The sequence below is a fragment of the Anguilla anguilla genome, chromosome 16, assembly GCF_013347855.1.
Source record: "Anguilla anguilla isolate fAngAng1 chromosome 16, fAngAng1.pri, whole genome shotgun sequence".
Taxonomy (NCBI): domain Eukaryota; kingdom Metazoa; phylum Chordata; class Actinopteri; order Anguilliformes; family Anguillidae; genus Anguilla; species Anguilla anguilla.
The window spans coordinates 19,498,473-19,639,731 of record NC_049216.1 but is presented as its reverse complement, the minus strand read 5'-3'; the positions used below and the strand labels follow the sequence as shown (position 1 = coordinate 19,639,731).

Genomic DNA, 141,259 nt, shown 5'->3' with positions numbered 1-141,259 from the left:
GAGAATATTTTAGTGAGTGTGTCTGAAGAGCAGTGTGTGAGAAGCAAACAGGCACCATCTTTATTTGGCAAAAGATAGCACCCAGACAACTGGGAGAAAACCTGTCTGCTTTTAAATGCTCAGCTTCTTTCTAGGACGTCCTTCTCATGCTGCTTGTAATGAGCATGTACCGTCCTGTGCAGAGGGGCCTCTTTGTGCGCATGTGTGTATACGTATGTGTGTGTGAGTGTGTGTGTGTACATGTCTGTGTCTGGCATCAGCATAATAGGCAGATATGACATAATCTGAAACTAGATGGTAATAACACAAACATAGGTAAAAGGGCATGCAAATAGAAGAATGAACAATAAACAACAATTAACTTCAACAGAATTTAGTCATTAAGGAGTTCAGAAGTAGAGAAATAATGCCAAAATAAAGCATGATTGGTACAAACATGTAGGAAGAGGGGGAGAGGACTAAGACAGCACATGTTGTTTCCCTGTTCGAACTTCCATTTCCTCATATTTGTGCCGGAATCACCATGCAAGGGCAAGACACCTTATTTCCTGTTAATTGTACACCTCTGTGCCAATCACAACCAGACACAGAGAGGAAATGTTCAGCCTTCAGCTTTTGTTTCGGTGGAGACATTTTGGTTATTCTGCAGCCCAGCTCTAGCTCTCATTGGCTGAAAGGAGGAGGCTCCAGGGGCCTCAAGGACATTGACTGTTCCACCTTCATTCCGATTTACATCTCGAATTGTAGTCCTCCCCTCAAGACTCTTTTTAATTGGCACTGTCAATAAATCTTATCATGAGTGGCATGTCAGAACCGGCTATTCAGAGGAAGCTTCTGTCTGAAGGTTAGCTGTAGAATCCTGCGATTGTGCTTTGGAAATGGTAGATGCGGCCGATCGTGTGGGTGCCGTCCCGTAGGCGTGCAGGTGGGTGTCAGGCTCAGGCTCTGTAATGAAATGATTGTGCGTAACGTCCTGCAGGGGCGTTAATGCCAGAACCCGCCACCTGACCGGGGTGGGTCTCACACTGGAGACGAGCGATCGTCCAGGTCAGCCAAACTGTCACAGGAAGCGCGCTGGGGAAATGTGTGGGCGAGCGGCGCGGAGAGGTCGCCAGGCGCGGCGTACGTCCACGCTCGTCACTCTGGCCTGCTGTCGCGCCGCGCGTCTGCTGTGTGTCCTGGCGCGACTGAGGGTCACCGACGGAAACGGGCCGTGTGATTGACAGGGGCCGTTGGGCTGGAGAGCGGGGGTGACTCACAGGCTCAGAGCCGTCTGTTGCCAAAAGGTTTTTTTTTTCCCTCAGTTATTGTCCTTTTTTCATTTTTTTTTAATATCAGATTTGCATCATCATATTTTCCCACCAATCAGCATTGTGCCACTGGCACCCTGCATAAACAGTACTGCAGCTGAGTGTGTGTCCTCCCATGCCCTCACCTGTGGGCTGCTTTTATCTTACGCCCTACAGGCCACGCAGCACTGAGGAATGAGTACTACTCGCAGAATAAAAGCGTCGCTTTGGATTAATGCATCTGCCAAATAAAATGTCATATAATGTAATGTAATGATAACACTCATCTATAGGCACTCAGTGATCGAGAGAATAATACTGGAATAATGCTGGAAACAAATGTATATGTATCAATACTACCAAAGCAACTATGTCTGTCATATCACCGAATAGAGGTCTGCAGTTTAACCGTCCAGTCAACCGTGGTCTAGAGTATCCTGAGTGTAATGAATGTGTGTGTGTGTGTGTGTGTGTGTGTGCGTGTGTGTGTGTGTGTGTGTGTGCATGTGTGTGCGTGTGTGGATGTGTGTGTGTGTGTGTTGCTGTGTGTGTGCGAGTGTGTACAGTGCATGTGTTCTACCTCATTTGCAGCTGTTCTCTGCACTTTGAAGTTGAGCCATGTCAGTTCAGTCTGGTTTATCGGGGCCCCCCTCCGAATCACGCCTCCTCCGTCTGGCCCCTGCAGAACAGTCGGTCATGTGGATTCTCAGCAGGGTAAATTCAGGTCACACACAACCAGCCTGCCCCATTCATTGGCCAAACGGCAAACTGAGTCTCATTGACACTTAACAGTGCTCAGATTTCACATGTTGTACAGTCTGCGGGGGACAGAAGCATGCAAATGACGCCCACTGTTGTATGGATTTTCTGAAATGCAGAGTGTTGTCAACAATTAGTGGCTTGCTAAAAGACAATGAAATACGCTGAAGTGCCTTCCTTATTTTCCCTGCTTTGTTTTCTCTTTTGCTCTGGTAAAAGATTGTCCACCCTCTTAAGCGAAACCTTTAGCTAAAGCAGTGAAAATATAACTAGACGCAGGTACCTGATACAACAAGTTGACGTAAAATACGGTTTTTGGTAAACTGCAGCATCATCTGGACAATTCATTTAATGTTTGTTACATCAGTACTTGATACAAGTTACTATATCATTTTTTCAGAACATCTGATTTTGTTGCAGCCTTTCAAGGTCAAATTTATGAACATGATAGAGGACTTGACCAGACTTAAACTTTGTTGAGATATGCTTTTGTTCATTCTTTTTTCCTGTTTCAAGGTTGGCCGACTCCATCTGGAGAAAGTCTAATATGCTTTTTTATTTTTTTCAGCAGAGATTTCTGTCTGTACTGGAATCAGTGTGCTTACCCGTTGAACTTCAGTGTGTATTAAGCAACTTCAGATGGTTAAATTGGTCCGTCACGATTATTTGTTGCTAAAAGTATCCCCCTCCTCAGCCCCCCCCCAGACTTGAGAATAATTCTGAGTGTATCTGCAGTGAACAGCACAGATAACCACAGTGCCTGCCCTCTGGTAATACTGGCCGCCACCCTCTGCTTGCTGTGGCAGGAGGAGCTACACAGTCTCAGCCACAAAGACACTCCTCCATTTCCAAGATGAAAATGACGTGACTGCAAAGGGCTCAGGTTCTCTCTCATTTTTTTTTGTTCTTTCAGTAATGATGCTGGTCAGTCACATGGGCTGCTCTCCAAAGAAAGGTACCCTTCCAATTTTATTTCTGTTTTAATTCCACCGCCCCTCAGTCTGCTCTCATGTGGGGTGGAGTGGGGGGGGGGTGAGTCGCATTTCAATCTTTAATGGCCACGTGTAAACGCTTGAGTGGCTGACACTGGCATATCTCTCCACAGCGCTGAATGCTACATGTGACTGGGGGTATATTTTAACAGAGTTATGTAACCTCAGACTGCTCCACGTACAGTCGAGCGAGGCTACACATGATGCCTGCTACCACGAATGCTCCTGCATGCATGACCTTCACCACGTATTGCATAATTCCTGCACTAAGCGAGCCCTCGAATTGGCGCAGTTTTCACAGTTTTTTGTTTCGTACCAGAACTGAATGCAAACTGTGACCACCTGACTTTTGGTTCTCTAAAAAAATCATTGTTTATTTCTTCTTTTTGTTCATCTTGGGTCTCAAGTCTGTTTAGTGCCATTCACTCGCTCACTGTTCTTTTTTCATGGGGATATTTTTTATATTTTTCCAGTTTAAAATGCAGATTTACAGGTGAGTTCACATCTGCAGGCACCTGGCAACCAGTGCAGGCTGTCTCCATAGTGACGCATGACTACAAAGCAATAAGTGCTCATGCCCATGGATTCTTGTGGAACATGAGAGATAAAGACCTGTGTCCACACTGAAAGTTCCACCTGCGAAAGTGCAAAAGCACAAGGGGCCCTCAGAGTAGAGACGGTGTATGTGTGTCGGTCCCTTTGGTTCACAGCCGCAGAACCTGTAGGATCCGTAATGGCACATTCGTTTGGGGAGGCTACATGAGCGTGGAAACCGGGCCGGGCGATAGGTCGGTGCAACAGCTGGTGTATGCGAATGGCACCTCTGCCTCTCAAGTCAGCTGAGGACAGACCTGCTGTGCTATCAAACTAATTGCAGCCATATGTGTCAGTTGTGAGCCTTTTCCCGTCCTCCCATTGTAAGCTGTGTCCCTGTTTTGTGTGAAAATGTCAGCTGGGCGAAGAAGCGCTAGGCTTGTTCAATTAGGCCTGTTCTGGTTTTTTCAGCTTTTTGCATGTCTGTCTCTTGACCCTTTTACCCCTGCAGTGAATAGATCATTCATTCACTGGCCTTCAGTGCCAGCTATTGGGGATTAGTATAGAATAGCCAGTGTTCCCTACACTGTCCCTCTAATGAAATCACTGCGATACGGCTCCTGCTCTGCAGTTGCATCTCAGTCATGCCACTATTTTCTGATGTGGCTCACAACAGAAGGCAATCAGACTGCACTCGCCAGTATGTGACTTGTGTTGTATTGGGGTTATTGTGATTGTTGTTGCTGACTGGGACTGAAAATGTAAAATCAGGTGCACTGCTTCACCGAAAATATGATTTTGGCAGACATTCGGCACACTAGTTCCTCCTTTCAGTTTCCCCTTTTGACTCCACTGACTCAGAAAAGAACAGAGGTTCACACAAGAGGCATGCATGTGTCTGTCTGCTAAATATTCAGTGGGTTTTCAGAGGGAATGCAAGTTTAGCTTGTTCGCTGTCTACATTTTCTTTTTCACATGTTTGTACCACGAGCAAAACAGAGAGTGGGATAGGACTAAGAGTGTCCTGACTGTACATAAAAAGCCATGGAAGAGAGCATAAGCAGTGAACCTAACCAGTGAACAGGTCCTGGTGGAGGCATGTGTGGAAGAAACTTCTAAACCATGAAATAGAGACTCAGTCCCCCGACTGTACCCTCAAGATGTGAATTCAGTCATGAAGCAAGAATCCATGTGTTGGATCGGTTCCAGAACTTTCTATCTTTTTGACGCAGGGTGGCCAAATGTCTGCATGGCTTTCAGTGAGTGCTGCACGCTTGATTGGTCATTGTGGGTAAGGTAGCTAACACATGTCCTCCGGCTCACCCCAGGGGTAACGAGCATGGGGCACGTTCCCCTCCCCACTGGGCATACAGACAGAAACGTGGGCTTTATGTAAGGTTTATTTATTGGGCTCCAGCAGCTATGGCCATATGCTTGCGTAACTTTGGGAGGCCTGTATTAGGGTTATAATTCTTCTGTTTGGAACTCATCCCGATCTTTAGAAGTTAAAAAGTGACTGGCCTCCTTCCAGCTATGTTTCTGTCAGACAGCTTTGGGAGTCAGGGGTGATGAGCCAGGCTTGAGTTTGCCTTCTCAGTTTGTATCCTTATAAAAGGGACAACGCAGATGCCTCTTAAAGAGAAGCCCCCCAAAATGTAGCCATCTGCCTGTACCCTTATTTTACCTTCAGATCAGGTTCAAATAAGACCAGCAATACTAAAGCCATGTAAGCCCAGTGCTTACCCCAACAGCTGTATACTTTATATGGATAAAACAAAATTGCCAGCATGGCACTTTACCACACCAGCGTGCCACAAAGTAATGCAGAAAAGGTTGCATTTACTTCTGGATGACCTCCACCCCTGCATTCAGTGAAAAGTGAAATATGGAGGGAGGTCTTGGGCCTGTATGCATGTAACACTTGATAACACTAGTTGAACAATAGCATGCCCAAAACCCAAAGAGCAGGGTGGTATGGTTAAAGTTTACCAAGGCTATTTAGTTTGGATTACTCTGTGATTTAACTGAATCAGTAAACAGGGAGACTGAATTTGGAAATGCGGGAGGAAAAAGTGAGAGATGGGAGGGAGGAGACGGTGACTGCATGGGGGTTGGGTGGGGTGGTGGGGGGGGGGCTTTTCAGAGTTGTGTAAGGACAAATCATGTGCGTGTAGGATGTAAGGGTTTGCTGTGTCTTTTCTCTCTCTCTCTCTCTCTCTCTCTCTCTCTCTCTCTCTCCCTCTTACAAAACATACACACCTGCACATACACACGGTCCCTTACCTCCCTGGTAACAGGAACAGTGTAGCCATAGACACTACGGTAACTTGTGCCACTGTCTCACTGAGCAGGACCTGAGGATAAGGTTTCATTTTTGTCAGAGACATTGAGGTGCCATAGAGACAACTACTTTAAATATTTCTGAATTTATTGCTTAATCTCAGGTTGTGCTCATTCCATTTAAACCATGCTGGGCAATCCATTGTTTGACAGTAGCAGTACGTAAAATTACAGTTTCTGAACAAGATTATAGCAGCATAATGTGGAAAAAGGTAGATAGTCCTTTGTGATGCTGAATGGAAAATTTTCTAAATTTAGCACAATGATAAATGGTGTGACCAGATCCAGAGGGAAAAAAAGCTCACGGTCTATGAGGAAACCGTCCTGTTGCACAGTGAGACAGCATCGTTTTGTGTTATATTTACGGATAAATACGTAAGAAATTCTGCCCAGTCACCTGCTGTAGACAACCAGCTCCGCCTCAGTGCTGGAACTAGACCAGTTATCTGTGGAAAATTCCCAGTCTTCTATAGAGAGGCGGTCTCACGTGTTTACCTCCTGATCTTTTTAGAAGCACTATCTAGGTCAAGTGCAGACAGATTGTCAGTGCTTTGATGTCCTCAGTGTGTGTGTGTGTGTGTGTGTGTGTTTGTGCGCGCGTGTGTGTGTGTGTTTGTGTGTGCATGTGTGTGTGTGTGGGTTTATGTGCCCGTATGTGTGTGTTTGTGTGTATGTATGTGTGTGTGCATATGTGCAATGCTGAATTCTACCAGCTGGCAGAGTCCAGTGACCATTTAGTGACCGAACTGGGAGTCTTTCAAAGGGAATTACAGCATCATAGCTGTTTGTAATGATGGGACATTGAACCTTTATTTGCTTTATTTCAGAAATATGCACTTCAAAATATAGCACAGACGTCTTTACATTCCTATGATATTTTATCCACAGTACTACCTGCATGCATTCATATAAACCCTTACATCTTTATGGTCCTTCCCAGCATACAGTATACATCACCAGATGGTATAGGCTGACTCGTCTTCACCTTCTTGGGTGAAGTGAATCACCAGCTTACAGAGAACCAATGAAACAGGAGCATCAATATTGTGAAGCATTGGTGAAGACATACAAGCATTGTGGTGGTCTGCAGTTGATCTTGGAGTGAGTAGATGGGATGGTATGTACAGGCACACTCAAACACGCAAGCAGAGCATTGTAATTCAGGGTTAATGCCAGACCCTGAACTAAAGAGGAAATAAGCTTGATTCTTGCTTGCTGTTTTCCTGTCAGCATGTTTTCTCTTCCAGATCATACACTACATATGGCATTAAAGAAAAAAAAACATCTCCAGAATATTGTGCCAAATAATATATAGCTCCAATGGCTTTGATTGTGTCTATAGCTGCCCTTAATTTATCATGCATATGGGAGCTAGACAGTTTGTTTTTTAATGTTCTGTACCCGTGTCTTATATCCAGACTGATCTTGAGAAAAACAATTTTATACAATGCATTTCATGCCCTGAACATGCTGTGTGAATGTGTGTAAATGTGTGTGTGAAACTTTTTCATGAATGGGAGGTGTTCATTCGCACTGTGCCTCTTTAAGTCTTACAGATGCTTAAATGCAAACACTGCAGAAATAGAACTCTGCCTGCTGTTTGAAATAAATCTGCCTTGGTTCTGATAGTACAACTTGTTTGCGCAAGGAAAGTCATAACAAAATGCAGTTTCACAGTGGAGCTTAGCCGTGGACAGGGTTGGTTAATGCTCTTGTCAAAAAGGATTTCAACAGTTTGCCTATGTCTAATTGTGGGGCGGTGGGATGTCTTGTGAGCAGGGGTCAAATGAGTCTACAGGCTTAAGCAGGTGAGGCCCAGTGAGCCATACAGAGTAGGTTTCGACCAGCAATGAATTTCCCCTTGGAGTGGGGAAGGGGCTTGTGGCAGTATCTGAAGGGGTCACTAAGTCCATGCTATGGCGCTGTTTGAGTTTATTCATAGTGCAGCACTTTCTTGAGGCTGGAAAACCCAACCCCCACAGTTGGCAACCAAGAATGCTCAGACAGTGGAGAACACCCTCCACCCCAACCACCATCCCCCATGGAATGTAGTTTAACAAAGCACCTTTATCCATCAAAACTGCATTAACTTCCCACAGACAGCATATAGACTGTCGTGTCTACAGAGAAGGGACTGCAGATGTACACCTGATCCCTCTTTTAAACTAAAATATTCCATTATTTTCTTGAGATTTACATTGAGATTTTTTTTTCTTTTATGCAGAAAACCTTCTCCATGACAACTACCATAGCTAATGAACATTTGTCTTTAACAAAAAATGTCTTTCTTTTAGACAGCTGCATTCTACAGAGACACTTGAGTTCCTTGCTCCAGTGTTTTAGTTCAAGCTCAACATCATACAGCCAAATGATGCAATAACAGCTTGGAATTGGATTTGTTGCATTTTATTTGAACATGAAAGTTTATAAACCCCATAAACCTTTTTGATTCGACCTTTAGACCTTGAAACAACCTACTTGCTGGATTTGCAAATAGATGATTATATAATGACAGAACTGTTTGCATATGGCGCGAGTAAAATAGCATACAATGATAAAATATTACAGCGCGTTATGATGCAAATGTGATACTTGTTAAACTGTAATCTTTTCCAGTCATTAGATACAGTGGACTGACACAGTTTTCAAGAAACTGGAGAAACAAGTTGGAATTCATCCATCAAATTTTTACAAATGAGCAAATACCAATAAAAAGGACAAGCAATCTGATTAACTGGTGTGATTTTTAAACTAATAAGCCTGAGTGCTCGATGGCAAGCAGACTACACACTGCACTCCCTGGAGACTACACACCCTCCCTTAAAAGGGTTCATAAATAATGACTCTGTAAACACAGGGGGGAAGAAGTCATGATTTCTGACCTTAGTGGAACACATATTGCAGGAAACTGAAGTCTGTCCATGCCCGTGACCTCGGAAAGCAAAAAGGTAACATGGACTTGAAGCAGGAAAGTTAAAATGAGCAACACATTTTTTTTGTTTCTTATAGTCAGATTTTTTATTTTGGCAGATGATTAAAAAATTCAGATGACATAAGTTATCACGTTTGGGAGTCTATGTTTACAAGATACTGTTATGATACATGTTGAAAGCACATGCTTTGGTTCATACATGCGGCTGTGTCGATACGGTTCTTACTTTTAAACATTCCCGAAAGGAGTGAATCAGTCATGGGACTCCATCATTGCAGAGGAATTCTAGCTCATGCATTCTGATGAACATGTGAGTCATGGGTCAAAGGTCAAATGAGGATTTGTCAGCAGAGTAAGGCAATGACACCTGTTTTACAGCCTTACACTCTTGCACATGGCTATTCTACAGAGGGGAGGCAGCAATTAAATTGAGCAAGTTTTCTTTTTATGTTACCAGAAACTTAAGAAAAATTTACTTGGGATTTTAACACTAAATTCATCCAATGAACAGAACATATATGAAATATGAATTCACAGAAAAATTAAAATGGCCAAACACTGCACAATAGCTGGATATGCGGTCCATCACCCTAATCTGTGTAACCAAGGCAACAGAGGTGGATGTAAAGAAATTCATCGTTTTGCTGAGGTTTAAAAGTTACATTCTCTTGTGTGGTGTGTTTGTCGCAGTAGTTAATATGACAACTTGGCATTGTGTTTCTCAGGTTACTCCGTTAGGCTTCCTCTGTGCGATTGTTTTGCCAGGACCACCATTGGTTCATTTACTAAACACCCCTTCCCCATCAATATCAAAGAGTCAACGAGGGCAAAGACAAGACTGGCCCAAAACTATATATAGCCTCTCCTTTCCTGACCTTTAGCATTGCTTTTGCGAAACGAGAAATGTAACAAGGAAGGACCAATAGTTGAGGTGTGCACAAACCGCTATTTGACCTGCGTGGGAGGATCCCATATGGACAATCCCTGACATCCAAGTCATCCAGCTAATGTTTCACCAAAGAGCTGAATTATAGGTAGAGTGTCAGATTGCCGAGGTCAGGGTGTCAGAGGGCAGCACGGCCGTGGTTTCCAGGCGGCAGAGACACCGGCACAGTTTCTTTGTACAATGCATGTCCCCAGCGGAACAGATGACCTGCTTACTGGAGAAGCGGCACAATATCAGGCTGGAGGAAGAACTAGATCACCGGCGACTGGGGAAACGGCAAGCTTCCTCATAATCAATCAATAGGGTGGACCGTCGGGGTGGATTGTGGGGCCTCTTTTCCTCAGCAAGGAAACTAGCACTTTTATAGGTCAGGGGGAGGGTTATGTATATAATGAGAGACCTTTCTCACACTTGATGAAAGACCTTGCCATCAGAGACAGATGAGGATGAGGCCAGAGCTGGATTATAAGACGACATAAGCAAACGTCCTATTTTTTTTTCTATCATTATTTGTTTTTATAAACTGTTGCTCTCCTTGATGCCACGGCATGTTGTTTATTCCAAAAGGACCCATTGGCATGGGAGAACATTAAGAATAACAAAAGTTGAGGAGAATTCCACAGAGGTGTGTGACTTGTGACACAAATAGTCAAATTGACTCATATAGTCATCTTGGATTGTTTCCCATTAATAGCACAGGAATGTAATTGTTGCATCATTTCCTCTCATTTCCCCTACAATGTTAACGCAATGACACAGCAAGGCACATAAAAATTCTATACGATTTTATATTACACTTCAGTGGTGTGCAAGAACACACATGAGTACTTTAAATATACACAGTGCATAGAATATTTTTAACGAATCCAGGAATATGTATCTTAGAGGTAATTGCAGACACACTCTCTGAACATCATACTGTCATCCTGCAGAGCATTTTTAGCATTGGTGACACCTACAAGAATTTGAGGAAGAGCCCAGCTTTAATGTGCATTGTGCAGACAGTTGAGAGACCTTCCCACATGCATGTCCCACCGCAGATTTGTTCATCTGCACACTCCGCCCACACAGTCTTCCACCTTCCATCTGCTCTAGTTTCTCTTGTTCCCATCACAGCGGCACACTTCGCTTTTGCAATGTGACCAAAGCACAAGGGCTTCGGAGGTAACTGGAACGCAACTCCCAACCACAATCAAGAGTAAAACAAGAGATGGGCAGCAAGAGTAGTATAAGCTAGTAACCTAGAGATTGCAGGTTTGATTCCCAGGTAGAACACTGCTGTTGTTCCATTGTCCAAGGTGTTTCACTTGAATTGCTTCAGTATATGTCTGGCTGTATAAATGAATACCATGTAAAAATGCAAAGGCTGATAATCTGCTCTGGGTAAGAGCATCTGCTCAGTGCCAGTAATGTAACGCGTCACTGAAAATCAGACCATATTCTCAAACGAAATAAGGTCACCGGTCAACACATAAATGGATGCTAGCATTCAGATTCACTTTTGCTTGCTGCGGCACGTTGCGCGACAAGCTTTTTGCCCTTGCCAGAAAAGACGACTCTCCCCCCCTTTCCTGCTCTTTTTTTTTGGTGCTCCAGTTACGTGCTTGAAGTCTCTCGCCGAGTCGGGCCAGGCCCTGGCACACCGCGGCCATGGGCTGGCCTTGATGGATGTTGTGACAGACGGATCCCGGAACGGCTCCACAAATAGACCCATCCTTCAGTCCACAGGGGAGAGAAAGCCCCACTCCCTCCCCCTCCCCACTCGCCTCGGGCCACAACAGCCTAGCTGGGAACCGCTGGGAAATTAAAAGTTTGGAGCGATTATATCACAATGCCACACAACCAGAAAGAAACAGACATTTGCAAACAGGCAGGCCCGTGGTGATGACCTCAGATAAGGGACAGCCATTTCTCCTCCTCGACCCTCCGTTTCTCACACTTGCGCTGTGAGCACCCACTATGACATCACGTTAGGATTTTAATACAATATGCAACTAGGGCTGCTACTACTGCTAGTCTCCCCTAGTACCATGAAGGGTTCTTGTACACATGTCGAAGGAGAATAGGGGAGACAGTAAGATTTCCGCAGCTGCTTTTCAAAACCCAGAGAGGTTTTGCGAGATACAGAGACAATATTATAGGATCCAGGCTGCATCAGATGCATGGATTAAAAGATTAAAAGATTCCTGATGTCTCCTCCGCTTCAGGAAGCAGGAGGATCGGGTTCCAGGACCACGGAGCCTCCCAGGCAGATGCAGACCGCTGCCCTGCCACCAAATTCACTGCGCCTCAGTCACAGGCTCGTCACCCGAAGCTCCTCAGAGATTCCCGGTCCCCGATCAATACGGCTACGGAACTCAACACCGCTCCCCCCACCTCCAAATCCCACCTCCCAGCGCGATTGAAATAGGATACCAGCGGGCTACGGCGCAGACAGGAACACACCAGGGGCTTCATGTGCTTTTCCCTTTGATGCAGGACCCTTTGGTGCAAGCGACAGCAAAGAGGAGCAGATGACGTGGGCGTCTCTGGCCTGCCTGTGCACGCTTCCTTTTTTTCCGGCGGGTGCCAGTCTCGCCGCGCCGCCGGGGAGGGAGCCGGGTGCCCGCGTCGGCCCGGCACATGCGCCTGCCCTGCCCCCCCCCACGTCCGTCCGTCCGTCCGTCTGGCCCGGCTCGACAGGCCGCGTCGGCTAGACTAAACAGCCGGCGCTGTCCTTGACGAGGAGCCCTGCCCTCCCGCCAGCAGCGCACTGCTGCGTCGTCCCCAGCGGCCTGCGTGCTGCGTGCTCCCCAGCGGTCTGCGCTGCTGTTCACTGCGCAGCAAAGCGCCAAACGCGCGGGTGACCCGCTGCAGCCCTGCGTTCCCCCTCCCGCAGGCCGGGGGCTGTGTCGGACGTTACCTCTCTTTGCTTTATAAACAACCTTTACTTTCATGAATTTTGAGGATCAAGCCACCCTACTGAACTGTGTCTGTTGACAACTATGTTTCTTGTGTTAATTAGTAAATAAACTATCTTGCACTTTATTGTCAGTTGAGGACAACTGTTTATTGAGTCCAGGGGATAGTTGATGGTGTTGAACTCCACAGCACTTGACCTAACATTCCCTAACACCCTCATATAGCCCAGGTATTTCTGTCTTGTTGCTGCCACATATTAGCAACTGTTTTTAATTTTTTTTTTTTACAAACAATGGAGTCAAAGATTACTGAATATTTTCAGTACACAGTTCAGGTTTACACATGCAATCTAGTTTAGTGGTTTGAACAGAGTATACATTTGTATTTCTGTTAATAGAATAATAACCACATTGGGAAGAGTACATACAATCAAATTTCTGCACTTTCATTCATGCACATGTATTTTACAATTCGCATATAAAGATGGATACACTTGGGGCCGACTGTTGTTTCCACATTGTGATAATGGAGTATGTGGGGGGTGCCATGGGAACGTTTGATGTGTCAGTTCTGTTCTGTTTGCAGTTTCTCGTGGTGGTGAACTAACCAGATGGACAATTTGGTCAAGAAGAAAGCTCAGACCAGCACGTCAGCCTGCAGCGTAAGGAAGAAAGAGACAGAATCATGCACCACAGGCCACAAGAAACCGTGTAGCAGCTCAGCTAATCATCAAAGGCCCTCTGTGCTCTAGCAGACTCAGAGAGATGCATACCTTAAGGCACAGGTGTACAGGGGCTGGGAGCTCACAGCCGTCATCACAACATGAGCCTACCAATTACGCGCAGGTGGAAACAGTAATTATAAGATCCCTAATGCGACAGGCTGGCTCTGTCTTAGTGCCATCATCGAAACAGGCGCATGCTTGCACCACACAAGCTGCAGTGTTAGGTTTCCACCCTCCAGGTTCCCATAAATACTGTTATTTTCAGTATGAGGACATACCCAGGGACCTATGCAACAAATACACACATTCTGAGCTCTGGGACCCTTCTTCATATTGCAGTCATCGGCTCTGTGTTTCTGTGTGTTCTGGGTAATACATATGCACATATGTTGAAAAATGCTAACCCATGTGGGCGGGTGATGTTTGGGTGAGCGGCTTGTGTGGCTTGAGGGAAGGGCAGATGTTGTGGGGGGGATATGGATGGTTGTGTGGAAAAAGAATTTGCTTAAAACCAACAAAGCAGTCTTAAATGGGAAACATGACCCTGGTACTAATCTGCTCTTCCTGGTAGTAATCAGACAGCACGAGTCCCATCCCTCTGCCGTTCCCCATATTTTACAGTTAATTAGATAGAAGGGCAGGAACCCTGCCCACCCCCGATCACTCACACATGTACACATGGACTGTTTGGACTTTTAAAAATAAGAGAGTGTAAATATTGTGTTTTTACTGCATTAGTCATGAATTTGCACATGCATTTGTACTAAAAGGATTTTTTCTTTTTTTCTTTTTGTTTATTAATTGTGTTTTCCTCATCATTCCTTATAATTGGGCAATTAATAACCATGCTCTTTTCAGCTTTGGGCAATAGGAAACCATGATACATCTTAATTGATGGCCAGGGGTGTGTGGTGAAGTTTATTAGCAAATTGTGTTCTTGGCCAATGAGATGACAAGCTGGGACCAAGCCTCCCTTTAAATTCAGCACAGCTGGTAGTTTTTTTTTTTTTTTTTGTGTATGTGTATGAAGCAATGGTCTCCAACCCTGGTCCTGGAGAGCTACAGGGTCTGCTGGTTTTTGTTTTCACCCTAAAATCAGCACCCAATTGAGACCCAAGACACCAGGTGAGTTGAGTTAACTGTGTAATCAACTTCTCTAATTGATTCATGAAGTGCAGAGTCACTATGAAAACCAGCAGACCCTGTAGCTCTCCAGGACCAGGGTTGGAGACCACTGGTATAAAGGGTGGATTGTTGTTGAGGGGAGCGGATCTTGCGTTACTTAAGGTCCTGCAGCTTATACCTATGTGGTATTGTTTAATCGTTTGTATTTAGTGCTTTTCGATAGTACCAGAGTGCCTACGACTCTTATCGACTTATAGCAAGTGCACGTGAACTTCTACAGATTTGTGGTGCCATGTGTGCTTGTACTGTGGTTTAGACCTTTGCATTTCACTAGTCTCAAGTTGCTTGTGATTATGTTAGAGGTAATGTTACATTAAACTATCTGGACAACTGTAGACCTACCAGTTAGCTAGGCTACTGAACGGCAACATGAGCCATGTGTATCTTTGCTGTAGTTTTGAAAAACAAATTTACAATTGATATGAAATGATGACATCATGGCTGTGTATTGGGTTAGAACTTCTGTAGTGCACTTCAGTGCAGTGCTATTTGGTTGTTGTGGGTAGATTACATCTGCAGACATCTTGTTTCATTGTTTCATTGTGCTCCAGGTCTGTTAGTTTGTCATTGTGAACCATTTTATTTTGCTTTCCTTAAACTGATCTGTCTGGGTCATTTGTCACTGTAGTCTCACTAACATCAATTGTATTAAAACATACAACCCAGGGAGCAACCATAATTGGAGGAAACTGGTTCTGTTTTCTGAAGCCTGACCTGGTGACCCTTTTGGTCATTCGGTAGGCGGACAGCAGAAACATCCACCTGACTTTGAGGTGGTGTGTGCATGTCCCATTTCAGGGTAGATGCACTCCACCTGCCGCCATGGAAGCTCCATACATTTTATTCTATCTTCTGTAAATTAACTTGATGTGCTGTGTGGAAACTGTAGGCATGCCCTTGATTACTGTTGCACTACCTTTTGTGTAAGATCTGCCCTCTTACCTCCACATAGAGCAAGTCAGTGGCAGATCTCTGAATTAAACCCTATATGCAAACATATTCAGTAATGCTCCATTACTGACGGTCCAATGGGAAATGCTAATTAATTTAAAGTGTATCGTAGCTTTAATACCTTTCTGACCTAATTTGTTTAATATTGGGTGCCCCCTGACTTTCTCCTCTTCCTCTTACCTCCACACAAACATGACCGTTACAAACTATTCCATTTAACAGGGTTTATCTGGTATATTAACCATTTGTAATAACATGCAAAAAATAATTAATTTCATGCTATGTCATTATTTTCAAGATTTAAGATCACAGTATTTTTAATGCTGGAATATTTGTCAGTTTCCAAAACTATGCTAACCACATGAATCAATCCCATAGTCCTCATCCTTTTGCGTTTTGTTCTTTTTAACTGGTTCAAAACATGTTAATAAAAGCAGAGAAAATCCTGTTATGTTGAATAAATATTTGCACTAATCTGATTAAAAAAACAATCAGCCTGTTTATCATTGTGCATGCCCAGAGGTTTATTTGATCAGAATTTTATTTTTTTTAAATGAAGAGACTGTCTGCAAGCAAGATTAATCTTTTAACAGGCTATTCTTTTACAGAGCTGGAAATCATAAAATATGTGGTAGCTGCTGGGAGTCCTCAGCCACAGCCAAAGGGATGCAATCGGTACAAAGCATGACTGCTGGGAAATAGCAGGCTGTGGGTGTTCTGTGAGTGTTCAGATGCAGAACCCCAGGGGAAAATAAAGACCCATTCAGTGAACAGTAAGGGACCCTAATATTTGTGTGGTTTCCTCTCATTGGGGATTTATGACACATGCGCAGATGTGTTTTTGTGCGTATCCCAGGTGTATGAGATGATGAATGCTCACTGTTTGTAAATTTTACGCATAATTCTGTTCATGTGATTAGCATAAGGAAACAGCCATGAGCAAATATAGATAAGAAATAAATGCTGAAATATTCTTGAAAACGTTCTTATACACAGTTTATGATCCAATGTAGTCGTACCCATGTATCGTGAATGAGGCCCATTGTGGTTCCGAGGCTGGTTGCTGTGTAATATAAAATAAAACTATACTTCTGCCCTAGTAATATTGAATGAGGGAACTCAAAACTTTATTGTTAGTACATTGTACCATGAAAAAGCAAACACCAAAACAAGCAAGAAAAAATAGATGACATTTTCATAATTATTATTTTTTTCCCCAGAATCCTGTGGGTTCCCATCTGGTTGAGTACATCATTAATTGACTCTGAGAGGAAGGCTGTTTACTTTGCTTTTACAGAGAATCTATGAACAGGGAAACGTATTGAAAGGGCTCTGTAATGTTTAGATGTATCTCTCACACTACAAATGCAACTGGGGATTGGGGGCAGCCAAGGTGACAGTGAAGGGTTTCTGCATAGGGCGGCTATTTTCATTTGATTGCCTCAGTTTTAAGGGCCATTAATATGAGCCATGCCTCATCGCCTCAAAGAAATAAAATCTCAAACCGCTCCAAGGAAATTTTCAACAGTTGCCTTCTCCATAACCAAGGACTAGGCAATGGAGAAAGTGGTGAAGTAAAGCTAGAAAAACACACTTTTGTGCTCTCCAAAATGAAACAAAGGCCCTCAAAGCATGGTGGTTGGCAATAGATTAGCATTTAAAGCACTTCTAGCTGGCCCTCCCAGTCTAAGCTTTGATATCTCAAATCTCTGTGCCGTTTCCAACCACTCTTAAGTGTTTCAGATTGTAGACCTGAAGAAGTGAGCTCATGAAACCGTGCTATAATTGCCTGTTTCTGTTTTCCTGATAGCCTCGTGTTCATTTTGTGGCCTGATGTGTGTGTATTCAGCACGTCTGTGGCCATCTACCTCTACCTCACAAGAATGTCCTTGGCAGTGATTTGGAGAGGACTGAAACAGCAGGCCATCTGTTTTGGGATTCTGTTTGATGGTCTGATTGACAAGGGGGAAAAAACAGTGTTACATAAGTCCTGACCGAAAAGGGCATTCATGAGGAAGTGAGAAAGCACATATTAAGTGTTGCTTAGCTAGCATCTGCCAGGACTGCAGCCTTGGCATAGATGTGTATTTTATTCCAGTGTGCACAGTAAGTTGTCGATAATCTTCATATATTCACACATTTTATGGTAAATGTCATGGCGAAAGCAACCTATTAAAGCAGCTCAGATTTTGCCACATTTATGCAGACACTGATCTGGACCTGATGAAAATCCAACATTCTGTGAAACATGGATTTATTAATGAATCAGTCTGATGAATTAATATGTTTGGTTAATAAGCGTGTGGGCCTTTGGTTCATTTTTTATATTGCACTGTGAACTTGAACACCTGTGGTTTATGGGAGTTTGATAAACCTCTTTATGTGGGCATTATTGAAATTCCCCCCAATGACATACTTCTGCACCCTCACTTCCTGTATTGGATTCAATGGAGAACTCGTTTGAGGAATCAACCCTGACAAAATAATTGCCAGCATTGCAAAGGCATAAACCATGAGTTTCGATTCTGGAGTTCTGTGGGCATATATTGATATATATCAATGGCATAACCTTTCAAAAAAGGTCCCAGCAGAAGTCTATGCCATGTTTCAAATGTGATAATCTGGAATATGATCTTGTTTAAATTAAATACATTGCAAGAAATATTTCATGTCACTGCTGTCCAAGAAACATATATAGCTATTTTTCTGAGTTGAGTTCGAAAAAAAAATCCATAGAGGCTGTCTTGCTCTTGACTGAAGTTGTTACATTTAACTCCTCCTCCCCCCCCCACCCCCCCTTTCCTGTCTCATACTCCCACACAGACGGCCTCTAATCAGAGCTCTTGTGTCCTGTCTCTGTTCCAGGCCTAGTCACACCCCCTCCTTGCTGACTGCACACAAATCTGTGTGTGGGGTCCTTAGTTTACATAAGGACATTGCCAGGGCTGCTACTCCCTGCCTGCCTCCTCGTCAAGAACCTTATAATTTCACATTTTGAAGTAAGACAAATTTCTGAGCCAAGCAGCGCAAACTCCTTGTACTCAGACAAGCTGAGCAGTACAGTGCTAAACTGATATGAACTAAGCTATATATACACATACACAGACAGTCCTCTAAAGGGTGGCGGTGTGGAGTTTGCTCCGTGGGGGTGGGGGTGTGGGTGAGGGGAGCAGTCCTTCCAGAAACAAGAACACTCCTGTTGTCACTTCCACTAGATCCATTTTCAGATGTCCGGTCATCTGAAAGGCAGGAGTCTGGAGCGCGAGATTCACAGTCCAGATGTGACAGGAAACGAGCTGCCAGTAAATCACCAGAGCAGTTCACGTTCTGAAAGGGGCAGGGGGGTGTGATGACTCAGGCGAACAGTGAGGAAAGGTGCGGTGGCACCTGTGGGGGGCTGAGGTGGAAAATGTCCTCGGTGCAGGACTGGCCTCAGCAGTTCTGTCGCTGGTGTGGCGGTCGGCCGCCGGTCAGGAGGCCCACGCGGCGGCGGGGCGGTCCAGCTGCAGGCCCGCGTGCTGCGCGCCACGTACGCCGCGGCTTCTCTCCTCCCCGCGAAGACAAACAGAAGGAGCACGTGGGGGGAGGATGCAGCCGTGCCGGGGGCCGCAGTCGCGTCGGGGGCCACAGTCGCACCAGGGGCCTCGTTTCTGTTGCTCACAAGCCTCTGCGTCCTCCCCCCTGCCCTCCGACAGCCCCCCACAGTATTTACATCTCGCACTCTCACACTAAGCAAACGACGGGGAAAACCCTGCTTTAATAACAGTTGGCCAGAATTACCAAGACTATCTTTTTTAAACTATAATGCATGTTGATTTATTCATTGAAAAAAATATATTAGACATTATAAAGAACATAAATGACATGTATAGGTTATTTGAAAGTCATATTAGAAGAGAAGTTTCATACTGAGTCCTCTTTAAGAAACAAATTAAACTGTAGCAGTCACCCATATCCTATGGTACTTGCTAGTTATTTTCCTTCAGTGCATGTTATTTTGTTTTTGCTTCAGATATTTTATCTTGATTTTACTCAGTTCAAGATTCCTTTAGCTAGTTGATTGTATGGCTGTGTGGATCAGCTGTTGACCAGAGTCTTGGAGATTGGCTGTTGATTAGGCATTGAGAGCAGCTGTTGTGCATTCTTCTCTTGTCCAATCAGAGTGTAAGAACACCCTTCCTGTGGGGATTAAAAGAGGCAGGAAATTGCATCATCTCCAATTCTCCCTACATTCCTTATGGCTGCATGTTTCTTTTAGCGAGAAGCTCTTCTAGAACTTTGATTTGATGTTTTCTTTGATTCAGTTGTCTGATCATTGGAGCAGTAGGAAGAATATTGGGTAGCCAAGCTATTTTCAGAGTGTTGTGTTTATATAGAAAAAAGTACACCTTTGCTGACTCACTGCTGCTTGGGTGGCTAGCAGAGCTAGCCTTTGCAAGTCCATATGGCTTTACTATTGCCTACCCTGCAGGCTTTATTTGCTTCAGAAGTCTTCTATCTATATGGTTCCTTTTGTTATTTTCTGTTTAATAGAGAAATAAATTGTAAATTATAATAAAGGGGAATGGGGGACAAAAAAGAAATGTTTTCTTCTAATCTGAAGAGGCATTTTTTCATTATTGCATGTTGAAGAGCCATTTATTCACTAATTTGTTTTGTTTGAAGCCTTTGTTAATACAAAACTCAAATTCTATTTTCCTGAATAAAAATGTATTCCTCATTTTAAAATGTATGTTATGTAGTTAGAAAGGGTGTTTTGGAAGGATCCTGATCTGCTAAGTTTTGGGGAATGGTATATCCACAAATGTGTGAGTTCAGTTTTAACAAATATAACCACAATCACTGCGTTCTTCAAAGGAATGATGTAAACAAGCTCAAAGTATTGTTTTCAATATATTCATACCAGTGATGATCATTTCTTTAAAGTAATTAATTGTGGAATGTATCTGAGAATGATAAACCCCAAAAACGTATGTGATCTAAGTTGAGTCCACAGTACATTAAATCCATTCTCCAGTGATGTGGAAGAGACTATTTCCATCCATGCTTTCTGCTGTGTAAAAACCAAATTATTCACACATGAAAATTTCATTACATATCTATGATTGTGCATGGATGTTTCCTTAATCTGGTTCAGTCTCTTTGCAGCATGCATGGTGCAGTTCATTGAAATTACAGTAATTATACTAGGGGAAACCATAAAGCATGTAATAATTTGGATTCAAAATGAATTCTAACCTCTCCTTCCCTGGAACTACCATAAACAAAACTAAATTGTTGTTTCCTGACAGTATAAGAAGTCTGTTTTTTTTGTTGTTATTTTGTGCATGGAAAATATGAGTGGCCCTCTGTGTAAAATAGACTCAGATACTCAGTTGGTGTTTGCAATACCTCAGGACTGTATTGTATTTAGAGGCTGCGCTGGTTTGCATTTAACAACTTGACCCTTATGGACAAACTGCTCTGTGAGGCTCGGAGTCAGTGATTAAATGTGCATGGGTAGCAACTATACCCCTCACCAAATCCCCTTTTAACCCCGAGCGTAACTGCTAATGCCTGAAACATGACTGAGATGGCCTCCCTGATAATGAGCAGGCAATCCAACCCACGCGGCAAACAAACGGTGCCGCCCAGGAGCGGAGGGAGGCGTTACCGCAGCAACGCAAATCCCCTCTCCCTCAAGTACGGACCACGTCGGCCACCCCCTCCTCTTTCCAGGGCCCACAGCCTGATCAGCAAGGCCAGGCAGTGTCTCGGAAACGCTGGGCAGGAATCTCTGGCTATTAAAGGATAATCTCTGCATTATCAGGGATGGTGGTATTAAGGAGTTGACTCCTGAGGGCAGAATTGCTCTCATGGCTGTACCAAGTACCGGCCCCTCAGTCATGCTCTTTGTATGAACATACTCAGAGTGGTTCTTTAAGTGGAATCGCAGTGTACACAGTAAATAGTGACAGCCGTACTAGAAGTTTTTCCTTTTATTGTGAGCTTTTATATGCTCCCTCCTTCCACAGTCAGTCTTGAACATACCTTAATCAAACCAGGGTATTTCTAACAAGGCTCAAGATGCCTGCCTAGTTTAACGAAGTCGCACAACTCAGGGAAGTGGTTGTGCATCTGATGCAATTGAAATACCTGAAGCCTGGGTCCATACGTACATTAGGAGATAAGGATCGCAGTCATAAGTCAATCTGCGTCAGAGACATTTACATAAAAATAGAATATAAATTCCATGGTATTTAACAAGTTTTTCTCAAACAGTGAATTAGGAAAGATCCCATTAGCCTACAAACTTTTTTTAGCCTCAATCTCATATCTGGTCATCAGAAATTAAAGCTAATTTAAAATAACATACTACAACTATGATGTTGTAACGGAAACATTTAACTCAATTTTTCTTTGGTCCATTTAGATTAGTGTGATCCTGCACTTCCACTGAAATCACATGCAGAGCAAAAACCACCTTCTTGGTGATTTCCTTGGGCAATGCTTTAATGCAGAAGTGTTTTTACAGTGCTCAGAGACTACAAGGACAGCAGTTGCACATAGCTTGTGTCTCAGCAGTCAACTTTATGAATACTTAAAGCAGTGCCCACTGTGACTGCCCTGTCAATCTGCTCAGTGCAACAGTTCACATAACAAAGACATAATAACCATTTCTGTTCTGTTGGCATGCTGCCAACTCAGCGCCATATTCTGCCAGATGGCTAAAGCATTTTGCATTTTATTTTTATTTTGCATAATTACAGTTTTGTGGTTCAGTCCACACACACACACACACACACACACACAAAAGGAAACGTTTTATAGCCTAGCTTCCTGACTCCCCTCTGGATGTGAGATACATTAGCTCCATTATAACCCATCTTTCAGGTACTTTACATTTCCAAAGGAGAAATTAATATCATTGCATGTACATATACCTATAAATAAAATATATATGGTTCGCATGCACATTTTATTTTATTAAACTTCAAAACTGCTTTTCGGTTACCAATATATTACAGAGGATAGTATAAATGTTACAGAATGGTGTTAGCTTTTCATATTTTTTAAGCTCCATCATGATGAAGGATTTGCCTGAAATACAGTACAGCACCTGAGTTAATAATTATTAGAAAATGGAAATAGAAAGGGACAGCAACAATAACTTTCGAGATGTAGCACTTCCAACACCAAAAAAAAGCTGCTAATTTCAAACTTTCTTATCTTTCTGGCTTTAACCGTTGGGAGAAAAACAAGAGAATCATACTAAAAATAAATTCCTTCAGTGATGAAAACTGGTGGCCTGTGTGCATACCCAACACTTGGGGGTAGTTAATGCAGTGGTAATCCAAGGAACACCGAATGATTTAAAGTCTTCTCCTTAAGTCAGCTCCCACAGTCCCCACCACAGTGGACTAATAACACTGCCACCCCATTTTGTGGTGAGTGCCTTCATCGATGGATCATTTCCAAAACCACATTATCATCCATTTAAGCTTATGACCCATGCTTTTTACCAGACATGTATTGTATTTTTATCAGGAATTCCTTTCCAGACAAACTTACAAGGTCACCATTAAGGACATGCTTAATATTAGGCCCTACAGAGATATCATCCTAGTCAAAACATATTGCACACAATGGTGCCGCAAGCTGTGATAGGCCCATGTTGCTTTGTTTAATGAGCAATCTTGCTTCAGAAACATAAGGAGAGGTTTAGAGTCAAGCGTGCTTCTGTGGAAAGTTGGGATATGCCTGAGACTGAAAGATTTGTTTAGCTGTTTCCACAAGCCCAATAGAAACGTGCAGACTTTTGCACCACCGGTCTACAGGACTACAACAAATATAGCATAGTCACGTGGAGCACACAGATCCTCTCCAACCTACTTCCACATTCCCCGCTCTCTCTCTTACATAAAGTGTTTCTATTCGCAACTCTGGCCGACAGCCAGCTCGCCCTCAGGGAACCCCAGCCTTCTCTGACATTAGGTCACTGCTTACCGTAAAGCTTTCTGAAGAGTAGCAGTTTGCTTCTACCACCTCGTCATTCTGCAAACAATAAGCCAGAGAGCTTCCCTTTTCTCTGGAAATGATCTGCATCTTTCCCCTAGTATGAGGCAGAATGGTAAAACAGCATTTTCATTGGAAAACTTTTTAACTTTACATAGAAATTGTCAAAATGGATAAATATTTTAGAAATCTGCTTTGTCATAAACAATGGTTCTACTGTAAGCAACCCCAAGACAAGCATTGCTATGTAACTGGTTCTGCTACTGTGTCTTACAAAAAGAACAGGACAACAAGTGAAGGAATCCATCTCAGGCCTGTCCTGAAATAAACTTACGTAACAACCACAATGAAAACAATGTTTAACAAGGACATACATTCAATACACGTGTGCTATTACACAAACATAGAAAACGCTTTGGAAAAGAATGAATAAATTACCTTCTATCCATGTTATTCCAAATTGCCTCAATTTATCTGTTTGCTGTCTGATGTTTATGTCTATCCAACATTCTAATTAGCTGTCAATAGGCAGTGCGTAAAATGACACATAAATGGACATTCATAAAAGGCATCCACAGCTACTCTGAAAACATAATCTCACATGATGTTGAATGCAATCTAAAATGCTTTTGTGTACGTGTGTGTGTGTGTGTGTGTGTCTCTGTAACTGATAGAGAGTGAGAGGGAGAGAAATGAGGGGAATATATAAAATAAATATAGCATACAGAACCAGCATTTTTTGTAGTTATCTGCACTAATGTGTAGCAAAACACAGAAAGTCATAAATGGAAGCACCACATCTGTCCAGAAGGCTAGTTACACACACACACACACACACACACACAAAGCAGTAAGACAAGCTTGAAAGCTGGTCATTAATGCATAGTTTCAGCATGTGCACCGTGCATTTAAACGCCCCAGGTTTGTGTTTACCCTGTCTTAACTATTTCTTTGAAAAATCCTTTTAGTGTCTGACTTTTGTCTGACCAACTGTAGTGCTGCTGTTTTAATTTTCGAGTCCTCATTTCAAAAGAATTGAGTGATCGGAGGTTATAAAAGCAAGATAATTCAAATGTGTTCACCACTGAAATACAAAAGAACCTAAATTCATTTTAAATCCTCATTTAAAAATCCACAAATGCATTGCCCCTTACGCCTTGATGCTGACCACGCTGGTTACAAGTGACAATGGTTTTCATGGGAACAGCATGAGGGAGATGACCATGTGACAGTGATCATCAGAATAGCACTGTGTGTGATTGCCATTTTGGTTCCTGGATGCCAGTCGGGGACAAAATGAGGGTTATGTCTGCACTGGAAAAAGTCCAGACTTTTATAATGAGCGGCCTGACACAGAAAAGTATATCTGTTGTCCAAAAATATCATACCACAAAAACTACAGCCAAGGACAACACATGAAAGCAAAACATAATAATATGTCAGCCAGAACACTTTGATGCTATATGCTGAAGACACCTCAAGAGTGTCAACTTCATGATAAAAGTTGTGACTCTTTTGAAGGAAGCATCATATGACATCACCTTATAAACCTGCGTTAGAGCTGCCCCTGACTGATCTGCTCTTCAGTGGAAACCGAATACTACATGGATGCTACTGGCGGAACCTGATGCTTGGGACAATTATACGTACAATGTGAGGTCCCACAGGCACTATGCACGGGGAGTTTAGAATGTTGAAATATGTAGAGGGATAAAGAGATGGAACATTTTATACATCTTGTGTGCCTGATTTCAAAAGTACAGTATGTTTACTCCATGCAATTTTTATTGTACTGATTTACTTACCCTGGTGGAAATGTATTTACAGTGTTGGTTAAACACACAAACACACACACAGTATAGTAATGATCCTGGTACATTGTATGTGTGTTTCTCAGCTGGAGCGGGTGGTGGAGTGTGTGCCGACGTCCCTCGGTGATGTTTATTACACCTCCATGGAGGTGCTGCGACCTGCTGGTGGAATATGACAGATCTGAGTGGACACACTGGGCTGTGTGAAGACCACGCACCCGATGGCAGCAGCTTTGGGCTGTCAGTCACCCTCGCTGAATCGGATTATATAAAACAGTTATGTAATCTTACCGCCTCACCACATGTGAGGCAAACTCGTTCCAGTGGCCCGTGAGCGCAATAGGTACTGTCCCAAAGACTCCTTACATGGGGGGTGGGGGTACAGCGCATGTATCTGGGATTTCAAAGCGAGGTTGGGAGGCGGGGCAGGGGCGGATTCAAGGGGTGGGGCTAAAAACAGGCGACAAAGGCCTTCGGGGTCGTGGCATTTTACAGACAGATGCTGTTTTGTGGATATCCAGTTGGGTTTTGCAGAGGGAGGCTGCTTTTTTTATTGAAAGGAAACATAAACGTGATTTATCACTCAGTCTTACATAATAAGGCTCTCTTGTCTCCTGACGCCTCCCTCCCTGTGTGACTGGAGTTACTGAGGATTCTTGCAGCACAGCCACTTGCCAATCATGCTGAAAGCAAACACTCGTGTACATGCGTGCTGTGCATGTGTGCCTGTGCGCTGTGCATGTTATGCACACGTGCACACACATGCATGCACGCGCACGCACACACACACACGCACACGTGTACACACACACGCATACACACACACACACACGCACAAATGTGTGTTCAAATATGCCAAGGATTTATGCCCAGATATTTTCTGTTTTTATTACCTATGTACATGTGGGTAACCTTAGTATTTCTCACTGTTTATTCAGGCACAGAATCTATACTCCCAGTGAGTAGAGATTTAGCCATTGTGGGTCTTACTAACAGCCGGTAGCACAGAACCAGTCCTGGATTATAGCAATGTGTGATCACAGTCCAGTGTACTACACACGGCTGTGGCAGATTGAGAATACATCATGTTATAAAAATCTGCAGAATCATTTCATAGTATGTTATATTTTCATTCACTCCTTCTGTTGCTTCAGCTCAGTTACTCTCATCATGTTATGATCATTTTAATTTACATGACAGTATTTATCTCAGGCTGTGAAATTAAAAATGATTAGCACCTAAATTTGTTTTTTAAATACAGAAACTGCGTCACACTGTCTTCTAAAGTTACTTTTAAAGTTTTATTGGTTTTCTCTCCGTAAATCTCACAATTGCGTCAGAAAGAGCAGCTGGTCTTATCCAGGAAGAGGCGGATAGACTTAAGACTCACATGGGGCTAACGCACAAGACAACATAGACTGGAGCGTGGACTCTACCTGTCTGTGTGACTCTATCTGCCTGTGTGACTCTACCTGTCTGTGTGACTCTACCTGCCTGTGTGACTCTACCTGTCTGTGTGACTCTACCTGCCTGTGTTTGCACTCACATCAAAGTCATGTACTATTCATTCATCACTTCTTTCCTCCACAGCCCTGATTTACTCATATCCCTGCCAATCTTCCTGTTCCTTCTCTCTCTCTCTCATTCTGTCACTGTGTGTGTGTGCGTGTATGTATGTGCGTGATAGAATGACTTGCTTTTGTTTACTCCTTACATTGGGGCCTTGGTTTCCTCATTTCTGCCAGACAGGGAACTCTCCAGAGACAGGAGATATTTAAATTCCTGGCATTGTGTGGCCACCCCCTTCCACTTATCCCACAGCAAAGGCTAATAAACTGCAGTCACAGGATTGCTTTAGGTCCCCACAATTACTGCCCTTCTTAAAGAAACTGTCAAGAGATCTCATTATACAACACTGTCCATGAGCAACTAATCTCTGGAGATATTTAAATTCATGACTTCTTACCCATATATTAATTAAAGATGAAATATTAGCTTTTTCTTAATTCTTCAAATTTTCATTTTTTTTTTCTGGCGTAGAAAATGTATAGTTTAAACAATCAAGTGAAATCCATAACTACAAACCATAAGTTTGGCCCAGTTCCAAACAATAAATTCTTCACAAGTTGATCCAGTTGCCTGTCACTGAAGTTCCATTCTGTACAGCCTTAGATAAAGTGTTCTTTTTAAATACAATAATGCAATTGTGGAAATACAGGTTAGTTTAGCAGGAGTGACTGGATTGTTTTAAGTGTAGGCTTGCCAGCTTTTTTCTTGCTTTTGCATTTTTAAAATTTAATACCAAAAGAATGAATGGTGTCTGGGGATGATTATAAACACTTGATATAGGAGCCGTTCGAGCAGCTGCTGAAAGATAACAAACTCCTCTGAGCATGAATGCCTGAAGCCAGATGTTTCATGGCTTTTTCCTCTGCAGGAGGGGGACTGTCAGTGTCCACTGATTTGAGTGACAGTCCCTCACTCCCATTGTGATGTATTGGGGGGGGGTGGGGGTGGTATTCATCAGGGACAGCCTGTCATCAACAGGTCCTCCAGTCTCCCATGGGCGTCTCTCCCAGAGCAGTGTGCATGCATAACAGACTGTGTGCTAGATAACTAACATTGTCTTCGGCTGCGTAGGCCTACAAACTGCAATTGCATCTTCATGGGTAAATTGCATGTGTTAAAGCAAAATATGTGATGGAGTCATCAGAACACACTTTTATTGCAATTCGCTTTAATCAGTTCTGCATACAGTTGTAGAATATTCTCGTTTTCCGAAGTCCACATAAATCCCATTTAATTAGGTCGATTGTGGTGCAGGCCTTAGGTTATTTGGAGACTAATCAGTGGTTTAACAAGTCTTTCCGTATTTGCAAGATTCAGAGCACGTTGAAAGATTTTATTGCAAGCTTAAACTCAAACTGTCCGGATTGTTGTGTAGGCTACTGATCAACACGTTGCTCTAGTGTCCTGTTGATTGCGATCGCAGTGTCCTGTAAACGCCACCCCTATCATTCTACACGTGCATCTGCTCCTCGCTGCTCACTAAGCGCTGTTGACGCAGGAAAATAAATGAAGTGCACAATGCCTTGGTCTTTATCCACTTCTTTTGTCACACATTTACAACAAGCATGTTTTTTAAAATATAAGATCCACAAAGAAATGTATTTTTTGATTCATTAGAAAAGAAATACAAATTATATTATGCACTTGCCCGCGTCGCTACAAAAAGTTATCATAGGTTAAACTGTGTTGTTGTACATCCGTTAAATACTTGCGTTAAACCCGTGGTAGTCCAACAACTGGCACTTCGCAATGGACCCAACGTGATTACTTCACCAGTACTGTTCTAAGCTGTACCAGGAGTAGACAGGTCCTGGCAAATGACTAGACACTGGCGACGCGTATGCTGCGTGTTTGAGGTGCTCACGTGACCAAAGCAGGCTTTAGAGTACACATTGAACCGTGGTGTTCTGCCAGGAGAGCGTGGGTACAGTTTGCACATCCGATAGGGTACACTGACAGAACACAATGGACTTCTCGTCATCAAGGCGCACTATTCACACCAAATAGACCAACGCCATACATTGCGCAAAAGTTAATGACCCAGTCACTTCAATCGTCCTAATCAGTCTACGGAGCCTGACACCCAGTTGTATGCACATGAGGAAACAGCATGCATTCCGACGTGCCGGGGACGGACCACTCCCTTTCTAGTGACCTAATCTAACCTACAACATTGTGGTATTGTGAAACTGGTATTTACGTCTGAATAACTAGGTCATACCCACACCATAGACAGCAATCTGTGGTGAAAATGTACTCCCCACACCTCAGCAGAAAGCGCATACAGTTCCCGTTTCCTTAGAGGCGCTGCCGAGTGCCTGGTCTCACGAGCCCTCCCATGTTGGTTCAGGCTAGCGTGTGTGGGCGCCACTTTTTGTTGAAACGGAGAAGAGAGATTTAAGATTATTTCAGTCATGCAATGGCTGAGGAAGCGCTTGCGATTTTCTGCTTTGGGCAGTTTTGCTTCATCAGATAGGAAAAATGAGTAACGTGCGTACAAGGTGCAAAGCTGAATTCTGTGTTCATTACTCATAGAACATAACGGAATATGACTTCGGCCCCATTGGTAATGCACTCACGACTGCTGTTCTTTTGAATAGACAGGGAAACTGTTCCACGTGACATAAAATCATTGGCATTATTCCCCAACCACGGACAGAGCACATTCACAAGTTTCTGTACTTTTGCGCTAATGTTCACGTTGCTCGACTGGGACGGTGGCATGTCTATGTTTGGAGTCTTCAGAGCCTTGTGTATTTTAACTTCATGAAACTGCTTGTGTAGTATTACTGTGGTCCTGTTGTGGCAGGATACAATGCCCTGAAATTAACTGAGGAACATGTACCTACAAAGATGCAATAAAGCAGGGCATAGAAAATAAATGTAAGAAAGTAAAGAGGAACAAGGTCAGCTGGTCCTACATCAACATTTCCTGTGAAAGACAGGACGTTCAGGGGTTAAGTGGATATCTCCATCAACTCAATCCTGTTTCCTTGGGAACCAGTTTAGCTGGAGCTCATTACCCACAATCACACAGTTGCAACAGTTGAACCTCAAAGAAAGTGGTATATGGATCCAGATTCCATGTAAACTCCTTAGAAAAACAGTGTCCCTCTCGCTCCGTCTTGAAATGCACGTTGGAAATGAAGACTTTTGAGAAAACTTACCAGACTCCTCGCATTTCAAAACTACACTTTCAGAAGTGTCCCAATCAATACCACGCACAAGGAGAGAGTAAAAGCAGCAAGACTTTGTCCTTTTTATTTCATGAAAAAAGACAAGAGCAACCTATATTTGGGTCACGTCCGAGAGCATCAACACACTGAGCCCCCTTCCTTTGATGGAGATCACCAGACCACTCTGATCAGCACTGAGCAGCGTATGGCTGAGGAGCACCGGTACGCGCCTGGGATCAGTGGAATTTTCAGGGAAGAAATGCAAAGTGGCGCAGGACAGACAGTAATAACCTACCAGCTCCATTCCATTTGCATCTCTCCAAGTAACTGAACTTGGAACTACCTAATTTAAAAGAAACGAAAGTGAAAGACTGCATTCTCGACAATAAACACAACCTTGTTCTCCCCTTTTACAAATAATTCTGGCAGCATTATTCTAAATAGTGCATGATAATCATATACTGAACATTTATGATTTCAAAAACATCACAATAAACTCCCACTAAAAAACACACAACGGATTATCAAGAACAAGCAAAAAATGGTACACTGATGCTCTTCCTACAAAAGGCAGTTTTCACATTTAATTGGTTCATTATTTAACAACAAAAAAAAAGTTGCGTTCGAGACCCCATGAAGGGACCTAAAGTCCTCTTGCAACCAACTCCACATGCATCGGTCTATCGTGACGTTAAGTTTGGTGCACCCACATCTTTTCAAAAGTGCACGCAAACCATAAGCAGCTCAAAGGTTAAATCAATCGTTTAGGGAGGACGTTCACACCATTTGCTGGTGAATGTTGGTGTCCTACATATGCACAACATCATTTTGAAGGCACCAGCAGAAGCCTGCTGTCTACTTGAAACTGCATTGATGGCTCAGTCAGTACTGCTTAGAGGCATTGGCCTGCTCGCCACTGAAGTCATGGTAGTAAAGATGACAATCAAACTGGCAGGCCGACATGTAATTACACAGCTACAGGAAACAGGTCACGTTGAACTACCTCTTCAGGCTAAAACGGGATCAGAGCAGAAAAGCTTCAAATTGCTAGTCTTCTTTCACCCCCCAGTGGTGAAATGCCATTACTGTGGATTCTGCTCACACACTCAGTGGGCGAGTCAGGCAGTGAATGCACATGTGAGGGGAACTACAGATTCCAGGGCTGTGCTCTGTAGCTGCGGTGAACACACAACGTGTCCTCAGTCTTCAGGACCTCACTTTCACTGAGAACAAAGTAAACAATTTCCTTTGGAATCTATGACAAGAGGAAATAAGCCTCAGGAGAGAGGAATGTAATATGAGGCAAGGCATAGGCAAACAATGAGTCACTAATAATGTTTCTTAAAAAGGAAAAAAGAAAAGAAGCAGCAATTAAGATTTTTGCCGAAGGTTCACGGATGAGATTTTTTTAAAAATTCACTTTGAAATGATAACAGTACAGATACAGAGCGGGAGAGAAATGGAGGGGAAAGTGCACGGTGAAAGGAGGTAAGCTGTGTGGGTGGGATGAGGGTGACGGAGCACTGTGTGATCGTCCTGTCGTATGGGGGGTGGGGTGGGGGGGGGGGTACTCTGGGCCGCGTGGACGTTAAAGTTTGGGCTCGGCGCCTGGCTTAGCCGGCCGCTCCACGTAGAAGAGGATGTAGGCCTTGGCCTTCACCACCGTGTCCTCGTCCGTCGGCGTCACTGTGCTGTCGTTGAAGTGGAACCAGCGGCCCTCGTGAGAGGCGTAGGCAGTGTAGTGTCCCGAACCCACACTTAAAAAAGTAAATCAAAATTAACACATCAAACAGAACACAGATGCAAAGTCTCATCTACTGTACAATCCTATCCTCATGATGTTCAGAATGAATAGCAAATGGAAGCAGAACAACAGGTTTCCTGAGCATGATGGTATTATTATGCAATACTACCACCTAGTGGCCAACAGAAGAAAAGGAGCCAGAGCCACAAATAAAGAGCAGGACAGTTAGAGCTGATAAGAGATGGGTGGGGCACAGGTACCTTGTCCCACATCTTTTTACAGGCCAGTTCTGCAGGGCATTCACTCATTTGCAGGAATAATGGCAGGTGTCTGTGTTTTTGGTGCTCGCCTCACAAAATTAGGACACTGATGAGCTCAAAGCAGCACACTGGGGACACAGTCTTTTGGATGACACATTTTACATTCAACGTGCTCTGTAACGGCTCTGTTGGCTCAACATATATACAATAGCTCTGGGTGAAGAGAGCTCCTGAAAACATTTATTATCGGTGCACAAATGTCAAGAAAGCTAAGTGTTTGGGTTGCCATGGTTGCAGTTAGGAGCAGCAGGGCTCGATAACATCTGCCACGTGAGAGTGGCCATGACGCACACAACTCACCCAGACCCGTGATGCACCACCACCGCAGCGAGGTCATATAGGCAGCTCTCTGGACCGCTGTTCTCAGGCTGACCACCAGAGGGAGACAAAGCAGAGAAACACAGTCAGTTTTTAACTGGTTTTGTTCACCTATGGCTGGACTGAACAAAGAAGCAAAAAGTGTTCACCTCCAGCAAGTAGCCCTTCATGTCCAAGCCTCGCACCGGGAACTCCACGTAGGTGTCTATCTTGTTCCTGAGATAGGCCGTCCAGTGAAATCGCTTCAGGTGCAAGCAAAGGACCTACCCCAGGAGTATGGATTGTAAAATGAGTAGTTTAAGTGAATATCGTTATGGAAATACTCCTCATTTTTAAAGTTAATGATTTGCAGAAATCATATATTAGTTTTCCATGTGTACTTCTAAAATGCCAGTACTGAAAAGTAGCAGCTCAAATTTCCTCAATTCTCCCTCACTGCTAAATAAATCAAGCAGACAAAAATGATTTTGAATCCCAGCATCCCTTGCATGTGCCTCAGGAAATGTGCACAGAAAAAATCCCGATAAATTCAGTCTGACACATGTATCACAGGAACTGTTCACACCTTTAAAAAAATATCAACACCTAACCTTCGGCAGCTTCTGGATCCAAAATTTCTTGGTGGATTTCTGTCTTTTTTTACACTTGTGGCACACATAGAGCTCCGTTTCGTCAAGTTCCTCCAGGTCTGTGAAACTGCGCAGGCAGTCTGAAACATGCAGACACACACAAACACACTCGTCTCCAGCAAACTCAGCCTCTCATTTCTGAGCCTCAGATTCAGAACAATCACAGGGCACAACACGCTTGGAAAAAATGTAGGCTACTCCTACATAACGACACACGAGGGCCACAGATACTCTACTTTCACAACAGATATTCAGCTTGGTAGACAATAAGCCTAAGACAATAATTATTTCCCATTGAATCTTAAAAACCGTTCTGATCTGGGCTTATAATCGGCAGTCTTGGAGGGGAGTGGTTAAGGGCAGAGCATCCAGTACAGCACTAGTACCTCAGGGTAACAAGACACTCCACACAAAATCATGGAGGACCCACTGATCTCACGGCTGACAGCCACGGTTTCAAACCTTTCTAAAGACAGGGCTTACCGCGCAAGGTGCAAATTGGTCCGCTCTCCTGATTCTTTGTTCGCTTGTTTCTGAACTGGCTGGGAATGTCTAAGGAAAGGTCTGAGAGAGACACACAAACGGCAGGATCAGCGAGAGGAGCAGGAGCAGGAGCAGCAGCGAGGCTGCATTCTGGCCCACGTAGCTGCTGAGGGGCGGCGGGCGGACGGCTCACCGAGGAATGGGTCAAACTTGCGGGATTCGGTCCCACATATCAAGCAGTTGACCTCGTTCTGCAGCACGCCGCCGAATATGGAGGTGACCACAGTGGAGGTCCCATTTCTGAGGGAACAGGACGCCTGCACTGAAATGCAAGGACTTAAAAACAGCAGCCTTCACGGGTGGGTGCTTATGGAATCTGTAGACTTACAACACATGGAGGACAGTGTTTTACAGAGCACCCAGACAGACAGGCACGCGCATCCAGTCAAACGTCCGACCAGCACGGCGAGGGTTACTTCCTGCTGTGTGAAGCACCTGGACTCACAGCTGGGTCCATTTTTAACACGCTCCTTTTGCACACCATGCTGCTCCAATCCCGTGCTCTGGCACATACACTGCATTTATGACTAAGAACATCTTTACGAAGGTTTCCCTCTCACACGTCTAAATATGTTAAAGTAAAAAGTATATGCACCCCCTATCATAACAGACATCTGTTCATCCCCAATGTCCCACACAGACACCCATTAGACCACATTGTAAGGGTGTGATTTTGGGAGAGGTGCAGAGGGTGCAGGGCTGGAGGGCTGGAGGGTCTCCTACATGCAGCATTTGCCCCCGGCGGGGAGCTTGACCCCGTCCTGGGGGAGGGTGGAGCGGGCCGCCCCGTTGCGGCCCCCCTGCAGCTCCAGGTGAAGGTGGTCCAGCAGGTAGCGCATGAACTCGTGGGCGTCCTGCTGCTGGTACCCCCTGCAGGCAGAGGAGAGAGGGATGAGCCTTTTCACGTCTCTCCTCCAGCAGGATGAAAGACAGCTGTGATACTCTACTGGGACCCCGTGGTCTTTCACAGGAGTCCCGTATGAATGAAGCTTCTGCTCTCCACCACTGGCCCAATTTAGCACAAAGTTTTGGATTTCTGAATCTGTAAAATGTAACTGTTTCGTAAGGTCTCCCCATCTGTCTAATGTACCTTTTTGAGGGGGAGAGGTTCTCTTTAGGATGAGCTGTGTTTGACTACTCATCAGTGTTTCTGTTCCTTTGGAAAACATTCACCCAGCCTAGCACAGGCATCACAGCTTCCACTGCCGATAGCCACGTCTTCACAGTGTGGATATGACAACAGCTGAATACGCCACCCACCAGCTATATACATTTATCAATTCATATTCAGCAAGGTGGTTTTTTAATGACAGAAAAAACAAGAGAATTACAAAATTTCCTGTACACAAATTCATAAACTGTTGAAAAAAAAAAAAAAAAGAAGTGCTCTCAGAGCCGTTCAGCAGTTACCTGAAATTTGGCATTATTTTCCACACGACGTAGAACAGGGACTCGGGGCTGAAGGCCGTCTGGCTGCCCTGCCAGAGGGAGCAGAGAGTCTTCCGGAACTCCTCCACGAGGGAGCTGTGCAGGGGGGGAAGACGGGGAACAGAGACGCATTGAGCGGTGCGTCGGCAGGCAGCTGGCCCGCCCGTTTGGCACCTGCGCCCCCGCACCGCCCGCCTGAATGCCCGCTCACACCAAACCCCGCACCCAGCCACCCCTCACATCCCTGTGCGCCAACTGACTTCTCATTAGAGTGCACGCTGTTATCAAAGGGGACGGAAAGAGGAGAGATGCGGCCCCTCACACCGCAAGCCTCCCTTCAGCCCACAGATCTGTGCACAGCACAGCGCAGCTTCCACTGCACAGGGTCCGCTACCAGGCCGTCACGCCGTCACTTTGTGCTACTCTTATGGCGCTGACTGTTAAAAGCAAACAGGCCTTGCTAAGCATGCCTTTGTTATGATGGAAAATTCCACCAGCCCACAGTACGTAAACATCTTGAACAGAGCAGGGCTTTGCTGAGAGCTCACGCGGCCGTCTGGGAAAGAGAAACGGGCACAGACCTACAGAACACTTAAAACTGCTCTGAGAGCTACTGGAAACCCTTGGTAACAAGCCGCTAAAACAAAGTCCTTTTCCTTTCATTTAAGAGCTCTGCTCACCCCCCCAGGCCTCGCTCGTACAACAGGCTCTTAAAGACCTGCGAAGAACCACCCTGCGCTTCGCAAGAAATCCAGCGTGCTCAGGCTCACTGAGGACTTAAGTCTTAAAGAATGCTCCTTTTCATGTGGAAGAAACCAAGTGGGCCTTACACACTGGAATCCCCCTGGCTCCTGGTGTGGTACATTCTCCTCCCTGCAGTCTTCCCACTGCGCAGCTCCACCGCCGGCAGCTCTTTGAAATAGCAGCAGAACTGCTGGATGTTGCTGGAAGAGAAACGCGGGGGGAAGGAAAGGAGCGTGTGAGCCGACAGGGCGTGGCACGGCGTGGTACCCGCAGTGCGGCGGCGCTCCAAAACCACCGCTTTCCCTTTCGGTCCCGTACCCCGCACCCTCTCCCACCGTCTCCCCCAGAACGAGGACGGAAAATGAAAATATAACGGAACCGAGGGCACGCTGACACAGCCGCTGTGGAGCGAGTGTGTGAGTGAGCGAGCGAGTGTGTGTGTGAGTGAGCGAGCGAGTGTGTGAGTGAGCGAGCGAGTGTGTGAGTGAGCGAGTGTGTGAGTGAGCGAGCGAGTGTGTGAGTGAGCATGCGAGTGTGTGAGCGAGCGAGTGTGTGAGTGAGCATGCGAGTGTGTGTGAGTGAGCAAGCGAGTGTGTGAGTGAGCATGCGAGTGTGTGAGTGAGCGAGTGTGTGAGTGAGTGAGCGAGCGAGTGTGTGAGTGAGCATGCGAGTGTGTGAGTGAGCGAGTGTGTGAGTGAGCGAGCGAGCGTGTGAGTGAGCATGCGAGTGTGTGAGTGAGTGAGCGAGTGAATGTGTGAGTGAGCATGTGAGCGAGTGTGTGAGTGAGCGAGCGTGTGAGTGACTGAGTGATTGACATTTCAGTGACATTTCAGTGTTTCTCCTCCCTCCTGTGCCCAGGAAGATGATTAATCCCCTGGCTACACCCCACACAGAATTACTGACGGATGATTGGCCACAGAGGGACTGCAGACTGCAGCCTGCGTTTGGAGGGGTAGGAGTGGGACACACCAGGCTGTCCCAGCGGGACTCTGTACCTGAGGGACTGCAGACTGCAGCCTGTATTTGGAGGGGTAGGAGTGGGACACACCAGGCTGTCCCAGCAGGACTCTGTACCTGAGGGGCTGCAGACTGCAGCCTGCGTTTGGAGGGGTAGGAGTGGGACACACCAGGCTGTCCCAGCGGGACTCTGTACCTGAGGGACTGCAGACTGCAGCCTGCGTTTGGAGGGGTAGGAGTGGGACACACCAGGCTGTCCCAGCAGGACTCTGTACCTGAGGGACTGCAGGATGGCGTTCATGAAGCAGGTGTTCCCCAGGTTCCGAAGGCCGGTGGCGCAGAGAGCAGAGGCTCCGCCCTTTAAAGACAAGAGCGAAACTCGTTAAAGGTCACGCACGCGCAGAGCTAGCCTCCGCTGAACTCTGCTAGCGCCGGGTCGCGCTGGGTTTCCTGTCTGAGCTGTGACGAGTCTGCCCAGAGGACGGGGCCTCAGGGCGACACGCCTGTCCGTCTGAACACAGCAGAACTGTGCGGCAGATAAGACTGCTGCTCCACAGGACCGACTGGGCCCAAAGACTGCGCCATGCTGCTGCTAACGCACAATGTGTCAACGCGAACGAGCAATGTATGTGTGCAGCACGCCTATGCAGTACATGTTCAGGTGTCTGTGAAAGTGCGCACACGCATATAGTGTGGGCGTGTGTGTAGCAGGGAAAACCTTCAGTAAACCAAAACACAGCTCTTACACCAGTGATGAGATTTCCCTCTGGGTTCTGTCATGAACCTGAGCTTAAATACGAAATGGCCACTATATGTGGTAATGCGGTTCAGCACACAAACTTTTCCTCTTTTTAACACACACAGTGGGTCTACATACATTTAAAAACACCACTGACTAAACAATTATGTTAAAATCAAAATGTTACAAAAAACAAATTATACAATATAAACATAACACACATCTTTTTGTAGGCCTGGAGAAGTCAGTTTGGTGGACATATTTGCACGGTGTGGGCTAGTTTTAAGCCTGTCAAACTTACACTGTCTTTTAGCAGCTTACTGTTGAGAGGCGAGCCATCCAGCAGCTTCCTCTTCCTATGGCGATGGGCCACAAACGCAGAGCTGTGTGGCACACAAACACACGCTGCACATCAGGCGCACAAACACACGCTGCACATCAGACGCACAAACACACGCTGCACATCAGACGCACAAACACACGCCAGGCCTGCGCTCCGGACATCACAAAAGCCACAGGCTGTACAGCAGAATCGGTGCTCCTGTGCTACTGCTGCTGCTGCTGCGCAATTTCCCCTACCTGGCACATTCTTATCAGAACCAGAGGAAACGCACCCCAAAGGTCCATTCTGTCAGTTTCAGATGTGGATCTTAAGTACCCGCTGAAGTGAACATCATGCCATATAATCAGCAGACTGCACAATCTTTCTTATGAAATGAATGTAACCAATTCATTCATTCAGATAGTGTACAACTATAATAATCTTAACAAAAATAACAGCAAAGGAAATTCTACATCCTTACAGACTACACAATGCAGTCCCAATATTCTAAATATTCTAATATTCTTTAGAAGAGGTCATTGGTTTATAAATCCTGTGAGTTTCTCAGGTACCCTTAGTAACAGTCTGCAAAAGCTAATGGTAAAAATACAGACTGCTATTCAAGATGCTAAAATCGAATGCTCACTTAGGCCTATATATTACCTGAAAAGGTCACTCAAAGAGAGGACATAATCACAAAATGAAAGTCAACTGTGGGACAGAAACAAAGTCACTCTGGGATGCTTCCATCAGTTCCATAGCTAGCATGTTACTGCTGCTTTCTTATGCTTTGCTCCAGACCCCCTGGAAAATGCACCAGGATCACGTGATTAAGAAAATAACAAAGTAAAAAAAACTGAACAGAGAAGAAAATGGCTATCTTTATCAACTTAGTCTCCAATGTGTTACTCCAAGGACAATTTATGCTCACAAGGCCAAAACATCAGTAAGACCATTTACAAGGCAAAAATAAAAATAACAGTCACATAGCAGGCTTGGACAGACTGTTCTTCGTGCCCAACAGTAAGATAAGAGAAAACAGACTCTTCGTTGCCAGGTTTGCATTTCAGCAGCAGTGAAGCCACCTCTCGCTTTCGCCTTTACTCACTTTTCCAAGCTCTGCAGGTGCTCCCTCACCTTCTGCACCAGGCCCAGCTTGCTGTCGTTTACGACGAAGTCATCGCACCTGTAGCTGAGCAAAGAAATACAACTCCCATCAGGCATTGCCCACCAAACATTCAGCCTGAACATATGAAGACAAAAAGTGACCCGTTCAAACCTCCCACCTCCTTGCTCGTATGTACAATCCACACTTAATGCAACTAGACCCCATTTCAGTAAAACGCACACTGAAGACAGATTAGCCCTTTCCCAGTAGAATTCATAGTGAAGGCACATTAGATCCCGTTTCAGCAGAACACACGCAGGAGCCAGATTTGTCTCTGTTTCAGTGGGCTGTGTGCTGAAGCCAGACGCGCTCTGTTTCCAGTCAGAGAGACCGGTGCAGACACGCACTCGCTGAGCAGACAGACGAGCTGAGCCGTAAACCTTTGGCGAGGCGGTGAGGGAGAGCGGGCCCACAGCAGGCATGGCTGAATCGGAATAGCAGCGCACTGTAACAGGACTCCCCCAGCGGGGGCGGCCTGTAATTCCCATCCAGGGTGAACGAGGGTTAGCGGGGGACGCCGCGCCTGTGAGCCAGCTCCTCCCAATCCACCGCCAGCTCTCTTTCTTCTCTCTTGGCCATCGAGAGAGGAGATAACTGATATTCAATGACCCTGTGTTCTATAGCCAGAACAATCTGCGCACCCTAATACTGGACTCACTGAGCAGGCCTTATCAGAAAAGAGTGATGAAGCATTCAGTAAGGGAGTCATCTTTCATAAAGTAAAGGCAGCAGGATTTTCACCCACCAAATTGCACAATGCAGAACGTCCAGGCACGCCTGTGAAATAGGCCGGAAAAAACATTTTAGAGGTTTATTGTATTCTTTAAAGGCATATCTTGCTTAATGAAAGTCACTGCGCAGGGCAAAATCCACAAAAGGAAAAAATGAGGAGGTTCAACCAAACCGCAGATCATTATCAGGAAGGGGTCACATTCCATTTCCCTCCCCCACATCCCTGTGAGAAAATACTTCCCTCCATTTCATAATCCTCCTATAGAAGGAACTACAGGCTGCACCCACAGTTCCTGGAGTCCTGCCTGCAAAGAATCATGCAAAGCAGGAGCCCGTCCACTGCTTTTTTAAAATCAAACTCCCCATAAAGCACAGAAGCACATTCATTTCTGTGGATACACAATTAGTGGCTGCTGGGTAATTCAGGGCCCCAGGTCTTTGCTGGGCTGGGGCGAAGGCAATGGGCCAGGCCAGAGGGGTAGAGTCGGGGCTAAGGGGTGGAGGCGGGGCTAAGGGGTGGAGGAGGGGCTGGCGCTCACCAGTACGTGCTGTAACTGCTGCAGTCCATGCAGACCGAGTGTTGCGTCCTCTCCTTCTCCTGCTTCTCACATCTCCTCTGGCTGCCCCCAGGGCTCTGTGTGTCCTCAAAGTGCTTCTTCGCATGACCATTCACATACCTTTCAAAGAAAAGGGGTTAGCTGTAAAAACTTAAAAACAGATTCATTGTGCTGTAATTTATCTAATTGTTAAATAGCCCAGCACCAGTCACCTGATTATAGGCAACTCTAAATCAAATAACCTTTTAAAAATTCTTAATCCTGGTGTCATGACAGCACAGATAAAGGCCAATGACCACAGCAGTTACTGTAACGGTACTCACGCAGTAATACATTAATTAACCTATTGGGCATTTACTAAAAAGAGAAATGCGTTAGCCTAAATGTGACTACTGCAAAGCGGTTCTTACCTTCCACAATGCACGTTCAAGCAGGTAAGACACACCCAGGGGCTTTTGTTTGACCGGCAAACTGGGAAACAGAACGTGTAGCAATTAGAACCCCTGTGGCCATGAGTCATAAGTGCATGGCTGTGTGCGGGGGCACGGCCGAATCCTGGAAGAACAATACTGTGCATCAAAACTACGCGTCTTAAAAGGCACTCATCGAGACATCCCATTACCAGCCGTTCCCATGTGTACAGCCTAATCTGGTTCCACGCTCCCTTTAGTGTCAGAACGGGGTTCATCAGTCCAGAAGTGAAAATATGAGGTTTTAACTGAAACAAAGGACAGCTGTCGCTTCACTCAAGCGCCCCTGTTAGTAAGTCCTCGTTTGTTAGATGACGGCGGATCTTGCGAGGCTGCAGCTCTAATAAGAGGCCATCAGACGGCTGGTCGTTGCTAAGGAGACCAGAGGTCCGAAGAGCAACGAAGACCCGAATTGCGAGGCAAAGCCTGCCACACCATGCAAGAATCTAAAGAAATACAAATAAAAAAGGGTTGTATGATATGGAAATTCTGGGGGCTGACATCAATAACTGAAATTTGTCTGGCCAGACGGGCCATTGCCAATGTATTTTATATATACACAACAAAATACTGCAACTTTCTTACTTTATTGTGGAACAGAGAGCTTGGATCTAGACAGTTAATGAATCTTTCAATAGCTCTACTTGTGAATATGGCTAGCAAAAACCATAAAGTAAAAAATTAAATAAGAGGTTGAGTGGACTAGAATTAGGATATTTTTGAGCGTGACATTTGCACATAATTTACAGCATCTGCATTAAATGCAAAGCCTCATGTCTGTTGCATCATAGTATCGACCATAATCTTTGCACCAGGCCAATACCAACAAGCTTGTGTTAAGCCATGATCAGTCGATACAGCCTCAATATTATTACGCATGCCTAAACACACACACACATCCACAAACAAACAAATGCTCACTATGATACCGCTGCTGCCAGTGCACATCCACATGTTTGTGCCAAATCCAGCTGTGGAGAGAAACGTGCTGGTGCAGCAAGCTGTCCACGCTTTTAACGTATTCCCCTCATTATGCAAGGGAAAAAAAGAGGTTTTTGCACCAATTACCATCATCACCTTTTCTCACTGCAAACACAACAAGCCTCTGAATTACCCGTTGCTAAGGAACGTACCATTCCCGGGAAAGCTAGCCACTCTGTCATGCTGTGCAAATGTGGAAAATTTCAGCATGGCAAACCCGTTCTTGCAGGACCTGCTTCTGTTACCAGGAGCCAATTTTCAGACGATAAAAACTGAGCAAGCAACCTACACTGGGAGGACTCCATTTCTTAGTACAATTATGCAGAGCAAAATTAGCATTACAACAATGAAACTGGTGAGGACTGATGCACTTATCAGACTTGCTATACAGCAGGGGCACACAACAGCAGTCCTGGAGGGCCAGGCTGCATGCTGGCTTTTGTACCAACAGGTTACCTTCGTTTTGCTTTTCAGACTGCTCAATAAACTACGCTGGTTAACTCCTGTACCTGAGCACAGTAAAACCTTCAGGATACACTTGCAGTCTGGGGCTGTAATTAGTGTTTATGCAAATGTCAGGTCAAAATAAGATTGAACCAATTAAATAATTAAAGGCAGAAGTTGGTACAAAATCCTGAAATGTATAGGCCCATTTGCACCCCTGCCATAAAGAACCCTTTGCAGGTCAAAATGTATCTCTATGCAGCTGAGGAGAAATCTTTCTCTTGCCTCACTGTGGATAAATGACCAGGAAGTGCTTAAATGTCACAATTAATTCAACAGTATAACAGAACTGCCATGCACCATAAATAAGTGGAGTGACGCAGAGCAGTATTCAGTAAATACTAGCTTTCACACATTAGTACAATATAACTGCAGAAATAGCCTAAAGGAAACACTTTATTAAATGAGGGTTACAAAGTACATTGAATGCAGGTGCTTCTACAAAGGGGTAGCCCCTAAACCAATTAAGGAATTAACATCCTAGCTTGATTGGATTGAGTATAAAAATGCTGGGCAGGCCCACTTGCCCATTATATTGGCGACTAGATGAAAAGATACCAGTGATGGAGCGGGGGTTGTAGATTCGGCAGACGCTTCAGCGACAAAGACTGCTGAACTTGCTGAGGTTTCACGAGTGACTAAGGTAATCCAAGTATAGGGGGAAAGTCCTCATCAGCTAGGGGAAACTGGTTGAAAGCACATACTCATCAACCATGATGTCCGAGCACTGAAGTCAGATATAAGGATAAACCGACAATCACCGAATCCGTTCACTACAAATATTTTATCCAGAAAAGTGTGTCGAAACTTTCTGTCGAAGCCGTGGTAATACGGCTGGGGTTTCCTTTATTTTCGCAGTTACTTGTACTAACGTTGCATCTAATTTTGCGTTAACTATAATGAGCACATCAGCACAGGATGGTAAAACCCAGATTAATATTTTAGCTCACGCACAAGTGTACAACATTCACTTCAGAAGTAAACTCCTTCAATGCAGTTCAGATTTAATTAGGACCGTTTATGGTAACAATTTTTGCTTCGTGTTTTCTAAACGCGCATATTTCGTTCGTTTCTTATTTTAAACGGATCACTGTCAACTTGGCATAACTACCTGCCCAGCTAATTGCCTAGCCAAAGTTTGGTGTGACGCTAGAAAGTTCAGTCAGTTTAACCTCACCAACAAAAGAATGCACCCGCTAGCATAAGAAGCTATCCAACTACACCCAGGCTCTTCTCAGGAAAATGTACGCAGGCTTTGCTATCCAGTCGGTTAACTGAGCAGCCAGTGCTTCACAAAAAGTTCGCTAGCTGGCGACCATTTCAATTATCTTATAAGTAAACTGGTTACCTGCGTGAAATATAGCTGATATTAGCAGCACCGAATCGACCTCACGCATAAGCACTTAGCTAGCCAATGTTAGCTAACGGTAAGCAACATATCACGGTAGTAAACTAACGTTAGAAGGTACTGAGCCAACGCGAAGCGGTGACCACGAAAACAACAGGAAACTGGCATCTTCCTTTAAACACAGGCCCATAACCACCCAGCTTGCTAACGTCGCCGACTTCAGTCGAACCCTTCTATACTTGGGGGACCAAGACTTACCGCTACAGCACCAGGAAGACGGAGAGCCGTTTGGGAACCGGGAAGAATCCACAGCAAGGCATACACTGGAGTTGAGATGCGGGCACTCCATTAGAACTAAATAGCAAGCTTGGTAGCTTCAAGTCAGGGGACGGTATGGCTTTATAAATTGAAGACACTGCTAGCTGCACCTTGGTTTCTCGGTGCTAGCAAGCGTCTGCGTCAGTTCGGCTTATGTGGCTTTCTTATAAACAGCGCAAGCTAGCAGACATTAGCTATGTAAATTCAGCTTAGGCACTGCACATTGCCTCCATTTTTACAGCGTGTCATTTGAAATCAAAGCAACCGTGCCAGTTCCAAAGAAAAGCCGAAGCCACGTATTTCGTCTCACACAAGACGATCCGATCCACGCTGAAGGGATCCAGTTCAGATAGACGGCAGTGGTTAACGTGAAAGGCGGATGAGGAAATGACGCAAACAATGATAAAACAAACTGTACAAAAACAGCACAATGTGTAACACATCATCAAATACATCAGTATTAAAGGAAAACCATCGTTTACACATTTAACGTAAATATTAGTAACCCCAACAAAACGAAAACTAGTACAGGGGATACAGATAATACAGAAAAGTTCAAGTCATTCGATTACTCTCACTCCAAGTCTCGCTCTAGTTTATTCACAATTGTATTTAGTATGCAAAAAGAATGTTTTACAAGCATTCATATTTAATTGTTTTCAAAGAAGTGTTTAAAGTTGCAAGGTAGAAATAAGTTTCCATTAGAGACCTTTTTCTTTATCTAACTCAATTTAGAAATATAGTTTTGAAATCTAGCACATTTAATTTAATTCAATTGTGTTTTTCCATATACATTTTAAACAAAATTGTCAATGAATTTACAAGTTTTTGAATTGAGAGAGATGGAATGAGAGAGATTGGGATAAACTAAGCGTGAAATCTCTTGGTAGCCAAGCGTTAAATTGTTTTGGCTTTTCGCATTTTGGGGTGAAAATAGTTGGCTATTCTCTCAGAAGAGGATTTACATATATCAATCCCAAGGTCTAACTGACTATATAACTTCAATACCGTTAACTGAGGATATATCAGAATGAAGTACAGACATTAGTTCACTCTTTTTAGTATTGATACTGAGACTGGATGCTTTAAAATAATCCACTGTTAATAGCGATCAAAAATGAAATTTGTCCTTTAAGAAAAGGCAAGTATCATCAGCCAGTTGACTGATAAACAAAGTATCTCAACCAATTTGAATACCTTCAATTTTACAACAATGTACAGTATATAAATTAAGAAGCTTGGTAGCTAACGAGCAGTCTTACCAAACTCCTCTGTTAATAAGAAATTTCAGAGATGTGATATTAGCTAAAGAAACACTGCTATTAATGTTTTCATGAAATATGTTATTCCCAAAAGCAAAGTGATTTAGTGCTTCATAGACGAAGGGGTGTTCCACGATGTCAAACACTTTATAAAGTCCAAAGGAGTATATCCTCATTTATGAACTCAGGATAATCCAAGATATCTAGGACTAAATATATGCTGTTGGAGATATGTTGATACACCACATGAAGCTACCGGGTGTCAGATACGAAAAAATGCTTAAGTCTGTTGGCATAGGGTAAGAGTTTGTAATCAGAGTTCAGAAGCACAATGGGATGCCAATTATGTAAAAAATTATGATCCTTGCCTGGTTTTGGGATCAAAGATATTAGCCACTGCTTCAAAGAAACAGACAAGTCTCTGTGAATGACACATTCCTTAAATCATTCAAAAACCAGTTATTTAATACAGTCAGAAAATACCTACAGTTGAAGTCAAAAGTTTACATACACCTTAGCCAAATCCATTTAAACTCAGTTTTTTCACAATTCCTGACATTTAATCCTAGTAAACATTCCCTGTCTTAGGCCAGTTAGGATCACAACTTTTTTTTTTAAATGTGAAATGTCAGAATAATAATAGAGAGAATTATTTATTTCAGCTTTTATTTCTTTCATCACATTCCCAGTGGGTCAGAAGTTTACATGCACTGTGTTAGTATTTGGTAGCATTGCTTTTAAATCGTTTAACTTGGTTCAAACGTTTCGGGTAGCCTTCCACAAGCTTCTCACAATAAGTTTCTGGAATTTTGGCCCATTCCTCCTGACAGAACTGGTGTAACTGAGTCAGGTTTGTAGGCCTCCATACTTGCACATGCTTTTTCAGTTCTGCCCACATGTTTTCAGTTTGATTGAGGTCAGGACTTTGTGATGGCCACTCCAATACCTTGACTTTGTTGTCCTTAATCCATTTTGCCACAACTTTGGAAGTATGCTTTGGGTCATTGTCCATTAGGTCCATTTGCGACCAAGCTTTAACTTCCTGGCTGATGTCTTGAGATGTTGCTTCAATATATCCACATAATATTCCTTCCTCATGATGCCATCTATTTTATGAAGTGCACCAGTCCCTCCTGCAGCAAAGCACCCCCACAACATGATGCTGCCACCCCCGTGCTTCACGTTTGGGATGGTGTTCTTCAGCTTGCAAGCCTCACCCTTTTTCCTCCAAACATAACGATGGTCATTATGGCCAAACAGTTCAATTTTTGTTTCATCAGACCAGAGGACATTTCTCCAAAAAGTAAGATCTTTGTCCCCATGTGCAGTTGCCAACTGTAGTCTGGCTTTTTAATGGCGGTTTTGGAGTAGTGGCTTCTTCCTTGCTGAGCAGCCTTTCAGGTTATGTTGATATAGGGCTTAGATACTTTTGTACCTGTTCCCTCCAGCATCTTCATAAGGTGCTGGAGGGAACAGTTTGATTTGCACTTTTCGCACCAAAGCACGTTCATCTCTAGGAGACAGAACCCGTCTCCTTCCTGAGCGGTATGACGGATACGTGGTCCCATGGTGTTTATACTTGCGTACTATTGTTTGTACAGACAAATGTGGTACCTTCAGGCGTTTGGAAATTGCTCCCAAGGATGAACCAGACTTGTGGAGGTCCACAATTTTCTTTCTGAGGTCTTGGCTGATTTCTTTTGATTTTCCCATGATGTCAAGCAAACAGATACTGAGTTTGAAGGTAGGCCTTAAATTACATCCACAGGCACACCTCCAATTGACTCAAATAATGTCAATTAGCCTATCAGAAGTTTCCATGACATAATTTTCTGGAATTTTCCAAGCTGTTTAAAGGCACAGTCAACTTGGTGTATGTAAATTTCTGACCCACTGGAATTGTGATATAGTGAATTAAAAGTGAAATAATCTGTCTGTAAACAATTGTTGGAAACATTACTTGTGTCATGCACAAAGTAGATGTCCTAACTGACTTGCCAACACTATAGTTTGCTAACATGAAATCTGTGGAGTGGTTAAAAATGTGTTTTAATGACTTCAACCTAAGTCTATGTAAACTTCCGACTTCAAAAAATCAGCAGCCTTGGGATCGAGAGTAGATGTATATAGTTTCTGGTAGAATTCTGACACGTATGATGAGAGAACTTTGGTATCCGAGGTACACGCATTGTTCACAATAAATGTAGAAGTGGTAGATATTTTCTTGTTTCCATGACTTTTTTTGAGATTTCAAAAATTAGTTTTTTATTCTTTGATTTTTTTTCCCAAATTCCAACCATTTACATCTGTATTTTACAACGCCCCCTATTGTCTCTTCATGACAAATGTCATTTAACTGTTTTTGTAGAGAGTAAAGAGGCTTCCTTTTTCTGACTTCCAAAAGGTCTGGGACATTCATAAGATTACTAATTTTATATTTATAATAAATAAATTATAAGGGTCCATATTTTTTCAGCGTGTTGTTAAGCATTTGGAAGATATTTAAGGGTAACTTGATGAGAAACTTGATTTTGCCAGACACATGTTCAGGAGAAACGCACGGCGCTGTTTTGAAATGGTGTCAACAGAGTGGAGAGGAAGGGGACTGTTAAGAATGTTATGCCAGTAGATAACATTGGGGACAGTGGAGAAAAGCAAAGAGAAGGCTTAAAAAAAAGAGGCTCAAGAAGGTTGCAATGTTGAGAGAGCATCTCCTGAAAGTTGCAGGTTTGAAAGCAGGTTGCAGGTTTGAGTATGTAGGTAATTTGAGTTGTCATAGCTGAGTAATTACTCCAAACTGTAGACTATGTGGGTAGCCATCTTCAAGGTATTTACGTGGCTTTTGTAGACATATTCTACAAGAAATGTAGCCACAGATAGAGTAGCAAAGATATTTTCACTGAAGAGCACAACAGTGAATTTTGCTAGATACACATGTGTGGGAGTATTATATTAATTTATGCATCTGCTCCAAACCATCTGGGGGTTGCATTACCAGGTATGCAATCATTTTTATTATCATATTTATGTAAACATTCTTTGTAATGTTTCAAGTATCTAAAGTCCAAATGACTTGTGTCATAGTGATTTTATCAAACAAACAGGAAAGTCTGTGTGGCGATCTGTTCAGTTGTAATGATTTGCCTGAACAAAATTATGCACATTTCTGAACTAATAAAATGGGTTTAAATGGAAAAACAAATTGTTTCATATTTTCAAGGGAATTAAATTTGAGTTCATTAACAAAATTTATTCATCACTTAAACACTTGTATTTTTACAGTTGTAAATGTGCAGAAGGATCTGAATTACTCCCTGAGAGCTACTTCAAACACAGAAATAACAATTTTGGTAAAACAAAAAATACATTTTTTAAAGTACAAAAAACTTGTAAGATTAGTTTACTGTCTACAGTGGCGATTTATATATTTTAATACATTACAGTATCACAGCACTATCATCCTATTATAATCACAATAAATGTTAATCGTGTGCACACAAGCATTAACCCAGCACATCTCTGTTTAAAATAACAAATATCACTGTACTTTAATTGTATTTTGGATGGGATGGGGACGTGGAGAAATATTGGCTTCTCCAGCCACGGCTGGATCGGTCTATGCCATTTCCATTCCTTCAGGTTGAAGTGGCGAATCGTCCCCTTTTGGCATCTTCTTTGTTTCTTTGGTTTTGGGTCTGCAGTTGAAGATAAAATAAATAACATTTTGAAGGGCACATTTCGCTTGTTGCAATATGTCAGGGCAGGCAATACTGAGGGTATAATATCTATAGGATGGTAGGGAGTGTATACTCCACCATAGAATGCCCACATTAGAATGTTTTATAGAATGTTTTTCATCCAATGGAAAATCTAGAGGGAAAGCTTATTAGTTAGTCAGCTTGTGAATTAAATGCACTACGATTTTGAGGGATGATCTAGGACTGAAAAAAATCCACTTATGACTCAAAGTTCAAGTATCAAGAGGAACATAGTTACCCATCCAATCACAACTTCATCCACAGAGAGCAGCTTAATGACAGTTTTGACATTACATACATGTAATGTAATGTAATGTTTTATACTCACTTCTTGTTCTTCACTACCATGACAACCGTAACGATCATGATAACTGCTCCAATGACACCTAGCACAATTCCAATAATCAGCCCTGGAGAAAAATGCAAACCGTCTTTAGTCCTCAAAAATATTCAGTGAACCGAAAGCACATGCAAGGAATACAATTCAATGCCTTGGATATAATGTGTAGCCCAGTTGAACTCAATTTTATATAAATCATCATGCTTCTGGACATTTCCACTTAGACTTTCTAAAGAGCATGCTGGGCTTAGCTTGCTGCTAGGATGTATATGAATCATAAGTTTATGAAATTTGACACAAAAGTAGCCATTAATAGTAATAACAATGGTGATTGTTGTTATTATTATTATTATTATTATTATTATTAACAACTTATAACAATAATAATAATAATAATTGCGTGCATTTACAGATAACTCTTGCTTACCAGAAGGCGTGTCCGACTCAGCCTCCTCCTCCTCCATGTTCCCTTCATCTAAAATTAATAATAATAATAATAATCACACTTAATTTGAGCATCATATAGGCCTATTTTTTTGAAGGAGGTAATAGACTGAGAACCCACCAATAATACCAGCACAGGTGGTGTTGCAGTGATGTTCACTGAGAAATCGGTTTCCATTGCCCCCACAACCAGTGAAACGGAATGTTTTGCATTTCCCGTGAAAGGAATCATAATACCAAAGTAAATATCGACTCATACAATGGCCGAAATCCCTTGGTAGGTGACAGGCTTCTTTTTCTGGACAGAAGACAGAAGAAAAGAAGCACATAAAATCAGATTCACATCTGAAATTCAGATAAAATGACTTTATATATCTAAATAATTAGCCATTCTATCTTTGCATCCACTTGAATGGAAAGCCTTTTTTCCATTGCGCTATGTGTATTCATATACACTATAACTAATTCTGTTTAAAAGGCTTATATTTCCTCAGCAACCCATGAGAAAATAATGCATCGCTAACAGAATCCAACCACTTTTTTATAAACAATATACGCTGCAAATATTCACAGCATTAATTGTAAACATTCTAACAGGGTTTAAATTAATTATTAGTAAACACTATTGGCAATGACTAACATAAACTGGCATGGCAGCAGCTTGAAGCTGAATTTGAAATGACATCTGAATTAAATATTCCAAACTCACCATCTGCAGGGTACAAGCGTACTGCGCTGCTGGAGCAGTTTTGCATACACCACCTATCCGTGAAAAATCTGTTCTCATTGCCTCCCTTCCCTCGATAGTGGAATGGGAGACACTTGTCTTGTGTCTTATTGTAGTGAAGAAGAACATTTAAATCATCTCCTAGTCCAGGATCCATTGGCATGTCACAGAAAGCTGCAAGATATAAGTTAACAAGAAGTGCTGTTCTTTCATATTTTCTCAATAAATGAATTTTAGGGGAAGGAAGTGTAGAGTAGTTGGGGGCTACTCGCATATGTCGATATGTACCATCTGAGAAGTGGTCAATGCATTACTGTAGGATGGTAAATATTGAGGAGTCATTTGGGCAGCAGGTACTTTAAAACAGCTGGCCAAGCTGAGCTCTGTTTCTCTATCCTGAGCTACATTATTGTTAGAAAAGACAGGCGACAATCAAGTATCTTTTCAATCACAAATACAGTCAGCCTCTCTTTTTGTTTTTTTGATATTAACCCCTTTACACATTACTAATGTGAAGAAAGTTTGTTGTGTGTTCCTGTGAGGTCAGGATGCAGGAGCAATTGCAAATGACTTTTGGATTATTTGTACACCAGAGGCCCAACCCTTCTTTTTATGGCTGCTGTAAAGTTGAGTCATTTATTACCATGAGTGACAGATGCAACCATTGTTTGAAACATGAATAATTACATAAAAAATATGAAAGATTTATGTAGAATCTTCCAGCTAAACTTCAATGCACACTTGAGCACAGTCTGCTACCACCATGCTTCATATTCTTCATATTCTTCGTTGACTAAAGCTAATAGTTCCCTCCTTGTGTGCAATAACTTTTGTGAGTCTACTTAATGTATCAGAGCACTTAAACGTGCACATAGTGGCTTTTGTCATGTAAATATGTGGACATTTTAGTCACATGCTGAATCAAGCTGCATTTGTCTTTGATATAATAAGGTTCTTGCACTTGTATCACCTACAATACATGTTTTGTATTAGTGTATAATGAGCTATGATGTTCCAGGGACAACACATGAAGCTGCCTGGCACAGTGATTTTGATGGTTTGACTTTAATTGCACTGCAGCTACATGTGTGTTGCAGTGAGTGTGGTCAAGCAGTGATATGTCAGAGGGCAGAAAATGATGTGTAATTTTCATTTAGTCATGCCTATAGTCTCATAGTTTTGGACAACCACTACCTTTCCATATAGAGTGTGTCATAATGACTTTGATCTTATAGAGAAGAAATAAGGGATGTTAGCTTTAAGTCCATTCTTGTTTGGTTATTATCTTCTCTTAAACTCTTGATTTCCTGCTGCTTATTGTGCTTATAAATGGCCTAAGCTGGGGCGACGTTTACCTTTACATATGTATATGCAGAAGCAAATTAAGAACCTTCCCCTAAGTAGCAAAGAATCTGTCCTGCCATAGTTTCAAACCTGCACCCATCTGGGAACAAGTGGAGCTACAACATGACTGTCACACTATCCTATTTTGTTGGGGATGTGGTATCAAAGCATGACACTGATGTCAAACCATGAGATAACCACGATAATAGTTTTCAATTTTAGATTCTTAATATGATTCATTAGAAAATTACCTAATGTGCTCAACTAAGTAGAAGACTAAATGATTCCAATTCTGGAGTGAAGGCAATAGGAACTAGCTACACTTATGCAAAGATCAGTAATCAAATGATGTAACAGCAGCAGGCCTTAGTATAAACCCTTATATTTGCAAACAAATATGGTAACCAAGTGTTTACAAACCATGATAAAAAAAAAAAAATCATAGGTTCCTATCTGTAAAGAATTTAGTGCTGATTTTCCAATATAACATACAAAGCCTTATTTGGGGCGGGGGGATTGTGATGTACATCAGACTAATACAGACTTGCATCGATTGTTGAACAGTGAAAGCCATCTGGCTTCCTGAAGCCGCCCTCATGATGACTAGTGCTGTTGCTGCCAAAGAAATGGTTACTCATTCACCACCTAGTATTCTCACTCCCTGCACCAGGGAGGGTCCAACACTGCTGTCTTTCATCAGATAATTAACACAAACTATGATGGCAGCCGGCACAAGCACACATGCTTCCACATATTGAATGCATCTTACATATTAAGAGAAATATTAAGAGAATATGTGCGCAGATGTGAATTTTTGATTGTCAACTTTTGACTCTAGTATGTTAAAGGTATAGTTTATTTTCTAGGGTATTATGTATGTTTTTGATTGCCGCAGACAGTTGTTGTGTGCGATTAAGGATATTTTTAGAGAGGTTTGCAGTTGATGTTTATTTTCTTACTGTAGACCGCAAACCCTACATTTCCCTATACCAGCCATCATAAAGCTGGCAAGTCAACAGAAACTTCTCTAAATATATAAAATATCCCAGTAAAAACTGCCAGGTGGAAGCATGCACTAAAAAATAATATCAAATATACCACACCCCAGATGGATTTATTATTTTTTTTAAAGGCCTTGATTGATGTTGTGCTTCCCTGAATTTGAAAAATCCTTCAGATTGCACACCAAAGATTTCCATTGAAACAACATCCCAACTAAGACTGTGTACATTCAAACAGAAACCTGCCGCAGCAGAGCAACGAAACTAAGGCAATTGTGGGATCATAAAATAATAGTAACCTTTGTACTCATCACTACCACCTTCCAACTGAACACTCGCCCATGCTGCTAGTACTACTATGCACCAGAAACATCCAGAAATACAAAGAACATAGCATTATTTTCACAGTCTTGGCCATTTATTTGTGATTTCATCTTTTGTCCATCTGTCCTACAACTATAAATGGTTAACTGCCAAATTCCCAGTTTATGGGAGAAAGATGTTGCCTATGTGTCATTGTTAGAGGTACACCAGAAAATATTCAAGAAACTCAGAAGCACCAAACAACCAATTGCAAGGTTCTTACAAAGCTGAAGACTGAACAGATTGTGAAAAACCTAAATGAACGAATGAATGTAAACATATGCGCCTTTCCAGAATGTGGTTCCCCCATCAAGCGAAAGAAGAGTGATTAATCAAGCATTTATCTGATGGTTTCTGCCAATAAACGTCCTGATCCAGGGGTGTGAAAATGGAATGCTATGAAAAGAACAGATGAACTCACGTGGAAATTCAGCCAGGACATCGCAGAACACGGTCAACGCTACCACAGAAACAGCAAGCCACCTCATGTTGCTTCAATCCTTTCTAATAGTCTGGCAGCGAATGTGGGGTTGTAAACTGTAATGGGAGTGGGTCGGAGTTCCTGTACAGTGTAACCTTTGTACTTCCTCTTAATGAGAAGTGGCCAAGGCTGTGTCACAACAAATTTCATCCCCCTTACAAATTTCATCCCCCCTATTCACTTCCGGGGTTACATAGGACATAATTTTTTGGACTATTCGGACGCAGCCTTAGACTTTTATAAAAGCTTCTCTTCCTAGCTAGCCCACTAGCTAGTGATCGCTCACTGTCATTAGCAACCAGCAGAGAACGCTTGGAAACCATGCATGCAAGGTAGTCAAGTTGACGCTAACTTGCTCGTTAAGGGAACGTAACAGGAAATGTAACCCCCGGAAGTGAATAGGGGGATGAAATTTGTCATGACAGCTGCGTCCGAATAGTCTTTTTTGCTTAGGAAGGTTCCTAACTGACTGAAATGAACCGGAAGTATCTAAGTGGCATCCACGATAAGAGCAAGGCTGCGTCCGAATAGTCAAAAAAAATTGTCCTATGTCTTTTCCTAACCACTTTTCCTTGACCTCAATGGAAAACGGCATGAGGTCAGGAAAGATGTGAAGGAGAATCCATAAAGACTTAGGAAAAGACAACCACGGTGCTTAGAGAATCCGACTACACTTACACTAGGCTATGCAATTATGCGACGGCGGATGTTATTGACGTGGGTCTGCCGTGGTGAAACTAATGGACTGCATTTATATAGCGCTTTTATCCAAAGCGCTTTACAATTGATGCCTCGCATTCACCAGAGCAATTAAGGGTTAGGTGTCTTGCTCAGGGACACTTCGACATGCCCAGGGCGGGGGATCGAACCGGCAACCCTCCGACAACCCTCCGACTGCCAGACGTCCGCTCTTACCTCCTGAGCTATGACGCCCCTAGCTTCGGAACTACAATGTTCCGAAGATGGACTACTAAAAGCGCATCTTAGATACTTCACCCTGTGCGTTCGTACCGTGTTGTTTCATGCAGGCTATACAAACGTGCACCATTCGGTAACCTTGGTGATGAAGTAATATTTTTTCACCGGGTTGTCCACGGGACAACACTGACCACACAGGCCAAGCACATGCACATCAAATCTGTCTGTGTGCTCAATAATGGCTGCTGTCCAGCAATTTCAGAACCTCTAAAAATACCCTCTTATCCAATCTGGAATTTATTTTAACCTGCTTGTAGATGGAGGGTACACCCTACCGCTGGCCACCAGGGGTGACGCTGGACTGTTTGTTGGAAGCATGCATCTAAGATAGTTTGACCTCCGTCAGTTTGGCTGGTACTTCCATACTCTGAAATGACCTTTCCTGTGTGACAGGGGGCCTGGTGTTTCAGTACTGGTTTATCACAGGCATGAGTGCTGAGGCCCCTATGTGCGGCACACTGTGAGCAGACGTCTGACATGTTCTGGACAGGCCTGCTGACAGCTCCAGACAGGGCCTGTCTGGCCCAGGATACACACCTTGATTATCACCGAGTATGTGCCGGAAGTCTCTTTTTTCCACGCTGCATAGCCTTGTAATGTGTGTCCAAATTGCGAAGGAAAATGCCACTTTTGGTGAAAATAGATGTTGTATCCAATGCTGACATAATAATGGCTATCCGTGCTTTGCTGCTGTACCAAGGGGCAGAGTTATGTCACTATGCAGTCAGTAGTCCACTGATCACCCTGTCTGAAAACATCAGCCTGAGCTCTCTGTATTTGACATGAATGTCATTTGTCAAGTAAAAAAAGAATCCAAAGATATCTTTGAGTAGCAGCTTTGCAATCAATGGTTAAAAAGAAATGCAAAATTATTTAACAACATAAATTCTATGATCATAAACTATGCCGTATATTGTGATTTTCACCAAGAATATGTGTATCACAATTATTCACTCTCCAAATAATTTATCTAAATAAATCTGCATTAACCAGGTACTTTTTCAAGGTTCTGCACTGTAACGTCCCATCCATTCAAAACCCATCTATTAACTTGTCCCTCACCCTTGGAGGGTTGAAACTGAATCTCAGGTTGTTGATTATGGTATTCTATAATCCAATAACTGACCACTACAAGTCAAACAACTGCTACAGTGATGGTATTGACATCACCAAAATCCTCCTCTGAATCCTCCCATAAGCAATCAATCCACTATTTTTACTCTTTTTCCAAGACTAGGACAAGTGAATCCATTAAGCTAAAATCATTTTCACTTGGAGCACTTGAAAAAGAGTATTTCTATGTATGTAAATAGAATTTCAAATGTGAAAAGTACCTGAAAATGAAATCTGGTTTTGTCCAGTGTCATGTAATCATGTAATCACTACAGAATAAAGGATGTATAAAAGCATTTTTGGATTTCTTAGTTGTTTTTCATAATTAATATGTCCTGTATCTTTACTGAGTGAAACTCCCATAGGATCGGATCAGATCAGATGTTGTCATTTTGGTACAAATGTGCTCTTTATTTAAAGCTTTGACCCATGTCTGTTTTGCATATAGTTTTTTTTATAGATTGATACAAGTTTTGCAGGCCGTCATTTCTGTAATTACAGTGGTAGCAGGTGTGTATATGAGCACACTTGTACATAATTTGCAAATTGGTTATTCCAAATTCGGGTGGGATTGGAGATAAAAAATTAAATGAAGAAAAAAGAAAAGACAGGAAGTCAGGTAGGATGATCTCACTGATCATAAATTCACAGACTGCCTCTCTCTCCTTGTTTTTCCATATTGATTAACCTTTATTTATACAGGGTGGATCGATGAGCACACATGCTCTTCTGCAGTAACGCCCTGTGAATGCCCTCCAGTAGCCTAACCTGCGTGTCTTTGGATTGCAGGAGAAAACCAGAGTACCCAGACGAAACCCCCGCAGGCACAGGGAGAACATGCAGAACTCCACGCAAAAAGGCCCCATCCAGGCTTCATACCAAGGACCTTCTCTCTGTATGGTGACAGTGCTATCCACTACACCTTGTACCACGCATTGCTTATTATTTTAACCCCTTTACACATTACTAATGTGAGGCAACTGAAGAATCTGTCGATTGCTCAGCACAGACTGTCACGTGTTCCAGTGAGGTCAGGATACAGGAGTAATGGCTAACGACTTTTGGATTATCTCTACACCAGAGGCCCAACCCTACTTTTTATGGCTGCTGTAAAGTTGGGTCATTTATTACCATGTGTGACAGATGTATTCATTATTTGAAACACGAATAATAAGATGAAATAATGTGACAGATTTATGCAGAATCTTCCAGCTGAACTGCAACACACAAATAAGTACAGTCTGCTACCATCCATCTGAATGTTGTACTCTTTGTTGTCAAAAGGTAAGAGCTCTCTCTTGTGCAGCATCTCCTGTGCTACCTAATCATTGTATCTGAGCATTCAAACTCGCACATCTTGGCTTTTGCCGGATAGGCCTAAATACATTTATATTTTAGTCACACACAGAATCAAGCTGGCAAAGTGATTTTGATAGGTTTGACTTTATCTGGACTGTAGTTCTATCCTGATTCACAAATCATTTGTCAGATGTATGCAAAAGTGATTGTGTTCAAGCAGTGAGGTGTCAGAGGGCAATAACTGATGTGTAGTTTTAATTTAGTCATGCCTATAATATCACTGTTATAGAAAGCCACTACACCTTTCCATTTAGAGAGTGTCATAATGACATTGATCAAAACCTTATAGATAGGGCATATAGGTTGTATGCCTCCAGTCTACTTTTGTTTGGCTGTTGTCTTCTCTTAAACTGCTTGTGAATTTCTATTGCTTATTGTGCTTGTAGACGGCTTAAACTTTTTAAATTTGCACTTACAAATCATCTATTTATGATGGAGATATACAGATGGAAATGCTGCAGAAGCAAACTGAGAACCTTCCTTTGGGTAGCAAAGACTATGTCCTGCCTTGGTTTCAAACCTGCATCTATCTGGTAATAAGTGTTGCTGTAAAATAACAGTGCTGCAAGTATTCTGTTTGCTGGGGATGTGATATCAAAGCAGTAAACTGCTGTCCAACCATGAAGTAACTCTAATAATGGTTTTATATTTAAGATTCTCTATTATGTGATTTATCTGAAAATTACATAATGTGCTCATCTAACAAGTCCTTATCCAAGAGGACTCTAGATTATTACAATTTAATGCTGGTGTGGACTAGTTACATTTACAGGAAGATCAGTAATCAAATAATGTAACAGCAGTAGGCCTTAGTTTAACCCATATATTTGTAAGCAAACACAGAGCATTTACAAGTCACGATAAATCATAGGTCATATCTGTAAAGAATTTAGTGCTAATTTTCCAGCACTACATACAAAGTCTTATTTTCGATGAGAATTGTGATGTACATCAGTCTTTTACAGACTTGCATTGATTTTTTAACTGTGAAAGCCATCTGGCTTCCTGAATTTTCTGTCATGATCACTAGTGCTGTTGCTGCCAAGAAAATGGTTACTCATTCACCCCTTAGTATGCTCACTCCCTACACCAGGGAGGCTCCAATACTGCGGTCTTTCATAAGATAATGCACAGGTCATGAGAAAATTCTCAACATTTTTATAATATCCTTATTATCATCTGGGATAATTGAATACATATATTGAATCTAAAAGAATATCAAAAGACACCAGAAAATGAATCGCATCTTTACGGCCTGAAGGATATTTCAAGACAGTGATTGATGTTGTGCTTCCCTCCATTTGATAAATCCTTCAGATTGCACACCAAAGATTGCCATTGAAACAACATCCCAACTAAGACTGTGTACATTCAAACAGAAACCTGCCGCAGCAGATCAATGAAACTAAGGCAATCATGGGGTCATATAATAATAGCAACATTTGTACTCATCACTACCACCTTCCAACTGAAAACGTGCCCATGCTGCTAGTACTACTATGCACCAGAAACATTCAGAAATTCAAAGAACATAGCATTATTTTCATATTCTAGGCCAGTGGTAACAAACCCTGTTCCTGGAGATCTACTATTCTGTAGGTTTTCATTTCAACCCTAATTTGGCACACCCAGCTCTACTAATTAGCAGCTCAATGCAGATTTTTATTTGTTGAATAAGGTATGCTTTGTTAGGATTGGAGTGAAAATCTAAGGGATGCTAGATCTCCAGAAACAGGGTTGGTTACCACCGATCTAGACCATTAGCTTGTGATTTCATCTTTTGTCCATCTGTCCTACAACTATATATGGCTGTCTGTCCAATTTCCCTTTTTTTTGGAACAAGTTGTAGCCTATGTTACAATCTGAGAGTTACACTAGAAAATATTCAATGAACTCAGAACCACAACAACCAATCGCAAGGTTCTTACAAAGCTGAAGACTCAACTGATAGTGAGATGCCTTAAAGATAGAATGAATGTAAACATACGCGCCTTTCCAGAATCAGGTTCCCTTGACAGACAGAAAGAGTGATAACTGTGATAAGTCAAGTATTTGGTGATCAAGTATTTAAACGATGGTTTCTGCCTGTAATAATCCTGACCCAGAGGCGTGAAAATGGAATTCCCAACCAGTTTAACTCACATAATTCCAGCAGGGCATTCCAGAATGTGGTCAAAAGTACCACAGAATGAGCAATCAAATTCATGTTGCTTCAATTCCTTCTAATAATTGGATAGCAAATGTGGGGTTGTGAGCTATGATGGGAGGGAATTTGATTACCTGTACCCTGTAACGTTTGTACTTACTCCTGATGAGAAAAGACCAAGACTTGAGTGTCTCTAGTTTAATGGGTTTGCTGTTGACAAACTATAAAATAGACAACATTAATAATAGATTACATTAAAAATAAATACAATTTTAAAAAGCAAGATTCACCAATTGAATTTTCATTGGTTAAGTGGCCAAAACAGTTAAACTGTAAATGTATCCAGCTTAACCACAAAGCAGCTTCATAAAATGTGGTGGACTCAGAGGCTGGCAAGGTACAATATGTTTATAAAGCTATTAATATTATTAGACAGTTTAAGAAAGTGTTTGTGCTCAAAAGGAAATGATTAGTTTTATTGATTTTGTTGCTATTTATTTGGAGAACACTGACCCTGAGGCATGAAAGAGTGACTCACTGAATGAGAGAGGCTACAAGGTTTGTACTAGATACTGAATAAAATGCAATAACACTTTACCAAATGTAATTACAGCCAACTGTACACAAATACAAGATACAACATTTTAGTACTCCAAAGCAACACAGGTAATACTGAAGATACATGTGCAGAGCAGGAGCTACCACTTAAAAAGTATAAGTTACCAGGAGTAGCGAATCAAAAATAATCCACAATTACTCCCCTTGCTGGTGATACCTCAAAGTTAAGTGGTGTATACAACCATCAGTTGTCAGCTAAGAAACATAAAATCTGTCAGTCTGTCAGTCTATTTGCTCAACGCATACTCACAACCCAACCATAGGGATTAAGAAGAGATCCAGGCAGTATGACTTCAGGCACAGTCTGGATAAGCTTCTCCTCAGAGGAATACAGATGGGCAGTTGGTGTGCACCTGTTGTTCTGGTAGCTGTAAGCATTTCATTCAGCCACTAGGGGGCAGAAAATGAGTTAGCCACTGTAGTGGGGCCTTATAAGCCAAATAGTGTACTGCAACTTTCACTGATGACTACTGGTAACCTGCAGGCCTGCATTAGCCAGGGGGCACATACACTGGTAACCTGAGGAGCTCTGGACCCAGGCTCAACTTGTACTCAGATCAAGCACTTTTATCAACTCAGATTCTATCAAATGCCAAAATTTCTAAGTGGGTATGACCTACAACTGATAGCTAGTGGATGGAGATAGGCAGAGGGCTGGCACAGGTAAAAGTGTGGAGGGACAGAGATTGGGGCAGCTGGGTTCTGAAATGGCTGGAGAGGGAGGATTGCGTCATGGTAGATCAGCCAGGAGACAGAGCCCATCACCCAGAATTGTGCATTCGTTTTGATCCTCAGAAAATGATGCACATTGTGGGGATTCAATACTGGAATGCTTTATGTACTCTGTGCTAAATATCTGTACTTGACCTCAACCTAATTTGTCAGGTTTAAAAAGAAACCAAAGATATCTTTGAGTAGCAGATTTTCACAAGGTGGTTTTGACATACATAAGAAAACATGTATATTCATCCAATGATCAAGAATATTTCTGGAGAGGGAGTCATCTGTACAACTATCATAGAGTAACTACATACTACGTTTGACCAAAACATAAATGAAGAAACTAAACTTTGAGTCTGACCGATTGTTAGCCTGCCCTAATTTTTGCTGGAAGATTCTTAGTTGTTATATTGACTTTTGAATAACAGGGTTTGCAGTTGCATGATGAAATCACATAAGCCAGTAACTATCATAATCATTCTAAAGTAATATGAACATAACATATTTACAGAAGAATCAAGTACAAAATACATAAATTGTGTTATGAATTGAGGATTTAAGAACCAGGGCTACACTTGATACAGTGTAGTAATACCATCCATTGTTAGCCGTTAAGGTAAGTTATAGGCTTATTTTCCACTACAGCGAGCGGGCCTTTACAAAGTCCCTTGGAAGGAAACAGAATGGTCTCTATAAATCCAGAATTTCGTTGTTATTTTAAAAGGAGATGGTGTGTGTAGATGCAGCATACATCAACATTATCAATCAAAACAAAACTAAAGTATAATTGTGTATAGTGTGTAGTAACCTGTCTGGAACTCTAACACGTAGGATGTTCTGTCTGTCACCTCAAAATGGACAACAATAGTTCCAGGGAAACTACCTACCATTTAACATATGAAAACAGTCATCAGGTGGTAACTATGTGATAGGTTTGAGAAACTGAGGATTTCATCGTCTTTTTTTCTTTTATATATCGATACTGGTAAAACAGAGCTGTTTCCAGCCAGCTTCTTCTTTAAACACTCAAGTCCCACGGTGCAGTCCACAGAAAAACGTGGCACGTTTTTTTCCACAAGAAATTATCTGCTGAATCGGAGAACTGTCATTTTTCAGGAGACCTAATTTCTTGTTGCGTCAAAACACGCCGCAATATAGTGTAAACCCGAGTCCTAATTATACTTTGCTATATCTTTGACGTTATAAACTATCACATGTTACACCAAACGCACTCCTACAGCCACATCTCCAAAGCTTGTTACATTTTCACAAAAAAGAATGTCTAAAGGACATTTAAATCACTTTTTTTTTTATCACCCACTATATAAAATACATTAAAAATGAATTAATGCGCTTATTCCTAAATTCCAGCATTTAAAAAAGAAATGTAAGGGATGGGATTTCAACTTAAATCATTAATTCCGTAAAAGGAATTGTCATGAAGACACTGTTAATAATATCTGATAATAAATTATGGTTGATTCCTGTGGGATTCTAATTCTGTCCAATCTAAACACGGTTGCTGTGCTGGAACTGTTGCCTACCTGAAAATTCTTCGCGATCTCCGCTCCATCAATAAACTTGCCACGTACCGGGCGGAGAGTGAAATAGTTTATATTATGTCGTAATACATGCAGTGTCTTTTTTCGGTAAATCTGAAATTAGCACGCCCAATTAAAATGATCTCCAGTGTCCTACGGAGAACGTTTGGACAGCATGGTGATTGGGCGTGCACGCTCCGTTTGCGCTGCTGCTCGGATACTTTTTTTTTTTTTTTTGTGCTGCTCGGATACTTGGGGGCTGGATTGTTATTGCTCTGACGTCACGTGGCGCTAGAATGAAGCTGAGATGAATACTATAAAAGCCGGGGAGACGTTCCTATTAATTCTCTAGCAGTGGTTTTTCAGAATCGTAGAACTCCTTGTAGACGAAGAACAAAATGCATTTTCTGTATTTGCAAGCCTCAACGATTGTCCAAGTTTGGACTTTTATGACTGTCTCCATATCTCTTGGTAAGTTTTTTTAAAAAACTTTTTTGAAGTTTTCAGGTAGGCTGGCCTAGTAATTATCTGCCGTTGGTAATATTGAACGGTTATTTGTGGATGCCAAAGTGGCTGGTGATATGTTGAAGTTAAATTACACGCCAACTTTTGTTTACGGCTTTGAATAAGTGATAAAGAGGCTACAGGTCTTTCATTAATATGTGCATATAGTTGCAAAGTGTATACAATGTCTGGTAACGTTCAGTAAAAATGCAATAGTGAAACATTTTAATCAATTTAAATGTATGTTCATTTTCAATGTCATATCAATAAAGGTGTGCTAAAGTGTAAGCGTACTCAACTGACTGGAAAATTGTTCATTGCATTTAAACTGCTGCAGCCCATCCAGCCTACATAACCGTAAAGGGCTATTCACTGTGGTCCTTGAATGTACCATCTATGAAATCCGCTCACATTAGCATTACTATAGTATCCATGGAAACAGAGAGGGTGCGTGCAAAGCGATACTCATTCAATTAAAATGATGTATGCTAATAAGTGGTACCAATTTCAAGGAAGGTTTGGTTTCACAAAAATCTTTAGTGTTGAATCAAGTCATTCCTGTTTGTCATACAAGTGTTTCTAGTATTTTACAGAAGATTAACATCTTTAAGAATAGAATTTAAAAAACAATTAGAATATATAATATTGCAGCATGCTAATATTCCTTTGAAACCATGAAAATAGCATTAGCAGCACATATGCATACAAGTCAAATACAATTTCAGAACAAGTTTCACTAGCTATTTGTGATATGTGCACTCTCATAAGTGAAATAAAGCTTTCAGGGTTATAATATGAAAAATATTTCAATCATTGTAGTTAAATACAGCAGTAGTCCCTAATAAGGATGTGACCAATATTCTTGTGTTGAATGTGTTGCCGTCTAAGTTGCTTATAAACTAGACCTTCACAGTCACGGAGTCAACATTTTCTTCATAGGGGCGACATAGCTCAGGAGGTAAGAGTGGTTGTCTGGCAGTCGGAGGGTTGCCGGTTCGATCCCCCGCCCTGGGCATGTCGAAGTGTCCCTGAGCAAGACACCTAACCCCTAATTGCTCTGGTGAATGCGAGGCATCAATTGTAAAGCGCTTTGGATAAAAGCGCTATATAAATGCAGTCCATTTACCATTCATCCCTAGCTGATAGCTATGCTAAAGTATATGGTGTATATACTTTAAATATACTATTTATATGACATTACAGTTGTGAACTTTAATAAGTTCTGGTCTGTTACGACAAGTTGTGAAACCCTTTCAGAGGTCATTTACTATTGCCATGGATTAATCTATGCCCAAACTCAATTCTGCTCTCAGAATTGCTTTCCTGGGTTGATAAGACTTGTTATAGCTTAGAATGGTGTTGGAGGAATAGGTCTACATTAGATTTGACCTTAGCTAGCAGGATTGTTCAGAGTGCCCAAGATATCATGGGTAAATTACTGAAATCATTGTTGATATAGATAGATGTTTCCATAACAAAAAAGCAATGGATGATTGACAATGCAACACTGTGGTGACATTTAAATATATTTGAAGTATGAGATTCAAAGAGGCCATTTGTTCAAACCTACCTGCAATAGTGTCACCATGCTAATATCTTTCCTACAGAAGACAGACAAAATTGCGTGCTTTTGGGTGCAGAGGTGCTGGCATTAATATGGCACTCACCATATGTATGTCACATGACAGGTGCAGATATGTGATGCTTGTCCTATTGAATACGATTACTTAGAACTGTTAGTGCTGTTCCTTTAGTGGGGCATGAAAGGATAGATATGTGTGCTTTTCTTAGGAAAATAAAATAATATTGTACTGACTAATCTGTTTTTCTCCTTTTGTTTGTTTTCCAGGTCATAAATGGACATACACGGGTGAGTGGTTGTTATTTTTGGTCTGGTCCTTCTGTAATTTGTTCTGGTCCTTCTGTGTGTCTGTATGTGCTGTTTTTTAATTCAGGTGGGCAACATTTATGGTATGGTGCACTATAATTTCCAAGCATACACTACACACTACAAATATGGCTTTCTACTCGAGTTGGCATTTATTTACGCAGCAAATAATGTGAGAAAAATGGTGAGCTCCTCTGTTCATTTTTTCTGGTCTACTTTAGGCTTTCTTATTCCCAGTGGGTTTATTTATGGACTGTGGCCCCATGTAGCTGTGCTGCTCTGTCTGCATTTGTTGACCTTTGACCTTTTCAGATGGCCCACTGCAGTACATCACTTCTCATTGAGAAGCAATTATATTAAGTCAAAAATGAAAATCAAAAATGGTAACAATTACAGTTAATGTCAGGGGCAATATTTCAAATTTGGATGTTGCCCTGCTGGGTTGTGCAGGCAGATAATTACAAGCTGCATGAATAATTTTTCAGGTATTGTCTCCCATTTCAAATGTCAGGCTGAGCTGTCACTTCTGTGGGTCAGCAGCTAATGTTACCATTACCCCAGCTCTGAGAATGGGGACAGAGGAGGGAGGTTGGGATTGTACTGGAGTCAGGAGGCTGATTGCTTTCCTCGTGAACAAAACCTATTCTAGGATGGTCTCTTCAGTGTTATCTCTTCCATGCCAAAACACCATACCAGTCAGGGCACTCACGCTGGTTGCCTGCCAAGGTAAGTGTACCAAAGATTAACAGGTTCACATACAGTATGATCCCGCATTTGACCTTGGTCTACCCCCCCCTCGAGTCCTCCGAAATCCAAAAGTATCCACAGCCTCGGTCACCTCACCCCTCCCCAGGGCACCGCTGAAAGCAGCTGCAGTATCCCCGTGTGGCGCGGCGAGCCCTTAGTGCTGGTTCACACCTCTCTGACCTCAGCGTGAAGGACAGGAGCAAATGCCAGTTCTGCTGTAATGACCTCTTATGCAATCAGATAGTTTCATTGCCATATCCCCATCTTTCCTCTCTGCACACGCTGTCCACATCCTCCTATTCTTCCTCTTGCAACCACAGTGATCACAGCTAGCTGCCACTGCTTTCAGCCTGCTGTCCAACCAATGGCTGGACGGTGCATCCACTGGACAGGATTCAGTCAACATAGGTCTTAGTGTTCATAAACTGTTTGGCGAGTTCGTATTAGCGATTTTTTGAGCCTGACAAACTGTGCTTGTGACGAAGGAGAACCATTCACCCGGATGACAGGGAAGGCCAGTAGCCCTGCTACAGCAGAGTGGAGTGGTCGAGCTGGCGTGTAGGGTTGAATCATGTCCTGTAGGTAGGCGAGGGCTGTCTTGTTGGCCGCAGTGTAGGCCAGAGTCAGGACTTTGAACCTGATCCTGGTGGTGACCGGTATTCAGTGGAGTGACCTCAGCAGGGGAAGAGAGGTCTTCAGGTTTTAAATATGACTGAGGCCCCTACCTCCTGTGCCCTATAATGGCACTGAAACTTCACCTCACGAATACTGGCTGACAAATCACGTTTAAAACAGAAAAGAGAGACCCTCCTCTGTCTTTCCCTGGAAACTAAATTGTGCAGATATGCATGTATGTACAGTACGTCATACAATTCCTTTAGCAGTACTGAGTCTCAGAGTTATATATATATATATATAGGAGGTGTGACAGGACATGGTGACTGTCAATCAAATGTGTTCCTGACCTCAAATCTACTCACTTAGAAACCAATCAAAAAACACCTGTACTTCACAGAGAAAAGAAGCATCTGTTATTTGTACAAAAAAAGAAAAACGTCCAAAACAGTGGAAAGGTTACAAAAGGTTAAGTTATTTGGAGAATGACTGAAGGCTCACAGTGAGCAACTGACCTAATTATAGGAGTGAAAATTGCTTCTAAATGAACTGGAAAGCGAGTAATTATGGGCAAAACAGAGAGTCTGTTTCCTTTTATAGGAAGCAAACTGTCTTGCACCAGTGCCTTTTTCCCCCCACGATAGGTGAGTTTTTTGTGGCTGGATAGACCTGAGTCAGGTTCTCTGCTCATGTGTACCATAAGAAGACTCAAACACTGTAACACATCAAAACTAATAGAGCAGTATACATACTGGCTGACTTGCTTTGTGACCTTAAATGGAAAGTTTAGGAAGCCTGCTGTTTTAAAACAAGGGTTTTAGATACATTGAAACCCGTTATTTAACAAGAAGAAACAGGCTTTAGGTTCTTTCTGGAAGCCACTTGTTACGTATACACCAGGGTGGCAGTAGTTGGAGTATAACCACGTAGAAATCTCAGCTTGAATGTCAGAGAAGTCTAACTGGAACTGGAAGTGTGGAGTGTGACTGAAAGTTTTACATTGTTTTATTGTAGTTCATTATTGACTGAGGAATCAATAGATGACCTTACTTGTATGGATTTTGCTAAACCTGTGTATTTGTTTAATACGTTAGTAAATACATTATAGATTATAATTGAAAGTTCATATATAGTTACCTATGCCATAGCTGATTTAGTTGGCTGTGAAAGAAACACTTCATGATTTATGCCATTGGACCCGTTGGAGCATGCTGTACTCCCTCCCACACTGTAGAATGATGGAACCTCTGATACAATGCTTCTTTTTTTGGAAGGGCAACTGAAGGGCTGCTGTAAAGGGGGCCACAGTGTTTAACTCTCTGGCCTGCCCCATGCTGTTCTATTAGGGCTGCTGGAACGCCAAGGGGCAGCATCACACAACTCCTAAACCAGAGCTTGCCTGCGATGGAGTTCAGTTATGGAGAATTTTACACTGTGTGAATTTTACACATTCTGGAATTGTGTAGCTAGACACCCAATTTTTTCATATGAAATCCTACATACACAAGTGAATGGGAAAAACAGGAACATGCATGGGAGGGGCTATGCACTCCCAATAATTCTCAGTTAGACAGAAAAGCTATTTAAATGATTTCTTAAGGTTATATAAAAACAAGTAAATATATGTAAACAGTAATTTCTTATTTTTCCCTTACACATTTTAACTTCTTAAGAAACAAATGTGTATTGTCCGCATTGTCGTATTGAGTCAGTCAATAATATGTGCCTCACTTCCTAAGGGTTGTCCTTTTATGTCAAACTTGCAGCTCCACAACAATCATTTCTCAGTGAAAGCAGCACTGCTGAGGGCCATTTCTCAGTGAAAGCAGCACTGCTGAGGGTCATTTCTCAGTGAAAGCAGCACTGCTGAGGGTCATTTCTCAGTGAAAGCAGCACTGCTAGACTGTTAACAAATTTCCTTTGAATTAAGACTAATACCATTGTTAATGAATTAAAGGGGCCAATTGCTGTCAGCCCTGAGAAGTGTGCATGGTCATTCTTCATAGCCCGAAACATTGGGCGTAAAAATGATGACTGCATATAATGCACATTAATACAATCCTCCTGTACATTAAATCATCAAGTAACAATCCCACCAACCTTGCTTAAATTGTTCCTCTCAAGCAAGCTCGTGGGTGGGTTCGGCAAAACAAATTAACATCAGTGAGAAATTTATCTCCCTTTTCTCTTGTTCAGTATCAATGAGACAGAGATGACATTGTAGTTTAAAAAGCGTGGACCTTATGAAGACAAGGCAATATAAATGAGCCACTGTGTCTTAGCACATGGTAGTTCCACCCACCTGTATCCCATTCACAGCACAATGCCCATTCACTGGGTCATAAGAGCCCTTGCACTATACGTCACTATAGCAACTCAGTGCTGCAATGATAACGTGCTGAATTTTAAACCTAATATAGGACTGAGGCATTCAGAAAAGTGTGACCTAATCAGTTAGCTACCTCTTTCCACTTGTATGTCGCTACTCAGAAGTTTGCCTTTTTTCTTTGGACATATTTTACCATTGACTGGATCCAAAATCCTATCAATCTTTGACTACTTTTTCCGCTCTCGTCTGTAGGCTGACGTCAACAGAAGCCGAAGCAAATCCATATAAGGAAATTACTTAAACCATCCTTTAAAGCACTGCAGCGATGCCTCCTGATGTGGTTTCAGTGAGGTAGTCTTAAAATGTCAGAGGCCTGTCATTTTGAAATGGAACGATGGCTTTGTTTGCTGCAGCCTGTGCTTCATATTCTGTTCATTTCCATTACTGTGCTCAAAACAAACCTTATGGTGCGGGCTTGTGAGCACCACCGCCCAACCATGTCCATTGCATGCAGTTGGGTGTACAGTACATACAGAAACACGATGCCTGCTAAAGCCAGGACACGACACCGTTGCCCTCTGAAATCTTTTCGGTCATTGGTGGTCTGAGTGGGTCTTTTAAGCAGGCCAGCATTTCAGAGGCCAGATGCTTTGTGTTGGGCTTATTCTCTGTACATGCAAGTGTTCTCGCCCCACTGTACAACAGATCTGAGCCCTTTTGAAGCCGATTGACAATGCAGAGGTGACATCAGCTCCAAAAGACCCATCTGAATTTATGTACAGGGCTTAAAAAGTGTAACAATAGAGGAACAGAGTGACATGGACTGTCCCACTCTTGTGTTTTTTACAGGGCCGGATGGAGAGGAGCACTGGCATGAACACTACCCCTTCTGCCATGGGACGTTCCAGTCGCCCATTGACTTAAATTCAGAGCTGCTTAGGTACGACCCAACCTTGGTGCCCATCGAGGTGTGGAACTACAACCTGTCGTCCTATGAGCAGCTGACTCTGGGCAACAATGGACACTCAGGTGAGTGCCACCTGACTACACAGCACAGACGCACATATTCAGGGTTTCATACATTATTTCATAAATTTAAGATATGGTTTCTCACTTTTCTAACCATAATTCTATACGAAATACCCCTTGGCAATAAGTAGGGCAATGGGTAAGTTTAGATTTTTCTGAAGATGGTATGTTGATCTCTTCATGCGAATAGGGAATAATTCTTCTGTACATTTATTTAGAATGATAGAACCATAACACACTATGTCCAGCTTCAAAACTCTATATCCTGACAAAAATAGAATGGGTCTAACCCAGAAACACCTTTTCATTATGAAGAGAAGTCAACTGAAGTACAAGAGTGTGTGAGACATTATGTCTTATGACTTCACTGGCTAGTCTGCCTCTGCCCCCTCATCAACATTGGGTGGGTATTTTCAGCCTCTTTAATTTTATCTTGTCTCCAGAACTCAATCGTCCGTTTTGACAATGCAGCCAATGGTAAGTTCTAAGGGTGTGTTTAAATGAGGGTCAGTGAGTGGTCAGTACACAGTATATAGATGGTGGTTTGGTATAACATTTAGGGGAAATTGCTTCAGTAAACATCCAGCTGTATATGGAGTATATGTAAAAAAGGAATGTGAGTTGCTCTGCATGAGAGTATCTGCTGAATGGCTGTAGTATATTATATTATATTACAGTATGGTTATTATGGAGTTTGGTCTGTGGCTGGGCTACTACTTCTAAGAACTACTTTCTCAGATTGCAGGATTCTATAAACAAACTCTTTACATTAACATTCCAATCACTTTGCAGACACTCTTATCCAGAGTGGAGTTGCTCTCAGGAATACAAAAGTGCAGTATGATCAAGAAGGCACAGAAGACCTATTAATAATCAATATGTGTAATGCTCAGTAAGTGGCTGATAGCAACCTTGAGAATCTTTCACCTTTATGGAACATATAATTGCTCTGAAGTAAAAGTGCATGTTTGAGGCACACGGTGAGGAACTGTGACTCATTGTTGCTGTTTAAGAGGTACACATTAGCAGGTATGTGCTGGTCTTGTGTGGACAGGGAGTCTCCCTTGTATGCCATCATTAATCGGCCAACAGGAACATTACATCAACTTTGACCGAAAGTTCTAACATAAACATGCTTCCCAGGTACTACTTACTATGATGATTGTCTATGTAGCAACAGCTACAGCTGTTCACTGTGGTCAGAGCTAAAATTAAGCTTTTTGAAAATGGTGGCGAGTAATTGTTTGATTACATTCTAAATTACATTAAATTACATTTCAAATCCTAAGGTAAAACTTAAAATGATGTGTTTTTTTTAAGAAATTGGCATTGCATTGTATGTGAAAGAATAAGCAGTAGGTGAAAAATGCTGATACCCCAAAACGATGGCTCGTTTTGGTCAGGAGAAATTTACGAAGAAGCTCTTAGCAGATTATGTACTCACATTGTCTCTCTCCATCATTAGCTTGTTGGACACATAAACTAAACAGATGCCTTTGTTTGCATAGTAGGCAAGGGCTGTGCACGTCTGGGATAAACGCGTGCCACTGACAGCGCGGGGCTGCAGGCTGCTGACGTAGCTCTCCTTCACAAACAAGCGCAGCTCACGCGGGGGCTTAGCGACGCGCGTCTAACAGGTGTCGGGTATCTGCGTCAGAGAGACCAGTCGCAAAGCCCACCTGTAATTCAGCGCTGTGCAGCTCAGCAGCACTGGCTGGGCAGATCGGAGCAGGCAACGAAAGCAAGGGTTTCAGAAATCTCCCCTGAGACCAGCGCCATCCGCAATCTCCTTGTCAACATCATGCTCTGTTCCCGGATCAAAGACGGATCCCCAAAAACCTGGTCTCTTCTGTCTTGTCCCTGACACCTTAACTGTGGCTTGAACACAATTTTGTCAAAATCCTGGTTACCTGACAGGGCTCTACAGAATGGGAAGACTTTTATTTTGTTTGACATTTAAAAGCATCATCACAGATCAAAGAAAACTGACAAAATTTAAGACAGAATTTTGGTTGAATATGGTGCAGTGTAATATGTGCTAGGTTTCCTCCTATGTTTGCCCATTGAGAAGGACATTTCCCCAGCTCATATGAACATCTGCCCTGCATCCACAGTGAGTTTCTCACCCACTCATTCACTCTTTATTTCTGTTTCTATTTCTCTGCAGTGCAACTGTCCCTGCCACGCAGAATGCACCTCTCCGGCCTGCCTCACCGCTACTCGGCAGCCCAGCTCCACCTGCACTGGGGCTCCCCCACCATGCCTGCCGGCTCCGAGCACACCGTCAATGGCAAGCAGTTCACAGCCGAGGTGCCCTGATCCCACCCTCCCAGTCCTGCTTCCTTCTCGCCCTTGAAAAGAAAGAAACCCCACTGTCTCTGTGTTCTGGTTCATGGCTGATGCATGGATAGTTTGCCCCACATTTTTTTTAAAGTCACACTGGTGATACATTGTGCAGTTTTGTCCGTCAGACAGAAAAAAGTGTCACCAATCAGATCACTGAGGCAGAAACATCAGTAACCCATCATGACAGTGCTGTGAAACACACTCTGTTAGCCCCACACTAGAACAGAATGGAAAAGTCCATGAAGATATATATTTTTTCTAGCAAGAGCTATTCTATCTGCTGTATTTGCCATTAGCTGTGGGTGCTATGAGATGCTGTGATATTTTCCATTCAGATATTTTCCTTGGTTGGAAAGCCCGGATGTGTAATTTATGTGATTTGACCTTACCCCTTTTAGGGTTATAGTTGTCCAATATAATTAGTAGGCTAATCAAATACATCAGACTCCCTTAACCAGTGAGAAGTAAAGCTTACGTGACTGAAGTCTTCGGAGTTGAACATTTGACAGGTTGCTGTGTTCGTGTCTAGACTTTAACCAGAAGTTTGTTTGTTTGCATCCCGAACGGGACAATGCAGTTATATTCTGGATCGAGGTGCACTGAAAAACAGTCCAGCAAATACCCAACTGTATAGCAAAACAAACTGCTGGTGTTATGGAGTTACACATCAGTGTTTTGTTTGTGAAAATGGTGCTAAAAAGCTAAAAAGTGTGAGGCTGCCACATCATGACAGTAGTTTATTTATTTGGCCTTGCATTTCAGTACGTGGCAGTAAGTGTTAAGCTCTGACATAATAACAGAAGAAACAGATGCACTTTGAATCACTCTGGCTGGTCTGAACACAGCCCAGCTTGCACCAGACTATACTATACTAACCATACTAACCTCAGATTATATGTTGGGAATGCTGTTGGCAGTTGTGCACAAAGGGGAAATCATTCACATACGTTTCGAATCTAAGAATTTTACTAGAAGAAAGCAAAAAAGTTTTTTCTGTTATGTCAGGCTATGCGCACACATGAAAATGAGACCCTTGCTGATTGTATATAGAATATGTTCTTGCCCATCTCTATAATATTCATCGGCAGGTTTATATAGTCAGTCATATCTTTACGAACAACAAGAAGGGAAATATATAATTAGTCTGAACCTCTGCAGTTAGTACGGGCCACGTGCCTCTCAAAGAGCTCGAGTGGATTAAGTAGACTGTAACTGGGACAGATTTTCAGAGAGAGTTACCTCTCTGAGAATCCGTCCACATTCTCCGTGTTGATAGACGGTCCCAGCTCACTGGTCTGCCAGGGCCTAGTAAAAAAAAAAAAAAAACGTCTTGGGACACTTTGTTTTCTTTTGACTGGTTTTAGATTGCAGTGCTGTCAACTTATTTTCAGGGTAAACAGTAAAACAAAGGGCTTTGATATCACGAGTTAAGAACAAAAGATAGGATATCAGGTGTTGGGAAAACTTTGACCTAATCTGTTTTGCACCCAATTGACAAGCATGATCTCATTCAGAGACATGACAACATATATAATGCATGGCATAAAGAACCCCATCTGCAAAACCACAGCAGCTGAGCACTGGACATCTAAGGATTAAGCCTTGGTGTATAGATATCATTTCAGCAATACATGATTTGATCTCATGTAGAATTATGCTTAAAAGCTGTGTCATTTGCTTTATGTGAGGTAGTTTTGCTAAGTGAGGTTTTAAGTGCAGAGAGAAAAATGAAATCGGTTTGGAATTAAAATACTGTGTGTGTTCATGCACAGCAGTCTGCTACGCTGCATGACCTGTTTGCTTTGAGAGACATAATTGAATCTCCTGTGGTCTGACTAGACTTTCTCAGGCAACACACTGAGAATTTTTCCATGACATCTAGACTCAAAATGCAGAAGTCTCTAATTTCATTGTTAGCCCGGGAGGTCAGACAGTGCCCCTGTTTCCCACAAGGAATCCACACCCAAGCTATAAGTACATGTCCACTATTTGACTGACTATCAAACACTACCAAGTAATCATTTTGCATCCCTTCAAGAAGAGATTCACTATCCAAAGCAGATTGCTTTTGTCTGATAAACTCCTTAACATGCCCTGCATATCACTGTGCCTTTATTTCACCACGAAACCAATTCTCACCCCTTTTATATATAGAAGCAATGCACCTGCTAAGTCAATTTACGCCTTTCAGGAGCAATGCTGTCCTCAACCTCTGCTTCATACTAAAAAGTTGTTACTGCCTTTTTAGAGAGCTTTGCTAACGATGTGACAGACAAAATGCCTCCGTCACAATCAATGCAAACATTGCTCACATGGCAAACTCTGCCAAGTGGATTTTTAATAATGTTGCGTTTTTGCGCTTCTGCCCCCATTCCTGCAGCTGCACGTGGTGCATTTCAATTCAGACAGGTACCCCAATGTCTCTGTGGCGGCGGACAAGTCGGATGGGCTGGCGGTACTTGGGATTCTGATTGAGGTGAGGGGGAGGACGGTAACCGCTGCCCTCCAGTATCACTCATACCGTCATTTCCAGATCTTTCTGTCTGACTCTGCTTCTCTCTGTCTGTATATTTCAGGTCGGAGACTACAATCCATCCTTCGGCCAGTTCCTTAAATATCTCGATGGAGTCAAATACAAGGGTACAGACATTTTAATTATTTGTTGGACTTTTTGACCTAAGAATTATGCTGTAGGAATTGTGGTTCCCCAATCCTTTAATCTGCAATGCAGTGTCACAGCAAACCACACAAAAATAGGCCACCATATAAACTGTGTATGCGCGCTGGCCATTGAGCTCACAGGAGCAAGGAATAGAGAGAAAATATATGAATGGCATATGCTGGCCAACAGGGCTGCAGAGGCTGCATGCCAAACCACTGTGTATAAGGTGGTTTAACCAGAACAGTCAACCGTGACTGAATCATCCTCAGGGGAACGCTGAGGTGTTCCTCTCAGTCCCTGTCCTGTGATCGTCTCTCATTGTGAGAATGTTGCCCGTCTGTGTGGGTTTTGTGCAGATCAGAGAATCCAGGTTCCGGCCTTTGACATCCGAGGGCTGCTTCCCGCACATATGGACGAGTACTACCGATATGACGGCTCCCTCACCACGCCTCCCTGCTACCCCAGTGTGCTGTGGACAGTCTTCAGGAACCCCATCACCATCTCAGAAGAGCAGGTACAGTTCTGCAGTGCTCACCTCCCCAATGATGTCCTCTCTGAGGATATGTGGGGATATGTTTCCTTTATATCACTAGTGAACTGAACGATTAGATCAAATGGCCTTATAACTCAGTGTGTGTGTGCGTGTGTGCGTGTGTGCGTGTGCGCGTGTGCACGTGTGTGTGTATGTGTGTATGTGTGTGTGTGTGTGTGTGTGTGGGTGTGTTGATGTCCTACCAGTTCCTGGCCCTGTGCACGTCCGTGTTTTCCTCCAGCCAGCAGGAGTCCGCACCTGTGCCTCTCAATGGGAACTACAGGAAGTCGCAGGATTCGGAAGACCGGATCATCTTGGTGTCCTTCCGGGAGGGTGAGTCTGGACTGCATTGCAACATCATGCATCTCTGTTCTATTGTATTACAATGGAATGTCAAACATGTCCTCAGCTTTTCAGCAGTTCAGCTTTTAAAATGCGCTTTAATGTGGCACTGCCAGCCTACTAGCTTGAGCTATCAGAGAATAATATGCAGGGAGAATTGGGGTTTTGCTGTTCTTGCTGGGAATGGGTTGTCAAGCTGGCCTCTCTACTATGCTGTTTCCTGTTTGCGTATCTGTCTGTCCATATACATGTTTACAGACATCCTGCAAATTATTACATTTTTATGAATTTTAGAAAAGGCTCTTTATATCCTTGCAGTCATATGATCACAATGTATTTACTCGGCAAATGAAGTTTTACAAACCAATGAAAGTAACACACAGCCACCAGCATGAGGTGGTGTGTGACATCACTGTCTTGCTTCCCGCATGGTGTACTGTACTGAAGCTCTGCATGTTGCTCCAATCTTCAGGGAAAAGGACACAGGGATGTGCCCATTTTTCAGCTTTAGCATGGCTCATGTATGCAAAGCATTTGCATGGGATGGAGGTCTGCATGGAAGGGAACAAAAAAGTTTAAGGTTGAATCAAAAACAGACCAACCCACCAGTAAGAAAAAAAGACATTGGAGATTGAGGGTTCAGCTGTAAGTAACAGGGAAAGAGGGAGAAATGGAAAGAGTTATTCCATTTTGGCTGGTGGATGGGTCGGTGGCTTTTGATTTGATTCTGGCCTCTGTCCAATGGGAGTGCTGAGCACACAATACTTCCTAAGCACCCATGGTGGAGTGGCTGCTTCGTGCTGGGGTGACACCATGTGCAGCAGGCTTGACCACACCCCAACACCTTTTGCCGCACCCCCATCCCAACACTTGGGCTTCTGCAGGCGCTCTGTATCAGAACTGTGATTGGGTCTGTGCTCTGGTATAGGCAGAGGACTGCATGGTACCCTTACAGTGGCACCGGCTTTCCTGAGAAGGCAAGTCATCCAGCGTCTGATGGCCGACCAGGATGATGATGAACCGTCACGGCTGCTGGCCAAAACTGGCCACGAGCCAGGGGCCGACAAGAAGTGGACCGACCGCATGAGCCAGCGTAGCTTGGGCCCCAGTACTGTGAAGCAGAAGAGGCAGCAGTCGGTGAGGCCTGTGGACAGGGCCAGTTTTGGCCCCAGCCACTGGAAAAACCCCCGGCCCACGGGCCGCGTGAGGAAGCCTGGGCTTTTTAAGGACAGGCTGTGCTACAGCTCTCTGGAGAAGAAGGTCCACCGCCAGCTGAAGGACTCTCGCGCTGAGCACCAGCTGATAGAGGCCCTGAGGGAGGTCCTCTTCCCAGAGCTTAACGTGAGGAGCTACCTGGCCTGCAGGTCCGAACTGGCCCTCCCCACTGTCAGGTTCCTCCTGCAGGGCCAGCCCATGGACAAGGCTGCCGAGCAGGACATTTATGCTGCTTTAGCCTCCTACGGGTCACCGAAAATTTCCTCCCTGCACCCGCTACACCAAACGCATGCAAATCAAAAAGGCCATCACCAAGCCATGGCTCAGAAGAACACCGAAAACCAGGCTCGCCCCAATCCCATGTTCCTGGGGTGGGAGTTGGAGGACTAGAGCCGACATCAGGCTGGGAATGAAGCCCACCGTGTAAGATAGGCAGAGCAGATAGTGTGCACCTATTACAAGCAAGTTCATGGCTAACTTAGCACCGCATGTCTTGTACTCGTAAGTGTCAGAATTCTCAAAGGAATAGAGATCCTTTCCCAAAATCCCTGTCAAGGTTTAAATAAATGATTGTACTGATACAGATTAAAGAACAGCCAATGGACATACTTATTTGATTAGAGCTGGGAGGGGAATATTAAAAGAACAATACTGTTGTAGAACTTTCCATTTATTTAAGATAAAGGACAGTATCCTGCATTAGGGGGATTTCTCCTTGTGGATGCTATGTCTTCTTGATTCTAGTCCAGTAAATCTCAGACCATGATACACATCATGGCTTGGGCTGACCTGCTTTGTGCATGAGTGTGTCTTGCGTGGGAAGCTTGACCTCTTCTCCATTTCATTTCAAAAATGTAATTTGGGCTGGCGGTCTGAGAATCAAATATTTTTATATTTAATTGGCAAGGGTTCATTTCAGTGTGGTATTTATTATATATTGGCATGGTAGATATATATAGACTAGGGCAGCCAAGCAGAAAAAAATAGTAAGCATGTAAGCATTTAAACATTCCTTTTTTAAAAACAGTGCTACTCTTGGGTGTGATTTGAAACATAAGGGAAACCACATATTTAATTGACCTAGTTTTTATGTGGAATCTTTGGCATGCAAAATAAAATAATTATATTATGTTTAACAAATGTGAAAACTTACTGTCTGGCTTTTCATCTATTCATGGCTGCTGGTGATGGATCTTAAAAAAAGAAAACATTTGTGTATCTGGCTGGATATAAGCACCATATTTTCTGCTTGGTTTGTGGGGCCATCTATCCGGTCGGTATGTCCAACCAAAGATTTTTCCTGGGATTAATTTTTTAAATACACCTTGGCTGTTAGTCGTGTACGATTTAAGATCAGAGATCAGTATATGGAATGTGTAATTTGCAGTTTGCGAACAACAAATAGCAACTTAAAAGACCATGTAATACAAAAGTACTATTTGTGTTGACCAAATTCATAGAATTGGAATGTAAAGCTTTGTACAGCCAAGGTGCTCTATTTGTGATCCTGTCTAGTTTCAGATCATAAGGACTTGAATAATGATTGAAATCTTAAGGTGCAACTGTTATAATCAAGGGTAAAACTGCTCCACAGAAAGTTTTGTCTTCAATTTTTCACTCTTGATGCTCACCAGAGGCACAGTTCCCTTTTGGTATTTTTGGTCTATCTTCGTCTTCAGGTTCCTGACTTCAATCTCTGACCTGTGACCTCTGTGTATCTCTGTGGCTCAAACTTGTTTTCTTCTCTCTTTCTTTCTCTTTCTCTTTCCATGGCCAAGGGCTGTTTCTTGGAATGAGCTTGGGTATGTCTGTATCAACGACAACAGCAGTGCTTGTGTCTGTGTGTGCCTGTGTGTGTATGTGCTTGCACGCTCCCTGTACCTTTGAGTTACATTTAACTGGACACCACTGCACTATATTGACATACAGGCCTTGTGACATTTAGGAATGAGTAACAAGTCTGACTGAAGACTGGCCAGGATTACGTTAGGATGTTCTTCCTCATCTGCCGTGCTAAGTCTTGGATTCAATTAATAAAAAACTGTCATATTTGCTCATTTATTTAGTCAAGAGGAAAAGATTTGTGACCATGTCTCAGATCCAGTGGAGTCAGCAGGACCTAATATCCGTATATGTGTTCATGACCATTATTAGGCTTGTTGCAGGACAGTTTGTTGTTTTAAATACAAAATCACATTTTTATGTTAATATAAACATGGCATGGTGGCAAACTCTTATATTGCCTGTCCTAGCAATTCTCTAAAACATAGTAATAGATTCCCAACTACTTATTTTATATCCTCATTGTAATGTTATTTCCAAAAATTGTGTTTAAAAAATTTGGATTGAACTGGATTATGTAGTGGAGACATGACCATTCTCTTTTGGTAAATGCATAATGTTTCTTTAGTCGTTACATAATTGATAAATGAGTCACCAGTCCATGAACTACCCACAGGCCAGTTGTGGGTGCTTATGAAAGGTTGGTTGACTGATCTAGCACAGCAAGCATTCCAAGCGTAAACACTTGTCAGCTCATTTAATTTTGCAGCAGATCACTGTTGTGTCAGAATGTGAAATGCATATTTATATGTGTGATGAGCTAACACCACCATTTCTATATCACCCCCTTTAAACTGTTTAATGATTTATGTTACCGTGATTTTTCTTTTTTTAATTCAGTGGTTTTTAACAGTTTTCATTTCAATACAATGTCTGTCTTTTCCCCACGAGAGGAAGTTGTTTTAACAAAAGCATGAATATACTCTGTGCTAACATTAGTTTTGCATTCCAATTTCATGAATGTATAATTTATTCCTGAATATATTTAAATGTTTTTGTAATTATTTCACCATCTATAAAAAAACTTTTTTCAGGTATTATCTAAATATATGCTAGTGTTTAAAGGTGAGTAACAAATATGTATGAGCTAGCATGATAAAATTAATCAAGGAAATTCATGTTTAAGGTTTAAAGTGCCCCAGGGGATTACAGAAGTATAACACACCAAGTGCTGTGCGGTCCTGCAGGCTTGGAGATGTTCATAGTATCATCATTCATAGTGTCATCATGTTGATGCTGTTGAGTATCAGCCTCACCTCTCCCTTGCCTTGCAGGCATGCTGACCTCCATTGTGGTGGCCTCGGTGATGGGACTTGTGCTCAGTGTGACACTCGTCTGCTGTTTGTTGCGGAAGAAAAGGTGAGCCAGAAACTTCCTGTAAATTCAAACAATACAGAAATACAATACAATGGAATGAGACAAATACACCTGGAAAAACATGAAAATGAGAACCTAAGCTGCCAGCTACCTACAAAAGCAGGAGTTTCTTCTAGAAGTATTCCTCTCATCTTAATCAATGAAATCTTTTGCACTGAGCACTTGTTGCAAAGTGTACTCTTGAAAGCCCCAAGACCCGATGTCAGAGTGTCCAGAGCATACGACACGGGAGTGCTCTCAGATGAAAGCTACAGTATTTGAAACAACAACAAAAAAACCAACATTAATGAGGTTCAGTTATCAGCAAACTGAAAACAATCCTTATCTGTTGCCTGTCTTGGCTCTTTAAATCTTTTCTTTGGTTTACTTACTTACTTTCAACTGTAAAAAAATAAATAAAAAAAAACAAAAAAAATAGAAAAACATGCCAGCCAGATTATTCAATAGTTTTTTGCTTATTAGGTGAAGCATATGGACAGTTACTGAGGCAGCATGTTTGTCACAGTGACTTTATTACCCAGCAAATGGATGCTTTGACTTTTCAAAACGGAAGCCCAAAGACGACCACATGACAATATTCCCTGTGAGGCAATGAGTCACAATAAAGAAACCCCTAAAAAAGAACATATCCTGATAAGAACATACTGTATATGGTTGTTTAGTTTCTATGAGACAGAATGTGACTAGTGCAGCCTCTTTAGTAGGCCTATTATATTCACAAATATCATAAACAAACCTTGCCAAGCCAAGAACATTTTTTTTTTGTTGAAAAACCTGTACTGCATCGTTTAAAAACAAAAAAAGGAAAGGAAAAGACTTCCAGGGAAGATTAACAAGCAGGTCACACTGTGGTTGTGTCAGTCTCTTTTTAAAGTCTGTAACCTCTTAGCCTTATTCTATTTTCACTACCACAGAGAGTGTTCAGTGCAGTTTCTTAGGGACGTCACTTAGCGTTACTTGGTGGTAACTTTCCACTAGTGACCTTTTTCTAGCATGGTACGTGCCAGGCAATGGCTTTATGGTGCAAAGAGGCTGTCCATTTGGGAAAAGCAACTCTAACAAGACATTACGCAGAAGGAAGGAAACCCAGATCTCAGCAGCACATTGGTTGGCAGATACTTACATTCCACTTTTTTCGCTTCTGAGAAAAATGGGTTCATGGGAGATGTGTGAGCAGACGTGTCCCTCCTGTATGCTGAAAAATTCAGCATCAGCTGAGCATGCATATTATGCTGAGCATTGAGCATGCATATCAAGTAGTAATCAATCCTGACCCTGTTTACTTTCAGCCAGGGGATATATAGTCACTGTGTTTACTTTTAGCAGGAGATATCAAATATCAGGTTTGTGCTTCTGCTGACAGGAAAAGCCAATTAAAGGTGACTAATGAGGGACTGCTTTAAACACCGAATGGGGTTCATCTGAAAGTATTAGGCTCTAGAATAACTATATAATGTGAATGGCATGGAAGGGGAGGGATCTGAAATACATAGGTGAATAAAATCGTTGGAAGTTGTAATACGAAACTATTAGTGTAATATAAAACAAAACAAAGCACCATGCATATGCAGTGTCCTCCAGTGAAAAGACTTTCCTGAATCATGTACTCTCATCCCAGGGCTGAGAGAGACCAGCAGAGGACCAAGAACATCATGTACAAGCCAGCCGAGAAAGAAGAAACAATCTCCAAAGTGTAACTCTTCACCACCTGAGAGCAAATGCAACCACAGTGAAAAACAGATAACAACAGAAAAAAACACTATCTTCAAAGGCTCATGGTGCCCAGCTCAACTTCCAGCTGGGCTGCACAAACAAGATCTTGTTCTTTTTTTAAATTGACACGTGTCCCTTTTGACACCAAAGTTTGATTGTGTGTACTTAGATCAGAGGGGGGAAGGTGGTGCACAGCTCTAATGCTTTGAAGGGGATTGGATAGATTGTGTTTGACAAGGCAAGTGTTCTGTTCCAGCTGGAATTCCTTTTGTTATGCTGCAGGCAGGGGGACCTCAGTCTTACTGGCCGCGGTTGTGCTGACTGAGGATGGGGAAGTGGTGGTGGTGGTGGTGGTGGTGGTGGTATTATTTGACACATAGTTTAGTTTTATTCTGGGTAGTGAGACATTCTGTCTTATCCAGTTCTAGTCATTCATCAGTAACTGCAGTGCATCTCAAAGTCACAGAGGGGCTGTGGGGCAGAGGCCGGCAGACAACCTGCGGCATTCATATGTAAAGAGGTGAGGAGGAACAGGCTCTGAAGCGCTGTCCACGCGGATAGGGTGCGGAGGCTGCCGGCCAAACGTGCAGCTCTGTAGGACAACAGCCTGGAGAAGATCACCCCTGTGCTGTATGGGGGATCTCTTATCTGTCGAATCCCCTGGATTCTATTCTGTCCTGAGAGTGTGCGGAGTTCTGGGCGGTGAAGGCCTGGGGGAATAATGCACAGACCGGGCCTTTGTTCGCCCCAGGCGAGCCGTGGGCTGACCCCTGGCCCTGCTCCCCCTGACCAGTCATGAGACCAAGCAACTGCTGAACTGCAGAGAGGAGCTGCTGGTACCTCAAGGCCCGCTACAGAACAACAGTACAGAATAAGCTTCAGATAATGGCCCTCAGATCTCACCGCCTGCCTCAGTATTAGAATGTAGTTTATTCCGGTTTAATTACCTCCTTAAAGATTCCAGAGCCAAACTGGAATCACAAATGTAACTGACCTGTCTGAGCAATGTGCAAATCTACTAATGATCTGAGATATACATGTAGCCTGTAAATACATGTATGTGTTTAAATGTATTGCCCTGCTAACTATTATTGCCTTTGTTACATATTGTGTTGTTGAGGAATTAAGCCTGGAGGAGCATAACTAAAACCTCAAAGATTTTTAATACTGACTTACATTATTTATTTGAAACTTTGATGAATACAGGGTACATTCTAAGATTGTTTTTTTCTGATTTTAATACATTGATGTTATAATTAAAAAGAAGTTGTTGCTGTATTCCTTTTGTCTTTTTGTTGTAATGTAGGCAAATATTTGTTAGTGCGCAGCACTTTTTTGTAAATCTTACAGGAAACTTAAGCTTGATTTTGAAAGATTGTTAAGATTCAAAAGTTGAAAAAAAATGAGACAAATTTCAGGATTGCATACTACAGATCAACAGAGACAGAGACTCCACAATGGAGAAAGTCCAGCATTAATTGCTGATATCCATTAGATTATAAAGTCAACAAATGACTTGTTTTAATGAGGTGCTTCTTGTAAAGGTTGTTAAACAGGAACACACAGAAGCTACTGTTCATCATCCCCTTCCAGACTGTAGTACATTTTGGCATATTGCATTCGCTCTTTGCATACAGCTGTTTTCCACCTGGGAATTAAACCTGTAACCTTGGATTTGCAAGCCCAGGTTCCTAACCTTTATGTCGCACTGCCACCCACAGTCAGAGATATGGCACGATAGGAAAGGTCCTTAAAGAGTGCCATCTGTGGGACCACGGCTAGATGTTGGTTCCTGTGGTCTTATTTATTGTTATGTGGTGGTGAATTTACTGCCCTCTGCTGGTGATCCTGTACTACTGTCTCCCTGGTGATTTGGTATCTTGTGATGATTGATGATGGCCTAATTGCTTTCACCTGCCTGTGGCCCTACATAAGCTGCTGCTCCTACTAAAGAAGGTGCTGCACCTGATGTGTTGCAGCCAGATTGGGGTGTGGCTTGGTTGCTGTTGCTTTAGTGCGCCTAGCCTGGTTGAGTTTTATTTAATTTTTTTGGTGCTAACCTTTAGTGAAAACTGTAATTAAGCTTCTTTATAGGCCATTTTTCATTAATCAGAGAAAGGTAAGCATGTGGAAGAGTTTGTTTCTTTCTGGTTCTGGTCCAATCTCTACTCTCAGGAGGACTTGGAACCTTTTTTTTTTTTTTTTTTTTCCCTTAAGGCCTACTATTCAATTTGTTTGTTTTCGATTCAAATGTAGTACATTTTTGCACATTATTTAGAATATTTGTATTAATTTTCTGAGTGCCTAACAGGCTTTCTGGTTATTGCCAAATGTGGGGAATATTAGAGGAGTGATATAACTATTTACTTTTGTTTGAGGTGTGGTCCTACCATAGGCACATGGATTAATTAAATCTGACCTTTTTTTGGGAATTTCTTTACTCTTTTAAATATTTTTGACTTCCTGAAGCTTGAAGGTTGTGCTTGAAATTGTTTAATTATGTGGTTTTGTTTTTTCATAAACCATGTCCTTTTGCCCTGTGGAAATTTAAATTCAACAAATGCATTTCTGCAACTAGGAAAGCAAAAACTCCTATTTCCTGTTGAGAATTGACCAAATAAATTCCATCAGGGAGATGTGCTACAGAAGATTAAAACCCATCTCTAGGATGATTTTGTCCCTCTTTATTGCACCTATCCTGGCATAAACCTCTTCTAAACAAGCTTGTTTAAGATGTTCTAAGGACATCTTGTAAACAAGCCATTAGGTTATCTGGCTCTATAGGCTGTTTGATGAATTAACTCAGATCTGTAGTAAAGTTCACAACACCTTGCCAAATGTTCCTATTAGACATCACATCACTTACTTGCTGTACAATATTCCAAAGTTATGTTATGGAACTGTTGGTGAACTTGTGGAAGAAACTGACTGTAGAGGTACAGTTGGTCGAAAGACAAATCTGTGGCTCCACTTGAGCAATGGGCATTTCATTGTTGCTACTTTTGATATGACTGATTTTGCCTGCATCCTGGTGCTTCCACAGGAATGTTATCTGCCAGCAATTAAACTAATTTTAATGATTAATATAACGTAGCACCTTCAGCAGTGCAGAGCTCTCCGCTGGAAGCCCTGCGTGTCACTGCTGACTGAGGCTCTTCACTTCAGTCTTCATTACTTCCAGGCAGTATAAAAGAGTCTGTTTCCACAACAGGTGCATATAATCAAGCTCAGTTTATTGGGCATTTGTGTTACTAAACCCAGACCACAACAGTCTCCCTCCACCCAAATTTACACAAGTACAAACTATTCCTATGAGAGAAAATCTTTGACTGTTAATCTTAAAAGAACAAAGGTAACCAAGAAGACACAGGCATGGGGGGGATGTTTGGTTTTACACACTCACTGAAAATGCGGCTAAAACAAGGGTCCCTAAGCACCGGAAAAATACACATTCGATGAGAATCATCTCAAAGACCGGTTTGTATAAGTCCAAGTCATAGTCCCAAGTTTAGGAAATAAGTCAGAAACGCACACAATGTATTCGGCTTGTTCGCCTTGTTTTGCAAAACCTCTTGATGCCATCAAGTTTACATTCTTTAAATCAAACAATCCAATGATTAAGTGAATCTTGTTTAGCTCCCATTTCCCCAAGACATCCCAAGATTTAAGGATCTTGTAAATCAGTGGTGCCCTATCATGTGCCATGGAGTATGCTGGGGTTTTTTTTCCCCAAACCAATCACTACACCAGCTGATTTCACTAATTAGCACACCTTCAACCAGAGAGTAGGGAACTAATTAGTGAAATCAGCAGGTGACATGATTGCCTGGAATGAAAAGCTGCATACTCTCAGCCCTCCATGGCATGACCGGGCAACACCGGTGTAAATGGACCCTGAGAGCTAAATTCAATCACAGCTGTACCAAAACGCTTCCCCCAAAAGGCATAACAGAAGACGAAGTTCAGAGACATTTGCCTGAGCGAGATATTGCTGAATTTTACAGTTCTTGTTGCTTCGACAGTTACCATCAGGATAAGGTGGAGTACAGACAAGCTGATGATGACCATTGTTCAGGCATCTCCATGCTCACAGACACATGGCACACTGATCCAGCCAGTCCGGGCACCAGCGCTTGTGTCTGGCTCCTTCCGGTCTGGGAATGGCCTCCATCAGGCACCGCAGGCCAGAGGTCAGACAGTGAAAGCAGGATATTCATTCAGGGCGATGGCTCGTGATGCCAGGATCAATCAAATTCAGGACTAAACTTACTTTGCTCAGTCATCAAGCCCAGTCCTGCACTGAATGTTCTGAATGATTTCTATGTACAGTTAAAAACAACAGCTCGACATTGCACCTATTTTTTTTCTTTTACTGTAAAATGGCATTTCAGTTCAAAACACAACAGAGCAAATCAGCTCTCTTCAACAAAAGAAAACCCTAATAAATGCCTTGACAGATTTTTTTCTTGTTTTGAAATAAAACCAAAATAAGGACAAAAGGTAAAACAAAGTTGCTACCTTGGCTGCACAGGTACATCCACAATGGTCCGAACTCAAGTTCAAATAAGTGAAAAATTCAGTGACATTTACTCACATTGAGTGAAAGGATATCTTTTGCCTCTATTCAATCTAACTGTAATGCACTTTTATAGCTTTACTTTATGAATTTAAATATTTTTCATTTAGTTCTTTATATTTGTCACACATTCTAAGGGCAAAACTTTTGTTTTTGTTTTTCATGAGAAACAAAAACATAAGACATAAAATCATTATGTATTTAAAGATTGTGCAAATTGCAGTTAGATTGAACTGGGCCTTCTTTCCACAAAACAACTGCTTAAATATTTACCCCGAAAAGTATTATTAATTAATCAATTGATCCTCATGCTCACTGTCACTACCGGATAGTGCAAGGAGTTTTGGAATCATAACAGTAGTCCCATCCAACTGATCATCATAACCCTTGAGGTAATGCGATTAAACCATAGCTACAGATTAGCAGCACTAATCCAATAAGCACATCATAATTAACAAGCTAATCTAAATAACACTGAGCCACATTCTTCCAAAACATACATTTTATAGATGTTTTTAACCCACCAGGACAGTGGCTTAGTGCATCCCCCTGTAATTAAACAAACCATGTACTCATTACTCATGATGTAAGCTCAGAATTTCAAAAAAAAAAATTAACCATTGTCAATATCAGAGACTAACAGTTTACACACTACGATTCAGCAGTTTGAGCGGGAAACGCCTACAATTTGAGAAGTAAGAAAACAACCATCAGCAACCATGAAAATTCTAGCCCATGTAAGAATGCAAACTTTGGGTACACCCGTTAAGGAGAATAGAACAATGAATGGGAGGTGGGGGTAGTGAAATGGTAGGTCACCACAGAAAAAGCTTAAATACAGTTATCTGAGGTACTTGGTATGAGATTGGTTGCTAGGGACAACCAGGTACACAAAGCGGGTAGGGAATATTAAGTCCTGGTGACCTGCTTAATGCTAAAGAAGGCACAAAAAAAAATTGGGGCAGGAGAAAAAGAAAGAAAAAGAAAAACAGAGGGAGAGATAGGATGACTCAATTCACATGGTAGCAGCCGAGTACTTCCTCCACAGGAACATCCAACTAAATCTTTACAACGAGCCATCACGACACAAATGCTGCTCACAAGCAGAAGAGAAAACCAGAATTAAAATTTGGAGACTTTGGTTCGGGACCACTCCCCTCCTCTTCAGTGCCCTGCAGAGTTTGTGAGGCCTTTGTGCCTGCAGGCACAGGTTAACCCCCCCAAACTGAATCTTGCTGCCACACTGCCCCCTCTCAGGAGCATCCCCAGAGAAGGGGAGACATCACCAATACCCCAGTTCCACAGCAGAGCTGGAACCAGACCATCTCGCTCGGGTCAGGTAGTTTTCGACTGCCCCGTTCACCGCGTTGACCCGCTACAACTCAACCCACGGCGTAACTGTAAGCTCTGCGGATACCGCTAGTGAGCGATCTGTGGGTGGAGTCAGCAAGCTGCGTCACTGCGACGTTTCTGTTGCTGGCAAAAACCGAGGGAACAATATCGAAAGGAAGAGAAGGAGCATGCCACCATTGCCAGTCACAGCAAATAACTAGAGGTAGACAGAAATAATATGGAGTCTAGTGTTTTGGGGCTGGTGGGCCCTCGATTTTTGCACTGCCGACCGAGTCGAGGCAGTCCTCTCATTCTAGGCAGAAGCCAGCAGTCAAGTGTGATGTTTTCTACAGATCGGGTTATGGTTAATGCAGAGGATAAGCAGCTGTGTTACATGGCCACCCAACTTCAGCTCCAGCTTGCGCTAGCCTGGTTCCAGCTTTGAGTAGAGGAGGGGTACGGCTCACACCGGGGTCCTCTCCTGCTCCAACACTACCCAGCACCCCGCTTCCAGTGCCTGACTACCTACATACGTACCCAGAAGATAAAAGTTTTGAATGTGGGGTACGGCTCACACCGGGTCCTCTCCTGCTCCAACACTACCCAGCACCCCGCTTCCAGTGCCTGACTACCTACATACGTACCCAGAAGATAAAAGTTTTGAATGTGAATGCTTGTGTGTGCGTGTGTGTGTGTGCACGTGTGTGTTAAAACCCAAAAAGAAGATGATTACATTGAACCGGTGTGGTCTTGACCACACCCAAAGAGTTCTTTTTTGTTCTGGCTCTGAGTTCTGTAAAGTGTCCCTGTGCCAGCCCTTGGCTGTTATCTGGGCCGGTGGTTAGCCAGGAGGAAGTCCTTGTCTTTGCAGGTGAGGCAGAGCTTGAGATTGCGGAGGGAGCCCCCGGCGCAGGAGAACGCCCACATTCCCATCAGGAACATGATCATGTAGGCTGGTATCAGGCTGCCCTCGTAGTGCGGGTTCATAAATGACTGAAAAGCACAAGAGGGGACAGGAGGCATCATTAGGCTTCTATTGATTTAACGTTCAATACAACTTCACCATGCGCCTTATCCCACCTCAACTTATATATCAAAATAAAAGCATATGGGTAGATTGCATTAACATTAAAAGAGGTTCATCACAGAAGCCTGGGATCAAAGTATTACAGAAAGTAGCGAGAGTGACGTGAATGAGGTCTCAAGACCCTTGCTTACCAAACAGGACACCAGCAAATGACTGACGATCACCACGGCCAGGGACAGCCACCTCTGCTTCTCACAGGCCTCAAAGAACACCACACCCCAGAACATGTGCAGCAGGATGACAGCCAACGTCATGAAGGCTGCGGATGAAACAGCAGTAGCCAATCACAGCACAGTCACAGCCATCAAGTACCTTCATTCAGCAGTTCCCATGACACTCAATTAAAACACTTCCACTAAATAGTTTGGTCATTAAAACAGGGTACTAGCAACTTCCTAAGTGAACGGTAAAATTTTAAAGTAACACTAACATATACTGTACGAACGGCCACAAAGGAGCCAGTGCATAAGGCTAAACGTGACATGCATTACAATCTACCCCCTCTAGTGGCCAAATGCCATACAATCAATCTGCTTCAGAAGAATGTGAAAGAACTGTTTTGCACCAAGGCATTTGTTCATTGTACATTCAAGCAGAAAGGGTGAAATAAGCCAAAAGGAGAAGTGACTTTTTGACTCATTAGAAACATGAAAGCGGATTGCATTACAAAATTCCAACAAGCACATGAACAAACAGGCTAAATCCGTATTTTTTAACAATCCTCCATTTTGTTCTTCTACATGTATGACACTGCTGAACTAAATAGCAACATGTTTTTGAATAGGCCTTTCGGAGTCAAAGGTGAATGAAACACTGGGACATTACCTGATGATATGAAGTAGTGCTGGGAGTCACCATGGATACCAATAGTACCAGGACCCAGGGAGTCTGCCAGGATGTTGACCACTGAGAATGCTCCACTCATGAACCCAAACCCCAGGCCAGACACTAGGAGATAAAGACCGTCAGGCTTATATAAACACAGTTCCCTTGATCCATCAGCACTTTATTTCGTCATTAACTCGATGTGGAACTGCACTATCAACTGCAATGTGGGCCACTCTCCTCCTGTCCATTTTCATTTTCCTTTGAACTTTTTCTAACTTGTATTCCCTTTTCTCCAAAATTTAGCACATTTGCATTTGTAAGCCTGTCCTATCTCTGTAACATCCTTGGACAATTCAGAAGAGGGTACGCTAGACTCTGCTCTAGAACCAGCCAGCCATTTGAATCTGCCCTCCACCAGCTGAGCTGTGCAGGCACTGAGTGGGAGGGCTCCACTACTTGTGCGGCTAATGCCTGCTGACTGCCAGTGCCTGAATATCCCGCTAACTGAGACCCCTCCTACCCTGGACACTGCTATGGCCAATAACTTGTCCATCGTGAGACTTCCAAACCACTCTCTTCACTGGTACAATCAGGACTAGGCCTAGATTTTGATCTGTGGAGAGGGTGACTGCCTTAAAGTACTTCAATCTATCTTAATGAGAATTAGCCTATAGTTTTATTTAGTTAGTTATACTTTATTGACCCCATAGGATTATTGTCCCTCTGCATTTGACCCATCCTAGCTACTTAGGAGCAATAGGCAACCACAGTGCAGTGCCTGGGGACCAACTCCAGTTCTGAAGCCAGCGTCTTGGTCAAGGTCAATGGCAGGAGTATACCTAACCTGAAATACTTCTCCTTTGGTGTCGGAGGAAACCGGAGTAACAAGCAGACTCCCCACATGCGAGGCAACAGTGCTAACCACTGTGCCACTGTACCGCCCACAGATACATCACCAAACCTGTTGAGATCTCTGTGTCCTGTTAAATTTTCTGTTGGTAGCTGCACTTCACGTACCATATGCAAGCTGACGCATAGAGATGGGCATGGTGTCCTCTTGACTGAGAGCCAGGAGGCCTTCATTTGCTTTCCTAGAAATAAACACAATGTTTTAATCATTTGGTTTAAAAATGACAGATAAATAAGGAAGTGACAATATACATTCGGTAATTAATCAAGAAAAAATCATATTCAAAAAAAAAAATTTAAGTTAAGTTTGTTAAGTTTGAATTAATTACACAGATGTGTCAGAAAGGGTTATGGGTTTCTGAATTCTTGGGTGACGGCAGTACATTTCTAATGCAGTGGGAAGCTACATTCCCATTACACCCATTCACTAGGGCTGTTTTGTGCTGCGGCCTGGCTCAAGAAGGAGAGTCTTACTTCAGCAGTTTGTAGTATCCAAACCGAAAGGCTTCCTGCAGAAGCACAGAAAGCACCACCCCAAATATCAGCAGGCCCTTCTGCTGGGAGGCATTGTTTTTGTCACTGATCTGGACGGCAATGAACCACACCAACGAGGACAGCAGCAGGGACACCAGCCAGAAGAAGGCCCTGTAAAGTACACACAGCCAAAGGCATCAACCGGCAGTGGACTCCAAGTACTGTTTTCTTACATTCGCTGCAGGGCGGGAAGCACATGGAATATTCTTGTTTGGATGAAAAGTAAGGGTCATGTCCTAAAAAAGCCCCATATATATCAATTTCATATTTGGGCAATTGTCTGGATGGAAGTACATGAGCCCACACAATCATGACATAACTTAATTCTCAGACGTTCACAAAAAACCTTCCCTGGATGTTTAAAATCTGTAGTTAAGCGTTTAGATCATAAAAGTTCAGCTATAACTGCCAATGTTAGTCTTATTCAAATTAATTACAGCTAAACTGCAGTGGTGAACTGCTGTAGTCTAGATTAGTCACAATACACTCATACGATTGTAAATGTGAGCTGCCCCCGAGGCTTGGCAGACAAACCAATCACAGCGCTACAGAATTTACTCCATTTTATCGTGCGTGACAGTCCGAAACAGAGCAGGGGATTATCTGCGGGGATCTGGGCGCACATCAAGTGTAGCTAAATGCTGCCTTGGCCCACCACAGATAACAAATAAGCTATGTATTGTGATAAATAAGCTATAGCACCTCTCGCAGTGTTAGCAGCAGCATCTCACTTCAATACATCTATGGCGCTTCGATGCTTCAGTGACTATACTGACGCAAATCGTTTGAAAAAAAAAAATCGCAAATAAACTATGATTATTACTGTTTAGCTCACTCGAACATACATATTCAAACTTAATGTGCAACGCCTCACTATTATTTAGCGTTAGCAATGGGCCACTGTCGCGATCATCTACGTAATGTTTGCTTCAGTTAAGTTTCTGGTTAGCGATACAGGCAGTCACCTGCCGGGCACCGCAACACAATCGTATTCGCGAAACTAACGTTAGTTGGCTAGGTAGCATTTGTTAGATAAACGCAATGTTGAAAGAATATACATAACTTACCCAGCGATGAGAAAGATTACTCTTAGTGGGTCCCTGGCAATGGTAAAGAGGAACAGAGAAATAGCGGGGCCGAACGCAATGAACGTACACCCGAAAAACACTGATGTTGTCATTTTGGGGCTGGGTTCGCAGTGAAGTTACTTAAATCTGTCCTTTTATGACTCGTCATGCGATTCAACAAAGTGTTTGAGTAATAAAGCAGGCTGAATTCATTCAAATAACTTCTTTCTCAATTAAAAAACATGAATATTTTCATTATCTTTCAGTTCGATGTAATTACAAGCCAATTCACTTCGGCACAAACAACTAGCTAGCTCTTCCTGTCCTACCGCACTTGGCACATGACTCAAACCATCTTGTCAGCCTCAGCACTTACAACAGCGACACCTACAATTTGGATGACTTTCAAAAAATATCAACTAAAGACACGACATTTCCGGGGAAGCAGAGCGGCCACAGAAGTCCTGTGCCCACAGAACTGTTCATTGCCTGTGCCATTGGATTGTGCCAAGAGCTTAGATTCCACATTACTGAGACGTCATTCAGATCTCTCATTGTCAATTGAAATTAGTGCGATTTAGAATATGTATCACCAACCTGTGCTGAAGAACCGACGAACACTGTTGGAGCGTGCTGAGAAGTTTATTTCTGATGTTTATTTCACCGATTGCAATCTTAAAGGAAGGTAGCGTCACTTTGACACATTATCTGATCACTGCTTTAATCAACTACAAAATAATATGCTGGTCAGAGTTGTGTGATTATCATCGTCGTAAAACGCTCAGGCAGAAAGTGCACCTTTCTTGTGCAAGTGAACCTACCTTGTTATTGCAAATTATACCATTATATACACTGATTGGGAATGCATTTCCACTCGTACAGCTGTGCAAAATGTGACCTTTGGCATTACATTTTATGATGCTGACTGCATTATGCACTTATACGTCGCTTAAAAGCTTCTACCAAATGTAATGTAATGCAATACTTTGCTATTTTCCAGTGTTATTCTAAGGATTTGGTGTAATTTCTGTTCATACATTTCTTTCATCAGGTTGTATGGTGACACGTGTCCTTTAGAAACACTCTCTTCATTCCTGACTGAAAAACGCATTCAATATTCAGAGGCTGTGCAGCAGAATTTTCAGCCATGCAAAGTTGGTGACAGCTTTGGACCTACGTAAGCACATTTATTAAACTTTACTTTTCCGTATCTTATTTATGGTGCCGTTATTAACGACATGTTTGATTTTTCTTCGGGATATTATGTATGAAAAAAAGGCAAATCTATAAAAATAAATAAAATCCATTTGGGGAGCAGTGTCTTTAATCATTTTAATATTCTATACTTCCTTTTTTAGATGGTGGACATGTTGGTTTAAGGTCTTACTGACCATTCCAGATACCTGGAGAGGGAGTCAGGTGCATCTCAGATGGGAGAGTGATGGAGAAGCAATGGTGTGGCGAGATGGACTGCCTGTTCAGGTTGGGTGTAAAAAATGACCAATGCTAATCAACATCATTTACAATATTCCATGTGTCACAAATAGGGATGGGTGGTGTCATGAATCCTATAATGGATTGTATGCTACTGGAACATATGCACTGTCTCTGAATCACAGGGTTTAACCAAAGAGGGTGAGAAGACCAGCTATATGCTGACAGAGAGCCTGAGGGATGATGAGCCACACAGGTAAAACAGCTCAAACTGTCACCTGGCTGGTCCTGCTGGTATATGCAGCGTTCCTGTCAATAACCATACTTAACCTCTTCTGAGCTTCTGGTCTTATATTGAATAACACAATGTCCCATGACCTTATTTTTCTGTTGTGTTGCAGTGTCACTCTCTATGTAGAGCTGGCCTGTAATGGACTTTTTGGTGCGGGTAAGGGATCCATGATTGCAGCTCCTGACCCTGACAGGAAGTACACTCTTCAGACGGCGGAGCTTGTTGTGCTTAATCACAATGTCAGAGAACTTCTGACTGACTTTGAGATGCTTGTGGATATTGTGAAGGTATGGAATAACATAAATGAAAGAAGAGTCATCACTTAATCTTCCTGGGCCTCATCTCATACACAGGCACTAAGCCCTCAGTTTACTGTCTGAATAAATTAGTTTATTAAACACTTTTCATTGACTGAGAACTAAAGCTGGGCATTATACCTGCAAAGTTATGAACGGCTGGGCTAACAAGGCTATCGTGGATCATAAAACATGTAGCACCTAGTGGGAACAGGTATTGGGAAGTTCCGGTGGGCTCCCCTGGCTGATTTCTTTTGCTCCCTGGGTGTTCTCAGTGTCTGGGTGAGGGCGAGCAGCGTGGGTACCAGGCGCTCTTTACCGTAAATGAGATGGTGAACCTGTGTGACCCCGCCGACCCCAGTTCCTTTGCCGCCGCCCACGCCCTGGCCCAAAAGTTCTTCAGCCAGAAGAACGGACAAAGCCAACACACCGTCCATGCCATGGGCCACTGCCACATCGACTCAGGTTTCACACTCTCACACAAATTTCTTGCATTCTGAGATAATTAATCAGATATACAATTTGCAAAAGCTATTGATGATTATTTTTAATGTTTTGTTCAGCTTGGCTATGGCCATACGAGGAGACAATCCGGAAGTGTGCTCGTAGCTGGGTGACGTCGATTCGCCTCATGGAGAAAAATCCAGAGTTCATTTTCACCTGCTCTCAGGTACCATTGAACTCACCTCACCTGTATTTCACCTAATCCTGGAACTAGCATTCGACCTTTGACATGCCCTGACCACTTTGTATTCTCCTGACAGGCTCAGCAGTTTGAGTGGGTGAAGAGCTGGTACCCAGGCCTTTACTCACAGATCAAACATTTTGTGCAGAAGGGGCAATTCATCCCAGTCGGAGGCACATGGGTGGAAATGGTAACACTATTGTATTGCGTTGATTTAATATCAAGTTACCATTGAAGAGACATTTTAATGCTGCGTTTCTTTAGTCAGGATGCATCTGGAAATACTGTTTTTGTTAACAGGCCATATCAGGGGATTCTGCAAAGTCCCGGGCAGCAGTGTGTTTTGTTTGCACAAAACTCGAAACGTGTCTGCCTCTCTGTTTCAGGATGGAAACCTTCCCTCTGGAGAGTCCATGGTCAGGCAGTTTCTAGAGGGCCAACGTTTCTTCCATCAAGAGTTTGGGAGATACTGCACAGAGGTACAGAGGCATGCACAGTGACTCATGATCTGACTTATGTCTCTTCCTGCATCGGATTATATTTATCACTCATTAACACACAGAGGAATAAGAAACAGCACCTGTGGCATTGACCATCTTTTGTCTAAAAAGTCCCACAATTCTGTAATTGTTGTTTTAATCTGTTGAAATAATTCCTGATGAACTATGTTTATATAGTGCTTTTATAGTGACTGTAACTCATCTTAACCACCACTAATATGTAGCACCAATTTGGGTGGTGCACGGCAGCATTTCTGTCAGACCACTCTGGTGGAGTGGAGGAGCTTTATTTAGCTGAATATACTGGTGCATAATTAGGCGGCCAGATTGAGAGAGCCGGCGTGGGAATTTTGCCAGGACCCTAGGGTAAAATTGAGCGTGATGTCCAGTTTTCCCGCTCCTTTCTCTCTCTGCCTTGCTGCAGTTCTGGCTGCCGGACACGTTTGGCTACTCCTCGCAGCTCCCGCAGATCATGCAGGGCAGTGGGATCACTCGGTTCCTGACTCAGAAGCTCAGCTGGAACCTGGTCAACACCTTCCCTGTAAGAGCTCTCCTCCAGTGGGCAGCGCGGATGGGCTGTGGGTTGTGAAAGAACGTGCACGTGACAGCCAAAAAACATGAATGCTCTCTCTAGAAAGGGTTTCACTCTCACGTTTCACAAGCTGCTCCTTCGGCACTTAGAAACATGGACACAGAAAGACAGTGCAGTCGAGCATGTTTTCACAGTACACGGCACAACATCTTTTTCTTAAATACAACCCTTCAATATTCATTATGTGAGTATTTCTATATTTTGACAGAAATGTTTGATGCCTTTGATTGAACTCAGGCTCGCACAGGTCAAATAAATATGTTTAGTTTTCTGTTCAAACATCACACCTGTAAGCAATATATGTGCCTGATTTATGTGTATTTCAGCACAACACCTTTTTCTGGGAAGGGCTGGACGGCTCGCGTGTCATCACCCATTTCCCCCCTGGGAACTCCTATGAAATGAAGGGCAAAGTTGAGGATGTGAGTGGCTTTCATTGGGGGCAAACAGTCTTCCTGATGGGCCTCACCCCTGCCAATTCCTCTGCCAACTAGTTCCCACCCATTAATAGCTGGTACAATTGATGTTAAGCTGTATAGATCTACATTAATTAATGACCCAAAATTAAAATACAACAGGGAGATATCATTTGAGAAAATGTCAAACCAAGTAAATGATAAAAATGAAGATAAGTAATTTAAGCTGGTGTTTGGAATGCAAAGCAGCGTACTGTGCCAGGCATGGGCCCTGCAGGAGAATAACATCCTTAACCCAGCTTTACAGCTGCTTGTCTGTTTGAAAACCCCCAGAAAGATTTGGGGCTGGCAGAGAGGGTGACATCTAATGCCTTTCTGCTATTTGATCTCAGCTAACCAACACTTTGAAAAACAACAAAGATAAAGGACGAGCCAATCATAGCGCGGTCCTATTTGGTTTCGGGGATGGAGGCGGTGGCCCTACCCAGCTCATGCTGGACAGACTCAAGCGAATCCAGGACACAGATGGTCTGCCAAGGTGCATTCCCAGCCCACACCCTGAAAGAACAATCCCAGCAAGCACAATAAACAAGGAGCCCTGCCCAGCTCTGTCATCAAAGCACAATACTTAGGAAGTGTTTATTTGCCAGTTCAGACAGGGGTTTCACTATGAGAAGCAATGAGTAACTAAACTTACAAAAACATTGTGTGGAAAACTCAGACAGCCAGGAGAATAAGGAAAGACTTTTAGCATATCTCAGACCTCATATTGTGCTATTAATGACATCAGACGCTGCAGATACTCAACATTCATATATACGTACTCTCTCTCACATCACATGCCACCGATACTTCACTTTGACAGAAATACATTTTACAGATATTGTTGCTCCATGTCAGCGAGTCTTTTTAGCCAATCACAGTGACATTTCTGCTGTCATTCTTGTACTTTATGCATTGATTCAGGTGCTGCTTTATCCCTCAGGGTCCAGATGTCCAGCCCAGACAAGCTGTTCTCTGAGCTTCAGTCTGACTCAAGCCTCCTCTGCACCTGGTCTGGAGAGCTCTTCCTGGAACTTCACAATGGCACATACACAACGCAAGCACAGGTGTGTGTGTCACCAGCTGCGTCCTGCTGCTGCATCTCTTAAGAGTCATTAAAAAAACCTGCATCAGTACAGACTAAACGGTCACTGAATGTGTCTGTCTTTAGATCAAGCTGGGAAATCGCCAATGTGAAGCCCTGCTTCATGATGTGGAGGTGGCCAGCAGCCTGGCACTGTGCTGGAACCAGACCTTCCAGTACCCATCCGCCAAGCTGCAGGAGCTGTGGAGGTAGGTATTGGGCTGTGGCAGATTGACTTCAGCCACAATGACTCACTGAGTAGGAAGCACTGCTTTGCTTCACTAATAATATTCAGGCGTCAGGTTTCGTCTGTTTCACAGTCTGATTGCCTTCTGCTCAATCTTTTCTGTGAAGATGAATATTTTTTTGTGCAGTGTAGGTTCATAGAATGCATGATAGACCTTGACAGAAGATGACTGCTCCCTGGGAATTGTGTGTAATATGCCTAGGCACATTGCAGAGCATTAACAATGTGACAGCACACACTAGTGTACATCCTGACAGGTACCTGAACCTTATTTTACCCATCTGCTTTTATTTACCCGTGGCGTTCTCCTGTGCTGCAGGCTTCTGTTGCTCAATCAGTTCCATGATGTGATCCCAGGCTCCTGCATTGAGATGGTGGTGCAGGACGCTCTGGGCTACTACCAGGGTAATCAATGGGCCAGTAATCTTATCATAGTTCATAAATTGCATGTAATTTAATCCAGTTATATTCAGTAGTGCAATATTGTTTAAGTAGGCTAGAGAGGCATGGTGCAGTACTTTACAAGATTATATGAAATAAATGCAATGAACAGATTCAATTATGGCACTGGTTATGACCGAATATGGATAATTTTGATTTCTCATGGTAAAATAACTAATAAGGATCTGGGTAGCAGGTCTATTTGGTAGCTGATGCACCCTTCAAATAAAACACATTCTAACGAATGTTTTGGAAAAAGTTCTGTTATCACAGAAAATGCCTCTTGGAAACGAAGTTACATTTAAATGACTCCCAGTATAAACTAAACTTAGCTTGGCTTGTGCAGTGTCATTTCTGAAGGAAAGTGAAGTGATGCGTTGTGAGAGTGTGAGGTCTAACCTGTGCTTGTCTTTGTGTGGCAGACATCCGCCATGCTGGGGCCAGGCTGCTAGAGGAGGCCTGTGGGGCGCTGTGGACTGAAGCTCAGAGGGGCAGAGCCTCCGCCATCGCCGCTCTGAACACCCTGCCGTGGGAACGCACTGAGGTGATCTCACTGCCAGGAGGTGTACCTGAGCCCCCAAGACTCGGTGAGTCCAGGGAATACTTTTACACTGTCGGGAAATAGTCAATTTGCAGTTTACTGCTAAAACTATTTGATACAGAATAGGGTTAGCAGACACATCAAAGTTAAGAAGTGCTAAAACTAGTGCTAGCTGTTCATATCAATTTTTTATTGTATATGTTTATTAAATAATTATTCCTTTTTGCTAATAATAATTTCCATAAGAAATTCCTCCCATGCGTGTCTCACGTGTCTGTCTTTGCAGCGCTGGTGAAAGTTCCAAGCATTGGTGTTGCAGCTGTAATGGAGTCTGTCCTGCCTGCATGCCCCGTCTCTGTCATAGCTCAGGTACTCAGCACGATTTAATCCAAAAGCATTGTATTTAAGGGGATGCCTCTTCTGTTGTGTTCTGATAGGCTGACTGCACTTGCCTCACCTTGATAAGTGGATCCAAGAAAATGGGCTTGGCTTTGACATTACACTATGTTCTGATAGGCTGATGGCACCATCTTCATGGAGAATGGGACCCTGAAGGTGGTTATCGATAGGTCTGGCCGTCTAGTCTCCCTCCGGCTGGTGGAAGCAAACAGGTGTGACTGTCAATTGAAATTCTGTTTGAATTTCGAAAAACTTTATTGTCAGAATGTACACAGAAAATATACACAGAAAATTGGCATGTTGGCTTAATTAAAATTCTGGCATTATATACATAGGCTCAGGTATTAGAACATTTTATTTCCAATTTACTGTATTTTTCTCAGTCATTTCCTGTGGTTTACAGAGAGACCATATCTGATGGTTGCTGTGGGAACCAGTTTGTTTTGTTTGACGACGTACCCCTATACTGGGATGCTTGGGATGTTATGGACTACCACCTTCAGACTAGGTGAGGGAGCCAGTGTGCTTTTGCTCCACTTGATTTCATGCACATATTTAACTAGACAGGCAAGCACGCCTTCAGATGACCTAAGTTTGTGAAGTCCCGGAAGTAAGACTGTACTGCGCATCCTGAGGGCAAAACACTGGAGCTCCCATTAAAATAAACGATGAATATCAGAATTTTGAAGGCAAAATAAAACTTCCCTGATGGTATTCTGAAACTCGATTAACAATCCTTACGTTTCGTATGTTAAGTAGATTGTAAAAATATGTAATATGTCATACAATATGCAAATTTTTATAAATATTTTCCCAACACTTCTGGGACCACCAAAACAACCATTGTTTCACAAACTACTACATAACATGAAATTTATGATCACAAAAAATTGACCAATGAGGTTTTCTTTGGCAGTAAATCACCTTGGTGCTCTACATTGAATTCAATGGGCAGCAAGCTCTTTTGTCCTCAACATGCGCAGTTTCCTGTTGCTTCCTGGCCCCCTCCTACCCTCCCCAGTTCCTATGTTTACTCTAGAGGTTTGTGAGCCGGTGCCATTGCAAGTGTCCTTTTGGGGGTTCAGGGGAAAGTGAGTGGGGACTGGGTGTGTTCCGTTTAGGAAGCCTGTGGTGGAGGTGGTGGGGCCAGTGGAGGTGGGGAGTCCAGGAGGATTGCGGGGCAGTGTGAAGTTCACTCTGAGGATCAGTGGGAGGAGTTCTCTGATCCAGGAGATCATCCTGGATGCTTCATGTCCTTACGTCAAGTTCAGGACAAAGGTTTCCTTCTGGATTTTAAAATGGATTGCTTATTTCAGCCTTTGGCTTAATAACAGACAGCAAAAGTAATTCAGTAACCACATTCATATGGCTACATTAATAATAAACACATACCAACTTTAATCAGAAATAGATGACTGAATCTTTTAAGATAATATCTGGGTATTAGAACAAATGCATTCAAAATGGCAGGTATTCTTGCTGGTATAAGCATTTTTGTCAGTAGAGGCCAGTTCAACAAATGATGCCAAACCAGAGAAATGGTGAAGGTTGACTGGACCTCATGGCCTAACAGTGGAGCATGCTGACTCAGAGGTGGTTTTTCACCCCGCTTCCAGGTGGACTGGATGGAATCACACAAGTTCCTGAAGGTGGAGTTTCCTGTGCGAGTGCGAAGCCCCAACGCCACCTACGAGATCCAGTTTGGCCACCTGCAGAGACCCACACACAGGAACACGTCCTGGGACTGGGCCCGCTTTGAGGTGTGGAACGTGGGGTAGCGGGGTCAGGGCAGCTGCCACACCCAGCCCTGGGGGGTGGGGTACACCTCTGGTGAAATACTGGAAAGGAAACATTTGGAAGGGAAACATTGACTCAGAGAAGAGCTCACAATTTAAACAGCCCTGACAAACACTCAGTCACAGATTTCCAGTAGTGCCAGTTGAGAATTTATTGCACTAATGTGCTTAATTTGTTTGCCATTTTGAGTCTGTTGGGAGTCTGTTAAAGCAATACTTTGTTTACCCAGGAAGTGTCCCTTTGAGTCTGAAGTGAAGTAAATTGCCACTTTGCCTCATGTGAATCACAGAAGAAAGGCAAATAAACCCCATGAGTACTCAGCACATCACAATTTTCCTTTAAATGTCTCAGGTGTGGGGCCACAAGTGGTCGGATCTGTCTGAGCACGGCTTCGGAGTCGCGGTGCTGAACGACTGCAAATACGGCCACTCGGTTCATGGGAACACCATCACCCTGTCTCTGTGAGTTTGCTGCTGGGGTGGCGTTTTGGCACATATGCCACGCAGGAAAGTATCAGTCGCAGAACTCTGCCAAAGAAAATCGTGAGCTTAGAATATGAGCGTTATCAGTTCTTCTCCATTGTATTAAATGGTAAATAACACCTGCGATACGGAAAAGTGCGCACACACACAGTGCTCCTAGTGTGTGGGTGTGAGTGAAATAATGTTAGCGTGTGAGCCACAACCTGGAATTCTAAATTTAGGTGAAAATAAGAGAAATAGTTTTTTAAAATGTCTAATATTCCCATTTCATTTTGGCATTTTGCAGCCACTTCTCTTGTGAGCAACTTGCAGAATTTACATTCTTTTACATCCAGTCCACTTATAGATATACTGATGAAATTGCTGAAGGGTACAACTGCATTGCCGCCCCTTCCTTTTCTGCCTCCTTAGGCTACGTGCCCCAAAGTTACCAGATGCTAACGCAGACATGGGGCAGCATGAATTTACCTATGCAGTGATGCCCCATACTGGTAGGTGTCCAGACGTGTCGTTTGCTTGTAGAGGACTGCATTTTCATCAGTCGCTCATGGCTACAGTGCAGCATATTTGCATGATGAAGTCCAATTTGCCTATATAATAGAGACTGATATATGCTTTCATAACCATCAGAAGGAAATGACCCTATCAGGCTTTATAATGTACCTGAATTGTACTTCACCATGGAAATATCCTGCATTTGTAACGTCAGTTATTGTGGTTTTGCCTGTTAAAATGTCTGCTCTGCAGGTTCTTTTCAGGAAGCGTCTGTCATCCAGTGTGCCTACAACTTGAACTACCCGCTGCGTCTGATCCCCAACGCCCCCGAGGGCTGCAGCTGGAGCGCCTTTTCAGTCAGCTCACCCGCCGTTGTCCTTGAGACAGTAAAACAGGTACCTCCCAGGAAGTGGCCCCTCGGCCTTATCCAAAAACGCGTCAGGCTTGGCGTGTGACAAAGCATTCTTACGTCCTGCAGGGCGAGGACAGGAAGGATGCTCTGGTCATCCGGCTCTACGAGTCGCATGGAAGCAGCGTATCAGTTACTCTCACCACCTGCCTGCCCATTCGCAAGGCTTGTCAGTGAGTAGCATTAGTGTTAACCAGGAGTCATTCTTCTTTACAGTAAAACCCCTAAACACCTGAGAATGAGTCTTAAAATTATGTTTTTCCCTCTTTTCCCTCCCCAAAGCTGTGATCTTCTGGAGCGCCCCAATTGGTCATGTCCTGTACCAGTCACAGACGCTGGAATCTCCCTGAGTTTCAGCCCCTTCCAGATTTTGTCCCTTCTGCTCCTTCTAAAGTGAAAGCCAGTTGGAAATACCATCAGGGTGTCTTAAGGGGCATATGTCAAAAGCCATAAATTAAGGGAAAACAAAACAACTCGTGTTTAAATATTAAGATATTTCTTAGCAACTACATCAGACTTGAGCAACAAATCATAAAACATTAACTGATCTTACAGGTCAAACTACTTTTTTGAAATTGACTAAATTTGTACTTTACAATATAAAGCAATTTAATTCTCCGAACACTGGAGAATGCTGCCCTTGTTCTATATTTTATTTTTCATCCCACTCCCACAGAACTAAATCTGAATCCAACCGCATATACAGCATGATAGTGTAAAAAGGTTATTTTTGCTTTTTTTTATATACAAACTTTTTCAAAGGTACAATAGTCACAAACGGCATTAAATTTGTACACAGTACAATCTGTATCAAGTACAAACAGTATTAAAATGCTGCTAGCAGTAGTTGGTCTCATTCAGCCCGTTAGCTGTCTCTGGCACTTCTCCTGGTAACTCGCCTTCTCAGTGTCCGTGTACCTAAAATAGAATTTAATCTGAATCAATCACAGTTTCCAAAATGTTTAATCTCAAGGACCCTTAAAATGGCTACCCTGTATATATGAAAGTCTAAAATATACATAAATATTCTTTAAATGGAACATATTTGTTTCATTTGGCTGCGAACCCTTTGGGATTCCACAGACCCGTTTTGGAACCCCTGAATTTGTACGTGCATACAAAAACGAAATCAGCACAAGTGTATGGTACAGTCATTGAACTACAGTATGAAACCATTGTTTACTCATGTCCTGTCGTGCATTTGCTCGGGGGGGGGGGGGGCAGGAGGGGCGGGAAGGGTTTTGTGGCGTTGCACCTGCACTATGTTTCATGTGTACGTTTTGACCCCATACCTGTCTGCGTTTGGACCACTTCCTGCTTCCTCTGTCTCCCTCTTTTTGGCCGCGTTTCATCCTGGGTTTCCTTTTCCTTCTTCACCCTCTTCTCCTGTTTTACATCCTTTTTGGTCACTCGGGCCTGTTTCTTTTTTGGCAACTAATAAAAGCACATTATAATTCTTTTAAGGAATCTTGGCTGGCAGTAGTTTCTCATTTATCAGCAAAGTAGTAGTTAAGCAACACTGTATTGAACAGATCCTTGCGTTTGTGTATGTACATTTATAATCCACAATCAAAGACGTTAGACCATGTGCCAAGATATATTGTTCAACGTTTTGAAAGAGGAAATGCAGCCTCTCACCTTTTTATTCTCAGTGTAGTCACCTCCCTCTTTCTTAATTCTTTTCTTTCCTTTGGGAGATTTGGAATCTGTAGGAGTGAGGGAAAGGAAGCCTTTGATATTCTCTCATGGTTTGCCAGGTATATTGTTGTATTTGCCACTGATTAGGGAAAGTAGTTTACCTCGGCTCATAATTTTTGGGACACATGAAGAACATAATCCACTTCAATATTTCAATGTTTAATTACAAAGAGTAGAAAATACAATTATATACATACTTTAAATGGAAATTAAATAAGACATTGAGTAGTACACGTGTACAAGTTCTTTCTGCATGGTCAAGGCTAAGCCGTAGCTAAAAGTCAAAACCATTTCACCCGTGAAGAGGTAGCAATTATATTTCTTACCTTTTGGGGCCAAGGGGCCAGGGTCTCCCTAAAAATGAAGGGGATTTCAGTGAAGGTCATTCTTTAATCACTAATCACTAAAAGCTGTGTTGCCAAATCACCGATGTTTCAAGAACTTTGTCTAGATTCTCACTCATGTACAGGAACCAACAATGTAATATATTTAAAGTATTTCAAAAATCCAAAAGAAAAAGCCAGGAAAACTATTTGGCATATGTTTTACTTTGTCAGTTATTTGTCACTCCCGTCATTTTTCCGGACAGGAAAGGACTAGGCTGAAATGAGCGTACCCTGAGCACAGAACTACAAGGTTGGCTTGAATGAGCAGCCATAATAGTACTGTATCACACATTTTCTCACCTTGAACCATATAGTTCTGCCATTGTGGTCTCTAACTGACTTCATTCCATCCACGGAATAACACTGCACCCAGCCCTTAAAGTAGGAGTAATCTGCTTTCTCAGGGTTGTAGACTTTACCTCCTACCACAGTGGGTGGATGCAGAGCCACATGTGAAAAGAGAATGCGTCAAGTAAAGGTTATCCAAAACAAGATGGATAATACACCTTGCCAAGGTCACAGAATGCTCATCCTGTTACATGGTGATAAGGATGTAACTCATTTAATTTGGGAGAAAACAGAAGAGACTGTTGTTATTTCAAGGACAGCAAATGCCCCAGGTTCATACAGCCTGAGACAGCAGCTGTAACATACCCAGCTGAACGACTTCCAGGGGCACAGTGTGACACAAGCTGAGTAGATCTGGTCCTTCAGACTTCACCTTTAACACACAGTTGGAAACGGGAAGGTAAGAATGTATCAAATTGCATAATCCCCATTCAAATCACATCTATATTCATATTTTCATAACCTTTCAATGATTTTTTAAAAAAGGTTAAAACCTTCCATTTTTAGTCATTTCTGACATAGTGTAATAATACCAGAATTTCAGACAAAATTGTACCATTTTAAGGGGTAACTACTTTTTGAGAGGTGTAATATATTGGCATGTGCAGGCAGGTGAAATACTACCAGATGACATAATGTAGTGGGCATACATCAACAAAGTGGTATTTTTCTTTGCAGTATCAGCACATTGGCATTCCTGGACTTCAACTGTAAATTACACCAAACTAGTAAGACTGCCAGAAAGATTCACGCATTTGAATAGTTATTCCAAAAACTTTTTGAAATTCCCATGGCTTTTCATAAACTATGGGACCACTTTGACTTCTTTCCATTACTCTTCACTGACTTCCATTTCCCTGATCACATTTTCAAAGACAAACTAAAATTGGACGGAAAGGACAAAGAACAAAAAACTTATTTTCTTGTCACTTACCTCTCTCTTCTCACTAGCTGACTTATTGTCCAGTTCAGATAACTCCTTTGACTGAAGCCTTTCAAGCACACTTCTTGCATTTACAAAGGGTGGAATATCTAACCTATGAGGGGAAAAAAACACAAATATATTTAGATGATTACGTACAGCCTCAGAAACTGGCATGCAGTTATAATGCTTTTTGCTATTCCAAACTGAATTAAATTTGAATTCTTTCCTGCAATAAGCACAATATAATGAAGAATTTGTTTTCTGAACAGGCATTTGGATAGTTTCACAATGTGTCTATACAGCGTGTTCAGGGGCATTTTGTTGATTAAGGAAGTAGGCTTTGTACACATCATGGCTCACCTATGCAGGATCTCTGCTCGTAGGTAGTTCCCAATCCCATTGAAGTACTTCTGGTTGAGCAAAGTTTCACAGATGGGCTTATCAAAAGCCCGGTCTGACAGATGTGACAGAACGTTATCCCTGCAACATTTCAATACCAACCTATTAATGCCTCATTCACACAGCAACAATAGCACAGTTAACAGCACTGCTGATGACGGAAGTAAGTTTTTATTAAAAATGGTCCTCACCTAAAGCTCTGGTACTCAGACATGGTGCAGGGACCCCTGTCTGGTTGCCAGGTCCCATTAGGCTGCCAGCTGCCAAACCTGCGGGTATCCACAAAGCTCAAGGCCCTGCGTGGCTTCTCATTGGTGTAGAACCGCAGGTGGGCGTGTTTGGGGAGCTCCTCTGCGGGTGTGAAACGAAAGTACCCAGACATCCCAAAGCGGAAGACCACGTTCATGGGTTGGACCAAACCAGCCTTGGCCCTGCCCGCAGCACCTTCGCACTTGATGGGTGTGAGTGTGAGCATCACCTCCTTCCCACGGGACTTGGCACTGATGTGGTAGGCTTCACAGGCAAAGGGAACCTCAGGACATTTACTTACCTCAGACTTCTCCACATCCCCTGTGAACACAACCCCTTTGCACACACGGTTCACAAACAGACTGGCCAGGTGCAGCTCTGGGCCCTCAGGCATTGTGGGTTGGGAAAGAGGTCCAGCTGAGGGAGGCAATGGCAGTTATAAGCACGCCATTAAGCAGTCGGATTCTTTCATACTGGTTCATGTAACATATGAGCATTTCACAACCATTAACATGCTTCATCGACACAAACTCCCTATAAAACTTGAAAATGTGTTTACAACAAAATTTCAAATTGTTTCAGTGAAACCGGTGAAATGCTGCACCAGATATTTGAAGAATAGACTAAGAATGTGTTAATGTTAACCCTTTCTCAATAATTAAACCCTTTGTTCCGTGAATGAAGGACAGTCTACAAAAATATCGTCAGAATCGGTAATCGTTCTGCATTACATATCCTGCAACTCACCTAAATAGCTATGAAACTATACTGTACGTGTAATTGACTTGGTTTAAGTAGGCTAAGGGTTCAAGTAAGTGCAGCCAGTGAAGGAAGTAGGCTAATTACGATCAGTTTAACCAGAAATGTTTTAACATCCTTGACTACATTAATCAGAATTACCAAATCGATCAATTAAAGAAGTCACGCTGAAAGGCATGTTTTGAAACCACAAGAAGGTTGCAAAACGTGTGCAATTCAGCTACTTCGTGCCTGTTAAATCACGTATTACGTTAGCCAGCCAGCTAGCTAATATAGCTTACATAACCTTAGTCCTTAAAACTACTCTGAGAGTTAATTCGGACAGCGTGTGACTTCGGTCTGCAAATATGGCACATTTTCTAATAGCTATATACTCTGAAATAACATAAAACTAAGACAGCTTTTACTCATCGTGCTTCGGACAATTTACCAGTGCCTGAGAAGAGTAGTTCGTGTGCTTTCAGTTGGCCAGCATCGAATTAAAGCAGGATACTGTGTATCTGATGGGAGTTGTAGTTTTTTTGTTTTTTGTTACTTACGCAGAGACTGAATCTCATGGCGAGTTTATTTTTATAGTTTGAACATTCGGTAGTTTAATATTCTGATAAGATAACAAAAAATTCTCTATATACAAAGACCTATAATTTGGCTGTGTAAACCTATTATATAATTAAAATAATATATTTTTAACTTTATTACATTTTTTTACAACCCACTATATTTTGTCATTGTCATTGAAACTGAAAAATGTCATTGAAAAATGTGTGCCATGATTGACTATATAATATGGATAAAATATTTACAAAAGTTGCAAGTGAACCAGGTTGCTTTCGGTAGCTACAAGTTACAAGTAGTAAGAAATAATACCACTGTAATAAACTATTACAGCTTTTAAAGAATCTATTCTATTATTACAGTGACATTACTTCAAATAGCCTATGTCGCATCATTCATTTCAAAACGAAATAAGGAGCTCAACGCGTATACCAATGTAGTCAGCTAAGGAACCTTTGCCTTTAGACGTGTTTCTACCCGATTAAAACATCGTACCCACAGCGAATTTAAAAAAAAACCGAAAGTAGCAATGTGTGAAACACAAGATCATTTCCTTGTTGTGGAACAGTCTCAGTACTATAGGAAAAGCAGATAGCTTCGTGTCATATTATTTCTGAATCCCCGTGTTTCAGTTGTTCAAACAATTAGAACCAGCGCTTGGAGTTTAGATATTTGAACTGAGCAGTTTTGCCGGTCTATCAGGTGTACGCGTTAGGTAACGCTAAATTCGCAAGCTAACGTTATTGCCACCCAAGTTATTTTCTGGCTATGTCTGCCTTCACAGTCGCTGCACCACTTCGAGTTCTCTGTGTCCATGGCTATCGACAAAACAGCGACTCTTTCCGTGACAAGACTGGGGCTCTTAGGAAGCTTCTGAAGAAACACGTTGAGTGGGTGTACATTAACGCGCCTCACAGCGTTTCGCAAAGAATGGACGGTGAGTGTTGTTGACTATGCACTCTGCAGCAAGCCCACGTATTTTGTAGATGCACATATTGTGCGCATTTTGTAGCTGTATATCCAGAATGGACATGTAACTAGATCGTTTAGCTAACACAGACTCAAGTCAGAAGTATCAGAAAATACGTATTTGTGTATGTCTGGGAAAGCCTTCATCACCTGAGGAGACACTATGGAATTTAAGGTGTAGTTTTGTATTCCTGGTAAGCATTGTTATTACTGCACCTATATACCATGTGTGTCCCCATTAGTTTTGCAGGGACAGGAACAAAAAGAGGTGGCCAAAGATGAAGAAGACCCCAGGGGTTGGTGGTTCTCAGATGTCCAGGCTCGGAGCTTTGATGCTGGGCAAGTGTGTGAGGCCAGTCTTGGGCTGGAGGAGAGCTTGGAGGCTGTGAAGAAGGCCGTTCGGGAGTTGGGTCCCTTTGATGGGATTCTGGGCTTCAGTCAGGGAGCTGCACTGGTGGCCATGGTGTGTGCATTACAAGAACAAGTTTCCACTGATTTCAAATTTCAGTTTGCCATTTTAGTGGCTGGCTTCCAAAGTGTGTGTGCTCAGCATGAAAGGTTTTACACTGGCACAGCCCTCACCATCCCCTCGCTGCATGTATTTGGACAGAAAGACGGTGTGATCCCTGACAGGCTCAGTAGAGAACTCCTCTCTAGATTTGAGAACCCTCAGGTCCTGACTCACCCTGGTGGCCATTTTGTACCGGCAGCCTCTGCACATAGACAGACATACCAGGAATTCCTCAGGAGATTCCAGTGCTAGGGAGGGGCTGGACTGAAGTTTGCTCAGATGCACTGGGAATGGTCAGTACATTGCCTTAAGCCAGCCTTCGCTAACAGATTGAATCATAACCTGATGTAATTGACACACTGATCCACAAATAACTCAATTAGCTGAAGCTTGGAGGTATTGAAGAGAGAGATTCTGATTTCCATTGCACAGAAGAGTTAGCCTATATCTTACCCCTAGACAAGCAGTCCAGGTCTGGTTACTGGTATACAATGGTAAAACCTTTCTTAGACATAAGACAATGACATACTCATGTTAACATACCCACGTCTGAAGATTTGTTTCTGGCATGTTCTGTAATGCTGATCCACCAAATTTTTCTTTGCTAATGTAAAATATAGTTGGATACAATTTCTGGTAGTTTCTTTGTGAACATAAGCCTTTTCATGTCAAGCTGAAAATACAGAATGATTTACTTATGCAAGCACATTTATGAAAAACCCCTTTATTAAATATGTACATACATATGATAAAGTTCCACCTCATTGTAGTGCATTCATCATGGCTTGCGCTTGCTTGAGTTCTGAAACAAAGCAAAATTCACCAAATTAGTGTTTCATCAGCAGCAGATGGAAAGAGGATAGACTTGTCTTTACAGCTACTCACTTGGCATAACTATGAACAATCACAAACCATTAAGCAGGACATTATGAAAACGACATTTGTTCTGCCAGCACATAACTCATTTCTTCTGTTCTAAATGTATTAACGATGTGTGAAAAATGTTTTGCAAACACTTGTTTCATTTACATTTGTTGCACATGACAGCATTTATTTGCTTTGTATATCCTTTTGCTGAATGACTTGCAATGCTCATTTCCACTTCCACAAGTTTTCCACTTATACAGCTGAATGTTAATGAAAACATTTAAGGCCACTTACTTTTCTCTAGAGTATAAAAACTGCATTGACCTGTCAGGTCGACAACAACTTGGGTTTAAATTCAGGCCCAAAGCCACTGTACTACTGTCCTGCCCAGACACAATATTCCCCCAGGACTGACCGGTCAGCAGGACCCGGAACTTGTCCGCAGTGATGGATACGACGGTGGTCTCTGTGGAGCCCGATTCCGCGCCTTGTGCCTGGAGTCTCAGCTGTACGGTGGGTTCGTTCACTTCCTTCAGCTCACTTGAGCTCAGGGTGTAGTCCACCCGCCAAGACACGCTCTCCAGGCGGCCTACTGTAAGACACACCCACCACCAAAGCGTCAAGACCCGTGCTCACAAAGAACAAAAAACTATCCACAGACACAAAACAAAACCAAGGATCGAAAGAGGCTTGGGTTTTTATCTAGGACAATGGGGGAAAAAACTCCACTGTGTTAACCTAGTGACTATTTTAAAATGAAACACGGAGTAAGAAAATGCAGATGTGTCTGCTTTCGGCCTTCCTCGGTGTTCATTAGTACTCACAGCGAAGACTGCTTTCCCTCAGTTTCTCCTGCAGGGCTGTGTGCTTGTCCTCGTATGACTTACACAGTCCTGTGGTGTGCTCTGAGGGACACAGGGACATCAGATGGGTGCACTGCTTAGTCACTGCAACAAACCTCATGCTAATGGCTTTACCGTCAAAACAAATCAGAACCTACAACCCACACTCATCTGAAAAGCCAGGGGCAATGTAATACTTAATCTACTATAACTTTTAAAAAATACTTCTTGCAGGACAACAAAATAACCTTCACATATAAAAGCACCGCTAATTTGTCAACACAATGGCTTATACTATTACAGTTAAGACACTGAACGGCTTGGAGACGCTCTGATGGATTGTCTATACCTTTGGGCAGGCCCAACTGCTGGAGCTCACTGGAAAGGGACTCGCTGTCCAGGTCATGCTTAGCCGCGCTGGACAAGATAAAGCTCAGTACGGCCACACTGGCTTTTATATCGCCGCTCTCTGAACCAGCAAAGAGTCATGTGCGTCAGAGGAGAGAAATGACAAGAGATTAAGATTGAATGCAGATCGCAGTTCATTCTTTCGGATGTCACGGCTCGAATATTTTCATATTACGCTGACTACATCTGGTCCTTCTTAATCATAAATGAAACATTTCTGAAAAGCAGTGCCTTCTCTTACCGAACTTTGCGTCTGCAGTTATCTTTGCCACTTTACAATACTGAAAGAAAGAAAAAACAACGCTAGAATAGATTCATTTGAAATATGTAATGTATCTTAATCTCATATAGTACCTACCTGGACTATTTTGTCAGAGTAGAATACCCCACAGTAATTAATTAAAATGTAATGTTTTCTTACATCAATGCCTTCCCCAAGCAGATCCTTCAATACTTGCACACAAAGGAGCTTCATCTTCACACTCGACTGAAATTTGAGAGGAAATGTTTCAGTAACGTTGCACATTATATTCTGAGATGGGTTGCTTTTTTGTTCACAAATCTACTGTAGCAAAATAATGCCTTACTGAACAAATTTACATACGAAAGTAGATTTCCAACAACAGGTATGAGCTAGCTGGCCAGATGATGACTGGAACAATTATTAACCTTTGTTATAAAAAAAAAAAAAGGTAAACAAGCTAATTCAGCACCAAGACCAAATCTTGTTTAGCTAATTTAGCTACTTGACTAATTTAACACTGACAACAGAAGACATACTATTTTAGCCAAAGTGCTAATTTCAGCGAGGACCCAGTCAGGACAATCAAGGTCTCCACAAAACCGGAATCGCTGAGAAATAAAGAAAGAAAGATGTTAACTAACATTGGATGTGCAGTTATCATTGACACCATACGGTATATCAGTACACTAGAGTAACGTTAACGAAAAAAAGTGACAGCTAGCTATAGCTGCCGAGCACTAATGGAGAAAACAAACAGTTCAGGTTGGCAGCAAGCCAGCTGCCTGCTTGCATGACAATCACGCCCATTACTACTACAGTGTAGGCTAAGTTCACAAATCAGCTGCAAAGATAAAATATGTCAAGACATTTAACATTACCATATTGGCTAATTAGCGCTTGAGATTCGAAGAAACACTGGGTCCTAAGTAAAAAGACAAGATTAGCCTGACGCCGAGTAGCCTTCTGTCAGCTGACGTTATTCTGTACATTGGACAACCAATGTTTAACGCAGAGTTTAAATAATTTGTTTTGCCTAGTTTCATTTTAATTCCAATATTTAAATACTTGTGCCGAGACACATGGTGAACTAATAATGTAACTACAGGACAATTCTGCGTAAAGATAGATTTTTAGAGATTAAACCAATGGAAGACACGTAGCATCTTAATGGAAACGTATGTGAGTATTACAAAAAGTCAGTCAGTCATGTCTGTAATAGACTTCCGCCAGTTGGGGGAAGATTGTGCATGTCACCAAAAATGGGATTTTCCTCAGCCATACTACTCTGTAACCATCTAAATCTGAAGACTGGGTGCGGTTAGTTTGCACTTGAATTGCGGACTTCCTAACTGCTGTAATTGCTTTTTATGACCAATAGGATCACACCTCTGTGTCATGTGAAAATCAAAGATATTGACCCTCAGCTGTAGCCGATTCTGATCTTCACATGAATGTTCAACTGATGTCCTGATTTAAAGTGGTCGGTAAAGATTCAATGGCACTTAGAAAGAACAGGAGGGTTTTACTCTTGTTTTCTGATCAAATTCCCTAAAACTGACTCCAAGTCCAACCACGTAATAAACCCACTTTCACCTCATTGCCAACTGAATCTCTTATATCCCAGGCTGGCACTGTAAAAGAGATTTTGCAGAAGGAAATTACAGTTTATCAATCACAGCACTAGTGTGGATATGGAGTACATTTATAATAATAAAATTTTCTGTGGCACTGTTTTGTGATATCTGTATATCAAATGTAAAAGATTCAGCCAAGAGTTGCACAGTGGGGTGTGTCACATCCGACTTTAACGGATTTTGCGATATGGCATTTTGGATAAATGTATGATGTACTGGCACTGGAACCTTGACAATGTGAAAGATAAACATAAAATGTTGGCTACAATGGACATTTTCAGGGTCGCCGTAAGGGGGGGGGGGGGGGGGGGGGGGGGGGGGGGGGGTGTTTCCAAGGGCCCGGACAGACAGGGGCTCTCAAGCCGGGCACCCACCGCACGCGTATCGACCGCGAGCGCACTACGCGCGTAACTGAAGCGTAGTTGAAGTACTGTTATTACAACGGCAGCGGGCGACGTCGTCTCCACCAGATGCGAACGCGTCGCGAACCGGCTGCGAAGCTCGCGCGACACAAGCGAACTGAAGCGTAGTTTTTCGCTTCTGTTCTATTTTTTCGGCTTGTCGCGCGTCACGATGGCCTGTTTATACACAGAAATATGCTCTAAAATGCTAGGTATACATGCTCTGATTTATATTTCATCCTTATATTACCGGGGGTGTGTCCCTAGTTCCCTCCCAGATATTTTATAAGCAGCTAAAAAAATACAAGCCTTTTCGTTTTTGTATTGTCCTTACAGAAAAAAAAAAACAAACAAAAAACTGGAACCTGGGGAAAAGGCAAACTTACGCCGGGCACCCACCGCACGCGTCGCGTAAACGACACGCCCCGTAGCCTACTCCGATACCGAGAGAGGACAGCTTTCCCCATTGATGTCAAACGCAGGAAGCCCAAACCAGGATAATGGAAGTGATTTGTTTTTTTAATTGAAATCAAAATGAAATTTCAATTGATTTTGTTTTTTACTTGCAATTTGCGGTTAACATTATCCGTACTGGACTATAAACCAAGACTCTTCGTTCGTCAAGGTAAACTGGTCGGCTATAAGATTAAATAGTAAAATATAAATAATCGGTTCTAGGGGACCACTGTGTTTCTTGGTTTTCGTTCCAACCGCAATTTCAATCCAATAATTTCAATAAAATATATTATTTTGTTAATTAGGTGCTTTTCGTGTTTAGAGAGATTATCTGTCCTACCCGAATTAGGCTACATTATTTCAGAAATAGCTATGGATGCCGTGAAGAATAGCCCCATGTTCACATTGTAGCCTACATATTGTACTAATTGCAAACGGTTTCATAAAAAGGGGTAACAACATTATTTTATGTGCTCGAATTAAAGATTGAGATGAATCAATATAGCCTACTATAGGCTATAGGTTACCAAAATTGATATCTTGCGAAAAATTGATGTCTTGTAGTTTGTTCCTACAAACTATAACACTGGATGGCGTAGGGTGGCAAGATAACTAACTAGGTATTTCGCTAATAGAATCATCAGCTGTTAACCTCTTCATTTCAAGAGCGCCGTTGTAATTTAGCTTCCTATTTCTGCAATTCACTGTGTTATAATTCGTCCGAATGCGCAATGTAATACATCGCCAGTGTGCGTATTGTCTTGTTATGGTTTCAGGTTGAATTAAATTAAAATGGTCCTGTGTGTGTGGAATATTGGCGACTTTTATTGCATTTAGGCAATTTAGGCCGTTAGCTATTACTGTTCGAAAACATAAAAGCATGTCATTTTTCTTAAACATAGGATTATTCAGGAGACCAACTTTAGGAAGACCAATATTCCTATGAAAATACAATAGTAAAAACTAACGGTGGTAAAATAAATGAATAAATAAAAAACAGACCCGTACCATAAACAATAAGAGCACCTTGCTCAACAAGGGATATTTCTATAACGTTGATACACGCTATGTTAGTGTGATTCCGACTGCATTTCCCTGAATGCATTTTCTCACTCATTCAGATCGTGCCGCCACCTCAACACGAAAAATACAACCTGCGTCGTTTGTTGTCTCGATGTGCGTTCAGCATGTCTCTTAAAAAGGTTGTGTAATAAAACTGAAGGGATGCAGATAAATTGTCCAGAAGAATTATGTGCGCGGCCAAGAGGACGCATTACGTTAAGTAGCCGAGACGGCAGCACGGGAGAATTACGTCCATTTAGAAGAGATTCTTTCTACTTTGTGTAATTGGAAGGAGTTGGGCGTGTGAAAAATTTAAAATGGGCTACTCTGACCTTTAGGTTGCTTGACACCCTTTAGACTTAACAATGGAACACGAACAGATGATTTATTTCTTGAGTTAACAGAGACGTAGGCTACAATCTGGAGTCCAAGAAGCTGTTAAAACAGCTATTTTCGCACATTTGGCAGACATTGTTTCCGTAACTTATTGCATATGGTTAACAAAGATACGTTTATGTATTTTCTTTGTCAAATCAGAAACGGAATATTTCAGTATTTTGGTCTGAAGTAATCTGATGTTCCTGAAATTCAAATACTTACTGCATCATGAGATATTCAGAATGCCTTTTATACATTTATTTCTATTGTTTCTTCGACCTGTTTTTAGTTTTTTCACTTGTGCTGCTGTATACAGAACCACGATTGTACTCTTACACACATGTTATATGAACAATTGCTGTACAAACAGTATTCTTTGTGTTCTGTAGGTCTGCTTATCTTCCAAACCCCTCTGACTTGCAAATGCTCTTCAAACCTTATTAATGTGGTTATATTATTATCTTAAAAACTGCAGCAAGTACCTGAATTCAGACTGATTCTATATAAGGATCATTGAATGTCCTCGTAGTGGCTATTGTTGATTGTGATTATTACCTGGGTGCCACTCACACAAAGACCTAAGAGACAGAGTTGACTACAAGTGCCTGCCCTGGGACTGTCAGAAAACATGATCAAATTTATTTCTGGATGTATTTTTTCATATATTGTTAATTGTTTTCCAGATTAAGTGAGCAAGGCTGTTGTAAAACATCATTTTATTTTGGAGGGAAAAGGCATCTGACTAGTAAGTAGGTGATGTATGTGGGGAAAAAAGTAATGTTTCTTTCTTCTTTTTCCAGACAGTGATAATAGTCTGTGGTATAACCAGAGCCAGAGGAACACTGTGTTTTTTCACCCAGAAGACTCCAATGAACTATATGTCGGAGGAACAAACTTTGTGTACAGGATTAATATAGAAAATGGCAGCCTTGTAGAGGTAATCATTGCAGTTGTGTAATTTTTTTCCCATGTCCTTCTGAGATGTTTCTCATCCTAGTGCTTTGGGTTTTCAGTAAGACACATTGTATAGGTTATTGTTGTGTAGGGGGTGGCACCGTGGTGCAGCGGATAGCGCTGTCCCCTCAACAATAAATTAATGCGTTCAAAACCAGGCTTGATGCCTTCCTTTGTAGAGTTTGCATGTGCTTCTCATGTCCGTGTGGGTTTCCTCTGCGTACCTCGGTTTCCTCCTACAGTCCAAAGACATGCACGTAGGCTAATTCGAGACTCTAAATTGCCCATAGGTGTGAGTGAATGATGAATGAATGTTGTGTGAACATTGTCTGAATGGGGCGTGAGCCCTGCGGCCTCTCCAGAGTGTATTCCTGCCTCTCACCCAATAGGTGGGCTCCAGCACCCCCCGCAACCCTACTCAGGATAAGTGGGTATAGATAATAGATGGATGGATTGTTGTATAGATTATATTTAAGCATATATCGATGTTGTCACCACTTATGATTGGACTAAAAGGCCAAAGTCTGCCAAAATCATGCTTTAACAATATAACTAAGTTGCACGTTCAGGAGAAGATCACTAATTATAACTTTCATACATCATACATCACAGTTACATAAAAAGGGGCAACAACATTATTTTATTTATATCATTTACTGAACCTTCCAATGCCACATAAACATGTAAAAACAACTAACAGAAATCAAGTGAAGTACACCAGCATAACAGGCACAAACCAAAGTTTCAGTTTAGCTTCGACTGCTGCCTCCTGTATTGCAGTCTGTGATAAACACCAGTGAAACGCAGTACCAGGTGTGCTTTAACATGTTGTGTTAAAGGCAGTGGACAGGTATGTCTCAAGGGTGTTTGCATGTTGGAAGCTCTTTTTTGGGAGTGCCACTATTGGCTGGAAACACTTGACCCTGTTTGGCAATTATCATGCGTATGTATGGGCACCTTCCAGGGTTTCACGTGTAATATGATGTATCATTATTCTTAATTTATTTGTTCTTTCCACAGAACATTCCGTTGACAGTCACTGGGGACCAAAACTGCAAAGAGGTCTGTACCCCTGCAAGAAAAGAAGGAGTTGCTTTGAAAAAAAAAGTTTGCAACTGCCCAGATGGTGCAGGGGGGAAATGTTTGCTTGGTTCTAAGTCTGCAGATTTTTGCAATCTTCTTTGATTTTACATAATTGATTCTCATCTTTAAGAAAGACCCTACATGTGATCTCTCTTTTGGTAACTTGTGTTTAAAGTTTGGCTTGGGAGAATTGTTCTAGCATAATTTATGATCTTTTTTATGATTATCCTAGATTTCCTGTGAAAACGTCATTACCGTCATTCAACAGTTCCAGGACAGGTTGTTTGTATGTGGTACAAATGGAAACAAGCCGCTGTGTTGGAAGCTGGTGAGAAACTGTATTCTATGAAATATATACAGTACAATATTATTTTCTCATAATCATTACATTTATGCTTCCCTCCCAATAGTGTTAATTATAGTCAATCTGCACTACCCCCTCATTCATGGTAGAGCAGTTACATGAAAAACAAGCTTGCTGAATAATATGTAAAGTATCTAAGTATTATGAATAAAAGTGCTCAAAACTGCGTTTCCGACTCAGACTTGCCTTAGACAATAAACAATGGCTGAGTGGGTCACCTCTGACTGAATGACTAAAGCAGTCATACACAATGACTCGATGGAAGTCAGAAAATGACTTATGTATGAAAGTAGTAGGCGGACATGAACTTGTGAAACAGCGCCTGCCCTTCTGAAGAACTCCCATGCACGCACACATGAATGTGTGTGCTTATCATCTAAAAATGTAGTGAATATGTCTGATATGCATGATTTATAAAATACACAAAGCTGGAGCTGTTGGTACCTCTCCTTCTTCTTGAGCAGTATACTTCTCGAGAAAACCATTGCTATCACATCACCTATATTTCTTTTTTGTTCCTTCTTTAAAAAGCATCCCCAGGTCGGAAATCCATCGACTCAGGTTATTGAAACTTATGAAGGCACAGGGATTTCACCTCACATCTACACACAGAACTCCCTATCTCTCACTGTAGGTATGTTACTTGCATGCTAAATAACAGACTGTGGCCAGTAGAGGAAAAATGTTCAATGAGCAGTTGTTGACTGTGATTGCAGTTGACAGAAAGGCAATGCTGGTCTTTCTTGTTGCCTTGATGAGCTACATCAAGGCAACAAGAAAGACCAGCATTGCCTAGACCCACCATGTAAACATTCTGTAAATTGTCAAAAGATTTACAGAATGGCTTTTTAGAATCATAGTCCTCCTTTCAAACAAATTGCTTTCAAAAGCAGGAAATCTGCTGGTATTTCTACATAACCAGTTATTTACTTAAAATACATTAGGAGGGAGGGGGGGAGGGTATTCAAAATTTCTGTTATTCACATCATTTCTCACAGGTCTTTATAATTGATTTATTCACCATTAAATATCCTGATCTGAAGTTATTGGTAGCATGATGACTGAGATTGATTTTTGAGCAAAAAGCTTTTTTTTTTTCATCCGTTCAGACCACAAATGTCAGTGTCAGTGATGGGAGGAAGCAAACAACAGGGAGCGATTTCACGTACTGTTAGTGCCAGTAGTTTGAACCAAATTGTTGGGTTTTTGTGTTGAGAGAAAAATCTTTTTTTTATCTGTTCCATCAGGTAAATGACTGGCTGATCATTGTAGCTTCCCCCATTTTGAGGTTAATGAAAAATTCATCTCCTATCAGTGCCTGCAGACAGTGAAAATATTTAAGGAGGATCTCTGTGCTGTGTGTCTGACCAATTGTCTTCTCTCTCAGAGGGGGACCTTTACACTGCAGTGCCTCTGAACAGCGATGGGAGCTTGCTGCAGTTCCGCAGGAAGAAAGGCCGAAGACCCACTGTCTGGATGCACCCCGGATGGGTGATGGGTAAGGGAAACGCTCGGGTAACACTCGAGTAACGCTCGGGTAACGCTTTTCTGAACAGCAGCTGGTGCAATGCACCCTGCAAGCCTGGATGGTTTTGTTCTGTTGCTCGGGGAACCCTGTTTAATTAATGTTCTTCATTGTGAAACATGCAGTCAGGGTCTTCAGAGGGCGGCGCTGGTGAAAGAAACCACCAGGCATCTTTTTTTATCTCGTCTCTTTCTCTTGCTCATGCTTGGATGTGGCAAGCAGGGTTTAGGTTTATTGCAGAGTGCGTTTACATCCCCCCCACCGCTGCAGTGGCCATCCTCCAGGGTAGCTGATGTCACCTTTCAAGGTGGCAGAAAAGCAGGCCCCAAGCACTTTTTTGTACTGCAGCTTGCAATTTAGGAAATGTGGGTCGTGCTTTAACACGACCCACATTTATTTCTGTACCTTCATCTAAAATGAGATGTAGCTCTGAAAAAATATAATACTGTGAACTAATCACAGTATAAAATCAGTAGTTTCTCTGAAAAATACAATGAAAATCCAAGGACATAATAGAATATGCTTTGGAATTGTACTTGCTATATATATCATTTTTGAATGCCACTGCATTGCATAATTGTGGATTGCACTGGAAGGCACTGCAAATTAAACAGATCAGTCTTAACCCTTTCTGGGTAGATGCTTTTAATACAGGGGCCTTTGTGAAAAACTACATCCTGTGACTTTTTGGATAGAAGTTCTGTTTGTTTCCCCGTACACTTCACTCCTTTGCTTCTAATTCAGGACCTGGTCTTCTCTCTACAGAACCCACCTTCATCTCCACTAGCTGGGTCAGACGTAAGGAGGACAAAGACCAGGAGAAGATCTATTTGTTCTTCAGGGAGAAGAACTCAGACAGCAGTCCAGATGCAGACCCCTGGATATCAAGAGTTGCCCGTGTGTGCAAGGTACTACCAGCATGTTGCAGAAGGGGGGCATTAAATACTTTAGATACGATGGTATACACTCTTGATAAATCTTTAAATTGAAACCCCCCAGTTTGTTCTACAAATAATGGGCAGCTTATAGATGCCTGTTTACCTTTGTGTGAGATGTGTTCTCTGCCTTTATTGTGTCCAGGCAAGTGGAGGTTAAGTACTGAGGTCTCAGTTGATTATGCAATCTAATCCTATTGAGACACTAGCACTCACCACATAACCCAGTGCTTCTGGAAGCCATATCACACTCATTTCAATGTCAGTGCTTCTTGTATCGTTTGTTTTTTTAAAATGACTTTTTCCTCTTTCCTGTGTGGATTTGTTTTTTGGTGGTAATGGCATTGGATATGATACTGAATAGAAGCCATCCACAGTACATGAAGTTCAAGTCATTATACACATTATACTCTTATACACAACACATTATTCAGCTGTTTTACAGGCTCCCAATCGCAAAGTGAATAGTGCTTGGAACAAATATGACTGAAATATACTATAAATGAGTAGTTTGGGATATCAACACATGTGGGCAACACAGTGTACTGCACTACGGACTATGTGGCTTAATTTAAAATGTATTAAGCTTAACGTTAATCAATCTCATAAAACATTTGTCATTAAAATTTAACAAATTACTTTTGAGAATTCAAATGTTTTTGTAAGATTTTTTTTGATTGTCACTAATGCTGCTCTTTAAGGGGTTTAAAAGTAATTCAATATCACTTAAGGTCTAGGACACATAGCTGCTACAAGCTGTTTCATAGCTGCTTCTCAGAGCTGTTTGCTGGTCAATTATACAAATTTACATGATGTTGCCTCAGCTCAGTATATTATTAATCTTCTGTTTATGCATGTTTTTAGCTTCCGGCTAGTTGTTTAGTTGTCCATCAGCCCCTCACTGCTGTGAAACCAAACAGTGAAGGGGAATTGACGTAAATCCTTTTTCACATCCTTTTGCAACTTGGAAAATGCTTGAAAGAACAGTTGTCCTACACTACGCTATCTACGGTGTCAAGCCATGAGGACTGATTTCAGTGTGTGTTTGCCAAATTCCCCAATGAATCCTGAAAAAATCACTGCAGACTTGCAGGGGTGACTGAAGGACTCCAAGCTGGATGAACAGGGTCAGTGTGTACTGTCCTAGGTCATTTTCACAGCAGAACTCTGGAGCAGAGGATATATGTAGGTGTGGGAATTCGCACACAAAGCCATGATTTAATGATGGCAGTTCAGCTGGATATTGTTCTCACTTGGGTAGGATGGTCAAAAATCCTGATGTTGGCAGATTATACTCCGCTTGTTGTGTTTTTTGAAACTGATTGCACATTCTGCCAAAGCACCTGCTGTGATGTATTGGCTGTATCAGCATTTCCACATTCTGCAAAACAGCTGCTGCTGCAGTTTGGCTGTTTGTGTTACTGCCCTTCTCACTCTTCCCAGAGCTATGGCAGAATTGCTGCACAGCCCTAATCTTTAGTCCATGGGAAACCAGTAGTCAGGTCTGGGGATGTGTACTGTACAGCCTTCAAAGATACCGTTTCTTAGCGGAATGTTTAGTTAGACTACACATTCCCCATAGTACAATAATTAGCGTACATTATCAACTGCACCTGGGCAGACTGCATGAAGGACTGGTCTGTGAGATTAAATGTGCTTGTATACCACCTCCATATCTACAGATATAGAAGTGCCTTGAGATATCCACGTGGAAATAAGACTGCTGCTTGACCTTATTGTTATCTTTTGAAGTAATTGATTAGACTTTTTTTTAGCTCAGTGTCAAGACAATAAGCATTTAAAAAATGAATTTGAGAAAGTGTTTGCCTGGAAATGAAGTGTCTTGCTCAGCCACGGTGATTTTCATGACTGGCTTTTCCCTCCACAGGTGGATGAGGGCGGTCCGAAGAGATTCTTCCAGAACATATGGACATCGTTCCTGAAGGCGAGGCTGGTGTGTGGGATCCCCAGCGAGTCACTGTACTTCAACCGCCTGCAGGACATCTACGTCCAGCACGCCGACGACTGGAAGGACAGCCGGGTTTATGCCCTCTTCAGCAGCAGCTGGTAGGCGCCGTCTGCTCTCAACTTAACTTCTTGCTGGCCTTGGCGAAAATGCTTCCTTTGGAGAGACTAGTACTCTGCCCACAATTCACCCAATAGTAAGATAAGGTTAATTCACTGGAGAATTAAACAGTATTCCCGTGGATGTAGTGAATAACATAGGAAGCCACTTAGGAGTGAGCATAGCAGTAGATAGACTTGCTCACTGTAGGCAATGATTCCTGTGTGCATACAAAATGAATTTACATGCGGCCATGTCCAAATAGATTGTTTGTTTCATGAAATCAGGCAGTTCTTTGTTTTGTTTTGTTTAATTTTGCTCTTGTGATGCATTCCTGCATTTTCATGGAATTATCTATGTAAACATAATGTTTATAGAGGAAATCCTGTTTATGATATCCTGTATGATATGATATATAATGGTGCTTGTTTGAGTGAAACTGGGCAGAGGTAATGGAAATCCTGTTGTGCCACTGTAAGGTACATTAACTTAGCAAATCCCCCCCCCCCCCCATTTTGTAGGAACTCTACTGCTGTTTGCATCTACTCCATGGCAGAGATCGATCATATCTTTGAGAGCTCCTCCTTCAAAGGCTTTCAAGGAGAAATCCCAGAACCAAGGCCAGGAACAGTAAGCCATTTGCATAATTGTTTCTATATTTTTCTCACTGAATAGTTTGCGTGAGCTGCACTGCAGCAAACATTACTATAGTGCTGTATTATTTATTATTTGTTATTTATTATTATTTATTAATTACATACGTACAGTACAATGGGGGGCGGGGCGGGGGGCTGGGCAGGGCGTGGGAGCGATACATTGAAAAATTGGATTCAGTATTTAATTGGATTAAAAGACTGTGCTGTGTTTTCATAAGGTAAGAGCTCTGTGTCAAATAAAAATCTGATGGATGAGCTGAGATGACTGCATCTGCTGAATCCAGTGTCCTCTGAGACAAACACAACCACCGCTTAGATTGTGCATGCGTCACTGCGCTAGTTGCATTTTAGCATTTTAGTATATTTGCCTTGTGTGCAATGCCATGTGCAGGATATTCCACAGTGTAAATTAGGAGGAGTGCGGTTTAACTAGATGATAAAAGCTTTGCGTGGCAGGCCAAAGTAGCCCTGTCATGCTGCATCCTGTCCTGTTAATTGCAGGTCTGAATAACTTCCGCAGTCTGTTTAGGGTCTTTGACCCTGATGATGATTAGTCTTCCTTTATAGCACAGCTGCCTGCTGTGTGTGGTGTGAACGGAGTCTCCTACACAAGTGGATCTTGTCAACTTTATTTGTGTTTGATCATGATTTAGGTCACAATGTCTGAGCTGAGCAGCTGTCTGTGTACAGAACCTTCAAAAATGTATATACTGCAAAAAGACACATATACTGAAAAATTGAGCACCTACACAACTGGGGCAGTGCGTCATCATCCTAGAGATATAACAGCCCCTTTGTTGCTGTATGCCTTTTGGAAAATGTCCTAAAAGGCGACATAGGACTGTGTACTACATTGCCGTTATTCATTTTGCAGACTCTTTAGTCTGGAATGGCTGACAAGGCCATTATTGGGAATTACAGCAGTTCCACATCACAATTGTATCGAAATGTATCAGAACAGAGTAGGCAACGGCACTGTTGATAGTTTAAGGGCTGATCAGACTCAGCGACTTCACGAGTGAGCTAAACGGGATATTTCTGGATGCGTGTGTGTCCCAGAATGTTCTGACTGCCTGCGCCCCTGTCCTTTTCATAGTGTGTCCCGGACAGTAAGACCCAGCCTGTGAGCACCATCAAAGCCCTAAGGGATCACCCTGAAATGAGCGACTGGATCCATCCCATCCACCACCAGGCCCCATTCTACATCAGCGCCAATAACTACACCAAACTCGCCGTGGATCTTGTCTCAGCCGCCAACGGCGTTGCACACAGTGTGCTCCTCCTTGCTACTGGTGAGCCCTACCACCACCCCCCCTCCTGTTAAGCACTTTGAGCTGCAGTCTGTATGAAAGGTGCTATACAAATAAATGTATTTTATATATATATATATATATATATATATATATAATATATATATATATTTTTTTTAAACGTCATGGTACACTACAAAGATTTGCAATTAGATCGTGTAAAAGCTCAGATGTGATGATTTTAAAAATAACCCTGCTTCACAACTGTATATACCCCAACCAGACATACAGTCAATGCAGTTATTTTCTATCCATGCAATCTTTTTAAAGTTAGTGGCCTTTTACTGTATTTCCTTTTTTTCTGTTGTCAGAGCATTCGACAGCCATATGTACAACTCCATCTTTTACATTTTGTAAGGTTAGACACTGATAAAATAGAATTCAGCCGTGCATATTCACTTCCAATTAACAATGGAAATCAGTGCAATTGGACTGGGGCCGTCAGCAGTCACTTGATGAGTTCTCATCAAAATACTGTGCTATAATTACACAAAATGCTCAACATTCACTGCTGATAAGTTCTCGCATAGCCAGTGATTTTCAAGTCTTTCAACAGCTTGGTGCTGTTGCGCATGTTGCACCATTGGCCTTATGTTGTGGAAGTATTTTTTAAATAATTCCATTAAATCAAACACTTTGTATTTGAAAATTAAATATATTAAATGTTTATTAAGACATATTTGAAAGCAATTGCAGATACATGCAAATTCTCCTCAAATGTATTTTCAAATACACTTTGTAATTTAGATGTACATGCTGCATTTCAACTAATTTCTAAAAAAAAAGTATTTAAAAGTAATTAAAATACTTTAAATATGTATTTTACACAGGTCTGGTACATTGACCATCCAAAATTGTACTGTTTGGCATAGATCCATGAAAGTATTTTCCTGATTTTATTTTAGCTTATCATAATAAACATGTTCAGCGTACAATGAAAACAGGATCTCACCTCACTTTTGGTGAGTGAACAATGCAAATGAACAATGTGCTCATTTAAGTGCTTCTATTATTAGCATGGAGGCTGTTGTGATCCATGAAAAAACATGTCCACCCATTGCTGCAAGACAAGATTTCTGCTGCTTATTAGCGTGTCTTCTTAATCCCCACAGCCCAAGGAATGATCCACAAGATCTTGGAGGACGACTCTAAACCCTTTATTATCTCTGAGACACTTCTCTCGAATCACACCACATCTGTTCTGTCCATGAACCTGAATTCTAAAAGGGTAAGTTGTGCATGTGGCTCCAGACAAAATCAGTTTTTGCAGACAGACCAAATAGATGGTCAACTGCTGCCTTCCTTCCATCCTTTTCTTGTCCCTAACTGCTGGAGGTTGCAGTTTGAGGTGCTGTCACATGAATATATATAAACTGCTGTGGCCAAGTACAATTAAACCACACCCCTTTGAAAGTCTTCACAAGATGATACAGACTGAAAAGTTTTGGCTTCAGAACCTGGGGAGAGTTTTAATGTTGAGATTATGGAGCTGAGATTTTGGTTGATATAGATTCCATGACATAGTACTCTGCTTGTTTGAGTAATGTCAGTGGAATCTGACAAAAGATAATTGTGAAAGCCAAGAGCTCATACTTTAGAGTAGGGTTCGGGCCAAACTTTCAGTTTATTTACTTGGCAGACATTACTATCCAGTTTGCATAGCTGGCATTTTTTTACGTTATTCATTTTTACAGTGATGGGGTGTTGAAGGGTGCAGCTGCAGGGTCACACTCAGATCTGGATCTTCAAAAATCTAGTCGCAGATATTAATTGTTTTGTCAGTTTTTCAGTTGTTTATCCGTCCCAGTTAGGCCAGGAAGGGAGTTAGCGCCTTGTCTCCGGATGTGGGGCTCGAAACATGGTCAGAAGCCAAGATAATCACAAATCAGTGTGTGATGATTTAGATCAGGGTTAGGGTTAGGGTTAGTGTGTGTGTAAATGAGTGTGTGATGATTTAGATCAGGGTTAGGGTTAGGGTTAGTGTGTGTGTAAATGAGTGTGTGATGATTTAGATCAGGGGTTCCCCTGTGTATGCTGCTTTTCGTTCCAACCACAGTTTCCTTTCATTCACTTCACCAAAGAGGTTACCTGTTTTTGTGTATTTATTTTTGCAATGTAGCACAGTAAGCATAATGTACTGCAATATCAAAATGGGTATTTTTTTCTTTGTGGCACGCAAGGCTATTTCTGACATAATATGGCTTAAACTAAACCTCTAAACATGAAAAGCACCTAATTTAGAAAAAGGACTGAGTTTGATTTAGATAGCATCATGTTGAAACTGCATTCCAATCTAATTGCTCAATTTCTGGTCTGTGTCCAGAGGAAGCTCTTTATTGGCTTTCCAGAGCAGATTTCTTGGTTGGATCTGCAGAGATGCCAGGATTATAATGGATCTTGTGAAGAATGTGTTCTTGCGCGCGATCCATACTGTGCCTGGAACGAGTTGGGGTGCACACCTGTCAGCCAGTGAGTAGATCTGCTCACCCCACAGAAATTCCTATGAAACTTTACGGGTAATGAGCATGTCTGTGGGCAATAAGGTCCCTATTCACACACAATGCACTGACTCAAACCTCTGTTACGTTGTTGATTTAGTGTTGACAGGTATTTTTCTTCCAGTGGAGGAATTCAGAATATTCTTGGAGGCGAAACGAGTGTTTGTCCCAAAAATAATCCAGGTAAATTCTCATTGAATTTAAATCTTTGCATGTGCAATTTTTTAATTACATTTTTTAAAATATTTATATTTAATAAATATTTAAAAATCCAAATAACTGTAAATCTTTGCATTGCCGCTTGTTCCATGTCCCGCCTACTCATTTGCAAAACAAACTAAGTGGAGCGTCCTTTCCCCCCGACCTTTTCTATATTAGTTCTGCTGTCTCACCAACATCGTCCAATTTGATAGTGTAACGTTATTTGGTCTGATTTAATGTTATGTTATTTAAATGTGCTTGCTGTAATAATTTAAATGCACATGTGCACGTGCATTGGCTGTTCATACGGTAAGGCCATAACAGAATAAAGAGAGAGTGGCCAGGGTGTTACTGCTGGCTTTGTAACTTGGTTTAATTTTTTCCTGATCTACTCTCTCCACATAGTAGCTTACAAACATTTCAATAATAGCCAAACTTGTCTCTCCCAAAAAGGTTTAATTTTTTCCTGATCTAGTCTCTCCACATAGTAGCTTACAAACATTTCAATAATAGCCAAACTTGTCTCTCCCAAAAAGGTTTAATTTTTTCCTGATCTAGTCTCTCCACATAGTAGCTTACAGACATTTCAATAATAGCCAAACTTGTCTCTCCCAAAAAGCTTTCAGAGTGCTTAATATTTTGTGTCAGCCTAATGCTCTCCAGGAGAGGGTTGATTTACTTCTAACCTTAAAAAGATGTTGCATTGTACATTGACCTTAACCAATAATAATAATATACAACAGGGAAGGCACCAGTATTCCTTGGATCCTTCTCTGATGGTTCATTAAGTAGGCATGGGCTAGGAGAAGAGCGGGTGTCCCTACCCTTCTTTCAGATACATAAAATGAGCACCTGTCTTTACTTTTTAGTTGGAATGAGTATTGCATCTAGGTTTGGTGTTCTACATTTGTGTTTTTTTTTTGGAATATTCTGCTGTCTGTTGGTTTTTGAGTTTTGGTCTTGGTGCCAATTCGGATTAATTTGGGAGAGACAAGCTAAGGTTTGATATCTTATTTCCAAATTTTCCATGTCTATAACTTTCATTGTTTAAGGTAGTTGGACCTTTGTCTTTAGATGTTCAATACTTGTTGTAACTTAATAAATCTCTTCATTTTATTCCGGTTGTGAGTTGCACATTTTGTTCAAGGTTGATCCAACAGGTTGCTGATTCTCACTTCCCCAACAGCATGTACTCTCCTTCCGGAAACAAAGAGACCAAAGAGGGATGCCCTGTCACGAACACAAGACCCTCCCGGAGTTACCTATTCCATCCCCCTGGGCGTGCCCTTTTACCTGTCCTGCCCCATACACTCCCACCACGCCTTCTACACCTGGGAGTACGGGGGCCGCAGCAGCAGGTGCCAGCAGTCGGGGACTGACTGCCTCCACCTCATCTCCGCCATGAGCCAGGACAGCTACGGGAGGTACTACTGTGTGTCCAGCGAGCGGGACTACACCATGGTGGTGAGCTCATACCAGCTCAATCCCAGCAGAGTGGAAAAGAGCGGAGGAGTCTGGGCCTCGGCACAGAGGCCCACCGTGGCTGTTCTTGTGGTGGCTCTGTTAGCAACGTCCTGCTATTAGAACTAACATCTCTCTTGCTGTCATTATCTGGTAGTTCTGTTTTTTCCTCAATCTTAGCCACCTCTTAGCTTAGCACCGGGAACTCAGCGAGAAGCCGGAGAAACTCGTCCACGGCGGAGAGCATGCTAGACAGTCTGCCGGCCAATATGTCTACTCTCAATGCAGGCAGGACGCTCCTCTGTGCGCCCGTGTCACACAGGAACCACCGTCCGGAGGTGGTATCTTGGATGAACAGCAGCCTGCCAGCGTCAGAAAGTTAAAAAATTTTCAACAGGTGGGCTTTGAGTGTGTCGTATTTATAGTGCTGCGGAGGACTTTTAAGGAGGCTCACCACTCTGGTTGCTGTTGAACTCCCGAGGGCCGACACCACATAATAATATTTCGTGGCATCCGCGGTGATCTCCCGCAACGCGAACTGCGCTTCTGTCTGGGCGAACCAAGCCGAGGCTGACTACTCCCAGAACTCTGGCTGCTTGAGAGGAACTGCATTAGAGCTGCCTCTGAAAACATCCAGCAGACAAACGTCAGGGTCACCAGTGTAGGAATTGTAGGGAAGTAGAGACGGGCAATTTCTCTCAGTTGACTACACAAATGAGTGTGTCATTTATTTCAGCACACACAATTAGCGAGCCAAAAATGGCACTGCTCAAACAATAATAAACGTAACTTCTGTTACCCAGAAAGTACTCTTTCTTAAAGGGACCGTGTCTACCTAACACAGAAGAGCACACAATATAACTGCGTGTGGTGAACCAACATCAAACCACCAATTATGGTGAATTATGTCCAAAGAGTCCGCTGCAAAGGCTTAAATAAGAGTGCAATCAATTTATTTTTAATAAATGTAATACTGTTTTCTGCTGCTGTTGCTAAATAAAGTACTGTTTAATAACGTACACTGAAAATAGAAGCTCGGATTGGTAGTTCTTCTATAAATATGTTGTAGACCTGTGTTGACGCTGTAGAGTTGGGTATATAGGACTGCCATCAATATACTGTGCAGCACCATTTGACTGATGAAAGCAATAAGCCAAAATCTTTTGGCCTCATTTTGACTAAAAACGTAATGTTGGTATTTTCTGAATGTAATTAGCAGTAGGAGAAAGCTTTATTTGACCAGTTCAGTATCTCTCCAATTCAGCAGAAACATGATTACATAAACAAGAAGAATAGAGATTTAAATGCATGAGGTTTTCAGGTTGGGGTGTGAGTCGGGGTCCAAACGCATTAGACATGAGACTTCTGCAGCAGTATCCTTGTTGTTTCTGAGAATTAGGGCCTGGTAAAGGAGCCCCTTACAGAAAGGATGTTTGAAGGAGTGCCTGTTCAAACAGGAAGGATAACATAACAGTTTTGTTTGCTGAGAGACTTCTGAATGGAAGCTGGGTCCAATTAGTGGGTAGCAGCCATTAAGACAGACAGGAGACGTGACCGGGAAGCGCAAGTGCGAAGAGAGGGAGGTGCTAGGCATCCTGAGGTAGTGGAACGGAGGGGTCTGGCTGGCATGTAGGGTTTGAAGATCTTATGGAGGTATGCTGGGGCTGACCCCTTAACTGCCTGGTATGCTAGGACCAATGTTTTGAATTTGACGCGAGCCACAACAGGCGGCCAGTGGAGGGTAGTGAGCAGGGGGGTGACATAGGAGTGTCTGGGGAGGTTGAAGACCAGATGAGCTGCAGGGGTCTGATGGCAGATGTCGGAAGGCCAGCCAGAAGAGAGTTGCAGTAGTCCAGACGGGACAGTATCATTGCTTGGACCAGGAGCTGGGTTGAGTAGATGGTGAGAAAGTGACGGATTCTCCGGATGTTGTACAGGAAGAATCTGCACGCTCGGCTTACCGCTGTGATGTTCTTGGAGAGGGACAGCCTGTTGTCCATCATCACTCCGAGATTCTTAGCACAATGTATAATGTGTCTTTACTTTTGCAAGCACGCTTCAGCAATCACCAGAGTGATCAGAAAGATTGTGTTTGCATCGAAAAAGGAACTTTTGTGAGGGGAAAATAAGTATAACCACTGATGTTGAATCCAGGGGTGTGCACTTGAAGACTCCTTTAGCTAGCAACAAGCAAAATAAGGGCAAATTATTAAGATTCTAATATTACACTATATTACATTTATTTGGCAGAAGCTTTTATCCAAAGCAACGTACAATAAGTGCAGTCAGTGGGACAACTACAAAACACAGGTCCGATAAGGTACAATAGTCATTATGTAACCGTTATCCATAGCCATGCACATCATACCCAGTTCACGCAGTAAGCATAGGCTAAATCAGAAAGTTATGGTAAGTCAAACTAGAAGGAGGTATGATGACGAGCTACATCAAGATAACGATACAAGCGAAATATAAGTGCTGGATGGAGATACAAGTGTAACATGAAAGTTCTAGAAGAACAAGATAAAAGGATACAAGTGATAAGTGTGATCTTAGATCCTAGAAGTGATGAGTGCCCTGCAGAGTAGTGATAGTCCAAGTGCAGTCTGAAGAGTTGCGTCTTCAGACCACGGCGGAAAGTGGGCAGGGGCCGAGTGGTCTGAAGATGCATCTCTTTAGACTGTACCTGTATTATGATATGGAGTGTGCTAAATTGAGTCTCTGTGCACAGATCAGCACAGGGTCCCAGTGCTGCTATCTTTAGTTTCTGTCTCTTGGGCAGATTTTATGTGATCGTATTGATTGTACTGAATAGATGGAGTGCTTTCTGGTGGGATGTATGTAATGCAAGAGGCTTGCTATATTTATGTGGGCTCAGTGGCTTGCAAAAGTGGATCTCATGGTTATTGTCTATTGGTTGTTCTGGTACTGAAGTGCATGTGACTGGAATACAAGCTACAGCACTTATGCCGGCACAGCTGTTGGTAAGGGCCAAATAAAAGGACTGGGAAGTCAAATGCAAAAGAAACATCTGATGAGGAAAGCATAACAAAAGGCTGGTCTGTGCATGAGACTGAAAGCATTGTCAATGTTCAGAAACGACATGGTAGTTGAAAAAAGCATGAACAATGTTGTAACCGTAAATTGGCAACTGCTTGGAATTTAATCTGATGCCTTTCTAAGCTGAATTACTGTAAAATGCCAAATGTGCACTTGCATGAAGGCACAGAGGTGCAGAAACATTGTTCAGCAGGAACATGTTACTGTCCCATTAGTGCTGCTTACAGACAGGAAAGCTGTAACCCTGGAATGGCTGGCTGCGTTGAAACATAAATTTTGTTATTTTTTGTATAGAGGTACCCTTGTAGTCTGCGTCTGAGCAGCAGAACCTTTTGCAGCTTTCTGCACTGGTGATAGCCGAGCCTCTAAACCATATATTTAACTTGACCATTTTTTATAGCATAATACCTTACCTAAGATCTGGAAAACTGCTAATGCACTCCAACTCTTTAAAGGGGGTGAGGTTAGCGATCTAAATAACTATCGTCTAGACTCTCCATTTTGATAAAATTCATGAATCTTTCATTTGTTCCCAATGAAAAACTTTTCTTACTGGCCACAATATCTTATATCCCTATAGGTCTGGCCTCAGACTTGATCATAGCACCATTACAGCTACCACCCTACATCATAAATGACATTGCAAAGACATTAGATAACAAACAACATTGTATTGCTGTTTATTATTAACCTGGATTAATACACTGGATCATCCCCTGTTTTTAAATAGTCTTTTGCATGTTGGCTTTGATTGCTATGTTCATTCTTGGTTCTGTAATTACTTAACAGACAGGACACTGCATTTATGTAGGTGTGATCAACTCAAGTTTACTCAATATCTCTAAGGTTCTTTCGAGCATACTTAAATGACATTGGACTGAATTTGTAAAAACACGATAAAAATATTTGTGCTGATGACACAATCATTTATTGCTTTCTCAAACTGCTTGCCAGGCCATAAATGACCTGCAGCTTGGATTCAACATTATTCAAAAATCTTGTGGAGCATAAGTTCATTTTAAATGAAAAGAAAACAAAATTAGTTTTTCTCCAGCTCACACAAGCTTGTTACCATAGACCTGCAAATATGTACTTTAAAGGGTGCATACATTGCACAAATCTCTAAATAAGTACTTTGGCATGTGGACTGATGATTACCTGTCTTTGAAAAGTCACATTGACAACTTGTACATTAAAATCAAAAGTCAACTCTAGTTCTTATGCAGGAACCAATCATGTTTGTTTTCCTTTAAAACAAGAAGGAAGATTGTTGAAGCATCATTCCTCCCTGTCCTTGATTACAGTGACATAATTTACATGCTCCAGTCTCAATAATTAAACCACTAGATACTGATTGCTTGAAGGTATATCATTAACCGTAGCTCTCAGACTCATCATTGTCTATTATACCAGCCTGTGTGATGATATCCTTTATATTTAAGAAGAAAAAAACATTATCTTATTTCTACATATAAGGCTCTCTCACATTACCCCACTTCACTTATTAGCATTACAACCTCAAAATACAATACACACTCTCAGGATTACCTTTACCTTTAACTTTAGAAGTCCCTTTCATTACCAGCAAACTGTAAATTTTAAATGTTTTAAATTATATTAGACTTTTCATGGCTATTTATATTTTTATGTCTTTGTCTGTAAATTGAAATATTTGAAACTATTTGTCTTGTTCCCATTTAGTTTTCAGCCCTTTGCTTTTTTTAAATTATTTTATTTTAATTGTAAAGGGCACTACTGAAAATGACAGCCTGGTGAGTAAACAAGGATTTTCCCTAATATGTATATTTGAAATGTATATTCTGAATGAAAATATAGCAGCTATGTAATCTAAATTTGTTTGAACATTTAATATTAACATTATGCAATATTTTCATATTTACTGACTGTAGAAGTGCAATAAAGAAATAAACTAATTAAGTAGTGCTACTATCAATTTGTTTATGGTAGCCCTGATAACTTTTATTTTATATCTTACGCATATTGTTCAGAAACAGAAACTAAATTGTATAGTGATTATATTGTAGTATACATCTGTTTTATTTTCATAAATGATTGTAATTTATTTTTCTAATACAATCTGCTGTACGAGTTCATTGTTTTTTTTCTAAAACTTTGTTTTGTGTTTCAACTAAGTTTATCTTGTGTTGGCTCATATGGTATATAAATATAATTTTGGCTGAGTTGAATATAAATATGAGATGCCTGTCCATTCGTGTTCGCTGAATTTTGTTCAATGAGTCACAGAAACATTCTTACTGTACTTTTGAACATGTTTTTCCCCAGTTTTACTTTCTCTCCACCATCAGTTTGGGAAAGCGCAGTTTTGTAGTTGGGCTGCATAGTCACTGTATTGGAAGGCAACACTTTCGTTTCTGCAGTGTCGGAGATCTAGCGTTTAGTGCTTACTGCCTTTAAGAGAGATACAGAATGATTGCATTGGGCAAACTTGTTCATGGTCCATACAATATTATATTGCTACTAAGTAGCCTACTCTGGCTGACCTGCTTTGTCTGCCCCCCGTCTCCCCCTCCACAAACATCAAAGGAAATGTCCTTGGACAATTAAAGTCACGCTGAGGCCTGAAATCTAAGCATACAATCTGTGGTGCCTCCTCTCCTGCAGAGTTAATTGTTTCTGAAGAAACATCAGAACACCAAGCTATTTAGAGTGTCAGTGCCCAGCGTGACCACAGAAAACCATAAGGATCATGGTTTCCTTTTTTCCATTCTAAAGCCCTATTCGCACGGGACTAGTATTACCTGGGGACCTCATGTGATTTATAAATTACCCCCCCCCCCCAACGTCTGTGTTTCGTGTGGCGCATTCGCACGGGATAAGCGAAGTCTGTATTTTTCTTGAATTTACTGACATTATCCCCCTGGATATGATTGAAAATGTCAAGGCTCTGCTCTGCGTAACAGTAGAATACGCCCCAAATCACGGGGATTCTCACAGGACTAATATTATCACATGACCTCTGTGTTTGGCGAAATATGGTAGGTAATTTGCGGTGGAATTTTTACTTTACAAATTAGAGACATGGCAAATTTGCACGGGATTAAGATCACAGACGACCTCCGCAATTATTACAAGTTACTAGAGGTCCCCAGGTAATACTAGTTTGTGCGAATAGGGTTTAAGTTTGAATGCCAGTCCGCAACATTCGATTGTTGAGGCCTGCCAGCTGGAATTTACAACATTCACCTCTGTTGTTAAAAGCAGGAGTAAATTTCCATCTCGTAGATATTTTCAATAGCTGAACTGAATTTCCACCTAACATGTTCATTTTTGGGCTCTTAAGAAAGACCGGAATATTATCATGGTGTTTAGCCCTGCGTTCAACAACATAAGGTCGCTTCAATAAGTAAATTGTCAGATTTTAGATAGGCCGGTCCTTGTCATAAATGAGACTGATGCACATCCACATCTTAACTCAGCATCACCCAGCCAGGGCAAGCATCTCAAGCTGCTACATAAGATATTTAAAAAGTTTTTGAAAAAGTTTTTATTCGTGTTGCAGTTGGTTTTGGCACCTTGGAAAAGAAGGTTTTTCCTTTTTTATTTTGGTGATGGTTCCTTGGTTGCATGTTCACTACATCTGAGTTTTCACACTCATTTCCTTTTCTTACTGTTGCACTGAAGCTGGAAGAGGGTAGTACTCTAGACTGGCTAATTGATCTCTCTTTTTGGGTAATTTCAAATTAACATCTAATTTAATGTCTTCTGTTTTGTAAGTTATAAGTTGTGAGCCTACATTCAATTATGAGTGTTTGATTTCAATTAATTTTTCTAATTCTTGTAGAGATCAAAAATGTTTGGGTAGGAGCGTTTCCTGGACTCAAATTGAGTTTGCTTGAGGTGCTCTTTGAATGGGATGCTTATAAACATCAAAATCAACGAAAACTCCAAGGCACTCTCTTTCTTAACAATTAAAATGCCTTTATTGTTGTGGCATGGTCATATTAAACCTTTAAAAACAAACTCTGGCGTGTTTCAGCATCAAGCTTTCGTCAGGGAATAAGCTTGATGCTGAAACACGTCAGAGTTTGTTTTTAAAGTTTTAATATGACCATGCCACAACAATAAAGGCATTTTAATTGTTAAAAAAGAGAGTGCCTTGGAGTTTTCTTTGATTTTAATTTTTCTAATTGACTGTTTCTTATTTAATAAAATGATTTAATCTTAAAATGAAATAGTAATGATATAGAGTTTGTTTTGACTTGTGGTTGATTCCGCCAAGTTACTTTTAGGCTGACCTATGAACGAATTCGGTGATTTAATTTATAATTGTCATTTTCAATAATAATTATTAAATTAAATCACACAAAATATATTTCATATACAGGTTAAGTGAGGGGTTCTATCATGCAATACCACTTGTGTTCAGTATTTAGAGTTCTGAAAATGAAATGAAATGAAAAAATGAAATGAACATTTTAACAAGAACATTGGCTGTAGGAACCACTGGGTTCAGAAAATCTCCACTTTCCTGACAGCAGGTATTTAGTTGACTGAAGAATTGCCTAATAGCTATGAGATGTGGAATACCCTACTGGTTGAACACCCTCGGTCCTTGTCTGACACTAAGGACAGTTATGCATTGCTCTGTGGGACTTGGCTATGGTTGGCACTAGCACATTTACAATTTAATTCCAGACCATGGGCTGCATCCGTTACCAAAGGCATCACGTTTCACATTCATAGTAGCTCCACCAGGGCCGTGCAGAGACCTTTTGAGGGGCTGGTGCTCAAAGTGAGTGAAGGGCACACCAACTGAGGAAAAAAACTGTTTTATGACACCCAGTTATTGTGCAGAATATCCATCCAGCCATTTTCTAAACCGCTTACTCCTGGTCAGGGTCACAGGAGGGCTGGACCCTATCCCAGCAGACATTGTTTGAAAGGCAGGGATACACACAATGCACACCACTCCATCACAGGCCCCACACAGCCTTTCCTCAGACATTCATATCCCAAGGACAGTTTAGACTCCATTGAACCTAACCTGAGCCTTAGTGTTGCAGTGTAGTAAAGTGTCTGATTTCCTCTGTGGATCCTTGGCAAGCTTTAGGCTCAGGCCTTGACACAAGGAGGGTTGAGTATTTGCCTGTCATTGTGTATTTCATGGCTCAGTATTCCTGGAGTAAACCATGAGTCTGGAGGAAACACCCAGGTCCCAGAATCCTCCGACTAAACCTCAGGCTGGCCTTATCGTGATGCAAACAGGAACACCACAAACAATGGGTGAATGCGTTGTGCCTTTACAATGTGCAATAGCAGGGTTGTTCTATTTCACCATGGACTGTTTCTGCCCAGAACTCCAACTTGCCTGCTTTGTGCACTGAAATTCCCCCATGATCAATCATTTCAGAATTCTTCCAACAAATGTAAAAAATACAACCTGAGGAAGGCTGGTATGTTCCTTCTAATTCCAATGTGAATACCTCTTTGTAATTTTCTTACAATGAACGAGAACTAAGTAGGTGGCTGTGACCCCAGCAGGAATATCAACCCAAACATGATAGAAAGGCTGACAAGTTAGGTAAAGGGCTGTGGCTGTGGAAATGAGCTTTCCACTGAGATGTAGCTCTCTAATTAAACTGGTAAACATGCTTACATTTAGCTACTGTGATTTACCAAAAAAAGCAGCTCTATTTATAAATGCCCTTATTTACAGAACCATTTTAGAGCTGTGTGTTGAAGACAAACAGTTATCTGTGGCAGTGAAACAAACTGCCACATGAACAACAGGACATGTTAGTTTCATTAATATGATTATTTACACATGTACTGCTGTGTCCTCACTTCAGATCTAATGATTGCTTTCACACGGCCGGTGTGTGTTGGTGCCGAACATGGGAATCATACCATCGATTTTAACATTTCTCCTCTTCTTTATTTAAACACAGACTCAAAGAACGCTGTTGCCATCAGTGGTTGCTCTAGGCTTTTGATTGTTTTTTTTTTTTTCTGAGCATGAGGCAGTTTCTGATTCCACTGGTGAAGGTGCTCAGTGCAGACCCTGTGCTGATCCCCCAGCAGTGAGGAGCATGCTCTACTACTGGAATTCTGCCAGACATTACGATCTACAGGCTTTCCCCCAGAGATATGTCTTCATGTGATGTTATGTCTGTGTCTCGTCTTTGTGTTCACATCTGTCCAAACTTAACACATGCTTCCCATAATCACAGAAATACAGAATGCCTTTTGGGTGGAAGCACTGTGTTTAATTAAGGATTTTCTCACAGGATGAGTAATCCCACAAAGCGACACAGCCCTGTCTGTCATAATCATCCAACAAAGCTCACACAGCCCTGTTTGGACTGAAATTCATGTTAAATGGCCTAGGCCACCATACCACATCCTGCTTCCCACAAGAAACATTGTTCAGGATAGGAAGGAGTCATCCCCCATTGTAGTTCAAAGTTCTCTTTTACAAAAATGGAGACAGTTGGAGTATTGTAACTCTGTCCTGGTTGCTTACTCAGTGATTTCCAGTCATTTCCTCATTATGGTGAGAGAAAAATTCAATTCTGTCTCTGGACAGATCACCAGTTAATGTTCAATGTGCTTGTGAACTCATCCCAAAATAGGCATTGATCCAGACTGTGATGATGGCATGGTGGGGGAAAGATGTCATTTTAGTGTGTGAGTCACACTTGCATTCAGTCTGTGTTACTGTACACTATGTCTCCAGTGATAGGGAGTGCACTTCTATCCGAATGTCATTTATGGGATTAAACTTTAATGTTACCTGTGGTTTATAGAAAGATAACATGCTGTGAACATCTCCATTGAAAATGATCCACAAAATGATTCCAACCACAACTCTGCAGTATGTCATTCAGTTTCAAAATCAAGCCATCATTTAAAAAAAATTTTCCCATTGATTTTATTGAGTTTAAAAACTACCTAATATCGGACCATTACTCTGAATTTCAGTTTTCGAGTTGTAGGTTTAGTAGCACGCCCCATACTACCCTGTGTCCATCACAGCCAGGCCACGCCTCAAGGGGGTGCTTCGCCAGGTGATCAGTGAGGTCTCTTCAGTGAGATAAGTGCCAGGCTAAGTGTGTGACGGGAACCATCGCTGATCCTTTTTTCACTTGAATCTCAGCCCATGTCCAGCTACAATGGCATTACTAATTGAGGCATGGCACAGTAAAACCATTAAGTCCACAACTCTGCCAGCACTTCAGAAAAAATGTGATTATGTCTCCACTGAGCTTAAAGACCTTGCCATTGCTCTTGACACATTCCCTTGGAGACCAAACATGGCAAAGAGGAAGGCCGCACCCTATGTGGGCAAATTGGAGTGGGGGTTTCCTTTTCTCAAAAACAACTTTATTACTGGAAAAGCAATGCGATAAGAGCCATTTTGAGGCATTAACAACAAGACACCCAGGTTAGTGGGTTTCCACTGGGCCCTTTTCCTCTACAGTTCTGATGAGCTCAGTCACTTAATGGTACACCGGACATAACACATTCCCAATCGACCGTGGTTCTCACATGATGCTTTAAACCAGGGTTTGTCAAATCAGGCTATGACAAAGCCATACATTGATGCCAAATCAAAAACAAACATGAAAACTAATAGACATGCTTATGTGCTAGAAACATTACAGTCTGTACAATCCTTATTTTATTAATCCCGGTTTAAAACAGTATACCCTGCATTTGCTCATCAATGGCTTTTAATATAAACTATAGCTTTAAATTGTTGCGATTTGCCTGTGTTAATTCCTGCCTCCAATCATCAGTGATTGCTGTGGCACCACATGTTTGCTATCTGCATCCTAATTTGGCCATCAGCCAAAACTGCAGCTGACCAATCAGTCAGCCCCAGTAACCACATACTCATGCTTTTCCATAATCAACCAATTGCATACACACAACACTTTTCTCCTACCCATCCAATCACAGGCACACATCACCAATGGCGCACCTTTTTAAACCAGCAATCAGCTCTCTCAGTGCTGCTGCTTGCCTCTGCTGCTTTGCATGCTAACCTGCTACTGCTCTGAATTGTGCTTCCCCTTTCACCACCACATATTATTTGGAGCTGCTTCGAGATATTACATCTGACTGGTTTAACAATCTCTTGCATTCTCTATCTACTGTCATTGCTGTCACTAAAAAGTTTTGAGGTGCGTTTTATTTCTCAAGGCCATGGCAAGTTCTAGACTTCGGAAAAAAGGGTGTTTCTGTTTGGGGTGGCAGCAAATGAACAGGAACAATGGCAAGGAGCCATTCCTGCTCAAGGTTTCTTCTCGAAACAGATTTATATTTTCTGTTATTTTTCCGTTCTTTATTTTAAGATGTGTAGTCTTCCTCCCCTGTTTGTCACAGTTTAGTGACATCCAGATCTGAATTGATTTGAATAACTCAACATCCTTCTGAGTCAGCGAGCAACGTCAACATCCAATGTCACTGACTAAAAAAACTGGTGCCCCACCCTACAACAGGCTTTGGGACTTGTCTCCAGAGGAATGACTTACGGTCAATGCTAATGACTTAGGAAACTCACAGGAAATAACAAATGCTGTTATGGATCAGAAAGTTAAAAAAATCTTTCTAAAGTAAATCTTCACACAATGTCAATCATATTTGTAATGTGTGAAATTTAGAAATCTGATATAAAGGGAGATCATACAGAGTCAAGTTACTGATTTTTCAACAGTAAGAAAAATCATTTCAAACTTTTGAAAAATCAAATAATTTTTAATAGTTCATGGTTCTGTTGAATTTTCATTGTAAACCAGCAGAATAATATGGCATGAAGAGGGGGTAGTCATGATACAAGCTATTATACAACCCTGGCTTCAAATGGCTGAAAAGCAGTCTGTTGTAATTACAAATTTCAGACAGCAGAGGCCGCCTTACAACAACAAATGGAGATTGGCTGGTTTTTTCCAGTTGCCACTTCCGAATAATCCCAGCTTCAGATATCCTGGTGGTGATTCAGGCTTTAGTATGATTAATAGAGAAATCACCGCTAAATGATGAAAGGCAGTGGAAGTTCTTTTTGTTTTTGGCTTTCTAATGATCCAGCATAGCGAACTGAGTTATTGATGGGCTGTATCACAAAACCTGTTAAGGCCACAGCATGCCAAAGTAATATGAATATTTCCAGAGCTAGATCTGCCATACCGGTACACAGCAGAATATCAGTGCATAACAGTATGACACCTGTCACAGCAATAGTGTGTCCAAGAACTGCGGTAGATCTTTAATGCAGCACACAAATAGATGCTGTGGTTGATATGTTTCAGTTTTCGTAATACTGATGCCATAAAGCAAGGTTTGCAATGGAAACCATACATTCTCCCTGATATTTAGGGTTTAGGCAAAAAGGATCAGGAGTCTTTAAATGTAATCACTCATTAATAGAAATTGGATAAGTTTAACTTTCACATGGAGCCACAACACATAATATTCTAATCCACCTAAGCACCTCATGCTTTTAATATTCATAGTTTTGAGATACTTGTTAACCCTCAGCTACAAAATGCACACTGTAGGGCTTGAGTTTTCTTCACTTTGCATGCTTGTCGTTATTATAAAAGGGCTGAATAAAACCACTAGATGGTATTCCAATCATGTTCTTTCACCAACTGAAAGGGCTTCAATATAAAATTTGGGTAGTCCAGTTCTCATGGTCTTACCAAAGCAATACAGAGGCTACATTATTAAGGAAGCTCAAAAATAGCATCACTATTTCATCACTGCCTGAGTAAAGTAAGCTTGCAACTGACTGACCCTTCCTTTGTAGTTGCTCTTCCCATTCACAATGCTTAATACCAATTTTAGCTAGCTTTGACCAATTTATCATTACTATATATGAGTGGGCCAGCAGACACAAGATGCTACCAGCAGATGGCAGCAACTGAAAAGAAACGGATTCTAAATGGGCCCCTTCATTTTCCAATCTAAGTAGCCACATAATGATTCCAGCCTAAACCAGACCAACGGCAAAATATTCTTGCAACACATACTGTAGGCAAATAAGACGAGGTGGTGTAATTTGTTTTGAATTTGATGACGGTATCATTTCTAAGCTTCTCTCTCTCTCTCTCTCTCTCATATCATGGAGGAGATGGGGTCGAATTTGAACCAGGGCCATTTAAAAGTGACCGTTTGCAGAAAAGGTCTGAGCCAGAAGACAAAAGAGCAGATTTCCTGCTGGATGAGGCCAACCAGAGAAAAAAGAGCACGGCCTGTTGTGCTGAAAAAGAACACGAGCATGGAGAGCGAGACCTAGATTACACAAGAAAAATCAGCAAAAGGC

The 141,259-nt window shown here is 42.1% G+C and overlaps 9 protein-coding genes and 1 long non-coding RNA gene across 22 annotated transcripts in view; 5 read left to right on the top strand and 5 right to left on the bottom strand.

The window, feature by feature from the left end:
* Positions 1 to 14,425, top strand: part of LOC118215373 — a 16,905-nt gene extending 2,480 nt beyond the window's left edge. Inside the window, exons 4-5 of one of the 3 annotated variants that reach the window (XR_004762811.1) lie at positions 2,962 to 3,003; positions 13,279 to 14,425. This is a non-coding gene — a long non-coding RNA (uncharacterized LOC118215373). Of the gene's footprint in view, positions 1 to 2,961; positions 3,004 to 11,999 lie in introns of all 3 variants that reach the window. The other 2 variants (XR_004762812.1, XR_004762810.1) reach the window with 2 other exon arrangements.
* Positions 14,426 to 30,163: 15,738 nt separating this feature from the next.
* usp3 (ubiquitin specific peptidase 3) lies at positions 30,164 to 44,287 on the bottom strand. Of its 3 annotated transcripts, none has more exons than XM_035395575.1 (15): positions 43,867 to 44,287; positions 40,716 to 40,776; positions 40,288 to 40,425; positions 38,957 to 39,040; positions 37,828 to 37,909; positions 37,063 to 37,145; positions 35,917 to 36,030; positions 35,069 to 35,182; positions 34,382 to 34,528; positions 33,792 to 33,898; positions 33,599 to 33,679; positions 33,077 to 33,195; positions 32,636 to 32,749; positions 32,469 to 32,536; positions 30,164 to 31,861 (listed from the first exon to the last, which is right to left on the bottom strand). In XM_035395575.1, exons 1-15 carry the CDS (start codon positions 43,955 to 43,957, stop codon positions 31,693 to 31,695), a joined length of 1,572 nt encoding a protein of 523 aa, XP_035251466.1. In that variant the 5' UTR covers positions 43,958 to 44,287; the 3' UTR covers positions 30,164 to 31,692. The 3 variants fall into 3 exon arrangements, 2 of the variants coding, with proteins under 2 accessions (XP_035251466.1, XP_035251467.1); XM_035395576.1 differs by lacking the exon at positions 43,867 to 44,287 and adding an exon at positions 43,609 to 43,737; XR_004762776.1 differs by having other exon boundaries at positions 31,736 to 31,861; positions 32,109 to 32,536; positions 43,867 to 44,286.
* On the top strand, positions 42,824 to 78,102 carry ca12 (carbonic anhydrase XII). 2 transcript variants are annotated; one of them, XM_035395578.1, is made up of 10 exons: positions 42,824 to 42,903; positions 56,527 to 56,632; positions 64,475 to 64,495; positions 69,054 to 69,233; positions 71,401 to 71,543; positions 73,960 to 74,055; positions 74,156 to 74,219; positions 74,598 to 74,755; positions 74,980 to 75,106; positions 76,044 to 78,102. In XM_035395578.1, exons 2-10 carry the CDS (start codon positions 56,575 to 56,577, stop codon positions 76,718 to 76,720), a joined length of 1,524 nt encoding a protein of 507 aa, XP_035251469.1. In that variant the 5' UTR covers positions 42,824 to 42,903; positions 56,527 to 56,574; the 3' UTR covers positions 76,721 to 78,102. The 2 variants fall into 2 exon arrangements, with proteins under 2 accessions (XP_035251469.1, XP_035251468.1); XM_035395577.1 differs by lacking the exons at positions 42,824 to 42,903; positions 56,527 to 56,632 and adding an exon at positions 62,479 to 62,592.
* si:dkeyp-73b11.8 (boophilin-H2) lies at positions 48,413 to 62,346 on the bottom strand. 4 transcript variants are annotated; one of them, XM_035395580.1, is made up of 7 exons: positions 62,125 to 62,346; positions 60,111 to 60,250; positions 50,440 to 50,631; positions 49,852 to 50,028; positions 49,714 to 49,761; positions 49,275 to 49,356; positions 48,413 to 48,883 (listed from the first exon to the last, which is right to left on the bottom strand). In XM_035395580.1, exons 3-7 carry the CDS (start codon positions 50,618 to 50,620, stop codon positions 48,805 to 48,807), a joined length of 567 nt encoding a protein of 188 aa, XP_035251471.1. In that variant the 5' UTR covers positions 50,621 to 50,631; positions 60,111 to 60,250; positions 62,125 to 62,346; the 3' UTR covers positions 48,413 to 48,804. The 4 variants fall into 4 exon arrangements, with proteins under 4 accessions (XP_035251471.1, XP_035251474.1, XP_035251473.1 ...); XM_035395583.1 differs by lacking the exon at positions 60,111 to 60,250; XM_035395582.1 differs by lacking the exon at positions 62,125 to 62,346 and having other exon boundaries at positions 60,111 to 61,529.
* A 6,372-nt stretch (positions 78,103 to 84,474) lies between the features above and the next one.
* aph1b (APH1B gamma secretase subunit) lies at positions 84,475 to 91,949 on the bottom strand. The gene is made up of 6 exons (XM_035395372.1): positions 91,596 to 91,949; positions 90,469 to 90,639; positions 90,103 to 90,176; positions 89,083 to 89,205; positions 88,389 to 88,516; positions 84,475 to 88,163 (listed from the first exon to the last, which is right to left on the bottom strand). The coding sequence occupies exons 1-6, from the start codon at positions 91,706 to 91,708 to the stop codon at positions 87,996 to 87,998; spliced, it is 777 nt and encodes a 258-aa protein (XP_035251263.1). The 5' UTR covers positions 91,709 to 91,949; the 3' UTR covers positions 84,475 to 87,995.
* Positions 91,950 to 92,029: 80 nt separating this feature from the next.
* Positions 92,030 to 103,214, top strand: man2c1 (mannosidase, alpha, class 2C, member 1). The gene is made up of 26 exons (XM_035395367.1): positions 92,030 to 92,280; positions 92,647 to 92,772; positions 92,954 to 93,077; positions 93,215 to 93,285; positions 93,431 to 93,608; positions 93,893 to 94,082; positions 94,181 to 94,287; positions 94,382 to 94,492; positions 94,689 to 94,781; positions 95,227 to 95,343; positions 95,721 to 95,816; positions 96,203 to 96,348; positions 96,796 to 96,919; positions 97,024 to 97,145; positions 97,503 to 97,588; positions 98,047 to 98,211; positions 98,452 to 98,534; positions 98,682 to 98,776; positions 98,968 to 99,072; positions 99,686 to 99,842; positions 100,181 to 100,324; positions 100,713 to 100,822; positions 101,255 to 101,334; positions 101,591 to 101,733; positions 101,817 to 101,920; positions 102,030 to 103,214. The coding sequence occupies exons 1-26, from the start codon at positions 92,180 to 92,182 to the stop codon at positions 102,142 to 102,144; spliced, it is 3,093 nt and encodes a 1,030-aa protein (XP_035251258.1). The 5' UTR covers positions 92,030 to 92,179; the 3' UTR covers positions 102,145 to 103,214.
* neil1 (nei-like DNA glycosylase 1) lies at positions 102,378 to 107,026 on the bottom strand. 3 transcript variants are annotated; one of them, XM_035395371.1, is made up of 11 exons: positions 106,942 to 107,026; positions 106,054 to 106,169; positions 105,695 to 105,954; positions 105,465 to 105,584; positions 105,114 to 105,216; positions 104,486 to 104,552; positions 104,132 to 104,253; positions 103,772 to 103,799; positions 103,386 to 103,453; positions 103,040 to 103,181; positions 102,378 to 102,665 (listed from the first exon to the last, which is right to left on the bottom strand). In XM_035395371.1, the coding sequence occupies exons 2-11, from the start codon at positions 106,144 to 106,146 to the stop codon at positions 102,613 to 102,615; spliced, it is 1,056 nt and encodes a 351-aa protein (XP_035251262.1). In that variant the 5' UTR covers positions 106,147 to 106,169; positions 106,942 to 107,026; the 3' UTR covers positions 102,378 to 102,612. The 3 variants fall into 3 exon arrangements, with proteins under 3 accessions (XP_035251262.1, XP_035251259.1, XP_035251261.1); XM_035395368.1 differs by having other exon boundaries at positions 105,695 to 106,169; XM_035395370.1 differs by lacking the exon at positions 106,942 to 107,026 and adding an exon at positions 106,500 to 106,935 and having other exon boundaries at positions 105,695 to 106,169.
* Positions 107,027 to 107,559: 533 nt separating this feature from the next.
* ovca2 (OVCA2 serine hydrolase domain containing) lies at positions 107,560 to 109,299 on the top strand. Its single transcript, XM_035394849.1, has 2 exons — positions 107,560 to 108,003; positions 108,278 to 109,299. The coding sequence occupies exons 1-2, from the start codon at positions 107,835 to 107,837 to the stop codon at positions 108,796 to 108,798; spliced, it is 690 nt and encodes a 229-aa protein (XP_035250740.1). The 5' UTR covers positions 107,560 to 107,834; the 3' UTR covers positions 108,799 to 109,299.
* commd4 (COMM domain containing 4) lies at positions 109,255 to 111,938 on the bottom strand. The gene is made up of 8 exons (XM_035394850.1): positions 111,786 to 111,938; positions 111,444 to 111,515; positions 111,085 to 111,150; positions 110,905 to 110,944; positions 110,605 to 110,724; positions 110,238 to 110,318; positions 109,829 to 110,005; positions 109,255 to 109,348 (listed from the first exon to the last, which is right to left on the bottom strand). The coding sequence occupies exons 1-8, from the start codon at positions 111,786 to 111,788 to the stop codon at positions 109,308 to 109,310; spliced, it is 600 nt and encodes a 199-aa protein (XP_035250741.1). The 5' UTR covers positions 111,789 to 111,938; the 3' UTR covers positions 109,255 to 109,307.
* Positions 111,939 to 113,363: 1,425 nt separating this feature from the next.
* sema7a (semaphorin 7A) lies at positions 113,364 to 128,918 on the top strand. 3 transcript variants are annotated; one of them, XM_035395002.1, is made up of 14 exons: positions 113,364 to 113,567; positions 115,639 to 115,775; positions 116,813 to 116,854; positions 117,108 to 117,203; positions 117,780 to 117,873; positions 118,627 to 118,737; positions 119,530 to 119,672; positions 121,588 to 121,766; positions 122,286 to 122,394; positions 123,517 to 123,712; positions 124,843 to 124,958; positions 126,054 to 126,199; positions 126,329 to 126,411; positions 127,616 to 128,918. In XM_035395002.1, the coding sequence occupies exons 1-14, from the start codon at positions 113,477 to 113,479 to the stop codon at positions 128,011 to 128,013; spliced, it is 1,941 nt and encodes a 646-aa protein (XP_035250893.1). In that variant the 5' UTR covers positions 113,364 to 113,476; the 3' UTR covers positions 128,014 to 128,918. The 3 variants fall into 3 exon arrangements, with proteins under 3 accessions (XP_035250893.1, XP_035250894.1, XP_035250891.1); XM_035395003.1 differs by having other exon boundaries at positions 117,771 to 117,873; positions 126,353 to 126,411; XM_035395000.1 differs by having other exon boundaries at positions 117,771 to 117,873.
* Positions 128,919 to 141,259: the final 12,341 nt, after the last annotated feature.

Excerpts from the sequence above, each read along its gene's own strand:
- usp3 (XM_035395575.1), bottom strand. The coding sequence starts at position 43,957 with ATGGAGTGCCCGCATCTCAACTCCAGTGTATGCCTTGCTGTGGATTCT. Across the intron at positions 35,183-35,916 it reads AGCCAGGGGGATTCCAGTGT|CTCCCTCGTGGAGGAGTTCC; the intron begins GTAAGGCCCACT and ends CCCCCTGCACAG. Across the intron at positions 33,899-34,381 it reads GCCGGGGGCAAATGCTGCAT|AAATGGGACCTCCACTGTGG; the intron begins GTAGGAGACCCT and ends CTGTTCCCTCAG.
- si:dkeyp-73b11.8 (XM_035395579.1), bottom strand. The coding sequence starts at position 53,653 with ATGAGGTGGCTTGCTGTTTCTGTGGTAGCGTTGACCGTGTTCTGCGAT. Across the intron at positions 50,632-53,586 it reads TGTCCTGGCTGAATTTCCAC|CTTTCTGTGACATGCCAATG; the intron begins GTGAGTTCATCT and ends TATATCTTGCAG. Across the intron at positions 48,884-49,274 it reads ATGGTAGTGAAGAACAAGAA|ACCCAAAACCAAAGAAACAA; the intron begins GTGAGTATAAAA and ends CTTCAACTGCAG.
- ca12 (XM_035395577.1), top strand. The coding sequence starts at position 62,520 with ATGCATTTTCTGTATTTGCAAGCCTCAACGATTGTCCAAGTTTGGACT. Across the intron at positions 74,220-74,597 it reads CGATGGAGTCAAATACAAGG|ATCAGAGAATCCAGGTTCCG; the intron begins GTACAGACATTT and ends GGTTTTGTGCAG. Across the intron at positions 75,107-76,043 it reads CTTGGTGTCCTTCCGGGAGG|GCAGAGGACTGCATGGTACC; the intron begins GTGAGTCTGGAC and ends GCTCTGGTATAG.
- aph1b (XM_035395372.1), bottom strand. The coding sequence starts at position 91,708 with ATGACAACATCAGTGTTTTTCGGGTGTACGTTCATTGCGTTCGGCCCC. Across the intron at positions 89,206-90,102 it reads TATGCGTCAGCTTGCATATG|TGTCTGGCCTGGGGTTTGGG; the intron begins GTACGTGAAGTG and ends TTTATCTCCTAG. Across the intron at positions 88,517-89,082 it reads GCACTACTTCATATCATCAG|CCTTCATGACGTTGGCTGTC; the intron begins GTAATGTCCCAG and ends TTTCATCCGCAG.
- man2c1 (XM_035395367.1), top strand. The coding sequence starts at position 92,180 with ATGTATCACCAACCTGTGCTGAAGAACCGACGAACACTGTTGGAGCGT. Across the intron at positions 92,281-92,646 it reads GATTGCAATCTTAAAGGAAG|GTTGTATGGTGACACGTGTC; the intron begins GTAGCGTCACTT and ends TTCTTTCATCAG. Across the intron at positions 100,823-101,254 it reads AACACCATCACCCTGTCTCT|GCTACGTGCCCCAAAGTTAC; the intron begins GTGAGTTTGCTG and ends CTGCCTCCTTAG.
- neil1 (XM_035395368.1), bottom strand. The coding sequence starts at position 106,146 with ATGCCTGAGGGCCCAGAGCTGCACCTGGCCAGTCTGTTTGTGAACCGT. Across the intron at positions 104,553-105,113 it reads CAGCTAGTGAGAAGAGAGAG|GTGAAGTCTGAAGGACCAGA; the intron begins GTAAGTGACAAG and ends TGTGTGTTAAAG. Across the intron at positions 103,800-104,131 it reads GCAGAACTATATGGTTCAAG|GGAGACCCTGGCCCCTTGGC; the intron begins GTGAGAAAATGT and ends CTTCATTTTTAG.
- ovca2 (XM_035394849.1), top strand. The coding sequence starts at position 107,835 with ATGTCTGCCTTCACAGTCGCTGCACCACTTCGAGTTCTCTGTGTCCAT. Across the intron at positions 108,004-108,277 it reads CGTTTCGCAAAGAATGGACG|TTTTGCAGGGACAGGAACAA; the intron begins GTGAGTGTTGTT and ends TGTCCCCATTAG.
- commd4 (XM_035394850.1), bottom strand. Across the intron at positions 110,945-111,084 it reads TGCTTGGGGAAGGCATTGAT|TATTGTAAAGTGGCAAAGAT; the intron begins GTAAGAAAACAT and ends TCTTTCTTTCAG. Across the intron at positions 110,006-110,237 it reads GAGGGAAAGCAGTCTTCGCT|TAGGCCGCCTGGAGAGCGTG; the intron begins GTGAGTACTAAT and ends TGTGTCTTACAG.
- sema7a (XM_035395000.1), top strand. The coding sequence starts at position 113,477 with ATGAAATTTCAATTGATTTTGTTTTTTACTTGCAATTTGCGGTTAACA. Across the intron at positions 115,776-116,812 it reads AAAATGGCAGCCTTGTAGAG|AACATTCCGTTGACAGTCAC; the intron begins GTAATCATTGCA and ends TTCTTTCCACAG. Across the intron at positions 117,874-118,626 it reads CTCCCTATCTCTCACTGTAG|AGGGGGACCTTTACACTGCA; the intron begins GTATGTTACTTG and ends CTTCTCTCTCAG.